This window comes from Podarcis pityusensis (assembly GCF_964106645.2).
Source record: "Podarcis pityusensis genome assembly, chromosome: 8".
Classification (NCBI taxonomy): Eukaryota; Metazoa; Chordata; class Lepidosauria; order Squamata; family Lacertidae; genus Podarcis; species Podarcis pityusensis.
Window position 1 is genome coordinate 2,094,048 of NC_138033.1, and position 118,322 is coordinate 2,212,369.

Consider the following 118,322-nt stretch of genomic DNA (forward strand, 5'->3'; position numbering starts at 1 on the left):
AGGTGTTGCGCTTGCGCAGGAAGGAGGCAGAGTTTTGCTCTCTTGCTAACTGGGTGGCTGCTCTGGGCAAAGCTGCTTTTGGCCACGTTCCTCAGCTACAGACAGTCCACACCCGCCCACCCCAATCTACAAATTCCTCTCCACTTCCAACACATCAGTTTCCCACCCAACTCCTATTGCCCAGCTTTTTCTCCTGAGTCCGGCAACTTGGTCAACTGAAGCTGGTGTTCCTAAGATGCTTAGCTGTCCAACAACCCGTTACTTGCACAGCAAATCGCGTATTATATATTTGGGCTGAGAGGGACAGTCCCAAGCACCAGTAGAAATCCCTGCCCCAGAGGGTTTTTACTGACATTTACAGGGAAGGGGGTGGTGGGAAACCACAAGTCACAGCCCTCCACACTCCACCCCACCCCACTCTAGCCCAGCATATCCCCAGCTGGCTCCCTTTCCTGTTTACATCCGGACCTGGACTCCGGACGAAGACTGGAGCTGACTTTCCTGCACTGAGATGTCAAGGTGGGGAGAAGGTGGGGCCAGGGAAGTCGCGCTGGAAAAGAGGCAGAGTCTCTTAGGAAGCAGGTTTCCATCTAAACGAGAGGATGAAGACTCGAGCGCACGCATTCACACATTCTGGCTGGGGAAACAGGGCCCGACAGCGCCTTCGCTAGAAAGATGGCCATTTATTTCAGAGTACACGCAACATTCATTTCTGTTTGCCCCAGAAGAGTAGCAGCAGGGCCTGGAGCCTGAAGGGAACATGATAGCAGGATGCGAGAGACCGGTCCGGAGGCGATCTAGGAGAACACTGCGCGCGCGCCCCCCATCCTCCCCCCTTTCCTGGCTGGGACGGCGAGGCTCACTCCCTTGGCTGCGCACAGGAGAGGCTGCTCAACAGGCCACCACAGATCCTGCTGCTCCAGAAGAGTTCCTCCCCTGGAAAAAGAGAGACCCCAGTCCATGCGCACAGCGGTCCAGGCCTCGGTGGGGATATTGCTGCTGGAAATTAAGGGAAGGGTGAGACGGAAGGGTGCCAGCTCTTGCAGCCCCTGGCTTTGGGGGGCAAAGTCTGCGCCGCACCCTCAGGTGTGGCTGTCGCCTCCAGAGCGGCCGAGGAGTCCGTTTCTGCGGGCAGCGTGGCTGTCCCTCGAAGGCGCCGGCGTCACTGCTGCTTGGAGCGAGGCCACAGCCGGCTTGCCAGGGAGCCCAGGAAGAGCTGCTGCTTCTTGTGCTGGGAGAGGTCAGAGAGGCGTTGCTGCTCTTCCTGAAGCAAAAGGACAGGCGACACAAAGGGGAGCCAGGTCACCACCAACGAATCCGGGAAGGCTGCCGCCCCGAGCCCTGCCGATCCCATTCCCGTGCATGTGGACGTGTCAAGGAGGCTAGCAGAGTAACTCAGCAGCCTGGCTCACCTGCCACGTTAGGCCAGAGACTTGTTTTTAAAGTGCCTTCGTGCAGATGATCAGCAACCCTTGGTTGCTTGCCCAGGGTGGGTTTGGAGAAAAGCAAACCGCAAGCCCAGGATCGAACGGCTTGGCAGGGCAGACTCAGGTGCTTGTTTTGTTTGCAGGAGCACAGCAGTGGAGGGGAAGAGCTGCATGAATTATTTTTTTTGCTGCATGCACCAGCATGCTGCTCACGTCACAGTAAACCATGGTTTGCTTTAAACTGTGGTTTAATGTGAGGTTGAACTAGGCCAATGCGTGGAGAAGGCATTCTGCAGATCCTCTGAGGCACTTGCCTTCCCTTGAGAAAAAGGAGAACCAACCAAGACATGGCGGTGAAACGCAAAAAATCTTCTGGGACCCCACTATCTGCAAAAGCCAAACTCGGCCTAAGATCTGTATTGAGTGTGGGCCTTTCTCCAGCAGCATTTTTGCCCACTGGGCTGGCCTCACCATACGAGATGGTAGTGAGCTTAGAACATTCTAAGTAAGCTAAAATATTTATACTTCATTAGCAGGGAAACCAGGATTTCCCAACGACGCGACTGGGATGGTGACTCTGCAACCCCAGCATCCTGACCATGTTTAAGGGCTTCACCAAAGCAGTAGCAGCCTCCCCCACCCAAGGACAAAGCCCCCAGCCCTGACTCTGCACTCCTCCTCACCTGTTCCAGCTGTGACTGCCTGCGCTTGAATGCCTCCAGTGGGTCCTCTTCCAAGGAGTAGTTTTCCAGCACGGTCCGGACGTCTTCTACGCCACTCAAGGCAATGGCTGCCAGGCAAGAAGGAGGCAACAAGCATTAAAGGAGAATCAGCCTGGATCATGTACCCATTTCATGTATTAGTGACACCGTAGAGGGCAGCTTCCTTATGTCCCTGAGTCAGACCATTGCTCCATCTAGCTCAGGACTGTTTACTCTCTCCAGGGCATGGGAAGGCAAACTAAGGCCCAGGCCCCGGATCTGGCCCAATTGCCTTCTAAATCCGGTCCGCAGACGGTCCGGGAATCAGCGTGTTTTTACATGAGTAGAATGTGCCCTTTTATTTAAAAATGCATCTCTGGGTTATTTGTGGGGCATAGGAATTCCTTCATTCCCTCCTTCCCCCCCCCCCAAATATAGTCTGGCCCCCCACAAGGTCTGAGGGACAGTGGAGCGGCCCCCTGCTGAAAACGTTTGCTGACCCTTGCTCCAGTGTTTCAGGCAGGGAGCCTTTCCCCAGCCCCAGCCTTGGAAATGAAGAAGGCAGAAGATGGGTCTCCTCCTGGGTTTGCTGTATTCCACCCAGCAGTGCCCACACGCCATGTAGCTCCTCTCTGCAGCGGCAGGAGTCAGAAATTTGCTGTGTTTCGAAACAGGAGATTGTCTGGCCTTGAAGTTCTGCACCTGACACTGCCATGGATATGAGGAGCAGGCACTCACTGAATACCCTTGGACAGGGATGAGGATCCTACAAACGCTTTGGGGTTGTCCCACGACCTAGAGCCCAGCTTTTCTCAACCTTGGGTTCCCAGGTGTTGCTGGAAAACCCCTCCCAACATCCCTGACTGCTGCCCCTGCTGGCTATGGATGATGGGAGCTGTAGTCCAACGACATCTGGAAACCCAAGGTTGAGAAAGGCTGGACTAGATAGTTCACGTGGAAGAGAGAACAAGCTTGTTTTCTGCTCTGAAGAGCAGGACTCAAACCAATGGAGTCAAGTTACAAGAAAGAAGATTCCAACTAAACTTCAGGAAAAATTTTCCAACAGCAAGAGCTGTTTGACGGTGGAACCATCTCCCCCAGGAGGTTGTGGGCTCTTCTTCCTTGGAGGTTTCTAAGCAGAGGTTGGACGGCCATCTATCATGGATGCTTCAGCCGAGATTCCTGCACTGCAGGGGGTTGGACTAGATGGACTCTACCATCCCGTAATTCCATGGTTCTATTTTGGGCGAATGTCTCCTTACTCTTCAGGAAGGCGGCAAGGTCGAAGAGTGTCCGGTCGTCCGAATTCCCGTCCCACTTCTTCAGAGCCATGCCGTTGAAGGGCTGCAGGCGGAACGCCTCCTTCTTGCAGTCCACCACCACCACTTTCGAGGGATCTCTGTTCAGGCAGGAAATATCCTGGCGAGAGGAAGACACAGAGGCAGGCTGGAGAGGTCACCAGCAGACAAGGCTGGCTTCCCCCCAAAAAACTCAACAGGCGTTTTAGGACGGGCCTGCACGCTGCAAGAGACGCAGAAACTTTCCAAGGTGCAATTGTCCTAGCCCACTTGACAATGAGAGAAATGGGTCAAAGGCCCCGAGAGGTTCAAGAGAGCTTGAAATGGAAACTGCCTTTGAATTTCCTGGTGAAGATTCCTCCCTGCCACCCCCTCCCCCGCCACCCATTGTTCTGCTTCAGAACCTTGGTTTTTTCTTGGCGTTTTGAGTTTAATACGTAATCTTAATCCGAGTATCAATTTCTGCGATACAGGCACAGGACCTGCCTTCTGTCACAATAACGTTAAGACTGCTGTGAATTTGCTTCCAAATAAGGAACTTCAGGGGCAAGGCGGGGAGAAACTGATTTGAATCTCCCTTGCAATGCAAAACTATTTTCTTTGAAAGAATGAAAGCCATTCCTCTTTCGACTGTCCCATTAAATACTCCACCCCCCCCGCCTCACTCACATGGGCGTTCCTGCTATATCAAAGGCTCCCTCGTTAGAATCGTTCTTTCCTCTTTCCCTGTCTTCAACGCTGCAGCTACAGTACAAGCCTTCTGCAGTTTTACCATCTCTGAGGAACATCAGAACCGCTCCTCACAGCAGGTGGGGGGGAGAGAACTCCTTGCCCCCTTCCTCTGCCTGCCTGCCTGCCTCCCCCCTCCTCCTCCCCCCACCCCTGCCCCGCTTTCACTTAGGAAAATAGAAAGAAAAGAGAATCCACAACAATCAGAAGCGCACATGCCATGGAGTGAAAAAGACACCCCACAGGCTCCGGGGCAGCAGATGGGAGGTGGAGGGAGGGAAGGAGGGAGGAGGACAGACAGAAGGCGGGCTGGCTTGCAGCAGCGAAGACGCAAAGCCATCCACACTCTATTGTGGAGCACAGACACAGGGGAACTCGCATTGCGGAACACGAGGAGGGCACCTGCTGCTCCTGCCTTGCGCTCGCCTAGGCTGGGTAGCGGGGCCACGGGTTCGAAACACAGCTGTGGAGGCAGGGCTGCAAGGGAGGCCCGGGTTGCTGCTGCATGACATCGCTCTGCAAGGAGATGCAGACAGGGAGGACCAGCGTCCCTTTGCCAGAGCCCACTGGGAGCGTCGGGACGTTCAAAAGGTCTCAGTCCCTTGCAGTGCATTCCTGTGGATTTTCGCTCGCATTAAGCCCCTCTGGAACTTAAACCTGTGGCAGTGTGAAGAGTCAAGATTTCAGCACGCCCGTTCTCAGTGATTTTAAGGCAATATCGGAGGAGGCCAAGATCAAGATGCTCAGCCAGCACTCGGCACGCAACTGGTAAAAGGGAAAAGAAATCCCGCAGGTGCTCTCCTCTGTGGGGCTCTGCGTCAAGCCCCCTCTCACCCCGAACTGGCCACAGCTCTCAAAGGAGGCACCAGGGATCCAGTCTGGGAATTGAAGCGGGTCCTCTCATCGATGCTCGCTAAAGAGCAAACCCTCCCGGAAGTATTAGGTGCACTTGCAGGGGGAGGGGAGGAAGAAAAAGCAAAATCCTGGTTGTGAAAGACGTAACTTTCCCCCAGAGGGATGACAAGCACAACCTGGTGCCATCCAGATGTCTCCACCCAGAGATAAGCGTGCGCATGAACACACAAGGCCACAAACACCGCTGGGCGTCTCCCCCCACCCCCCATTGGAAAGCCTGGCTGCAAATACCTTCACGTGGTGCCCATCCATGTAGCGCGTGGCATCGCGGAAAAGCCGGTAGGAGATGAACCCGTGAGGGTCCACGCTGTCGATGAGGGGGAAAGCGGTCTGGAATGGAGAAGGGTAAAGCGGAATCACCTCACATGCCCAAAACATTTCCAGGCTCTGTCTTTGTAACAGTGGGAAGAGCGAGTGAAGGTGCTTTCTGCATCGTGCCATTCAGCTGCTTACTATACTGGTTCAGGAGGCCGTACTGGCACATTTATTTCCCGAATAAACACACACCTTGATTACACACACAGTGATAAAGAATGTGCCGCGAGGGTCTGGCCTGTCTATTCTTGCTGTCACCAGCAAAAGGAACAAGTCTCACCGCCCCGAGGGATACTGTGCCAACGGTCTTGGCCAGCTGTGGGGCACTCTGCCACTAACGGACTTTGCTGTGGCTCCTCATAGGCCAGGGCTGTCGCTTAAAATTCATCTGCTCCAGCTGCAACAAAACAGGTCTCTCCCGGATCGGTCTCCACAGCTGCAGCAGGCGCTGTAACCTTCCGAGAGTTTGACTTCATGCCAAAAGGCACACTCTCCCATTGAGACAGACAGATGTTGACATCCGGTCCAAAACTGGACAAGCCTGCACCACTTCCCAAATACGCTCAGCCTAGGCTTTCCCTGGAAGGCATTTCATAAACGTGGACCAGCTACCAAAAAACACCCTCTTTAATGCGTCTGCTCTCTTAGGAAGGGGTCGTCAGGTGGTTGTTAAACTGCAAAGCACCACAGATTAACGCATGTTGTCACTGGAGCCACAGCTCTGAACGCAGATAGCCCTTTAGACCTGGGTTTAACAGAATCCCATGTGCTAAGAGCAAACAAGCCAGGCTGCTCCCTTGTCTTCTGCCCACAAGTCTCCTGGCCGCGCTGTTGTTCTCTCCCCACAAGGACAGGCCCACTCAATTAGCACAGTAATAGCCTGGATTCAATGGGCTGAATGGCTGTCCGGCTGGACCCATACATATTCAAATGAGCAGCGGCACGCTCCCCTGTGGGACTCCCCTCCCGCCACTCAAGCGTGAGAAAGGAGAAGTGGAAGGGAGGAGGCTGACCCAGGAGGTGCTGGGCAGACAGGCAGGCAGGCCGGCCCTCTCCTACACGACACAAATTCCTGAGTCCGCTGCAAGGCTTTGGGGACCCCAACCCCCAACTGCGGACCCCTGCCAGCCCTTGCACCACGCAGATGTGGGATGTGGCACTTGGCACAGAATTCAGGATGTCAAGAAGCCCAGTGTTTCTTTATTTTTTAACGAAACAGCAAACTTCTAGCGTTTATGGTTCCTGAGATAAGATGGGTAACAGTCTGGGGTGGAGCTTTCATGTCCTTTCCCCACATCCAACAAAAGCAAAACATGGCAAGTGTGCTCGAATTGCATGATTTATAATAAGAATAAAAATAAAATAATAACAAAATGTTATTTATATCCCGCCCTCCCCAGCCAAAGCCGGGCTCAGAGCGGCTAACAACAATAAAATAATACATCATTCTAAAATCAATTCATTCTAAAATCAGTTCAGAATCAAATTGATGGCAACCATTGCGCTAGAGTTCTGTGAAGAATTACCAAAGGAGGGGGTCAGACTGTGCCTTGGCCAAAGACCTGATGGAACAGCTCTGTCTTGGAGGCCCTGCGGAAAGATGTCAAGTCCCGCAGGGCCCTAGTCTCTTGTGACAGAGCGTTCCACCAGATCGGGGCCACGGCCGAAAAGGCCCTGGCTCTGGTTGAGGCCAGCCTAACCTCCCTGTGGCCTGGGACCTCCAAGATGTTTTTGTTTAAAGACCGTAAGGTCCTCCGTGGGACATACCAGGAGAGGCGGTCCTGTAGGTATGTGTAAGTATGTGTGTGTGTGTGTGTGTGTGTGTGTGTGTGTGTGTGTATGGGCTCCAGCCTTGATCTGCTTTCTCTGGGCTCTTACATTCCCACAACCCTTTTAAGTCCTTCATTCTTATGACCCCCTTCAAGGCTCTCCCCCTGTCCAGCCTGCCCTGAGTGGCTGCAGGTAGAGAAGCATCCCTGCAGCCCTCCTTAACACACACAAAAACACACACGCAAGCGGAGGAGAGAGGGTTTGTGAGGGAATACGCCGCTGGAGGAGGAAAGTGGTGCACACCTATATTTCCGCCTAGGCAGAGCCATCTTTGCTTCCTGGGATCAGGGTCCCAGGGTCAGAAGCTGACTCCGCCTTGCCGTAGCTCCAGGACTAAGGAAGCCAAGCCATGCCTTGGGGGGGGGGGCAGTGAGAGAGCACTCACCATGCCCGTTTCAGAGGTGAAGATGACGATTTCAAAGAGAGGCGCCAACTGCTGGAACAGGTTGTCAATGCCTGGTCTCTTCTTGAAGCGCCAGCCGGTCACTAACTGAGGGAGGGAGGGAGAACAGCGTCAGGGTGGTTGGGGTACAAGAGGCGAGAAAGTAGAGTCCTGGGAGAAAGATACAGAACCAGCCGCACAGAAAGAGCGCTTGCCAACCAGCACAGATCAATGCTGGCAGGAGACCAGGAAAAGTCCATGATCCGTCCCCAAATACTAAGGCAGCTCTTACTGCATATCCCAGCCACTGCACTGCAAACAGGAGTGCAGGCAACAGTCCTCTGTGCTGCCCGTCAAGGGATAGGCTACCATATCACTTAATCTGACCAAGTAATACTCAGGTGGGGTGGGGGGAAACGAGTATGTTTGCTACACCTCCCTAAATGCTGCCCCAGGATGGATACGCACCGACCATTCCGGATGAAGGAGAACATCTGTGAGTTCGATGACTAGAGTGTAAGGGGGCTGGTAATAGGGCTCCTTCAGGGGGTCTGGAAGCAGCTTAGGACTGGTTGGCTCTATGATCATCTGCAAGAGACACAAGCAAAGAGCAGCAGCAGCAGTTAAAAGAGTGGAGGACAGACCCTTCCTTTGGGGCATCCAACTTAGAGGTTACCACAGCGTAAGAGACAGAAGTTAGGCTGTCTCTGTCCACATAGGGCATGGGTAGGCAAACTAAGGCCCAAGGGCTGGATCAGGCCCAAGTGACTTCTAAATCTGGCCCACGGACAGTCCAGGAACACGTCCAGTACACGTTCTTTCCCTCTCCCTCACACTGCGGCGGCTCTTACCACCCTCCCTCCTCCTGGCTTCTCCCTGCCCTGCCTAGAGGAGGAAGGGGGCTGGGCTCTGTTGGTGCCAGGCCCTCTCCGGAGCTCTTTTGCGCACCACTCACTGTCCCTCTTTCATTCCCCCCCCCCGAACTATAGTCCAGCCCCCCACAAGGTCTGAGGGACAGTGGACTGGCCCCCTGCTGAAAAAGTTTGAGGACCCCTGACATAGGGGCACAGTAGGGCTACCAGCCAAAGCTAATGGAGTTTAATTACTTTCTAACTATAATCTTTCATTATCTGATGACACCTTCAGTTCTGGTCTGGTAAAAAGGAAGGAAATAATTAACAGCAGCAGCCGCTATTCTGGAGCCGCATACTGAGGATCGGATCGGATCCAGACTGCTTCAATTATGTCCAAACAGTTGTTCTGATCTGTACATTTTATTACTTCTTTCAATTAAGCGGAGAAACACAACACAAGAGTACACAGTGCAAGTTTTTCTTTTCTTTGGAAAGACCTTCAAACTTTGCAGTTCGTTTTAAAGCCAGTCTTCACGGTATCCAGACAGACCGAAAAGCCAAGGTGCGTTCTTGCAGCTGCTACAAGGATAAAGTCTTTGTAGAGCGGACTCCCCCCCCCCCCAGCTGTGCCTGGCGACGGTCCTTAAAAGGAACATGAGCGCCCAAGCAAAGCAAAGCTGTCGGGCTCAAAGCAGCTTGCACGCTGGCAATGGCAGAGTTCAGGCCAGCGATTTTATCACCCTGGCGGCAGATGGGATTCTCAGCGCACAGCAGCGGCAAGAGGCACAGAGGTGCTGATAGCAAAGCAATAACCCAGGAACAGAAGCCATGCAGATACTGTCGCAAAAAACTCAAGGCCCGTCAGGCTTGGTGACTGGTGGTTTGCTTCCTTTTTTAACCAGTCCATCCACCAGCACACACTTCAATCTCACAAGGGTCGTTTGGGAAGAGAAGACTGAGAGGTGATATGACAGTCATCTTCAGATATCTGAAGGGCAAGCTTGGTTTTTTTTTGGGGGGGGGGCGGTTGCTGCTCAAGAGGGCAGAAACTGAGCCAATGGATTCAAATCACAAGAAAGGAGATTCCAACTGAACATCAGAAAGAACTTTCTGTAGGGAAGAGCTGTTTGACAGTGGAACACACTTTACTGGAACCCGGGCTCTGCTTTTTAAGCAGAGGCTGGAAGGACATCTGTCAGGGGTTCTTTAGCTGCGATTCCTGCATTCCTGTGTGTAAGACTTGGCTTAAATAAAACTAGCTCATCAGTAAGATGCCCGGAGTCCATCTTCAAATGTCACTTATAAGTTCTGAGCTGTGTGCGTGTGTGTGTGTGTGGAAAAGCAACAACTGTTTTCAACATACAAACCCATAATAAGCCATGACATTGGCTTAAATGCTGAGCATAAAGCCGGCAGAAGAAAGAGTTCAGAGCCACTGGCACACGCGCACAAAGGCTCTGGGTGCCCCTGGGCTGAAATCAACAAAACTGCTCCGTAGAATTCAGAGTAGCAGCACCCATTTGCAAACAGGTGTTTCAACGGGAGAAAACAAAACCAGCTTTTCTTCTGGTCACGGCACTTAATACTGGCAAAGGAGTGTTAAGGTCTCCTTGTGTTTCTCCACAACCAGGAACTTGCTTTAAACTTAAAGGATCCGAGGGCCTGAACTCTTGGGACATAGAAGTGCCTGCACAGCAACTTACCTTTTTAAAAACCCAGTTAGGATAAAGCTCCTGCCGACACTTAGGGGAAGCCAATTTTTACGTTTGGGGAGAATCAGGAACAGATTCGGGGAGAATCAGGAACGGAAGGCTCACTCACCTGCCTGTAATCTTTAAAGTATTTGTATGATCTTCGGAGCTGCTGGATCACTACGGGATCTGAAAGCCAATTTAGAGAACAGGGTCAACCATGGGAAACACCTTGCAGGAACGTCAAGGCACCTGAGTTTATGCTCTGCACATGTCTGAACTTCGTTTCTTCCCTCCAAATACTTGGAGGGGATTTTTCGTCAAGGAGGGACGGTGCGTGTCTCTGCACTGGTAGACTTTACTCACGCAGATGTGCCTTTCTGCTTTAACTGTCAAGGCTTCAGGCAGAGAATCTAGGGGGACCTAGCAAAACAGTCTCAGCTCCCTCAGAAATCAAGAACTACACTTCCTGGGGAATCTTTGGGGGGCTGGATAAGCTATTCCAGTTATATCTGTTTCAAGCCAGTTTATGTTCAAGCTGGCTTGTTGTTTCATTTATCACTGGGAAGAAAAAACTCCCTCCCGGACTGAAAAGTGTTCCCAGAACCAAGAGAGGTAATATTTAGCTGTGATTCTTGCCTTTGCAGGGGGATTGAGCTAGATGACACTTTGGGTCCTGTCCAAGTCTGCAATTCTATGATTCTGTTGCTGCTGCAGCAGCTAGTAAGCGTAAGGCTGCCAAAAGTTAAATCTATCTGTGAATGGGTATTAACCAAGCAGGGCTCTGTGGCTGGCAGCTTAGCCGGGGCTCCCTGTTCTGTAACACCCCCCCCCCCCAGCCATCTGATGCAGTTTGAACATATGCGGAGTCCTGCAGTCCTTCCAAAAGAATACTAATGGATTCCTCAATTACCAGCTCACTTAAGCAGAGGTCAGGCTGAAGAAGAAAGAGCGTGTGAGCCGAGACCACAGTCCCACACCAGCGCTGTTAACTATCCCTCTGAGATTACAGCTTCAGCATCTTAGCGCCAGGGTTATTCAAACAGAAACTGTAAGTTAATCAATCAAAGGCAGGCGCATTGAATGGGGCGTAATTTGGGAGCCATTGTCATGATAATTCAAGCTGAGCAGCTGGGGAGGATGACTGGCTGCACCAACACACAGGCCAACGGGATTCAGGTGTCTGCCGGGGGCTTATATGGTGGAATTTGGCTGAGAGGCTGCTGCCGCTGGCCACCGCCAGACTGAAACGCCTCATTTTCAGACAGTTGGCTGCAACAGGAAGGAACGAAGTTAAACCGGTATTAATGCTCATCCAACTTGGATGCACCAGAATCTGTTCCAACTTTTAGATCAATCTCTTTACTCGGTCAACAGAGCCTGTGAGAAGAAACAAGGCTTTACTTGAGGAGGCTCCGTGCACCACAGAAAGATGCAACTGGCCACAATAATACAGTCTATGTTGTCGACTGATTTCAAAGCAAGCGGCCGCTTGTGCTTCAAACACTTGCTTCAGTGTCTGCACATTTCTAGCAACCTACGACGTTACGGTATAAAAAAATTAAGGCCATTAGTTTTGTTTTCTAGAAACCAGCTTAAAAATTCCGGCAGGCATTCGCTGGTCAAGAACAAAGGAGGACAAAGCTCAAATAATTGGTATTTATTTACATAAACTGTTACCTGCCCTAAAGCTTTTGATATCTGGTTTGCTGCACCAAAGGAAAGGCTCAGTCTTCCAGCTCTGTATATGTAAACAGGCTAGATAACCAGGGATGGGCAGCATGATTTAGATCATTTTGCACCATATATTAAATTATCTAATAGACTGGATTTCTCTGTCTCAAGGAATGCTCTCCTCCCACTCATCCACCTGCACTTGGGAGCTTCTGGAGAGGCTTTGCTTTGGCTTCCATATGATGTACATTAGCCCCAACAACAGATGTGGGAAATAAAATATTAGAAGAAGAAGAATTAGAAGAAGAAGAAGTATATGCTGCCCAGCCACTCTGTGTGGTTTCCAACAAATTAAAACATCAAACATTAAAAACTATACCTTTGGCCCTCCAGATGCCGCTGAACTACAACTCCCATCATCCCTGGCACTGATCCAGATGCCGCTGAACTACAACTCCCATCATCCTTGGCAACTGGTCATGTTTGACGGGGTTGATGGGAGCTGTAGTTCAGCAACACCTGGTGGGCTAAGGGATCCCCAGCCCTACTCTATAAGGAGCAGGTCTTTCAGTATGGCAGTCCTTAATTTCTCTGAGATCCAGCTCCTCCCTGCTGTCTTTTCAAAGGAAGCCGAAGACACTTTTTCCCAAACGTCCTTGATTTTAAAGATGTTTGGCTTTGTTTCTTGCGCTGCTTCTGCTGCTGTTTATTAAACCTGGGCTCTTGCTTTCACCTGCCCACTTTACTGGCTGCTGTTTCCATTCTTTGCTGTAAAATGCTAGCACAGCGTTTCCCAAACTTGGGTGTCTTCAGCTCTTTTTTTGGACTACGATTCCCATCATCCCGATCACTGGTCTTGCTAGCTAGGGATGATGGGAACTGTAGTAAAAAACCCCAAAACACCCAAGTTTGGGGAAGACTGTGTTACACACCTCCCAATGAATGGTGAGCCATTTTAAAATCTAAGCTTTTAAAGATTCCTTAGGGGGAAGTAAGCTGACAGTTAAATAAGACACAAGGAGAGCAAAGGAGGGTTGCAGAGAGCAATTTCGGTGCTCCCAGCGCAAGGACCGGGACAGAGCAGCTTACACAAAACGTGCCAACAGGAACTTGTACAACTTTCTGTCAATAGGTGGATGAGGTTGGGGAGTTAGCTGAAAATCTGGACGGCAGGGAAAGCGGTGGGAAGTGTAAACGGGGTGAGGAGGGGGTGGGGGTGGGGAAGAGAAATAATAAATCTATTGTGGGCAACAATGGGGCCACGACTGGAGAATGCCTTCTAATCTCCTGGGAGCATATGCCAGGCCGGCTGAAAGGAGCTGGTGAAAGAAGCTTCCTATCCCAGGCAAAAAAAACAACAAAAAACCACAACACCCTCTCCTCCCTACTGGCTTCCTACATATTTTATCGGAAAAGTTCCCCTAACTGGGCAATCTGCTTTCTGAACGCCCTGCGCTAAGTTCCATCTGGCCTTCTATTGTACAGACTCCCCCCCCCCCCCAAGAGCCTCTGTTCGCTTTTGAAACTCCTGGACTACGAAAGCCTGTTAAATAAATTAATAAATAAATGACCCCACTCATGTGCAAGTATTTCAGGACATAGCCCAACAGTGTCCTCACTAAACCAAGCTCAAAAGTGCGCATTTTTTGGCAAATGCACCAGGGAGGGGATGCTGGGAAGAAGACGGTTGCTCAGCGGAGCGGGACCGTTGGAGACACCCAAAGTTAACAGCCAAAAGTAAGCACTCCGAGTAGAGAATCACGTCTGGGGGGCCCCGTGGGCCAGAGGCTCACAAAGGGTGTCGTCCCAGCCAAACCGGCAGCTGCAAAGCAAAATCTCAGGCAACCAAGACATGCCAATGGCATAGCTGTCAACTTTCCCCTTTTCTTGCGAGGAATCCTACTCGGAATAAAGGAATTTCCCTTTAAAAAAGGGGAAAGTTGACAGCTCTGCAATGGTACGGAAAAGGAGAGGCCTCTGCAAACCCGATTCTCTCCAGGTATTTGTGAGGACAACCTTGGTCATCGCTCTGGGCCGCTGGTCATTCTGGCTGAGAGGGATGGGAGTTTGAAACACCTGATGGGCGCCAGGTTGGAGGAAGCTGCTTCAGAGTCTGACCCAAAGCTCTCACTCCCCACAGGATTCTCTCTTGAAATCTGCCTCTCCACCTGCCCCTCTCTCTTCAAAAGCGGAATAGCTAAAGAGGACATCTGGAATGCCTATGGCTTTGCCTTGCCCCGGGGGACAGGCGGGGGACAGGCGAGCACACACTCGCACCCCCCCTCCCCTACCCCAAAGGCTCCCCGTCTCTCCATTCATTCGCATGTAACCTCAGTGACTGCTCTTTGCCTCCAGCAGCCCCCAAGAACGGGCACGGGGGGGGGTGTTGGGTGTCTGTGGGGCGCAGCAGAAGCATTGTGAACTCTCCCCCCGCCCGGCACAAGTTCCGCCTGACCTTCTGTTCTCGACAAGGGGGCAGGCGTACTGTTTATGCACCGGTACATCTGCTCTCAAGGCAGCCGCAGAAAAAAGCCTCCTCCCCAAACCTTTCACCCGTCCAATTAGAAATGTAAAGCAATTCTGGTTATTCCTGGAAGTGTTAGGTGGGGTTTTAATTCCCCCCCCCCCTGTAAAGAGGAGGGTGGGTGAGCAGGTCACGCCTGTTGCTGTTCCCTTACTCTCCGGTTTTACACAGCAAGGAATTAACATATTTATAGCTTAACTTCTGGGGCATTTCATCTCTCCCGGCCTGCCCACCAGACTTCTCAGCTGCTTAAATACTGAAGTGTCGGAAGGCGCTTGGCTAGCTGGCAGCACAAATTTAAAACGCTAAAGACAGGCTCAGGCTTTTATCAGATGCGCCTTGAGCTGCGAAGAAGGGTGCCTGAGCAGGGAATGTCTATTGATGCACACAAGGTACGAAATGCTATCATGTCCCAAATTGCACATGGGTCAAACAGCAGCTTTAATGTAAAACCACTGAGAACTAAGAACGGTGGCCCTTTTCCCCATTCTAGTGTTTTTAACCTTTGTTCTGCGCAGCTTTAAGGTCAGGCTGCAACACAGGATACTTCAGACTTCTCCAACTTGGTGCTCTGGAGATGTTGCTGGGACTACAGTTCCCGTCACGCCCCAAACACGGACCTTGCTAGGTGGGGCTAAGGGGAGTTCAAAGTGCCTGGAGGTCTGCAGATGAAAATGATGGACTATATGGAACTTGCCGAACTGACTGGGAGACTCCATGACCAGAGAGAAGAGGCGGTGGAAGAAGATTGGAAGAAGTTTAAAGAATATTTGAAAAAAATATGCTAATATTTAAATCTTAGAATAGCTTTGGAAGTGGATATAGGCTGTAGGGTTAGAAGTAGAAGATAGTGTTTTTTAAAATAGTATTATTTGTAAGGGATAAAATGTGAAGATTCTTATGGTAAAAGTAAGCGTGATAAAAAATGGTTAAAATTATGATATATGTAAACTGAGAAACATAAGGTAAAATGAAAATCAGATAGGGGGGACTTGGGGAAGCTCACTTAACAATGTTTAGAAAAAATAAGGATAAGACAAGAATCTGTTTGTATTGTTTGTTTTTCTGTTTGTGTTATCCAGCGCCGAGGGCCTTCTGGCGGTTCCCTCCCTGCGAGAAGTGAGGTTACAGGGAACCAGACAGAGGGCCTTCTTGGTAGTGGCGCCCACCCTGTGGAACGCCCTCCCATCAGATGTGAAGGAAATAAGCAGCTATCCTATCTTTAAAAGACATCTGAAGGCAGCCCTGTTTAGGGAAGCTTTTAATATTTAACGCTGTACTGTTTTTAACACTTGATTGGGAGCCGCCCAGAGTGGCTGGGGAAACTCAGCCAGATGGGTGGGGTATAAATTAATTATTATTATTATTATTATTATTATTATTATTAAATTAATTAAAAAATTTGGGGGGAAAGAAACAACAAAGTGCCTGGAGGTCACCAGGCTGAGGAAGGCTGCACTCAATGACACTTCCGCTAGTCATCACGCTCTCCAAGTTTCCATCCAGAGCATGCGTAAAGTTCTCTTCTATTAGCGCTTGGAAAGCTGCCTAGCAGGCCTTAGAAGCCACCAGAGCACCTGTTTCGCTCTCAAATGCACTCAAATCTGGTCCACACAAACAGTGAGGGCTCATCACTGTGCTGAGAAAGTACCACAAGGACTAGTTGTCAGGTAAGCATGAATCTTACGGCTTTTCAGCTGCTCCAGTTCCACGTTTGACTGATTAGCCATTACAAAAACTTCAGGAGATAATTCAACTGAAACGTGGAGAACATTCACACACCTGCCACAAAACGGCATCTGTACTGCAAGATCTGAGGTGGGAATTGGCATATTTGTAGGGATGAAAGCACGGGACTCTTAAAACATAAAAAGCCCAAGTGCTGACTAAGGTATTCCGAGGCGCAGAAAGGCCCCTAGTACATCTCTTTCCCAAGTCTTCCAGTGCTACCAGCAAGGGTTCTCCTCTGTCTAGCTTGCTGTGACTCCAACATACCAAGGCGACTTTTAAAAAGCAGGAAGGATGGTCTGCCTACTCACCGTTATCAAACTCATCGGGGATCTGCAAAGAGAAAGAGAAGGTAGTATAATTCCTTTGACTCCACAGCATGTTTCAAGTCACAAGGCAAGAGCAGAGGGGAAACAGCCTGTGAGTGCGCCTATTTCACAGTTCATTTATTCTGACCAAGCATAAGTAAGGCTCAGCTACAGTTACTATTTTGCCTTTTATGTCTTAAAACCTCCCCAGCAGCTGTACCCACACCATTTTACAGTTTTTGGGCTTCATCTATTGTTTATTTATTACATTTATATTCTGCTCTTCCCCCGCAAAAGGAGCCCGGGGAGGCAAACACATCAGCCTTAAAACACAATTTAAAAAACCACAGCAACATACCTATCCTGAAAGCAAGCAAAGCTGAAGGATTTTCATGCAAGTGTTTTACTAATTTCAGCTTCTTCAGCCCTATGAAGCAAGAGTCCCGGCATTCCTATTTTATCAGCAATAAAAGAAAATGGGGCAGAGAAGCGCAACCAATTCAAGATTCTGGACCAGGAGGATCCAAATTCCCACCTGGGAACAGGCAGCTGCCTTTTACCTTTGATGGGCACCAGAAAACCTCGAAATGGGAAATGCATCTTTATAGGCTTGCTTGGTCTACATTCGTTTTATTCATTTAATTTATATACACCCTTCACCTGAGGATCACAGGATGGTTTACAGTATAAAACTACAAAAATGCATAGCACAATAACAAGCAAAACCATATCCCCCCCCCCAGTTTAAAAGGCCATAGATTGTTTAATTAGCCAAAGGCCTAGGAGAAGAGGAACGCTTTTACCTGGTGCTAAATGTACGTAATGAAGGCCCACGGCAAGCCTCCCTGGGGAAAGCATTCCACAAATGGGGAGCCACCACAGGGAAGGCCCATTCCAGCGTTGCCACCTTCTGGACCCCTCGTGGAGGGGGCACATGAAGAAGGGCCTCAAATGATGATTGCAGGGTCTGGGTAGGTTCGTATGGAGAGAGGTGGCCACCCTCCTTGACGCCTCCCCACTGTTAGCTTGATCTGGGGAGGCAATTCTTACATGATAGACGCAGGGGTCAGCAAACTTTTTCAGCAGGGGGCCAGTCCACTGTCCTTCAGACCTTGTGGGGGGCCGGACTATATTTTTTTGTAGGGGACACGAAAGAACGAATTCCTATGCCCCACAAATAACCCAGAAATGCATTCTAAATAAAAGGACATATTCTACTCACGTAAAAACACCAGGCAGGCTCCAAAAATAACCCAGAGATGCATTTTAAAATAAAAGGGCACATTTTACTCATGTAAAAACATGCTGATTCCCAGACGGTCCACGGGCCGGATTGAGAAGGCTATTGGGCCGGATACGGCCCCTGGGCCTTAGTTTGCCTACCCATGTGCTAGAGCTCTGTAGCAGAATGGATGCATGCATTGCTGAGGTGTCTCCAACAAGCCAGCCAAATCTCACCAGTGAAAATGCTCTTGGAACGAGGCTGCATAGCAGCGGCATGACTTGCTTCCTTCCTTCCTTAAATGTTTACAGAGCAGCAACTACCTCAGGGATGTGGCAGCTGCGGACAGTGGTTTCGTGCTGGCTGTTCCTCCAATGCAGACGGGTCAGTGGAAAACAGGCAGGGTCAAAATGGGCAACAGGAAGGAAGAGTGGCACACACAGAAAACAGGGGTTATTGTTGGTTTGTGTGTGTGTGTGGCGGGGGTGTATTTATTTCCCATAACCCACAGCACCCTTCCAGGAGCAGGGACCTATTTTTAAAAGGGAGAGGCAGGATACGGTAGAGACCCAGACACGGAGGAAGCTTAGCAAGACAACGCTTGGGTACAACAAGAGGAATTGACATGGCTGGGGGGGGGGGGGGGCTGTGTTTGCTCTGCAGAGCTGGTGGAAGCCACAACGTGGGTTCAGGAGTTGTCACTGCTGCACCTACGCAATGATGGCCTAGGGCAGCCTTTGCCACCTGCCAGCTGTCTGGACTTGCATCCTGGTGCTGATGCAAGTTGTAATCCAAAGGGCACCAGAGTTGGCAAAGGCTGCCCTAGGAAGACAAGAAACAGGATTTTGATGCAATGGAGGTTTTGTCACGGATTCCGGAGGTGGCATTGAGCAAGCGGCTCTGGAAGTCAGCTATCCATCGAACAGGACTATGTCCTTCTTCTATTGTATAAAGCTCTTACAAACTGTTTCGATCAATGGTGTGAGCTTCCCTGAGCTATTGTGTAAAGGCAGGGTATGAAAAGCCTCTCAGTTTATATGCCTCTTCCCAATGGAATCTCAATGGGGCCAATGGCATCAAATGAAATTAGTGTGAAAGGTACAGAAACAAATCAGACGCTCAATCTCTTTCCTCTTCGTACTTGCTATCTCCATTAGAAATATCCCTTAACTCTTTTCAGGCAGCAATTGGTGAGTATTTGGTGATCTCAAGTAACAGGATTGTTGCCACACTGCAGATTTAAGGCCACGTGTAGTGGTTAGAAGGTTGGGCTATGACCTGGGAGACCAGGGTTCAAATCCCCCCACTCAGCCACGAAGTTCTCGGGGTGGCCTTGGGCCAGTCACTCCCTCTCAACCTAACCTACCTCACAGGGTTGATGTGGGGATTAATTGAGGAGGGGGAGAGCCACGCACGCCACCTTAAGCTCTTTGGAGATAGGAGATAAATGCAAGAAATAAATAAATGGCAATTTTGCCCAGCTGTGACGCAAAATGATGCGTTAAATGCCGTAGGGGAAAGGAAACTGCTCTGACCCATTGTTCTTCCTCCAGGTTACCACAAATCGTCCCTTGTCCAGGTTTGGCACATCCTGATGGGCCCCACCAGCGACAGACACCCCAGCAAAAACAAAGGCATCTATAGTATAGCTATTAGTGAGAGTTCAGCCCAATGCCAAGAGACTACACTTACCATGTCGGAAGCAACAATGAGCATGTCCAGAGTGCTTATATGCATTAACCACAACCAGCCATGACTGGGGGACGTATCCCCAACACCTGACACCTCTGCTTTTAGGAGTCAGCTACCACTTTTGAGCTGGGGGTTATTCCATTTTGTGCTTGACAAAGTAACTTGAGCTTTGGGGCTGCAGCCAAATGGCTCTCACACCTTGAAGCTGCGGGGCTGCATCAAGGGACAGAGCTGCGCTGCGCAATCACTGAAGAGGCTTCAGCAACCTCCACACAGCATGTTTCTATAAACACTGCCCTAATCCCCCTGACCCTCATGTGCCCCATGGTTAGATACTATAGAGCCCCCGAGCCCCCATTTCAATCACAGTTTTCAAGCTCACAGTGCCAACAGATTTTTCAAAGGGTAACTATAGCAGGGAGTTGTTTTAGTAATCCTGATTCAACACGAGTCTTGAAAACTGCTTTTGCATTGCCCAGCTCCCTTCCAGGTGTCTGACGGACGATGGGGAGGCACCCACAACTGAGAAAGCCTCTGCCCTCAAGAAGTTCTACGGGCTCACTTCTCCTTCATGCCCTCTTGCTGAAGAATAAGGGAGCAGGGAGTGGGTATGTCTTTAAGCAAGACATATCCATATTTTGAACCTTTGTTACTGTTGAAGGCATTAATAGGATATGATTCTCTCCATCTCTTCTTTCCTAGAGCTAACCTCTCAGTAGAAAACAAGACCACTTCCTCTTTGGAAAGGAGCCATTCAGACTTGCAAACATCAGATTAAGATCCAAAGAAATGCAACTAGTTCTACATGCCTAAGGATATTTTTAGCAGCCCCATGACCATCACACGAGCAGAGCCTGTGAAACAGTTTGTGGTACACCTGGGGGACGTGTGTATGTGTCTGCTGTTATACATATTCTATCTATCTATCTATCTATCTATCTATCTATCTATCTATCTATATCTCCTATCATGTCTGTTCAAACTCGTTTGCCTCTGAAGTAGCTCTCTGGTTCTGGGCCTTGGATACTACTACAATACTGGTTTCTACTGTTTCTTAAAAATTCCAGGGATTTCCCCTCTGCATTTATGCCAAAACTACATCATTGCTTTATTTTCTCTATTAATCTGAACTTACTTCTGTACTCTAGCTTGATGAGCACTGCTTCAAAGTTATCTGCAAACATCCAAATTCTGAACAGGATGTAAGTCTTCAAAGCAGTGGGGGAAGGGGGGGAGAGAAAAGAAAGGGGGGGAATCAAGTGAGACTGTCTTCTTAAATGGGTCAAAGCTTTGCATGCATGGATTTGTCTGCCTGAAGGACTTTGCTTTCCAGGTTGCCAAAGTTCTGTGCTGGTTGAAATTAAGGCCCTGCAAATTTTGAATCTTTTTTGTACACTTGTAACAGATATTTTCATTGATGCACAGGGCAAAGACGACTCACTGGACAAGCCCAGCCCAGTTTGAAAGGCTCTATAGCGATGCACCAGCTGTTTTGAGTGCTGCAGAGTCCTTGAAAGCCACAACAGAATGGCTGCAAGCAAGATTTCATTGTTCGCAGACACAGGCGCAGAAGCCCAGCAGCTGCTGACCTGAAATGGGCAAGACCCTGCTACGAAAACAATGATCCATTCCTCTAGTCAATCAAGCTGCAGAAAGTCTTCCCACAAAGACAATCCCACAAAGTCTTCGGCACTGACCTGCTCTGGACAACGTCACGGCGGCTCTTGGCCTTGTGGATACGTTGCAAAGTAACTATACCGGGACTGTCCTTGTCAGAGCAGAGGTCCAGAGAAAGGTATCAGTAAGCGCTCTTGGGTGAAACTAATTCTGTCAGTCACTGAACACACACACAGTTTATGAATCACTTTGTTTTGCCTTTCCTCCGGTGTTTGGGATTATGTAAAATAACTGGGAAATGGCAAGGCGAAGGACTTTAAGACACAGCAAGTCTAATCCAGTGTCTAATCTCCCAACTCCCTTTTGTACAGGGCAGTGGAACATTGGCTTGGCAGGGCAGGAAACTGGCGCTGACAACTGGGCGCAAGCAGAGAACTGGCAGCTGTCAGAGGCCCTCCAAGCCCCATCTTTCTTGTACTTAACCAAATGCCACCATTGCTACCAAGTCAGCCCAACTGGGCATGTAAACACTGAAGAGCATCCTGGCACTTGCTGGCCCAAGTCAAGGAGCTCCCCAATTCCGATGGCATCCCCAGGGGCACCATTGTCTGGCTGGGTTTTAGAAGATAGATCTCTATACTGGTTTCAATCCAAGAAGACTCGAGGGATCATAAAGGCTGAGGGATTCACCGAAGTCTGTCAAAGTCAGTGCACTTCAAACCCCTGCACTTCCAGGGAGGAACATGCCCCCTGACACACCTGCTGTGGAACACCTGTGCCTCGCAGAATATTCTGGCAAATGTTCTAGGGTGCAAAAACAGAGGACTGGCCAGGGCTTTTGGCTGCGATGTTTCCCTGCATGAATTGTGAGTACACCCCACAAGGAAACCATCTAGAATGTCCTCCCCCAACCCAGTGCCCCTCTGATGTTTTGGACTACAACTCCCAGTGCTCTCTGGGGCTGGCGGGAGTTGTCATCAAAAACATCTTGAGGGCACCAAGTTGTGGGAAGGCCGTTTTTCTATAATATCACTCCCCGAGCGCCTGCTCACTGCAAGAGATAATGTGCAGGGGGCAGACAAGCTGCCTTTCAAAATAAGCTCACACACTAGACTACATTGAGGATCCCCATTTGCTTCTGAGAAACCTGCAGAGTGTTGGAGAACACAGTTTGAAAGGCACTGACCTAACAGATTATTATATGTTGAAGAGTGACGCTCAAGTTGTTTAGTGCTAGTCATTTAGACTGATGTTCCCCATGTCTTCTACTTTGCGGGACAGGGATTCCAGGTTCCCTCAAAAGAAAACAAAGACAGAATGTAAAAAGTGCCTCTGTGAGTATACAGGAGGCCAGATAAGCAAAGAAGAACGAGAGAGGGAGTGCAGGATGCTATCCCACTGCAGCCATCCAAGTTGATCCAGAGAAGCAGCAGATGGGATACCTGCATTACACAAACTGGGGTGCATCAGCCAGCAAAAAGCATTCAGATCGGCATTTTGTTCCCTGGGTTAACCAGTCTCAGCAATTAGGTGAATCTGAATTTCAGCTCTCTGTGGAGGTTTCTACAACCAAACACTTTCCATAGGAATCTCAAAACCAGTTCAGTTTGGAAGTTCAACAGTGCCACCTTGAGGGTTAGATCCGGAAAAGCACACACCACAGACACCAGGGTCAAATACACACCAGGACACGTACACATGGTTAACAAAAAGGGCCTCTTTTCTACCTGATGTTCATAAGACATCCTTGGAGAAGATATTAACTTCTTAAACATCAGCTCCAAAATGTTTAGCAGCTGTTAGGACCAAGTAGTTCAAAACACTGTGAACAAACTAATCCAAGCCCCTTGGTGCAAGTCTCCAACTTTTAAGCTGCCGAGAGCTAAGAAGTTCTTCTAGCCCTAAGAGATGTGCAAAAATTAAAACAAACAAACTGTCAGATGTACAATTCCAATATGCACAAATATATGGGTTGACCAGGTTCTGATTTTTTTCCAATTGTGCATCTTGGTGATAAGACATAAGAGGAAGCTGCTTTCAATTTCTCTACATCTTCTTCCTTGCTGGACCTAAATGTGCTATCTTCTAGCTCCCTCTTTTCTCTACTGTCACAAAGCTTCCCACCTTCCAAGGTTCATCTGGATCCATAAGCCTTTTTTCAATATATCCGTGCTGAAATATTTTTGGAACTCACCAGAATGAACCTAGTTCTGCATTTTGTTTAAAACCAGAAGCTGGAAGATCAATGCTGCGCACATGAAGGCTTGAAGAGTGACAAAGGAAATTTGTAATTTAAAAAAAAAAAAAAAAAGATCAATAAACTGCCTTCTGCAAATCCACACTTCCCAGAGAAGGAGGAAAAGGAACAGTGTGGGAAAGAGAGGCAGATCAAAGGCCAGCCCCATTTTACAGCCACTTAGGCAAAGATGTCCAGACAAATCAGGTCCCCCTGAAGACCCTCTTGCACCCAGGTGATGCCATGCGACTTGCAGGAAGCTGTGAAGTGTGCCAAGGCCTTTGGAGAAGACACATTTGCTCCAGCACAGGCAGCCTCATTGCGGCCGTTCACATGAATGCGACAGGCAGCCTAAAAAGGGCTATTAACAAAACCAAAGGAGTTTTATTATGGCTCAAGAACAGCAGGTAAGGGGAAAGACACAAATACCTTTGAGAAAGGCAGGCGCACAACCACTTCAAAGCATGGCAATCCCCCAATATCTCCACAGAAATTTCAGCTGTGAAAACCCTCAACTCTGCATCCCCTGTATCAGCTTGACAGATGCCACGCTCCCTGCGGACATTCCTATAAAGGGGATATATTTTGCTATAAACTTACAGCTGTGCACATTTCCAGCTTATTCTACTCCAGCAGCCATCGCCCACATTTTGCAGGAAGCCTGGGTGTAAAGCGTGAGTTCAAGGAGAATCGAGCTGCCCTCTGGGGACTCTGGTGCTCAGAGGCACATTTCACTGAATATGAAAGGTAAATTTAGGTATTATGGCTAAGAGCCACAATCTAACCCGCATGAAACGGCTTTCCCTTTTGAAAGCAACAATCAAGTCCTCTGACAACATCAAGCATCAACATCAAGAAAAAACAATGCTGTCCAGGGTAGTGAAGACTGCGGAGAGAATAATTGGGTGCACTCTTCCCACCTTGGATCAAATCTATGCTTCCAGGTGCCATAAGAAAGCTGCAGAGATAGCGCAGGATAGTGCACACCCCGGAAATGATCTCTTTCAGCTTCTGCCTTCTGGAAGAAGGTACAGGGTTATAAAGACTAGGACTAGCCGCCTGAGAAACAGTTTCTATCCAAATGCAATTTGGATGTAGTCTCTGTGGGAGTATATCGCATTTAAAAATGGGGTATCAGAGTTTTTAGGGGGCTAACCCGGTTGGGATAGCTGGGATAGCAGGCTTGTTGGGTTTTGAATGTTTTATGTAGATTTTTCAATTTCGTTGTTCTGTATGGGACAATGACAATAAAGATTATCGTATCGTAGAGGCAAATGCAGCAACTCCTTTCCTTCACTTAGAAAGGGAAGAGACAAGGCATAGGCAAAAGAACCTTGCATTCTGAGACTCCCCCCACCCCAGCACACACACTTATGACACGCACCTCTGCAAAAGAGGGCAATTATGCCCGGAAGGCCCTTGTTAGCACAAATGATCAAAAGCAGTAAGCTGGCATGCGCCAGCAATAAGCCGACCTGCTGCCTGCAAAGGTGAGAAGGAATTTGTGGAAGCATGAAAGGAGCGTGTTAGCACCAACTGAAGGAGGTAGGTGGAGGGAAGGGAAGAAAGCAAGAAGGGCCATTCACCTGGGACAACTCTTTGCAAAGGAATATTGCAGGCAACTTCCCCAAGGCAATTTAGCGGCTGTTTACAGCACAGTGAGAAGTGACAGCTTTGTCTTGAACATCAAAAGCTGCCCAGTTATAGAAAGGCAATAAGGAAGTCTTACCCACAGTTCAAAACAGTTAATTTGGGTATGTGACATGCAAGGCCACTAGCACTTCACACCTCCTTCCCTCAAGAGCACTCAAGGCTTGTGCTGCATATCAAAAGAGAGTAGACAGTCCTAATCAGCCTCCCTGAAATGGTTACAGAAGGGTACTAGTGTAGAAAGCAGAGATATCCCCCCCCCACCCCACATGAAAAGCTATGGAGGGTGAATCACAATTTTTACAAAGCACCAATAATTAAGAAGTTTTGGTTAAAAAAACCCAACAAACTCTAACCTAACTTCCAAGCTTTGTAATACATTAATTCAAAAAGCCCTGCCCACTTACATAGGAGTAAGCTCCATTCTGAGCAAACTTATGTAAGAATGAACAGTTAAAAAGCTGTAACCTCCACAAACACATTTGAACTCAAGGTATCCAAATTAATTGCACTTGCCAAAAGAATCCACTTACTGGCCGGTCATGTTAAAGGGGTGGGGGCTACAAAAAAAGAGGCCCATGGAACGGGGTCCTTCAGACAGATAATGCTGTAATCCTTAACCACCATCTGAAGCAGGTATAGCTGTTGTGCAATAACCTTGCTTTGCTCCAGGTGTACACCAACACTGTATTATTTCAGTAACAAGCAATTAAACCCAGAAGTATACAGAAAATTGCAGTGAACTTTATACACTAAGATTTTCCCATCCAGACTCCTACAAGAGATGAAGGAAGCAGACCAGGAAAGAAGTGTTTTGCCTACGTTCCCGCTCCTCTCACCAGCAGCGAAATCTCAGAGGAGACCTGTAATAAACCCACAAATGGGCTGTAGCAGGAGGTTTTTCATCAATTAGCCCAATTAAGGCAATCGTTTCCAAAGGGATGCGTTAGGGAGCAAAGGGAGCCAGTAAAAGCCACAGTTGAATATGCAGAGCTACCCAGCTCAAGCTCCCAGGACAACAGGTAGCACAAACTCCCACCAGCAAGGCCCATTCACACATCCATGGCAACATGTGCCTGCTACAATAAGGACCACAAAGCATTTATGGGAACCTGGCCTCAGACTTCTCCCCACAGCCTCTTGCTGGTCTCAGGGCTGAGTCATAGTGGAACAGGAAACAACCACCCACGTCTTTTTTTGGTGGCATAAAAGGGACTTGGGAAAGGTGGGGACTTGGCTCAGGCTAGCTTATATCCTGTGCTTAATGAAGAAACATATGTTCGCTTTGCTCAAAGTTAGGCTTGCCTGGTTTGCTCGTATCGTTTGTTCAGGATCAGAGCTGGCCCAAGTGAGAGAGCCTGGAGTGGCAAGAGACATTTCAGAATGAGTGGCGGGAAAGGTACGTTGCAGGGGGCAGGTGACAATACCAGGAAGGAGAGAAAAGTAACTGGGAGTGCAGAAGCACTGGTGCCAGAAACTGAAGTGGTCTTGGAGGCTTGGGAAAGTCTTTTATCAACCCGCTGTAACCCTTTGGCTTAATGAAATGCATTATATCTGCTGGATCACCTCTGAAAGCAGTCTAGAAACCTCAACTGGTCAAGAGTAGAGCAACAGGATTGTTAAGCGCAGCCGGTTGATATGATATGATCAAATCACATCCAGTCCAGTTCTTTACCATCTACCTTGGCTTCCAATCCATTTCCAGGCCCAGACCAACATAGGAAGTTGCCTAATAATGAGACAGATCAGCAGTGCGGTATTATCTACACGGACTGGGAGCAGGTGGGGGGATCTTTCCCAGCCCTACCTGGTGATCGAACCTGGAATCGTCTGAATTCAAGGAATGTGTTCTAACTTTAAGCTATGACCCTTTTCATTACGCTAGCGGTAAAAAGTAAAGGTAAAGGGACCTCTGACCATCAGGTCCAGTCACGGACTCTGGGGTTGCGGTGCTCATCTCGCTTTACTGGCTGAGGGAGCCGGCGTACAGCTTCCGGGTCATGTGGCCAGCATGACTAAGCCGCTTCTGATGAAACCAGAGCAGCGCACGGAAACGCCGTTTACCTTCCCGCCGGAGCGGTACCTATTTATCTACTTGCACTTTGACGTGCTTTCGAACTGCTAGGTGGGCAGGAGCAGGGACTGAGCAATGGGAGCTCACCCCGTCGTGGGGATTCGAACCGCAGACCTTCTGATCGGCAAGTCCTAGGCTCCGTGGTTTAACCCACAGCGCCACCCGTGTCCCTCATGCTAGTGGTATTAGCCTTTAAAACTCTAATCATCTTGGGGCTGGGTTACTTCCTGGATTGCCTCCTTCCATATATATAACTAGCTTAATATCTTCTGAGGGTTTTGTTTGGGTGCCTTCATCAAATGAGGTTTAGTGGGTGACTACTAGAGATCTGGCTATTTCAGCAAACGCCACAGAAGCGATGGAATGACCTCTCCATCTAGGTCGCGGCCTCATTTCCCCAGGCTTTTCAAGCTTGAGTTCGTGTGTGTGTGTGCTTTTAAGGTATTTTATCCATTCTGAAGGAAATCAGCCCTGAGTGCTCACTGGAAGGACAGATCCTGAAGCTGGGGCTCCAAGACTTTGACCACCTCATGAGAAGAGAAGACTCCCTGGAAAAGACCCTGATGTTGGGAAAGATGGAGGGCACAAGGAGAAGGGGACGACGGAGGACGAGATGGTGGGACAGTGTTCTCGAAGCTACCAGCATGAGTTTGACCAAACTGCGGGAGGCAGTGGAAGACAGGAGTGCCTGGCATGCTCTGGTCCAGGGGGTCACGAAGAGGCGGACACGACTAAACAACAACAACAATACGGTTGCTATTCCACTGCAAGTTTTGAACCTTGATTTACTCTGCTTCTGGTTTTACTCTGTTTTAGAATGATGCTTGTTGTACTTTGTATAGTAAAGCATCCTGGGAACTGCGCAGTATATAAATGCTGTAAATATTTAAAATTAAATACATCACTTCCCGGCAGACCTGCCCCCCAAGCAGTGTTATGTGTTACGTCTGAAGAGTTACGTGTTCCAGGCTGAGCCCTTCTTGTCAGCAATGAATTTACTGGAGAGCCATAAGGAGCTGGGGAGAACGAGGCGGAAGGCCTTCCAGGATGCCCTTAAGGGCTGCGAGTCCATGTCTTGCTCTATACCTCTCACTTGATTTCTGAGCTGAAAACTATGAGGGCCACCTGCCCCACCTGAGGGGGCCAGATTTGACCCTGGCGCCTCCAGTTGTTGATTTGTAGCCTGGAGGGTTCTTGCCATTTCACAGCACGCTACAATGGTTGAAACGCTTCTGGAAACAAAGAAAGACGTGTATATTTGGGCAAGCTTTTCTGGATGGATTAAAAGGTTTCTGCCTTGGACACTCATTCTGTATTGCTTTTAAAACTTGTATTTACAGTGGTACCTCTGGTTAAGTACTTAATTCATTCCAGTCTGTTCTTAACCTGAAGCACCACTTTAGCTAATGGGGCCTCCCGCTGCCGCCGCGCCACTGGAGCACGATTTCAGATGGTTGTCACCAATGGAAGCGAAGGCACAGAAAAAACTCAATATGGAGGCCAAATGGCCGAAATATTGGGAAATTCTGGAACAAGATGGAGACAGAATAAAATTGCAGAGCTTTGAAAAATTGAAAAATAAAGTGCGAGATTGGCTCCATTACCAAATAATGGAGACATACAATTTGGACAAAAAAGTTGGTTTCCAGGTGGAAAAATCAAAATTGGAAACAGAACTGCTAGATCCAAAAATCAAGAATTTGTCAAGAATGTATAACTTGCTGTTGAAATGGAACACTCAAGACGAAACGGTGAAATCAGCTATGATTAAATGGGCACAAGATGTTGGACATAATATACTGATGGCCGACTGGAAACAGTTATGGACCACAGGTATGAAATTCACGGCATGTAATGCCCTAAGAGAAAATTTAATGAAAATGATTTATAGGTGGTACATGACACCAGTCAAGCTTGCAAAAATTTACCATTTGCCCGACAATAAATGTTGGAAATGTAATGAGACTGAAGGCACATTCTTTCACCTTTGGTGGACATGCCCAAGGATTAAGACATTCTGGGAGATGATTTATAATGAAATGAAAAAGGTATTTAAATATACCTTCCTGAAGAAACCAGAGGCCTTTCTCCAGGGCATGGTCGGCCAATTGGTGCCAAAGGTGCCAAAGAAGGATAGAACTTTTTTTATGTATGCAACAACAGCAGCAAGAATACTCATCGCGAAGTATTGGAAGACACAAGATTTACCCGCCCAGGAAGAATGGCAGATGAAGTTGATGGATTATATGGAACTGGCGGAATGACTGGCAGAATCCGAGACCAGGGAGAAGAGTTGGTGGAAGAAGACTGGAAAAAGTTTAAAGACTATTTACAGAAATACTGTAAAATTAATGAATGTTAGAAAAATGTTGGAATGAAGTCATATGGCTTTAGTAGAAATGTTACAAGGAATTAAGTATAAATAGATTAATAGAGTATTAAAGGAAAAAATAAGGTTAGAATGTGTTAAGATAATTATAGGATAGAAAACAGAGGAAGATGGAAAGGAAATGCTGAAACAATTAACAGAAGTGGAATACAAAAAGGGAGGTGTGAGGAGGTCATTGAAATAAGTGAATGAAAGATAAGATATTGAAACTGTTTGATGTGTTTTAAACTGTTTTTGTTTTGTTTTGTTAGTTTAATGTGTTTAATGTGTTAGTGTTATGTAGTGTTTTTGTATTGTATTGTATTGTTTTTGTAGTGTTTAAATTGTTGGAAAAGTAATAAATATTATTTTCGATTTCTGTTCTCTTCCTGAAGCAAAGTTCTTAACCTGAAGCACTATTTCTGGGTTAGCGGAGTCTGTAACCTGAAGCGTATGTAACCTGAGGTACCACTGTAGTTGCTTTTCAGTACAGTTTTAAAACTACCTTTAGCTGTTTCTTTTGACAACGTGGTCCCTTTCAACTCTACAATTCTTTTGATTCTCTTTTTTTAAAATTGCCTTAAACTCATAAAAAGGGTGAGCCATAAACTTAAATAAATAAAGCTGGATATAGGCACGAAAGGCACGAAATGCATGGCATTGGAAAAGCAACTCTCAGCCTAATCTATTATTATTATTATTATTATTATTATTATTATTATTATTAACCACCCTTGATCCACAGATCTCAAAGAACGTGACAACCAGTAAATCCTTTGGATGCTGAGAAATGCTATAGAAATGGCAGCGCACTTTACTGCCACCACTCATGAAAACTGCACATGAACTACTCCCATCTTCTACACGAGGGGCAACCAGAATCATGCTCCTGGCCTCCAATATTCTATAGCTTGCTTATTTACTCAGTTCTTAGCAGGTAATAATTTCCGTTCTTAGCAGGCAATAAGTTTAACGGTTGCCAAGTTTCACCTTCACTCTGTTACAAGATTGAGACAGTGGAACCTTGGGTTGCGGACGTAATCCGTGATGGAGGCACGTCCGCAACCCGCAATGTTCGCATCCTGAAGTGCCGCGTCTGCCCAGGCACCGGCACTTCTGTGCATGTGCAAAGAGCGATTTAGCGCTTCTGCGTATGCGGCGAAACCTGGAAGTAATCCGTTCTGGTACTGCTGGGTTTCCCTCTGTCCGCAACCCGAAAATACGTAACCTGAAGCATCCGTAACATGAGGTATGACTGTATAGTATTCAGCAGTCAACTGCACAGCAAATTTCAAGCACACAGTGACCCCTAGCGGAAGACACCTAACAAGTCAAACACTCAGGAAAGAAACAGCTTACCTTGACACCATGCTCATCCACTGAATTGCTACCTGCCACCAAAAAAACAAAACAAGAAAAACAGGTCACTTTGCATCATTTCACAGAATGGTGTGTTACAATGTCCAAGAAGTAAATATAATACCAATTCAGTAAGAATAAGAGGGTGTTTGATATTTCAGTCTCAAAAGAACAGCTGATTTTACTTTTTAAAAATATTGTAACCTTACTGGCAAGCAGAAGAAGAGAGGAATAAGGTCCTTCATTTACCAGTCAGAGGAGAGAGATAACCATCTGAAAACACAGATCATATTTCAGGAAGTATCAGAGTGATTCCGTGGGGAATTCTCTACTGTTACCGAACTCTTATGTCAATTGTGATCCAATAAGGGGCCCCATGCTTTCTGCAAGAAATATCGATTTGCATACAGCAGCTGGAGCTCCTCTGTTGCCGACACTATTAGAGATCAACTCAAGATAAACAAGAGACTATCACAATTACTCCAATTACATGTCAAACTATATCCACGCTGGCCTGTTTTAAGAACGTTAAGCGTTTCTCAGAAATTGTTTGTTAGGCAAGTGGGCACATAAGGAGCCAACCATTTCTGTTGTTTTCTATAGGGAAAATCCCAGTGTGTTCCTGATAGGCATCTTCCTACCATGTATCTACACTGACAGGATCCCCTCCCTGAACAACATGGCAGAGCCTCCTTCTCTGGTGCAGCTGCTGCTCTTCCCTCCTCTGGTGCCAGGGACGTGGTCAAGGCCGAGAGAGAAGCCCCCTCTGAGCCCTGAGCTGTCACTGCCGCTGCCCCTGAGTGGAAAGCACCTGAGAGAGCATGTTGGAGCCCAGCCTGCAGAGAACCAGCCAGGCTGAAGAAGAGGGCAATCACTGCTGCTGGGGCTGAGTAAATGGATCTTGTCAGTGAAGTAGGTGCTGGAGGAGGAGGTGGTGTTGCTGCTCTCAGTCCTAGCTTCAGCCCCCCCCCCCCAGTGAATCTGCAGAGTGTATAGCAAGGTTTGTGTGCACTGTATTTTTCGCTCTATAAGACGCACCAGACCATAAGACGCACCTAGTTTTGGAGGAGGAAAACAAGAAAGCAGTGATCCCTCTTGCTGTTCTGGCTTCTGGGACAGCTGTGCAGCCTGCATTTGTTCCATAAGACGCACACACATTTCCCCTTACTTTTTAGGAGGGAAAATGTGAGTCTTATAGAGCAAAAAATATGGTAATTCTTTATGTGCTGATATTTTCAGATAGTGGGACCTGCATGTACAGTGGTACCTCGGGTTAAGTACTTAATTCGTTCCGGAGGTCCGTTCTTAACCTGAAACTGTTCTTAACCTGAAGCACCACTTTAGCTAATGGGGCCTCCTGCTGCCGCCGGAGCACGATTTCTGTTCTCATCGTGAAGCAAAGTTCTATTTCTGGGTTAGCGGAGTCTGTAACCTGAAGCGTATGTAACCTGAAGTGTATGTAACCCGAGGTACCACTGTATTGCATTGACCAGCACAGGCTTTTTGACCGTTAAATCTGCCCCCACCCCACCCTTGGAGCCATGGAATTACTGCTGGATCTTCCAACAGTAACTAGAATCAGATTTGGGGGCATTTGCAGCAGAAATTGTAAACTGTATTTTGTCAGCAAACCCTCCCAGTGAGAAGTCTTCATGACCAGACAACCAGCCACTTATACAGGCAGGGAAGACAGAGCCAGGCCACAAGCTCTTCACAGCAGAGAGCAATGCTCTCCTGGCAAGGCTATACAACCCCCCCCCCCCAACTTGAAATCCACAGAACCTGCAACCCACGCTGCATCACTGAAAGAACAGAAACATGAACCAGGAATTTCCACAATTGAAATCAGCTGGAAGACACCTGTCAAAGTGAGTAAGAGGTGGAACCCCCCCCCCCAATAGTACTGATAATGGGACTGGGGATGCAGTCTCAACGCAACATATATTTTTATATATATATATATATATATATATATATATATATATATATGTAACATATATTCATTTATATAAGCAAGCACATTTAAAAGGTCGTAGATTGTATTTTTTTTTTATTTCTAGAGTATACCATAAAGCACAAACCATTCCTTTCAGTGGATGAACGCAAACTCACCAAAGATGTAAATAATTGCTACGCCACTGCCAGCTCCCATAAGCCCTGCTATCCTGAGGACCATCTTCTTTGCATAGGCAGTATTTTCCTTCTGCTTCTTCTCTTGCTGCTCATCAGAACTTTTTCCATCTTCACCTTCTGCTGACTAGGGAGAGAAACAGAAACATATGGAAATGAATGGCTTCCCAAAACTGCAGGATCCTCTTTTTCCTGTTTAAGTAGCCAAGGCCAGGGCATAAATGTATATAATTTAACAAACAAACTTTGATAATGTTTCTTGCATGTCTGGATGGGGAGGTGAACACGTGTCTGTAGAACCCTCTGAGTTTTGCATATCTGAAGCAGCCTATGTACAAAGGTAAATGTCATATCCCTTTCTCTACCACTTCTGCATCTGTTTCCGCCCACCACTTGAATGTGGTCCCCAGAAGCAAATTTGCTCCTTTAGCTGAAAAAGGTTTCCCACTCCTGATTTAAGAAGACTGCTTCTGCCCTTCAGAATCATTGCTTATCCAAAGAAAGATGAATCAGCTAAAACCCATTAAGTCAACTAAGATTTCATTAAGGAGATGACAGGTCACAATTACCGTTACTGAAAAATTCCACAGGATTGCCATGTTAAAGTCTGCTACAGCAAACACAACTGAGTCTCAGAACATCTACCCTGCTGTCAAAATGAACTCTGGACCATGAAACCTCATTCCATAAACAAACCAGTCGGCCTTAAGGTGCTTTACAGCAGGCTTCCTCAACCTTGGACCTCCAGATGTTTTTTGAGACTACAATTCCCATCATCCCTGACCACTGCTCCTGCTAGCTAAGGATCATGGGAGTTGTAGGCCAAAAACATCAGGAGGCCCAAGGTTGAGGAAGCCTGCTTTATAGGACTCTCTTGACATACTAATGAAGGGAGATATGTAAATTTAACAAATAATAACAGGACCTGGGGGAGGGGAAGACTAGGGGGGGGTGTGACGGTGCATTTCATGTTTTTGTATTGTGATTTCATCTTGTGAAACGCCCTGAGACCTGTGGACTGTGAGGGTAGAGACTTTGTCAAGCAAGGCCTTCTTCCACCTGCCTTGGCCCACCCTCCACTTCTCAATTTGTGCTGTATTATTTTATGCACTGTGGCTTGCTGTTGTTTTACTGACTGTAGTTTATAAATTATTTATTGCAATTGTTAAGGGTGGGTTTCTGTTTAATTTTCATATGCTGATATTTAATATAATTCCATAACTATTCTCATGATGGTTGAATGTTACCTTATTTGATGTTACCTTTACCGGCCGAGGGAGCCGGCGTACAGCATGACTAAGCCGCTTCTGGCGAACCAGAGCAGCGCACGGAAACGCTGTTTACCTTCCCGGTGGAGTGGTACCTATTTATCTACTTGAACAAGTGTGCTTTCGAACTGCTAGGTTGGCAGGAGCTCACCCCGTCGCGGGGATTTGAACCACTGACCTTCTGATCGGCAAGTCCTAGGCTCTGTGGTTTGCAGATGACACCAAATTGGGAGGGGTGGCTAACACCCCAGAGGACAGGATCACACTTCAAAACGACCTTGACAGATTAGAGAACTGGGCCAAAACAAACAAGATGAATTTTAACAGGGAGAAATGTAAAGTATTGCACTTGGGCAAAAAAAATGAGAGGCACAAATACAAGATGGGTGACACCTGGCTTGAGAGCAGTACATGTGAAAAGGATCTAGGAGTCTTGGTTGACCACAAACTTGACATGAGCCAACAGTGTGACACGGCAGCTAAAAAAGCCAATGCAATTCTGGGCTGCATCAATAGGAGTATAGCATCTAGATCAAGGGAAGTAATAGTGCCACTGTATTCTGCTCTGGTCAGACCTCACCTGGAGTACTGTGTCCAGTTCTGGGCACCACAGTTCAAGAAGGACACTGACAAACTGGAACGTGTCCAGAGGAGGGCAACCAAAATGGTCAAAGGCCTGGAAACGATGCCTTATGAGGAACGGCTAAGGGAGCTGGGCATGTTTAGCCTGGAGAAGAGGAGGTTAAGGGGTGATATGATAGCCATGTTCAAATATAGAAAAGGATGTCACATAGAGGAGGGAGAAAGGTTGTTTTCTGCTGCTCCAGAGAAGCGGACACGGAGCAATGGATCCAAATTACAAGAAAGAAGATTCCACCTAAACATTAGGAAGAACTTCCTGACAGTAAGAGCTGTTCGACAGTGGAATTTGCTGCCAAGGAGTGTGGTGGAGTCTCCTTCTTTGGAGGTCTTTAAGCAGAGGCTTGACAACCATATGTCAGGAGTGCTCTGATGGTGTTTCCTGCTTGGCAGGGGGTTGGACTCGATGGCCCTTGTGGTCTCTTCCAACTCTAGGATTCTAGGATTCTAGGATTCTAGGTTTGTCGCTGGCTTGTGTCTATGTTATGTGGATGCAACTGACGTATAGTTCAGTCAGTAAGTAGCATTGTACTTAGGTCAGCCACACAACCTGGCTATTGAGCATTCATCCATGTCCCTGATGATGATGAGAGGGCGGTATATAAATTTAATTAATAACAAGGATAATGATGATCATGATAATGAGGAAGCAGCAGGCTGCTCTCCCCCAGGGTCTCCCGGGGGGGCGGGAGCAGCCGACGTCACGAGCCCCCCTCATCCGGGGACCCTCCTCGCCCCGCCCACTGGCCTCACCTGCTGCTGCTGCTGCTGCCGCTGCTTGACCGCGTCCCTCAGGACGGCCTCCGTCAGCCCCACCCCCACCGCCTGAGGGGGCGCCTGAGGAGGGACCCCCGCGCTCAGCGCTCTTCCGGGCACCGCCCAGGCGCCTCGCCGCTTCCACCGCCGGCAGCACCGCCCGCCTGAGGCGCCGCCCTCCTGCAGCAGCAGCGCCCGCCGCCCGCCCGCCAGAGCCGCCGCCGACAAGGCGCGAGCGGCCGCCGCCGCCACAACCGCCGCCATCTTGCCTCGCGCTGCACTGGGCGGCGCATGCGCCGGGCTCGGCCAATCAGGCTGAAGGAATGGGAGTAAGGCCTAGGAAGCGCTCCAGCCAATCAGAGGGGTGAGAAAGGCCAGAAGCGGCGCACGCCCCCTCGTTTGACGTTTCTGCCTTGGCCAATCAGCTGACGTTTCCCACCCACCCGTCGGCTCTCGGCCAATCACGCGTCCCACTAAATTGCCGGGGTTTTAATTCTCTCCAGGGCGGGAACTCCGAGCGGACAGCGTGCCGCATTGCCCAATGGGAGGGGGAAACTGGGCGGGGCGAATATCAGAGCACCTTCTTATTGGTTAGGAGGCGGAGGCGGGATTTTCCTGCCGGTACAGTGATTGGCGCTCCGCAGGGGCGGGGCCAGCTGGGGGCAGGAAAAGGTGGCCGCCAAGGTTAAAGGGGCAGCGCACGTGCGCGACCCGGCCTTCATCGAAGCCCCCAATGGCCCTACCCGCCTCGTCACTCATTGCTTTTTGGACTACTGCCTCCTGCAGTGCTGGCCGCCCACTTGGGATGGATTTTTTTTTTAAAAAAACATAATTTTTATTAAGAGGCCAATCCAATCACATTATTTCCAAATCACATTACTTCCAAATTATACAGCCAGATTTTTACATTTTTGGGGGGTACCCTTACATCAAGCTCCGAACGAGGATCAAAACATCACTTCTGTTACTGCTTTTATCAAACGATTCTATCCAGCTCTGTCCAGATAGTCTCTTTATTACTTCTTCATCTTCTTCTTGTTATCATGTATTCCTTTCTTTGCAATCTCTGATGATCTTCGCAAGCAGGTTAGGAACAAACAACATCTGCGTGGATTTTGCACACTCCAAAAGTCATATCTCATAAAGACAGCCGCCATTACTCCCCTTCTTCAAAAATTTATCCTCGGTCCGTCCTATTGATTTTCCCAAGCTTGCCACGTATATCACAAAGGGTTATCACATTCAATCCATCATCTACATTCCAATGACCCTGGTCCTCCTCCCCTCGTCTTTCTTTGACAAGCCTGTCTTAGCAAGACGCCATTAACAACTGCGTCATAGAATTTTCCTTCCGCACTCCATATTTACCAGTCCTCTCTCCACTCAATAATTCACTCCACACAGCTCTTAAATTCTTGCTTGCGATTAGTAAAAGGCGACGATTCGTCTCTCTTGGGGTGGAGGTTTATAAATACTCACATGAGGCGGAGAAAATAAGTTTTTTCCTCCACCCCCACTTGGGATGGATTTAAAAGAGGGTTAGACAAATTCATGGAGAGGCTCTGCTCTGCCTCCACAATTGGGAGGAAGCAGTGCTTCCTAATGCCAGTCGCTGGAGCTCACAGGATGGCGAGGACCCTTGTGCTGGTCTAGTCCTGGCTTGCAGGTAAAATAAAAAAAATTAAGGTCATATATGTGTGTGTATATGTATGTGTGTGTGTATGTGTGTGTGTGTGTGTATATATATATATATATATATATATATATATATTCATAAACGCACCAACCAAGCACATACATCAATATATAAACCACATGTCTGAAACCCCACAGAAAGTCCTGAACCCATTTTGTCCCTCCCAAATTGACCTCAAACATTTCTCTGCAAGTTCGAAGGAAAATGGAAAAGCCCCCCCATTGTCTCCTCCTTCACAAATCCTGTCTTAAGGGTATGTCTGTGTATGAAAAGGGGAGCCTGTGACCTGGCTCAGGAACTAAGTCATTACAAAAGACTGGCTAGGCCCCCTGGGGTATCCAATCAAGTAACTATTAACAGTTAACCTGCCAGGCAGGAGATAAACAACGCACTCAAATTTCTGTTGTAGACCACCCTTTCTGTAATGTAGGTGTGATGTATCTGGGGTGGTGGTCTTGAGCTACACCCCTTTCTGTGAAGTATGTATGATGTTTCTGGGGGTGGTCTTGGACTCCAGGGCGGGCAATTTAAAATGTCTATATAAGGGCGGGCACACCTTTGTTCTGGGTCCTACTCCTCCTGTGTGTTGAGGGGGCACCCTGTTGTAACAGTTCAATAAAGATCAGGCTTAGAAGCTGCTTTCCTTCTCAATATTCTCTGGTTGCCCTTTTTCTTTTCTCCGACCGATGGAGAACTTACAAAGGACTCCATAAGGGCTCTTGTGTTCCCCATAAGGGAATAAGGGCAGATTTTTTGTTTATTGCACAGGTTTCCCACAGGCATCTGGTTGGCAGCTGGGAACAGCATGCTGAGCTATATGGGCCAATGACAGGCTCTTATCCACACAACCAATACCCAAGGATATGTCTGCCTAATGAGGTTTTATTGCAAATATCCGCTTAGCTTTTTGTACTGGCACCAGCTCCTTTTCTCTCTTTGCAAGGTTGCAAATGGCAACTGACCCATTGCCACCTAACAAGCTTCAATCCGAAATAGGTATATGGATGCAATCGTCCTATGTTCACACATTCTAATCACTACACTAAACTGGAATCTACTCTAAAAGGTGTTGGCATGCCCAGGACACAAATCACAGTAGAATCGTAGAGTTGGAAGGGACCCAAAGGGTCATCCAGTCCAACCCCCTGTAATGCAGGAATCTCAGCTGAAGCATCCATAACTGATGGCCATCCAACCTCTGTTTAAAAAGCTCCAAGGAAGGAGAGTCCACAACTTCCAGAGTGAGGCCGTTCCACTGTTGAACATCTCTTACCCAGGGGTGTATCGGGGGGAGGGGGCCCTACGGGGGGGGAAACGGCAGTGAACTCTTGCCCTTCCAGCTCAGGCTGGATATGGGAATACAGTGGTACCTCGGGTTAAGTACTTAATTCGTTCCGGAGGTCAGTTCTTAACCTGAAGCACCACTTTAGCTAATGGGGCCTCCTGCTGCTGCCGTGCCACTGGAGCACGATTTCTGTTCTCATCCTGAAGCAAAGTTCTTAACCTGAGGTACTATTTCTGGGTTAGCGGAGTCTGTAACCTGAAGCGTATGTAACCTGAGGTACCACTGTACAGTAGAATCTGTGCAAGAGATATACCAAGACTTGTTCTGTTCATTCCTGTGAAATGTACCATAGACAGTCTTTTACACCTTGACTGCACCATCGAAGGTGGGAGCCAGAGAGTTGCTGTGGTGGGTAGCTCAGCCCATGATCAATAAATGCAGAAGACAAGAAAGGCATATGGCCAGCAGACACCATTTTGATAGCACTCAACTAAGAAAACCCCCAGCAGGTTATTACACTGAGAAAACTTAGGCGGAAAACAGTCTTCTCAGCCAAACTGCAACATGAAACGTCACCTGTTCTGAACTCAGAAGGGTCTCTCCCCTCGTATGAAACGTAGAGAAGAAGAGTTTGGATCTGATATCCCGCTTTATCACTACCCAAAGGAGTCTCAAAGCGGCTAACATTCTCCTTTACCTTCCTCCCCCACAACAAACACTCTGTGAGGTGAGTGGGGCTGAGGGACTTCAGAGAAGTGTGACTGGCCCAAGGTCACCCAGCAGCTGCATGTGGAGGAGCAGGGAATCCAACCCGGTTCACCAGATTACGAGTCTACTGCTCTTAACCACTACACCACGCTGGCTCTATATTAAACGTAAACAGCATTTAACACTCCAAGAAGAAGACAACTGCAATCTGTTCGCTAGGAAACCTGGCTCCAGAAATAAGGCAGAAATAGCTTTAAAAGAAGATGATACAAAACTCATGGCTCTTATGTCAAGTCTTGAATGCGATGGTTTCTCTACTAAGGTGAACACAGCACAGGCGTATGTGGTGGATGAGACTATTTTATTATAACAAGCTACACACTGGATGGCAGCAGAGGGCCTAAGGTGCTACGAGAAAGAGAGAGAGAGAAGGGAATACGGCTGTGCTCCACCCACAGGCTTCTGCTGAAGTCATTTTATGCATATATGCAAGACTGTCCCCCAAACCCCCCAGAAAAAAGGAAATCACCTGCTGAGCTGGGGAAAGAAGCAGCAACAGAAAACAAAACAAAACACGGAAAATAAAACTTTCTTTGGAGCAAAACTGTACAAGGACATGCTGTACCAGTCTTCAGGTGATATGCTTAAAAAAAGAACGAAATAAAGCAGCCACCCACACAAAAATGGTTCTTCCCCTCTCTCTCTAGGCCTCCAGCAGCTTGCCAAGGAAGCGCAGGTTGAGGATTTTGAGCTGTTCTTCCAAGTCCATGCGGACGATGCCATCCTCCCCGTCAATGCTCAACAGGACGCCGGTGGCCTCTCGGTCCTCTCCCAGGATGACCTTGACCTGCAGGATCGGGAGAAGCTCAGGGTCACTGATCCAAAAGCAGGAGCCACCCCACCCCACCCCACACCTCACCCCCCCAAAAAAAACCCACACTGGCCCAAGTGTGCACAGATAGGACCAATAGTAGGGACAATTAACAGATACAACAACTGTGTGGTACGTTGGCTTGACAGCCACGGACAGAGAGACTTTACAGAGGGTGGTGAACAGAGCACACGATATCATGGGCTGTCCTCTGAGCCCATTAGATGACATTGCAAGGGAATGATGCCTTAGGAGAGCGAGAAAAATTCTCAGGGACGATTCACACCCCAGCCAGCACCAATTTAATCTTCTAGCCTCGGGCAGGAGATATAGAAGTAGAATCAGCCGTACCAACAGGCTAAAAACAGTTTCTATCCGTGGGCTGTTAGGCTGCTGAACAGAATATAGTGCAACTGACTTTCAGGGTTGGTGTGTTGTGCGACAAGCACACAGAGTGCAATGAGATTGAGTGTTTGTGTGTGGGGAGGGAGGCTCGGTTAATAAAGGTATTATTATTAACCGAAAACAACTGTGATTAAAACGGAATGAGCAGCAGTTGTTTACGGTCTCCACCAAACTGGGTTCAAAAGCCTCATACAAAAGGGCTCCCCTGGCCACCGTCACTGCTGCCAGTTTCTTAACCCTCTCCTAGTATTGACTTTCCTTCTGTGATCTGGAACCGACCCCTGCCAATCAGGAGGGGAGACCATCAACCACCACCGAGAATGAAAGTTGGGGTTGAGCAAGAGCGTTCCTGTGTCAACCCTCTTCAGGACAGGAGAGCACAGTAACTTAGTGCAATGTGGCAACCTGCTTCCCCCTGCCCTCCACTGTTTCGGACTATAAACTCTAATGGGAGTGGTACCCCAAAACATCTTGGTTGGGGGAAGGCTGCCATACAATATTTTTGCACTTTTTTTTTAAAAAAAAGAGATCATCACAGCAGAAGGACTTGAGACAGGAGAAACATCTTACACGTACCTTATTGTTCTTGGTTGGTATCACAGGCTCCAGGTGCTCGCTCGAAATGCTGACTACCTTCTCGCTGTCCTTAAGGTAGACTGAGCACATCCCACCCTGTCAGGGCAGAGGAGGAAGGAGGGACAGAGACAAGAGGGGAGGGAATCAAGGTGGCCGGTTGCAGATGTCAGGGCAAGCAAGTAATTAATCCAGAATGCGGCAGCTAAACTGGTGACTGGGAGCGGCCGCTGAGAGTCCTGAAAGATCTGCATTGGCTCCCAGTACGCTTCCGAGCACAATTCAAAGTGTTGGTGCTGACCTTTAAAACCCTAAATGGCCTCAAAGACTGCAGACATTAACGGTTTTTGTTTTTAATGGGTAGGGCTCCAGTGGGATCCTTCATTCCTTATAATGCCCTTTATTTGAGAGTAAGGGGCGCTCAGAACTGGGGCAGGGGAAGGAGTAGGGGCGAGAGAAATACACAGAGATTCCTCTGGAGTATGATGAGCACCTAAACAAATCCCTGGCTGTTTCTCACGCCTCACCCAAAACAGCTGTCAAGGCGTTTCATTAGACACATGGGCCACTGGTGAACAAGCCCAGACCAGGGCAGAATGGCTCCTTTTTCTTGAGTCCAGGCCTTAGCCAGACACTTTGCAGGACAAAAATGCCCTGCTCTGCTCCTATTGGGTTTGACCAATGGGAAGCTATGCTACTGAACCCTGCCCAACTCTTTTAATCTCCCCCCCCCACCCCTGTTCCCCTCCGTCTCCTGACCAACCCATGCAAACAGCTATATCCATCCATCCACTTACGGTCACGCTGCGGATGACTCCGGTCTGCCCCACGACCTGGCTGTCCAAGTAGGTGTCACGTACTTTGACCTGGATGTCGGTGGTGACCCAGTCGCTGGAGCTCTGCTCGATCCCGGAACCTGGTGTGTGGGGGTTGTAAGCTCCTGGAGAGGGAACCCCTGGGGTCATAGGGCTGTAGCCCACTGGGCTAGGGCTGGGACTAGCCTGGAGACATACAGAAAGTCAACGAGTTATCAGGGTTCGGTTGACGTCAAAGCGAAACGCATCTCTGTGGATTTAACAGAATGCACTGCTAATTATGTGGGACGCGGGTGGCACTGTGGTCTAAACCACAGAGCCTAGGTCTTGCAGATCAGAAGGTCGGCAGTTCGAATCCCCACGACGGGGTGAGCTCCCGTTGCTCGGTCCCTGCTCCTGCCAACCTAGCAGTTCGAAAGCATGTCAAAGTGCAAGTAGATCAATAGGTTACCGCTCCAGCGGGAAGGTGAACGGCGTTTCTGTGCGCTGCTCTGGTTCGCGAGAAGCGGCTTAGTCATACTGGCCACACGACCCGGAAGCTGTCTGTGGACAAACGCCGGCTCCCTAGGCCTATAGAGTAAGATGAGCGCCACAACCCCAGAGTCGTCAGCGACTGGACTTAATGGTCAGGGGTACCCTTACCCTTTCTGCTAATTAGACATCTATAGGATTATGCTGCTGTAACATGTTCCTTGGCTCCCAATAATATATGGGAATTGGGGTAGTTACACCCCCTTCTTTAAGGTAAAGGTAAAGGGATCCCTGACCATTAGGTCCACTTGCGACCAACTCTGGGGTTGCGGGGCTCATCTCGCTTTACTGGCCGTGAAAGCCGGCTTTTGTCCACAGACAGTTTTTTTCCGGGTCATGTGGCCAGCATGACTAAGCCGCTTCTGGTGAAACCAGAGAAGCGCACGTAAACGCCGTTCATTTTCCTGCCAGAGCGGTACCTATTTATCTACTTGCACTTTGACGTGCTTTCGAACTGCTAGGTTGGCAGGAGCAGGGACTGAGCAATGGGAGCTCACCCCGTCACGGGGATTCGAACCGCCGACCTTCTGATCGGCAAGCCCTAGGCTCTGTGGTTTAACCCACAGTGCCACCCGTGTCCCTCACCTTCTTTAGGGCTACTTAAAAAAGACCTGCATACTCTAAGTGATATAGGGCAGTATACAAATGTAAAATGTAATAAACAGTAATACTGACTGTCTGCTTCTGTGTTTAGACACAGAGGCACAGGTTGATTTATATGTTGCATGAGCTATAGTGCATGTAACTGTGCACATGGCAAGATCTTAAGCTCTTTGCATTTCTGCAGTTGATTTAAAAGTTTGCAGGCCCAAATCTTCTATGATACAAGCGTACACGTTCTTTGTGGGAGAGGGAGAATCAGTCCGCAAGCCTTTAGCTGCATTCCAGGGCAGCAGCCTCAAAGCCATGCTTTTGGTTGTGTGTATTAAGGAGACCCAAACCCTACCCAATCTCAACAGTACCTGGTAAGCCATGGGAGATGGTGTTGGGTGGTAGCTGGCCGGAGAGTGGGTGTTTTGGTAGCCGACTGGGCTAGGTGCCACTTGATGGAAACTCTGTGGGCTTGGACTCGGCTGGTAGGAGCCCTGCGGGGATGGAACGGCGTAGGGAGAAAACTGGTCTGTGTTATACCTGCCAAGAGAGAGAGGGCTTTGGTCAGGAACAGGGAGGAAGGGAGGGAGGGAAACACAGTCAAGTCTTCACTGCCCTGGGGTATTACACTCAGAGAAATGGCATCCTGGTCTTGACCTTTAAAGCCCTTTGTGGCTTAGGGCCCTCGTTATCTATGGGACCGCCTCTCCTGGTCTGCCCCACAGAGGACCTTAAGGTCCATGAACAACCAACGTTTAGAGGTCCCAGGCCCTAAGGAAGTCAGATTATCCTCCACCATCTGACCTGGTGGAATGCTCTGTCCCATGAGACCAGGGCCCTGCAGGATTTAACCTCCTTCCGTCGGGCCTGTAAGACAGAGCTATTCCACCTGGCCTTTAATTTGAATTCAGCCTGATCTTTTATTTCCCTTTTCTTCCCTCCCCTTTTATGAAGATCACCCGCTCTGAGACCACACTGCTAATTCTCCCCTGGCCTCCTTGCTGGCCCAAGTAGGACCAATTCAGCCAGCTAGCCCTGGGGATTATCTAATGCTTATTTTCCCTAAATTGATTTTTGAATATTGTTATTCATGTTTTTATACTGTATTTTATGCAGCTTTTATAATTGTTTTAAATTTGTTGTTAGCTGCCCTTATACCCGGTGGGGTATAAATAAAATATTATTATTATTATTATTATTATTATTATTATTATTATTATCATCATTATCACCATCATCATCCTGAATTGTTTGGGAGAACATCAGTTTACTACACAGAAGAGGACTGCAAAACACTAAGAAATTCACCCACATCTTAGGCAAATAAAATCCTTTTTGTTTTGCTTTCTCCATTCGCAGAGATCAAGAGAGCTCTATGAAGTCCAGGGGGAGAAGGGAGGAGGAAATACAAATCCTGGAAGAAGCAACAAACCCTCCCTTCCAACTCCAGCGCACTTACATAGCTGGGGTCCCAGGCGTCTGAGGGTTATACGGTGGGTTAACCTGCGGGGAAGAAGGGTCGGGATAGCCAGGAGTCTGTGGGTTGGGGGTTCCGCCGTAGCCTTGTGGAGAAGGGGTGGGCTCGTCGTCAAAACCATAGTCAAACTCTTCATCCGCCCTACAGAAAAGGAAAGGGGGGGGGAGGACGCAAAAGCGGTCAGCTGGGCCCAAACGGATTCTCGCCTCTCCACCCACCCCCTTGCCCTGAAACTGCCCTCCTCCTCCGATGAGGAACACCAACCTGGAGGGAGTGTTGGGGTTGTTGGGGTCCCAAGCTCCACTCTGCGCGGGGGTCCGGCTGCCGTCGTGCAAGGGGGTTTGAGAGCCGTAGTGAGGAGTCCGGTTTCCTGAAAGATGGACGCATGTCATGATATTAACACCCAAGACCAGAGGGTGAAAAAGGCAGCATCTTTTACATGTATACCAGTGCTATCCTGGAAATCTCCTTTCTCTTGCTTAATTTATTCCGCTCCTTAAAATTAGCAAGGATTTGATAGTGATTTATCACTACCCGAAGGAGTCTCAAAGCTGCTCACAATCTCCTTTCCCTTCCTCCTCCACAACAAACACTTTGTGAGGTGAGTGGGGCAGAGAGACTTCAGAGAAGTGTGACTAGCCCAAGGTCACCCAGCAGCTGCATGTGGAGGAGCGGGGAAGCGAACCCGGTTCACCAGATTACGAGTCCGCCGCTCTTAACCACTACACCACACTGGCTCTCAGTAACTTTATTGAGCTGTGGTTCACTAACTAACAGGAAACCACACCCAACAGGTAAGACCTGACTGTTCTCCCCACCTCTGCCCCCAAGTGGGCCCCCCCATCCTCTACTCACCATCATGCGACGGAGTCTGTGACCCATACATTGGCGTGCGGGACCCTGACCCGTACATGGGGGTCTGAGAACCGTACATGGGTGTCCGTGCATAAGTGGAGGTCATGCCACCTGGTTTCTTTGAACCGCTGCCAGAGGGGAAAGGGAAATGCTCGTTAGATAATAACAGAATCTGGACACACACATCCTTCACTTTCTAGAAAAGAACAGACCCCGCATTCCCCAGGCATAAGGAGGAGCTATCCATTCATTCTCCATGTGGGCTGGGGCCAATGGGAGCCCATCATCTAGACACCACCCCACCCCTGCAGCCAATGAACGGCCAGGGATGCTGGGAGTTGTAGTCAAGCAATGCATGGAAGGTCGCAGGCTCCCAAACCTAGTCCAAATTCCCTGGTGCTTTAGATGATTTGCACAAAAGCTGGGCCAGTCTTAGTCTGAAGGCAGCCCTGTTTAGGGAAGCTTTTAACGTTTGATGCATTACTGTATTTTAATATTTTGTTGGAAGCCACCAGAGTGGCTGGGGTATAAATAATATATTATTATTATTATTATTATTATTATTATTATTATTAGCAGCAGCTCTGATGGGAAGGTCCGTGAGAGGTTCAAGGAAGTCAACCAGTTTGGTGGAATCATCTTTCCATTGGGGTAACATAAAACCCCTGCTCTCTTTTTCAGCATATCCACAGTCCCTGAATGCAGGGAGCACAATGTGTTGGCTCTTCTGTGCCTCTGGGAATCCCAGGTAGTAGGGGACCCCAATCTAGTGCATATTACCAGTGCGTGTACAACAGGGGGAGGGAACCTGTGGGCACCCTGCTGCCACTGGACTACAACTTCCCCCATCCCTGACCACTGGCCTTTGAGCCCAGCAACTTCTGGCAGACCCCATAGGTCCCTCCCCCTCTGCCCCACCAGGGCTTGCAGGAGTTAGGTGTCTAAAGTGTCTTCCCACGCTGCCCCTCTATTCAATTCTGAACCCAAACACCCTGCCCTGCCGGCTCTTACAAGGTCGTGAGACGCTGTCGGTCCACAGAGATGGTCTGGCAGGTGGAATGTAGCTCCACGCGGGCGGTGGATTCCGTGGCATCCTTGACCATGCCAATGTAGCCTGTGAGAGATCGGAACCAAGCTTGTTAACCTGGGACACGTAGGGTATTGGGATATTCCGTTCCACCTTAAGGAACAGGCATGACCGTTGTGTGTCACAGGCCTGTTTACAGTCCAGCACAGCTTGCTGGGAACTTCCGTTTGCGTATAGCTCTTGCTTTTGACACGAAGGAGACAATACATGTTTCCTTTTGTCCTGATGTACGCTGAATAAACTGCTGGTAAATATGCTCACACAGCCTCTCCTGCCACTTCTGTTTGCGCAGTGTTTACTCTGCTGAGTAGCCTGCCCGGGCTTCTGAAGCTCGGGTCGCAGATTCATGCTGCACCAAGGACTGGAGTTCGCCTGGCACACCGGCCGGTGGGCTGGAGCCAGCTGGGGGCCTGCCAATTGCCCCCGTTTCCTTGGCTGCATGCCAACATAGGGGGCACTGCCAAACTAAGCCAGCTTCCTCCACCACATGCCTGGGAAACTGAATCCCTCGTCTGTGGAGGTCTACCACTGCAAACCCATTTTCATTTAACTGCGGATCACTTACAATCCCAGGGCTTCAGGGGGTGATAATCCTGGCGGGGCGAGTTAAGAACATAAGAAGAGCGCTGCTGGATCAGACCAAAGGCCCATCTACCCCAGCATCCTGTTCTCAGCAGCCAACCAGACGCCCATTACAGTAAACCTGCAAGCGCAACCTGAACCTATGCTCTATGAATCTGTCTAATAGCTGAATACCGAGGGGGGGCCTTTAACCTCATGCAGCTACCGCCTCCAGGGAAGGTAATGACGCTCAACTCAGCTGAAAATGGCTTTTTTTAAAAAAAATATTTTTTATTAACCGGCCAATCAAATAAAATTAAATCACATCACATAAATTCCGAATTACAAAGCCGAATTTTAAATTTTGTTGGGGGACCCATATTTCAAGATCCGAAGGGGGATTCTGATCATCTTCCTGCTACTGCGTTAATGTCCAAATCAGTCCAAACAGAGTTCATAATTCTATCCAGTCTTATCTTGCTGTTTCCACATCACATCTTGTTCATATATTTTCTCTTTTTTCTTTATGATCTCTTCTGATAGTCTCCTTAAGCCGATAAACACCAATAATAATCCTGTGTGAATTTTTCCGTTCTTCCAATCCTCAAATCGAGATGGTTTCCATATATCATCGCCTTCATAGATAACATCGCTCTTTCCATCATTAATCTCGCAAAACTGTCGCTCTTAAGTCCCTCTGAGGAGTTTCACCCACAATATATAAACAGCTCTATTTCTCTCTTTCTCCTCCCAGACTCAAGACCTCCGACAGAACTTCCCAATATGGCGACGGCATTTTTAACTGAGTCATTCCAAAGCTCTTATACATTCTACGCTCTTCTTAAAACATGTTTTGGTTCGAAAGTTTATCTCCACACAGCCTTAAATCCACAGCTTAAGTCCTTAAAACGACATTTCTGACTCGTGAGGGGAGGGGATTCTTGTTTAATCACATAAGGAAAGAAAGGAAAGTTTTTTCCCTCTCCCCCATCAGTCATTTGCCATACCGTGTCATGGCGTATCTTCTCATGTTTTATTCTTGTCTTGTTTTATCAGAGATCTCTTCTGTTAGCAGTCTTTACTCCCCCTCCTTCCTTGAAATATGTGCATTCGCTTCATCCAAATTGTTTCTTTTGAAGTTCCTGCAGCTAGTGGCGCGGATCAGGGACGGCGTCCAGGAGCGCCGGAATCCCACAGGAGGGCTTTGTGCCTAGTGCCCCCATCCCCACAAATTCGGGGGTGGTATAGGGCACAGCAGGCAAGGGCAGTCCCCCCCACCATCCTGGGGAGGGGTAGGGAGGCTAATTACTCCCATCATAGCCTCCAAATTACCTCGTGTGGGTCGGAGAGATGTTATTGTCAGCCATCTTCCGATGCGCCCCCTAGTGGCCCCCCTCTGAAAATGGCTTTTCAGGAGTACTGGGAGTTCTTTCCAAACCAGTTTTCCAAGTCCTGTCCTAATTAATGTGCTGCAGAACTAACAGGAGACAACCTGGAAACACTGCTGTTTTAATCACTTTAATATTGTATTTTTAACCTGCTCCCGATAGTGAAAGGTGGGCAAGAAATCTTATAGTAATACCACCAACAGCCCACAGCCTGCTATCCTTTAAGCCTCTATCAGTTGCTCTCCTGAAACAAGAGCAAGAACTTGGACTGTGTTCCTGCCACCGAGCGAGGGGACAGCTTACCTTTGTAGGGGCCTTGGGAAATCCGCACGGTCTGCCCAATGAGGTCGTTATCTCTGCGCCCGCGGCCTCGGCTCATCCCGCCTCCTCCAAAGCCGCCACGCTGCCCTGCAGAGTGGGAGGAAGAACACGGAGGTGTAGCACAGAAACACAAAGAGACCCCAACTTGTCGGAAACGTCAGTGGTTGCAAGCCTGGGAAGATGCAAAATGTGCATCTTCCTCCCCTGCTGTAGTCGTGCACAACCTCCCCCACCAATCTCATCAGCACCGTCAATTAAGGTAGGTAGCCGTGTTGGTCTGACGCGGTCAAAATATATAAAAAAATAAAAAATAAAAAAATTGTCCAATGGCACCTTAGAGGCCAACTAAGTTTGTTCTTGGTATAAGCTTTCGTGTATAAGCTTCAGATATCTGAAGAAGTGTGCATGCAGACGAACGTTTATACCAAGAACAAACTTAGTTGGTCTCTAAGGTGCTACTGGACAATTTATTATAATATATATATATATATATATATATATATATATATATATACTGTATATATATATCAATTAAATTTGCATACCACCCTACACCCACAGACCTCAGGGCACAACGTAAAAATTACAATACTGTACAGTGGTACCTTGGTTTAAGAACAGCTCAGTTTACGAATAACTTGGGTTAAGAACACTGCAAACCCGGAAGTAGGTGTTTTGGTTTGTGAACTTTGCCTTGGAAGCAAATGTTCCACTTCCTGTTGAGTGTAAACTGAGTCCCCCACTGCTATGGGAAAGCACACCTTGGTTTAAGAAAGGACTTCCGGAACGGATTAAGTTCGTAAACCAAGGTACCACTGTATAAAAAAACAGAAAATACCTAACAAAAGGGAAGACAACCCAATAATTCCCCTTGCACAACACATTTTTTAAAGGGCAACAGATGTCAATCAACCTTTCGCACTGGCAGTGAAGAAGCAGGTGCGTGTCAGTGTCCACAGTTTTGGAGGAATTTGGTATTTGTTTTAGTGCCTAGAATAACAGACTCGCAGCTTATTCAGTGGCTCCCTTGTTCCTTCCAATCTCCTGCTGCCGTTCATTTGCAGCAGTGCACCTCCTTGCTGGGGGGGGGGGCAGAAGGGGGAAAGAGGTGCAACTCAGTTCCCAGGGCACACCAGCATACGTACCTCCGGCGCTGGGATGCATGGGACTGTTGATGCGAGGACTCATGGGCTGGAAGCCGCCAATGGTGAAGTTTGTGACATCCCGGGGCTGGGGGGGAATAAGAGAAATGAGAAGTTCAGAAAACATCAGTAAGCCCCCACCGCACACCCCGCAATCTGGCACAATGCCTCGGAAAAGGAGTCAGTGAGGAGCAGGAGGGGGAGAGTGTTAGAATATTCCGTTCCACCTTAAGGGACAGGCATGAGACTGGGAACTTCCGTTTGTGTATAGCTTTCGCTTTTAGCTGTCTTGCTTTGGACACAAAGGGGATCGGACATGTTTTCCTTTTGTCCTGATGTACGCTGAATAAACGGCTTGTAGATATGCTTACACAACCTCTCCTGCCACTTCTGTTTGCGCGTTATCTCTGCTGAGTTGCGTGCCCCAGCTTTTGAAGCTGTGGGTCGCAGATGCTGCAACAAGGACTGGAGATCGCCTGGCACACTGGCCAGTGGGCTGGAGCCAGCTGGGGGCCTGCCAATTGCCCCCGTTTCCTTGGTTGTATGCCAACAGAGAGGGTGCTCTTGCTTTTGGTTGGGGGGGGGGGAGGGAGGTCCCAGAGCCATCCTTTGCTCCTGCTAACACCAGAATTCGTGGACATCTAACAATGCTGATGTTTGAAGATTCAGGATGGGGAAAAACAAAGCACTTGTTAAAACAGAGCATAGTGGAAATGGCTGCCACAGGAGGCAGTGATGGCTACTAGACACCATTGCTCTACTTTGAATCCCAGTTTCAGGAGGCTGCAGGAGGGGGGAGGGCTGCTTTTGTGTTCAGGTCCTGCTTGCAAGCTCCCCATTGAGGCAGCTGGTTAGCCACTGTGAGAACAGGACTGTCTGGCCAGAGTGGTGCATGCTCTGGATATCTCCGGCTTGGACCACTGCAATGCGCTCTACGTGGGGCTACCTTTGAAGGTGACCCGGAAATTACAACTAATCCAGAATGCGGCTCCCAGTACGTTTCCAGGCAGAATTCAAAGTGTTGGTGCTGACCTCCAAAGCCCTAAACGGCCTCAAAGGCCCAGTATCCCTGAAGGAGCATCTCCACCCCCATCGTTCTGCTGGACACCAAGGTCAAGAGCCAAGGGCCTTCTGGCGGTTCCCTCACTGCGAGAAGTGAGGTTACAGGGAACCAAGCAGAGGGCCTTCTTGGTAGTGGCGCCTGCCCTGTAGAACACCCTCCCATCAGATGTCAAGGAAATAAGCAGCTATCCTATTTTTAAAAGACATCTGAAGGCAGCCCTGTTTAGGGAAGTTTTTAATGTTTGATGCTATATTGTTTTTAATATTCGGCTGGAAGCCGCCCAGAGGGGCTGGAGAAACTCAGCCAGATGGGTGGGGTATAAATAAAAACAACAACAACAACAACAACAACAACAATAATAATAATAATAGGATGCTGAACAATAATAATAATAGGATGCTGAACAAGATGGGCCAATGGCCTGACGCAGCAGGATCTTATTATTTATTATTTGTTAAATTTTTAGACCACACTATAACCTTAGATCTCAGGACGGTTCAAACCTAAAATCACAATTTCTGTTTGGCCACTATGGGAGGCAGGTTGCTGGACTAAAAAGGCTCTGCTTAGGACCTTGTGAAACCTGAAGGACTACTCAATCCGACAGCCGTGACAGACCATTGTGGATGACGAGGAGAGAAAACAATTTGCTTCGTGCAAACTTTACTGGGCCTTAGGGTTACCCCTCCAACCAACTTCTTTACATCGCAAGGTTATCAAATGTACCGCATTTTTCGCCCTATAGGACGCACTTTTTCCCCTCCAAAAATGAAGGGGAAATGTGTGTGCGTCCTATGGGGTGAATGCAGGCTTTCGCTGAAGCCTGGAGAGCGAGAGGGGTCGGTGTGCGCCGGGCTCGGGAGGGTTGCACAGAGCTGCCTGCACTCCCGGGCTCCGCGCAGCTCTCCGCAAGCCTGGGGAGACCGGCGCGGCTCCCTAGGCTTGTGGATAGCAGGTTGTTCTGGGGTTGGGGGAAGCTCGGGCTTCCCCTGCGCAAGCCCCATGCCTGTGGGGGGGAAATAATTTTTTTTCCTTATTCCCCCCCCCCCAAAAAAACTAGGTGCGTCCTATAGGGCGATGCATCCTATGGGGCGAAAAATACGGTATTAGTCAGAGGGCAGCTAGTAGCAATGTTGAACCACTGATGTCCTTTCTAAAAATGAGGACGCTGAGATGTGTTCACATGGCAGTGTGCATATTATCAACAACAACAGTAAGGTTCCAAAGAAATAAAAAACAAAGCGCTAAGTGGGTTTGTGCATGGAGAACAAGGTCTGCTCACACAATAGAACCTCCCACCCAACAGTTCCATGCAAGCAACAATATACTTGAATCCTACCCCCTGCCCCTAATCTATTGCCAGCAACTGCTGGTTGGTCAGAGGGGTTGCAACCAAAATTAACATGCCCCTCCTGAAAGGTGAACTACTTTCCCTTCTTACCTTTGAGCCCCCGGCCAGAACCAAATGGCGCGTCTTGCACACAAACATGCCCCCGTTTTCCACCAGCTTCTTGCAATGCAGGAAAGCGAAGCTTCTGAAGAGGTGGCGGATCTCGCCCTCGCGACCCTGGAAGGAGAGGGAGGCAGCAAGGGGCGCGTTAGTTCAATGGCAGCAAGCGCAGCCTGGGTTGTGTTGGTGGCCACGGCCTCCGCACAACAGGCAGGCAGAGCTGTCAGATGCAATGGGCAGGATGCCCTGCGCACGCCAGCTGTGCAGCTCAGCACCCGCGGGGCCCAGCCTGCCCTGCTCCTCACCGAGTGGGGCCCGTCGATGACTTTCACGATATCTTTGACGTGGATGTTGTTCTGCTCAGAGTCCAGCGCCACGGCAAAGCGGTTGTCCTTCTTCCGGTTCACAGCCTGGTGCCTGACTGTCACCACTTTGCCATACATGTTGAGGACCTGGGGGCGGGGGCAGAGAAAAGGATCAGAGTTGCAGGGTTGGGAGATGTGGAAGGTGGGAAAACACACCCTCTGCTCCCTGGGATTCTTTGATGAATGCTGTATGATGAGCGAGGCATATGTTATGTCCTCGCACACGTGTGCATACACAAGATCAGCTGAAGGTAAAAGGTAAAGGACCCCTGGGATGGTTAAGTCCAGTCAAAGGCGACTATGGGGTGTGGCGCTCATCTCACTTTCAGGGCGAGGGAGCTGGCGATTGTCCACAGACAGCTTTGCCGGTCATGTGGCCAGCAGGACTAAACCGCTTCTGGCACATTGGGACACTGTGACAGAAACCAGAGCGCACAGAAACGCCGTTTACCTTCCCGCCGCAGCGGTACCTATTTATCTACTTGCACTGGTATGCTTTCCAACTGGTAGATTGGAAGATGGGACAGAGCAACAGGAGCTCACCCCGTCGTGTGGATTCGAACTGCCGACCTTCTGATCGGCAAGCCGAAGGGGCTCAGTGGTTTAGACCACAGCGCCACCAGCTGAAAATGACTTATTGTGCCTTAACCGTTAAGAGATCCCAAGTGAACATTCTTGCTTTATAATTTTAAATTTTTTAAAAAACATTCGTCAGTTCTGGATTTGATCCATTAAAGAAAACAAAGTAAAATAAAACCACGCGAGGTGCAATCTCTGATGTAAGGAATGGAAGGCAGCAACTCCCATAACCCAACCAACCCGCAAAGGCAGCACCCACCTACCTGGAAGGTCTCCCGCTCCAGGCGGACAATGACCCCCACTGTCTGGGGGTCCAGCTGCACCAGCTCCCCCCACTCGTGCTGGCCGCCAACATCCACGCCAGAGGCTGTCTCCGAGCAGAGCTGGAGGTCTCGGGGGAGGACTTTGAGCTGCAGGAGGGAAGGGAGTAATCTCAAAAAGGCACTTTTGACATTTTGACTTACATAACAAAGCACAGGTGCAGAAAGGAGAGATAATTACGAGCTTGGTTCAAAGGCAGGAGGCTGGGGATGTGTGAGTGGTAAGATACACATCGCCAAAAACCAGCGAGCCTCTCAAGACACCCCACCACCACCAAGGCCGAGACAGAGGCTGTTTTTCTCTGCCTGCCACCCCCACTCACCTCGTGCATTGTGAGGTCGGAGAAAAGGATGACGAAGTTCTCCTCCACACGGACTATCAGTCCCGTGTCGCCCTCAAAGCGGCCGGCAATCACCTTCACGTGGTCCCCCATTTTGAAGTATTTGCGCAACTCCTGGGCCGGGAATTCTAGCATGTCCTAGTGGGGGAGGAGGAGGGAGAGAACAAATAATTGCAGGAAGGGCGAGGGCTCTTGTGCTTGAATCCTGCTTGTGGTTTTTCCAGGATGCTGGACTAGGTGGGCCACTGGGCAGATCTAGCAGGCTCTTCTTATATTCCGTCACAATAAACAAAGCCAGCCAGTAAAAAAAACAGTGTGTGTCTCCTGGTCTGCCCCGCAGAGGACCTTAAGGTCCATGAGTTTAGAGGTCCGGGGCCCTAAGGAAGTCAGACTATCCTCCACCAGGGCCAGGGCCTTCTCAGTGATGGCTCAGTCCCATGAGACTAGAGCCCTTCAGGATTTAACCTCCTTCCGTCAGGCCTGTAAAACAGAGCTATTCCGCCTGGCTTTTATTTTGAATTCAGCCTATCTTTTATTCCCCTTCCTTCCCTCCCCCTCCCCTTTTATGAAGATTACCCGCTCTGAGACCCCACAGCTCATTCTCCCCTGGCCTCCTCGCTGGCCCAAGTAGGACCAATTCAGCCAGCTAGCCCTGGGGATTATCGAATTGATTTTTGAATTGTATTGTCATTCATGTTTTCACACTGTATTTTATGCTGCTTTTATAATTAAGTGTTTTAAAGTGTTTTAAATTTGTTGTTAGCCACCCTGAGCCCGGTTTTTGAACCGGGAAGGGGCGGTATAAATAAAAATTCATTATTATTATTATTATTATTCACGCAGGCATCTCATCTAGGATGCTGGACTAAATGGGTCTTAGGCCTGATCCAGCAGGCCTCAAGGTGTCTGTGCTCATCCTTGGCGCAAGCAGGCACTCCCCCACCCCCACAGCAAAGGGGGCTTGCTCCCATGTGACATTTCAGCTTGCGGTTATAGATATCGCTTGGCAAACAGCCTACATTGGCTGTTCCCTGACTTTGGGGGCCATTGGACCCACGTACCTATGGGACCACCTCTCCTGGTATGCCCTGCAGAGGACCTTAAGGTCCACAAATGACAACATTTCGGAGGTCCCAGGTTGCAATGTGGTTAGATTGGTCGCAACTAGGGTCAAGGCCTTTTCAGTGCTGGCCCCGACTTGGTGGAACGCTCTGCCACAAGAGACCTGGGCCCTGCGGGACTTGACATCTTTCCACAGAGCCTGCAAGACGGAGCTGTTCTACCTGGTCTTTGGTTTGGACTCAGTCTGACCCTTATGTTTTCCCTCCCCTTATGGTTTTCATCTATGGGCTACTTTTAAAATGAGGCTGCATTTTAAATTGTCCCCCCCCCCCCATTATGATTTTACTGTAATTTTACTGGTGTTGGCCACCCTGAGCCCGGCTCTGGCTGGGGAGGGTGAGGTATAAATAAAATTGATGATGATGATGATGATTATCCCCATGGCTCCATAAATTAATCCCCAGTCCCTCCTGCCCTACAGAAAGCATTATTCAGAACAGAGGTTGGCACAACCCACATAAGGAAAATAATAACACAATACAATTCAGAACAGTGACCATTGATTGCACATCCATTTGAAATCCAATTAAAACTAATTGAATTAATTCAATGAAACAGATGAACTCGATCCAGTGATCTAAGCTTTCCAAAGCCATTTACACTCCCCGGGGCCCCCTAGGTAATCCCACTGCCCACTTGGGAACTACTGGCTGACATCATAACACACTCGGGATGCCATGACGCCAGAGAGAGGAAGGGAGAAGACAGGGAGCCACTGTACCTTGAGGTCTTCGTGCTTTGGCATGATGGTGATCTTGTTCCCATCCACGCTCAGGATCTTGCCTTGCAGGTTGATCAACTCCCCCTCACACACCTCCACGTTGTCGCCGGGCTGGAAGTTGTGTTCCCGCTCCTTCCCTGAAAGACGGAAGGAGGCAAGTGAGGCGGCGCAACCTGGGCAACTTGCCACAGCCCCCTTCCTGAGAGAGGACAGCGTGCGGCGAGTTCCAATGGCCTTGGCCTACCTGGAAGGCACAATGGACCCGGGACAATTGGAGGCTGTGGGTCCTCTTGGCGAGGATCCGCGTGAGCTAGGAGCGAGTGCCTGGGGAGTCACGGAGGAGGCGGGAACCAGAGGCGGCCAAGGCCAGCAGCCTCACTCTATGGGGGGCTGCCCTTGAGACTGACCCAGAAACTCCAGCGGGTGCAGAATGCCACAGTGAGACTCCTTACAGGGTCCTTGCCGCGGGATCACATTCACCCAGTGCTATACCAGTTGCACTGGCTCCCGGTGGAGTACAGGGTCAGGTTCAAGGTGCTGGTTTTAACCTTTAAAGCCCTATACAGCCTAGGACCCTCGTACCTACGGGACCGCCTCTCCTGGAATGCCGCACGGAGGACCTTACGGTCTTCAAACAAAAACATCTTGGAGGTCCTGGGCCACAGAGAGGTTAGGCTGGCCTCAACCAGAGCCAGGGCTTTTTCGGCCGTGGCCCCGATCTGGTGGAACGCTCTGTCACAAGAGACCAGGGCCCTGCGGGACCTGACATCTTTCCGCAGGGCCTGCAAGACAGAGCTGTTCCACCTGACCTTTGGCCAAGGCACAGCCTGACCCCCTCCTTTGGTAATCCTCACAGAACTCTAGCCCAATGGTTGCCATCAATTTGATTTTGAATTAATTTTAAAAGGAATTGATTTTAGAATGTTGTGTTACTTTTATCGTTGTTAGCCGCTCTGAGCCCGGCTTCGGCTGGGGAGGGCGGGATATAAATAAAATTTTATTATTATTATTATTACCTGTGCTTTCCGTCACCACCTCCAAGTCAATGCCTTCCGGTTGGTCTTCAAATTTCTCCAGCTCGGACAGAGTGGGCTTCACTCCTTCTGTGATCTGACGATGCCCAGGAAACAGCACGGGTGGTTTGGAGGGGGAGAGAAAGCGAAAGGACACAGAGCAGGCTGAGAGGGTGGGAAGGACAGAGGCAGCACCATCTACACCAATACTGAACTTTTTCAAAGCCCTCTCCACTCCCTGCTTCTGCCAGGGCTGATTTGCAGATCTCATGCCCCAGGGACATTGATTGCATCGGGAGGGACTACCCAGGACACATCAGCACCGGCAGATGCAAAGCAGGCCCCGGCGGGTGCCCATTAGAGAACACAGTCCTGGTCTGGCTGGACCAATGCCTTCTCACCAGGTTCAAGTCAGCCTCCAGGGCAGGACGTCAGCCACCTGCCATTTACTCTTATACAACAAGGGTCTATACCGCAGGAGTCCTCTTCCACCCACTCTATTGCTCAGGGCCCCCCCAGTACTTACCACGGCAGACATAGCAAAGCTCTTGAAGAGGAAGCCCTTCCTGCTGTAGCGGTTCCCCTCAAAGATAAGGAAATCCCCATCGGAGGCCACGTCGCCGCCCAAAGACCTGGAAAGGAAGGGATGGAGAGGCTTAGCAGTTAGCGTGACCAGCAGCAAGAGAGCAGCTGGAGATGGACAAACTGGGCCTGCGTTGGTTCCCCAGGAAGACAGAATCTGCAGCTGTCGTCACTCAGCCAACAGTCTTTCTGCCCTGGGTTCCCCCTCTCAGGCCCTTCAGCACCCGCCTCCTCTCCAAATATGGACACACACACCCCCCCGCCGTTCTGGACTCTCACCGGATCTTTTCGGCATCAAAGAGGCGCTGCGGCGGGCGCTTGAACTTCTTCCGTTTGGCAAACCAGTCTTTCTGAAATGGGAGAGGCAGAGGCAGGGTTTGTGACGGGAGAAGCAAGCCAGGAAGTGCGGTGGTTTCAGAGAGAATTTAAAGGTGCAAGTGGCTAATCCCCAGCTAGGGGCCTCACCTGCCTCTGGCCCCTGGGCAAGATCCCAAAATTATGGAGGCAGAGGCATAAATAAAAATAAATAAATAAAGGAGACGACCCTAAAGGAGAGAACTGGCCACACCCACCTCTGGCCACGCCCACTAATGACCAGAACATCCCAACTCATCCAACTGGCCAAGGGAGAAGGCAGCTTACAGGGGAGAAAAGGTCATTTTGCTCTTGTTTTAGGGAAACGCATCTCTGAATTACACTGGAGCCAACGGAACTCCGGTCTCTGCAGACCCTGCTCCCAAGGGCGGCTGCTTCTGTTTTGACGCACCAAAGGGTTAAAATGAAGCACCTCTTCCCTTTCTCAGCCCACCAAACCTGGAGTAACCAGAGGCAAAAAACCAGAGGCCCAGCGGAAGCACCCAAAAGGTGCACTGGTGAAGGGAGGCTCCTGCAATGAGCCGAACCAACATACCAGGCTCATGCGGGCTTTGATGCGGTCGAAATCGATGCGGGGAATCATCTTCAGGGAAATCTGATTCTGGCTGGGCTCCACGTAATCCACCTAAGGGGAAAGGGAGGGAAGAGACATTGGTCGGTGTTGAGATTGCAAGCAACACAGATCAAGCACAAACTCCTTGCTCAAAGGCAGGGGTCTCTAGCCTCCAACTTGTGCAATCCAGACCATAGGATTCTCCATGTAGCATGCACTGGTGTCCAAACGTTTTTTCAAAGAGGGCCAGATTTGATGAAGTGAAGGGCCGTGGGGGCCAGCCAAAGTTGTTGAGCTTTTTATAGGATTGAAGTTGTTGAGCTTTTTGGGGGCTTGGAATTGTTGAGTTTTTTAAAAGGATTTTACCCTAGGGAAATAAACTGCCACAGGGGCTGAACTAAACAGACCGGTGGACCGGATTAGGCCCCCGAAACGGACTTTGGACATGCCTGCGACTGAACAGTTGCTAACATAGAGAGCAAAATGGCTGGCAAACGCCAGCCTACGACCTCTCAGGCTGTTGCCACCTTTCAAGCTGAGATGAACAGCGATGAGGAGATTCCAACTAAACATCAGTAAGAACTTCCTGATGTTAAGAGCTGTTCAACAGTAGAACAGACTCCCTTAGAAGCCGGTGGGCTCTCCTTCATTGGATGTTTTTAAAGAGAGGTGGGATGGCCATCTGTCAGGGATACTTCAGTTGTGATTCCGGCATTATAGGGGTCTAGACCAGATATTATCCCTGGGTCCCTTCCAACTCTACAATTCTGTGATCCTACACAAGGCATCTGAGAAGTGGAAATGTCAGCTGCTGCTTTTTTGGAAGCAGGTCAAAAGCTTTCAAGTTTTGTTAGGGATTGTAGGACAAGACCTGCCAAGAAAAGGAAAGAACTTATTTATGTACGCTACAACAGCAGCAAAAGTCTTGTTAGCACAAGGATGGAAGAATGAGGAAATCCCAACAAAAGAACTGTGGCAAGAAAAATTGATGAGCTTATGTGGAACTGGCCAAGTTGACATATAAACTGTGTGAAAAGGACAACTGTGACTTCAAGGAAGAATGGGAACTTTTTACAAGCTATCTAAAAAGACAACAAAATGAATTGGGACTTTGGCAGGTTTTGAATAAACATTCACAAATTTATTAGCTGAACACATGATGGACAAAGTAAGGATATGTACAATTTCATAACATGCAGAAAACAATATATGTAAAGAAATCAGGGAGGGGAGCTGAGAGAAGTCCTTAGTGCGGGGGGAGAGGGAGGGTTGAGGGGGTGAAGGGGGGAAATAATGTAATTGATTAAGAGGATTGATAAATTGTTATGTGAAAATTGGTTAATAAAAATATTTTTTTAAAAAGAAAGTTAATAAAGCAAAAGACAACTTTATGGGCTTAAATTAAAAAAAAGCTTTCAGGGCAGGCTGTGATTCTGCGTTGCAGGAGGTGGACTAGATGACTCTTGAGGGTCCTATTCCAACCCAACCACTCTGTGATGTTATGACTGGTCTATTCTTTTGCCTGTGTAACTTGGCAAAGCATCACACACACATCAACTAGAAAAATAAGCTAAGCCCTGCTGAGTTCATACACACTCTCCCAAAACACCATAACCCATAAGCCTTCACTCCATTCGGCACATTAAAATACAGTCGCACCCTGGATCCCAAACACCTTGCAAATTAAGCGTATTGGCTCTTGAATGCCGCAAACCTGGAAGTGAGTGTTCCAGTTTGCAAACGTTCTTGGGAACCCGAACGTCTGACACAACTTCCGCAGCTTCCGATTGGCTGCAGAAGCTTCCTGCAGCCTATCGGAAGCAGCGCCTTGGTTTCTGAATGTTTTAAAAGTCGAACGGACTTCCGGAATGGATTCTGTCCGACTTCCGAGGTACCACTGTACAAAGAAAATACCCATCATGCCTGTTGTTAATTCCTCAATCCGGACCCTCAGCCAAGGTCTCGTCTCACCTGAGCAATGTCGTCCTTGTAGATGCCCCTCTTGAGGCGCACCCACGACTTGGGCTTCAGGTTGGTCACCTCCTTCACCACCTTAAGCACGTCCGTCATCTCCTTGATGGGCACCATCTGCTGGTTCCAGTAGCCCATCCGGAGGTTGCCCACCCCTTCGATGGCCTGCTTGACGTGCGTCTGTTTGTAGGCCTCCACGTAGATGTACCCTTTCACGTGCTCGGGGGCGACCACCGATTTGATCTGCAAGGGCTGCGGAGGAAGAATGGGGGTGGGTTACGCATAAGAGAGGCTGGGACATCGCTTGTGCAGAGTCTCCAAGCTCTCAATGTCGCTCTCTCGCATCTCTTGTTTATATTGCTCCAGGCCAGCCACACTTTGCAGGAAAAGGACACGCCAGGCCGGAACTTTGCTGTACCAGGCAACTATAAAGACAGTCACCGGCACACTGGGGCAAATTGGACTTGGCCCTGGGCAATCAGGCTGGCCAGCAATATACAGGTCCTCCCTCCCTTCCCTGCTTGGAGGAAGTTAAGGGGGTATTTCAAGCGACGAGGAAGGACTTCTGCAGCTTTTTTCTTTATCCAGATCCTTGGCGCAAATGAGGAAACGTAAGAAGAGCCTTACAGGATGAGGCCAAGGGCCCATCTAGTCCAGCTTCCTGTTTTCACAGCGGCCAACCAGATGCTCCAATGAGAAGTCCACGGGCAGGATCCGAGCCCAAGACCACTCCTGTGCTTCCCAGCAACTGGTAATCAGATGCGTTGCTGCCTCCAAACGCCTTATCCTCCACAAGGCGAGATGTAGCCAATTAAGTAATTCTCAAGAGCAATTCTCAAGGTCTCACCAACCTTGGATCTTGCCCACTGCCTCCTCCAATCCATTGTGTTAAAGGTTCATGAGGAGAGGCAGGGAAGAAATCCTTATTTTCTCATACTTCACTGTAAAGTTGGCTCCCGGTGGAACATAGGGTCAGATTTAAGGTGCTGGTTTTGACCTTTAAAGCCCTTCATGGCCTAGGACCCTCGTACCTATGGGACCGCCTCTCCCGGTATGCCCCACGGAGGACCTTAAGATCCATAAATAGCAACACCCTAGAGGTCCTGGGCCCTAAGGAAGTCAGATTAGCCTCAACCAGAGCCAGGGCCTTCTCAGTGATGGCCCCAACCTGGTGGAACACTCTGTCTCATGAGACCAGGGCCCTGCGGGATCTGATTTCTTTCCGCAGGGCTTGTAAGACAGAGTTGTTCCACCTGGCCTTTGGCTTAGAATCAATTTGATTCCCTCCCCCTCTTTCTTTTTTCCTTTCTCCTCCTGTGAAGAGGCTGCATTTTAATGTTGTATTTGAATCTTGTTTTTTAAGTTGTATTTTAATCAACTTGTTTTTATTATTGATTGTTAGCTGCCCTGAGCCCGGTCTTGGCTGGGGAGGGCAGGGTATAAATAAAATTTACTACTACTACTACTACTACTACTATTATTATTATTATTATTAAAGGCAAGACCCCCAACTCACTCCCCGGCCCTTTGCATCTGGCAGAGGATTCTGGGAAGGGTAAGGCCTGGTGGCAGCCATCTATGGCGGCTATTTGGCACATCAAGCCAACGTTTGCGGCAAGGAGCAACAAGAGGGACAACCCCATGGCAAGAGCAGCGCTGTAGAAAAAGTGAAGTGTCAAGGTCTTCTTCTGTTCCCCCCTTCCCAGCCCACTTACTGTGTCTGTGAACTGGTAGGCAATGAACTTCCTCATGAGCGCAATGGCTGTGGCCCGCTCCTCTCCAATCTGGAAGTGGGAGAGAGAAGGGTTGGAATGAAAAAGGATGTCAGGTAGCAGACGCAATGCAAAAGCAACCTCTCTGCGCCTGCTGGGCTTACCTTGCATTTCACAGTCCAGAGGTTGGGATCCCTGGATGGGGAGGGGAGAACAAACACCGCAAGGTCAGCTCCCCATGGCCAAAGTAAGCATCGCCCGCTACTTAACACCAGGGCTGCGGCCTCTCAACTGGGCCGTCTCAGTCCTGCTCTCACGTCCAGAGTCATTCCCCCCCAGCCTCTATCCCGCTAAGTCTCACAAGACCGAAATCTTCTGCTCCTGCGAGAACAGAATGCTCACAACAGAAAGTCCTTACTTGACTCCAGGAAGTAGCTGTTGCTGCGTGATGTCGTCAGAAAGCTCATCAGAGCCGCCGTACACCCTGGAGAAACCGAGAGAGAGGAGGTCTGAGAGGTCCAAGGGTGGAGGGACAAGGCCAAGAAACTGGCCAGCAGGAGTGTTTCGAAACGGGGAACCGCCGGCAGGATAAAAGCGGCATACTCACGTCTCGCGCACCGAAGACTGGGCATACTTCTTCATGTAATACTCGCCCAGCTCCTCCTCTCTTTGGTCCCTGTTGGGGGGGGGGGAGAGAAACAAGAAGCGTGAAGTGAGAGGGGACGTATTAGCCAGGCCAAAGCACTTTGCACATGTTCTGGTGCAGCAGACGGGCAAAGGCAGGAAGCCCAAAGCTCAACCGCCACCCCAGTCACCTGCAACAGCCAAATCACTTGACCCCTGAGGTGTATATTTTAGGAGCCGCCTTATTGCTGTGGTTGTAAGTGGTTTTAATACTGTAATTTAATTCTTGTGATGTGCCCTGGGACCATAGGGTGAAGGGTGGTTCTTGCAGGGCTTTACCAGAAAAAGAAATCAATGAGTGACCAGCTTTGAACACCTGAAAACAGGGTTTAGGGGGAATCTGTGGCCCTCCAGCCTACCAACTCCCCTCACCCCTGGTCAATAGCTGTGTTGCCTGGGGTCAAGGGGAGCTCAAATCCAACACATAAACTCCCTTGCTCCTGCTCCAAAAGATCCCCAAACTTGCAGGAAGCTCCTGCAGCCAATCGGAAGCTGCGGAAGCCCTGTCGGACGTTCAGCTTCCAAAAATAGTTTGCAAACTGGAGCAGGAACTTCCAGGTTTGAGACGTTTGGGAGCCAAAATGTACGAGAGCTAAGCTGTTCGACAACCAAGGTACGAATGTACAATACAATCGCATCTTACGTGAATTTAACTTGCATGTTTTTAACCATATATGACTGAAGGCAGGCTGGTTGAAATTGCACATGTTAAAGGCAAGCAAGGCAGAGAGCTTTTAAGCCACCATCCATTAGCTGCAGGACAGTTCCGAAAGTTTGAATATACAGTGGTACCTCGGGTTAGGTACTTAATTCGTTCCAGAGGTCCGTTCTTAACCTGAAACTGTTCTTAACCTGAAGCGCCACTTTAGCTAATGGGGCCTCCTGCTGCCGCCGCGCTGCCAGAGCACGATTTCTGTTCTCATCCTGAAGCAAAGTGCTTAACCAGAGGTACTACTTCTGGGTTAGCGGAGTCTGTAACCTGAAGCATCTGTAACCCGGGATACCACTGTATACGATTTTTGTGTGTACGTGGAACCCTTGTAACTGAACCCCCATATAAGATACAACTGTACACTTATTTCAGTAGAGCCAAACCAGGCAATTCTGCTTTCAAAATAAACACACAAAGTCCTGCCAGAATCCTGTGCTGCTCCTGTTCTGTGCTTTGCTCTGCATGCAATGCCATTTACCTCCACAAGTTTTGCAGCCTCCGTGCTCCAGAGCGATCCTCGTCCAGAACCACATTGTCAATATTGGACGCTAGAAGAAGAAACAGACGTTTGCAATGCTGAACAGCAGAGGCAGAGAAGAGTTTTTTTGTTGGGCAAAGTGTATGGGCGAGAGCTACAGACTTTTCAGAACTGCAAACAGCTTCAGGGCCTGGTCTGTTTGCAAGCTGAGATACCCTGCAACGCTCTCTGACAACTCCCACTGTGCTTGCCAAGAAAGACCAGATAAAAGGAGGAAAGGAGAAAGGAGGAAAAAGAGAGAGAGACTTGCAAACGCTGCTAAGGGAGCCAAGGACCTGCCGTTAAGGCTGAGATATCGCAGGACGGCCCCTGCTATGCATGGGCAGCTACTGGCAGCCATGGCCTGTTCCACCCTGTTTCTGGGTGAGGAGTCCTATGCCAAAAATGAGGAACCTGTGGTCCTCTAGTATGGTCAGCGGGCCAGGGATGAAGGCAACTGCAGTCCACTGCAGGGTCAAAGTTTTCCCCTTCCTGTTCTATGCAGCAGTCTTCTGAAAAGGAAGACACATTCTTTTGGATACAGACGGGAAATGTGTGCTATATGCTTCTGATGGGCACTTGGAAGAATGGCTCATAGAATCGTAGACTTGTAAGGGCCTCCAAGGGTCAACCCATGAATCACAGCCAAATAAGCCCTGGCAGATGCCCACTCTTCTCCCAGGCCTCTGAGTGGACCTTTAAACTTGGGGGGCGGTGGCAGTAGCAAGTTATTGTTTCTATTTGCTATTATGGTATGTACTTTTGTGTTCTATATTGCAAACCACCCTGTGCTCCTCAGATGAAGATCCTCATCATCCTCGTACCTACGGGACCGCCTCTCCCGGGGTGCCCCACGGAGGACCTTAAGGTCCATAAATAGCAACACCCTCGAGGTCCCGGGCCCTAAGGAAGTCAGATTAGCCTCAACCAGAGCCAGGGTCTTTTCAACACTGGCTCCGGCCTGGTGGAAAGCTCTGTCTCATGAGACCAGTGCCCTGCGGGATCTGATTTCTTTCTGCAGGGCCTGTAAGACAGAGTTGTTCCGCCTGGCCTTTGGCTTGGAGTCAATTTGATTCCCTCCCCCTCTTTCTTTTTTCCTTTCTCCTCCTGTGATGAGGCTGCATTTTAATGTTTTAATGTTGTATTTAACCTTGTTTTTAAGTTGTATTTCAATCAACTTTCGTATAATTGGTTGTTAGCCACCTTGAGCCCGGGCTTGGCTGGGGAGGGCAGGGTATAAAGAAATATTATTATTATTATGAGTGGTATAGAAATTTAATAGACAATAATAAATAATTGTTCTTTTCCTGATTTTTAGATTTTGTACACTTTATCGACAGATGTATGCCCATCTTTCAGGGAGGCTTGAGTTGAGATTCCTGCATCGCAGGGGGTTGGACTGGATGACCCTCGGGGTCCCTTCCAACTCTCCACCATTCTATGATTCTATGTCTCAAGTGACTAATAAACTGCAACAGAAATCTACGGACACCTGCAGGCTGTTCTCCTGGGCAGGTCCCGGAAGGAAAGGGACAGTGCTTGAATTACCGTATTTTTTGCTCTATAGGACGCACCAGCCGATAAGACACACCTAGTTTTTGGAGGAGGAAAACAAGAAAAAAAATATTCTGAATCCCAGAAGCCAGAACAGCAAGAGGGATCTGGCTTCTGGGATAGCCTCTTACTGTTCTGGCTTCTGGGGTAGCCCGCGAAGCCTCCGCAGGGCAGCGGGATGAAGGCTCCCTGCTGCCCCTGCGGAGGCTTCGCATGGCGAAGCCAGAACAGGGAGATGGAGCGCTGCGCAGCTCTCCCTCTCCCTGTTCTGGCTTCTGGGATAGCCGCGCAGCCTGCATTCGCTCCATAAGACGCACACACATTTCCCCTTACTTTTTAGGAGGGGAAAAGTGTGTCTTACAGAGCGAAAAATACGGTACTTGGGACCACTGGAACAGCATTCCTGCTCAGAAGACCACTGCGCTACCAGAGAACTTAGCTACAAGGGATCAAGTGGCAGGGGCTGCACAAGCCCGTTCCCTGCGTGGCCACATCAACTAGGCATGTGCTGAGCATGCTCTCCCGCCCCCTCTCACGCACAGAACCCCACCTGGCTGAAAGGAAGCAGAGAAGCAAAGGCAGCTGGTGAAGAGGAAAGGAGCTGGAATGAAGAGGATAAAAACAAAAACCGTTCTTACCTTCAAATTCCTCTGCTCAAGAAGAGGTGGTGGTGGTGGTGGTGGTGGGAGGGCGGACAGTATGAGCCAAATAATACCATCAAAACCAACCACAGGGTGAGGGTGAATGGGGAACAGAAAAGCGGAAGGAACAAAATTAAGATGCGGCACACAAACCAAGCAGAAGCGAATGAAATGCACGAGAACTCAAAAAGAGAGAAGCCACCAGGCCGGGGGGGCGGGGAGGCAGAGGGAGCACTACCCACAGGCAGGGGCAGCCTCGGGGGGGGGGGAGGGACAACGGCCGGGAGGCAGGGGCTGCCGCCGATCCTAAGAAGCAGCTCTCCCTCCGCTGGCCGCTCTCGTTTCGCACCTTCACAACCGACAGCACTTTCGCAAATGTGACAACCCGCGGTCATCCGCAACTCTTGGAGAAAAGTCTGATCGGTTTAAGTGCTTTCCAGAAATGGCGAGAAACTCGTATTAGAATAAATGAACATGGGAATTTTAAACGAAAAAGAGTTTCCAGCTCTGGCAGGAAATAAAACAGAAAAGGAAATCCTTTTTTTTAAAAAAGAAAAGAAATTCAGTTGCATTTCCAGTTTTAGGGATTTGACTTATAACCAGGAAAGGGGAAAACATTCCAGAAAATTAATTACGCTCAATAAAGCAGATTATGTTTTCTCAGGCTTCTTTAGGTTGCTTTGGGGTTACACACAAGCATTCGAGAACTCAGCACCAGTGAGGAATTTCCTGCTTCCTCCGCAGCAGGAATTCTGCTGAAAGGTTCTGTGGGACGTCAAAGCTTGCATGCTCCTACTTGGTTACCACTCGGGCATCCAGTTACTCCAGATCCAAGATTATCTGCACGAAAAGGGTTCTCCTTACCTTTCTCCAGGATGTCTTCTGCACCATCCTCCCACTGGTCTTCGTCTTCATACTCATCATCCACATCTGGAAGGAAGAGAAAGGGAAGGGACGAGGTCCACACGATAAGCCAGGAGTCAAAGATTACATGTCTCTTATGGTTGGGGCAGGGGGCAGAGGAGAAGAGTCCGTTTTTGTTTTTTTACCAGCTTCATCTAAAATAAATCCGCCATGTCTGGGTTTCTTCGCAGGCCGGTCATCATCGTCCTCTTCCTCCTCTTCGTCATACTCTTCCTCCTCCTCTTCTTCCTCTTCCTCCACTTCTTCCTTCTCGCTGCCTACGACACTGACACGCTCCTCTTCAGCCTGCATGTTATTGAACGAGAACCTTTAACCTGTGACTCGCAGGTGGTTCACGCTGAAGCCCACAGAAAGCAGCTTTACTTAGGGGTAGGGGAAACAGCACCAAACAGCTTGGTTACATGGAAATGGAAACCACAGGCCCCGATTCCTAACCCCAACCTGCTTTTAGACTTAGGAGGAGATATCCGGGTCTCTAGAGAACTTCTGCCCAAGCTCAGTCCTTGGATATGGCTTGAGAGCCAGAGGCTAGGCAAACACAAGCCCCCCTGTGCTCCTTGTGGGATTGTGCACCCTCCAATGTGCTGGCGAACTAGGCTCAGTTTAAAGCATGCTTTGATTGGTACATAGGGATGGTTTCTCTCGTTAAAGAAGCCCAAAGCTCCCTTGGGTGCACACAGCTGGTTGGGGGAGTCTCTGAATGAGGACGACGATTAATTACATTTTTAAGAACCTCAAGGCGGCTTACTTCATTCTCCTCCCTATTCTATCCTCATAGCAACCCTCTGAGTGACTGATCCAAGGTCACACAGAAAGCTTCGTGGTCAAGTGGGGATGTGGACCCTAGTTTCCCTAGTCTGCCGCTACACCACACTGGCCCTCTTGTTGTTCCTTACACCTGCCTCCTCACGGTAAAGACAGAAGCTTTTCTCTAAGAGGTATGTGGAATGAAAAGAAAGGCTAGAATAGATATTGCTGCGTTCCAGGGGGTTGGACAAGATGACCCTTAGGGTCCCCTCCAAATTTACAATCCTATGATTTACTCAATTGAAATTAACAGATTTAACTTAGTCATTTCAGTGGGTCTGAGCAAGGCTAGTGCCGGATACAACCCAGTTTGCCCTGCTGACTCTGCGGCCTAGGACCCACGCACCTACAGGACCGCCTCTCCTGCTATGCCCCGTGGAGGACCTCAAGATCCACAAATAACAACACTTTGGAGGTCCTGAGCCTCAAGGTGGTTAGATTGATCTCAACTAGGGCCAGGGCCTTTTCAGTAGTGGCCCCGACTTGGTGGAACGCTCTGTCACAAGAGACTAGGGCCCTGCGGGACTTGACATCTTTCTGCAGGGCCTGCAAGACAGAGCTTTTCCACCTGGCCTTTGGTTTGGACTCGGTCTGACCCTAGTTTCCCTCCCCTTATGATCTTGATTTGTCAGCTACTTTAAAATGAGGCTGCATTTTAAATTGCATTTTAACCTGTATTTTAAATTGGGTTTTTTTTTCCCCTCCCCCGCTTCCCCTCCTATTATGTTTTTATTGTGATTGTATTGGTGTTAGCCGCCCTGAGCCCGGCTCTGGCCGGGGAAGGTGGGGTAGAAATAAAATTTATTATTATTATTATTATGAAGATGAAATTGCTTACAGAAAATGTGCTCTGCCCCAGCCCCAAGTTCAAGAGAAGCCAAAACCCGAAAAGACATGTCAGGTGAAGCGTATAAGAGCTTCTTCCTCTGTTCCAGGGTGGAAGATCCACACGGATCTCCTTACCTGCTGAGACTGTGAACAGCTTTACATGTCTGCAAGATGCCTTGGTGACGTAAATGGTGGATAGGAAGGCTGCAAATCTGCCAAATAAATAAAGAGCCTGCCTCTCCTCTCCACAACTCAGGCCAAAGACACACTTCCTTGAAGCAGGTGCAAAACACCTGCTGGCCTGCATGTTCTCCTCCACCTCACCTCGTTCTCCTCCACCTCTTCTGCCTCACTGCTGCGCTCGCTCTCATCTTCAGAGAAGTTGCTGTCCTCGCTGTCAGACATTGCGGCAACACTTTTCTACCCTGAAGAAAAAGCATAAGCCTCTTAGCCACCATAAGGGGCTTGCAAAATCCATTTTTGTTGCCCACCAGTTAATCCCCACGCTACAGGAATAAAGTTTAGCAGAACACGAACATCTGCAAATAATAAGGATTCATCAACGATGCGAGGAACAACTTCGGACCAAAAATAATGTATCTCTGGACAAGACCACATCATATGCCTCAAAGAGCATTTGCATGATGAGAATGGAAAGACAAAAATCAGCATTATGCAGATGCCACATAACTCGAATTCTCCTTTACATCTGCAGCTGCGTCAGAAACTCAGATATAAGCTAGGTGCCATATGGCTCCTTAAACCAAGGTCAGTCACCGAAATGGAATGCCGAGTTCCCATATTTGGGCACGACGGCTCTAAAGTCTTATTTTTCAAAGGACAGACTGTGATCGATTATCGGTTAAATATCTGGCTAGTTGAGATGACATCACCTTGCCAACAAAGGTCCGTATAGTTATGGTTTTAGCTATGATTTTCCCCGTAGTGATGTATGGAAGTGAGAGCTGGACCATAAAGAAGGCTGATCGCCGAAGAATGGATGCTTTTGAATTCTGGTGCTGGAGGAGACTCTTGAGAGGCCCATGGACTGCAAGGAGATCAAACATCTCCATTCTGAAGGAAATCAGCCCTGAGTGCTCACTGGAAGGACAGATTGTGAAGCTGAGGCTCCAATACTTTGGCCGCCTCATGAGAAGAGAAGACTCCCTGGAAAAGACCCTGACTTTGGGAAAGATAGAAGGCACAAGGAGAAGGGGATGACAGAGGACGAGCTGGTGGGACAGTGTTCTCAAAGCTACCAGCATGAGTTTGACCAAACTGTGGGAGGCAGTGGAAGACAGGAGTGCCTGGCGTGCTCTGGTCCAGGGAGTCACGAAGAGTCGGACACGACTAAACAACAACAAGTTGAGATGACAACCTTGAGCTAGCTTAAGAACTCTGAGAACTTAAAGAAGAAAAGTCTGGGACAGTCCACATATACACTGGCTTATTCCTACCTCTTTTTCTTAATGGTGACACGGACCATTCATAACATAGGGATATTCTTCACAACGGTGAGCAGGACATGGGGGTGGGGTAAGTGAAGACAAGCTACAACAATTAACTCTAATGTTGCTCGCTGCTCCTACTCAGGCTGCATAATTCATTCTGACTGCACAGATAACTGATAGAATTCTACAGGATGTGGTATTAAGTGGGTTAAAAGAGTAAAGATCCAATGATCCCCAAGCATGTACCACCAGATGGTGGAGATGTCAGGCACCATCCAGAAGCCCAGACATCTTCACCTGGTCACAAGTGGCCGATAACCAGGTGCAAAATGCACCTGGCCAGTTTTGAACACTGCTTAAGAATAAGCATGTACAGGGTCAGACAGCTAGCCAGTATTCTTCAGCTTCTTCAAAACTGGGGTGTCTTTATGGTGAATGTGTGCTTTAGGGAATGGTGGGGGGGGGGGTTGCCTGAGAACTGTATATTGTATTTATTTATTATGTTGATATCCCACGTTTGGGACCTGGGTGGCGCTGTGGGTTAAACCACAGAGCCTAGGACTTGCCGATCAGAAGGTCGGCGGTTCGAATCCCCGCGACGGGGTGAGCTCCCGTTGCTTGGTCCCAGCTCCTGCCAACCTAGCAGTTCGAAAGCACGTCAAAGTGCAAGTAGATAAATAGGTACCACTCTGGCAGGAAGGTAAATGGTGTTTCCGTGCGCTACTCTGGTTCGCCAGAAGCGGCTTAGTCATGCTGGCCACATGACCCGGAAGCTGTACGCTGACTCCCTCGGCCAATAAAGCGAGATGAGCGCCGCAACTCCAGAGTCGTCCGCAACTGGACCTAATGGTCAGGGGTCCCTTTCCCTTTACTATCTCACCTTTTATTCTCCAAGGAGATCAAGGCAGTGAACAATTTTCTCCCTCCCTCTCATTTAATCTTCAATCTTCACAACAACCACTCTGAGCTGGAGAGGTAGCAACTGCCCTCCCCAGGTCACACCCGCTGAACGTCCCTGTGGCTGAGCGGGGTGGATTTAAATCCTGGTCTCTCCTAAGTCCTGGTCCTCATTTAATCCCCACAACTATGTAGGGTAGGCTGGGCTGAGAGACACACACCTAGTGATACGTGGGTGGCGGCAGCAGGACTTGAACCAGGGTCACTCCCAGGTCCTAATTCTAGACCAAGGGTCAGCAGGGGGCCGGTCCTCTGTCCCTCAGACCTTGTGGGGGGCCAGACTATATTTTTTTTGGGGGGGGGGGAATGAATGAATTCCTGTGCCCCACAAATAACCCAGAGATGCATGTTAAATAAAAGGACACATTCTACTCATGTCAAAACACGCTGATTCCCGGACCGTCCGTGGGCCGGATTGAGAAGGCAACTGGGCCGGATCCAGCTCCTGGGCCTTAGTTTGCCTACCCATGTTCTAGACACCACACCATGCACCACTTTGAGCCCCTTAAGCACGAAAATATGGGATATAAATCGAAATCAATGCTTAATTCTTTTAATGATTCTCCCCTTATGCTTTGGCAGTTCTGTTTTTCTCCTTTTTTTTTAACCTGCACACCTTCTTGAGTCCTTGTCAGGGGAAAAGGCATAAATAAATATATGACACTGACACTGCTCAATCAGTACAGCATGAGACTGTTCATCTCATGGTGGTGGGTTTGAGCCCTGTGTTGGGCTAATGATTCCTCCATTGCATTGGGTTTGGACTTGATGATCCCTGTGGTCCCTTCCGACTCTATAATTCTATGACATACAGTTCAGTGTTGGAAACTCCCATTGTTCCAGGCGCATTTTGCAACAGATAATTTCATTAATGCAGTTTCTGAGCTCTGGGCACAGTACTGAACCTAAAGATTTCCGATTAAAACTGCAGAGTGGAATGAAAGAACTTTTTTTTCTGCCTGCCCACTTCCAGCTACAAGACTGGAGAAGAGACCCTCTTCTTAAGGATATTGGGTGCGGGTGAAGGACTACACCATGTGGAAAATGAAAATATTTTAGCTGCAGTTCATCCATTTTCTGCTTTGAATTCTTGTTATAAAAAAAAGTGCGCCTAGACATTCTGTTGTTACACCCATTTAGGTGCCATTCAGCTCCTAGCTTTCCTATCTCAGTTTCTAACACTGATATAACAACAACAACGGCGGAATAAAGGCAACAAAACAAAACAAGAAAGCCACCGAGAGCCACAAGAAAGGGACCCTTCCCCTTCCAGGAATGAACCCATTATTATTATTATTATTATTATTATTACTGCTACTACAACACACTACTACTATGGTTTTCCCAGTAGTGATGTATGGAAGTGAGAGCTGGACCATCAAGAAGGCTGATCGCCGAAGAATGGATGCTTTTGAATTCTGGTGCTGGAGGAGACTCTGGAGAGTCCCATGGACTGCAAGATGATCAAACCTCTCCATTCTGAAGGAAATCAGCCTTGAGTGCTCACTGGAAGGACAGATCCTGAAGCTGAGGCTCCAAGACTTTGGCCACCTCAGGAGAAGAGAAGACTCCCTGGAAAAGACCCTGGTGTTGGGAAAGATGGAGGGCACAAGGAGAAGGGGACGACGGAGGAAGAGATGGTGGGACAGTGTTCTCGAAGCTACCAGCATGAGTTTGACCAAACTGCGGGAGGCAGTGGAAGACAGGAGGGCCTGGCGTGCTCTGGTCCAGGGGGTCACGAAGAGTCGGACACGACTAAACGACTAAACAACAACAACAGCAGGATTCATTCATTTTCAGCTTTGAATTCTTGTTATCAAAAAAAGAGCGCCTAGACATGCCGCTGTTGCACCCATAACCTCGGATTAAGGTGCCATTTAGCTCCTAGCTCTCCTATATCAGTTTCTAACCCTGATATAACAACAACAACGGTGGAATAAACAAAACAAGAAAGCCACCGAGAGCTACAAGAAAGGGACCCTTCCTCTTCCAGGTATGACCCCATTACTATTATTATTATTACTGCTACTACAGTGGTACCTCGGGTTAAGTACTTAATTCGTTCCGGAGGTCCGTTCTTAACCTGAAACTGTTCTTAACCTGAAGCACCACTTTAGCTAATGCGGCCTCCTGCTGCCGCCGGAGCACGATATCTGTTCTCATCCTGAAGCAAAGTTCTTAACCTGAAGCGCCATTTCTGGGTTAGCGGAGTCTGTAACCTGAAGCGTATGTAACCCGAGGTACCACTGTATAACAAAAACGGCGGAATAAACAAAACAAGAAAGCCACCGAGAGCCACAAGAAAGGGATCCTTTCTCTTCCAGGTACGACCCCATTATAATTATTATTATTATTACTGCTACTAGTAAAATTTGTACGCCCCCCTCCGCCCGACAATCTCAGGGTGGTTCACAACCTTTTTAAAAAAAAACCTAACCCAAAAGCAAAACCACAACATTGCGCGGCACGGGGTTGGGCTAGATGACCTCTGGGGGTGCCCCCTCCCACCCACCCCCCTCCGACCATTCTGCGATTCCGCATGAGGGAAGCCACCACGGAGCAGGCCGAGCCACCCCCTCCCTCCCCCTGCAAAGGCGCTTGGGGGCCCCGACCCGCGACGGGCCCGGGAAGCCAGGCCTCCTCCTCCGCCCCGCTCAGCCCCGGGCCTTGCCCAGCCCTGAGGGAGGCGGCAGGCGGGCCTCGTCCCCTCCCTGCTCCTCCTCCCTCACCGCGCTGCTCCGGAGGCCTCCCGCTTCCCGACGCTCCTGCCGCCGCCGCCTCAGGGCCTCTCCGGGGGCCAGGAAAACCGGCGCGGGCGGCCGACGAGAACCGGAAAAACAAAAACAAAACCGCGTCGCGCGCGTACAAGGTGTGTGGGGGGGGGGTGTGGAGAGAGGAAATCTCGCGAGAAGACGCGCCACGGAGGAAATTGGGATTGGGCCGCCCGGGTCACGTGCCGGCGGAGGAAGGGAAACAGTGACGTGTTAAGCGGCTGGCGGCGACGCGGAGGAGAGGGGGGGGAAAATGGCGCCCCGTCACGTGATCGCGCTCGGCCAATTACGGCTCGTCGCTTCTTCCCCGGTCTGGGGCGCAACCGGAGGGGATTGGCCGGCGGGGTGTGTGACGTCGGAGTTGGGGAAGGCCAATGGCGGCGCTGGGATGTGGGTCAAAGGTGGTTGGGAGAGCGCAGGGGATCCCCAAAGGGGCAGCCCGGGCCGTTCTACTCGGAAGTAAGCCCTATGGCGTTGCATGGGGCTTACTCCCCAGTAGCTGCGCGCGGGATTGCGGGCCTGCCAAGGCTCCTCAGCCCATTCATTGCCCCAGGGGGCGCCCCGCTGAATTCAGGTGGGCTTACTCGTGAGTAAATGACGTGCCTGGTGGGATCAGGCCGCAGGAACCATCCGTTTCATTCATCTATTTTCCATTTATTTATTTTTCTTTTGTAATACCGAGTTTATTCTGTTTGTTATTTTTTTAAAGGTTTTGTTTAAATTATTATTATTATTATTTTTACCAACAAGCAAAACACAGTGAAAACAAACAGTGAAAACCCCCAGGCGGCTGATACATTGGGTATACATAATCAATAATAACATATTCAAATCAACCACATGTACAATTCTATATACCTTAACACTCCTCCCTCCATATGGTTTATTTAACTTTTTAACATTTTACTTACCCTAAATTGTTCAAACCTGCCCAAATAATTCAATATTTTCTCAAACCAATCCTCCTTCTCTTGAAGTTGGTTCAAAAATGGTATTATACTCCTGTAAGGTTATATGGGAAAGCACACCTTGGTTTAAGAACAGACTTCTGGAACGGATTCAGTTCGTAAACCATGGTACCACTGTATTTATTATCAAGCATAACAATTACAGTCTCTTCTACAGCTCTGGTTACCTAGGCAGCTATTCCCAGGTCTGCACTGTATGAAGCAGTTGGAGCAACAGGGGGCCCCTCCCCCCCGCTTTATGTACCTTCCCTTGAAGAGCTGCATGCACACAGCTGGAGACTGCGCCTGTGTGCAAACTTCCTCTGCTCCTCCCTTTTCAGTCCTCTCCTGGTTCAGGGAGAATGGTGCAGGAGAGGGTGGGGAAGTGCCCAGCCCTTCACTTCCCTGACCTGCCTCTTCTTCCTTTTCTTCTGACCCATACTGTGCTCCACCCTCCAGCTCTGAAGCTTTCCCAGCCTCTGAATCTTGCCTCCTGGCTGGTACAAGTGCCCACAAACCACTACCCCCCTCTCCCAAGTCAGACTCCAGCCCCTGCTTCTCCGCATGCACACTTCTCGACCAGTCCCTGAGAGCCACACGTTTCCCCACCCCTGAAATAAATGACTATCTTTACTTCTCAGGTGATTGTGTTGTAAACAAAAATCTGCCCTTTTCCCCCTTATGGGGTATCCAAGAGCCCATATAGAGTCCTTACGTAGGTTCCCTATTGGTAGGAGAAAATAGCAGAGGCCAACCAGAGAATATTGAGAAGCAAAGCAGCTAGTAAGCTTGATCTGTTTTATTGATCTGTTGCAACAGGGTTCCTCGCTCACCATACACAGGAGGGAGGAGGAACCCAGAACAATGGCACACAAGGCCTTATATAGACATTTTGAATTCCCTCCCTGGAGTCCAAGACCACCCCCCAGACACATCATACCTACATCACAGAAAGGGTGGTCTACAGCAGAAATCTGAGTGTGCTGTTTATCTCCTGTCATCGTTTTATCTCTTGTCTGGTAGGTTACCTGTTAATGCTTACTTGACTGGATACCCTGGGGAGCCTGGCCAGTCTTTTGTAATGATAAACACTTAGTTCCTGAGCCAGGTCACAGGCTCACCCTATTCAAACACAGACAGACATACCCTTAAGACAGGATTTGTGAAGGAAAAGACAATGGGGAGGCTTTTCCATTTTCCTTTGACCTTGAAGAGAAAACATTTGGTCAGTTTGGGAATCAAAAATGGTTTCAGGTCGGTTTTCCTGTGCTGATCTATGTACGTGCTTGGTTGGTACATTTATGAACATTTATTATACATCTAAGACCTTAAAATTCTTACCACAATTGTTATAAGAATTTTAAAGTCATATATATATTAGATGTTCATAAACATACCAAGCAAACACATACAATATGTAAACCACATGTCTGAAAGCCACAAAAAAGTCCTGAAACCATTTTCTCTCTCCCAAAATGACCTCAAATGTTTCGGTGGAAGGAAATGGGAAATCTCCCCATTGTCTCTTTTACAAATCCTGTCTTAAGGGCACATTTAAGATATGAACAAGGTGTGAGCCTGGGACCTGGCACCTGGATTCAGGAATGGAGTAGTTAGCATAACAAAAGAGTGGCCAGGATGCCCAGGTAATCCAATCAGGTAACCTGGCAGACAGGAAGAATCAAGACATCCAGATTTCCGCCCCTTCTCTGATGCATTAAGAGGGTGGTCTTGGGCCTCACCCCTTCTGTGATGTATGTATGATGTTTCTGGGGGTGGTCTTGGACTCCAGGGCGGGCAATTTAAAACTCCTGTGAGAAGTTGTTGTGCAACAATAAAGATCGTGGTCTACTGACCGCTGTTTTGCTCCAAATTACTTGACTGGAACTTCCTTCTTTTACTGTCCTCATGGACCCACGAGGGACTTGCACCCCGATGAGCTGGGCTGTTGAGTAGCCTCTCACTCCAGAATTTATCCTTATCAATTTTGTATTGAAAGCCACTTAATTAGATTTTAATTTGATCCTGACTTGTTTTTAGGAGGTAATTTAATTATTGTTTGATTTTATATTAATGTTATATATTTGATGTTAGCTGCCCTGAGCCTGGTTTCGGCTGGGGAGGGCAGGATACAAATAAAAGTTGTTAATATTATTATTATTATTGGAACATGACAAAGGAAAAAAAGACATTTATCAATTTGAAAACGATCATGATCCATGCAGGTAAGATGAGATGAGGACACAACAGCTTTGATGCTGCCTTTTTTGCCAAAGGAGCTCAAATCCTATCCTCATAACGACCCTGTAAGGTAGTTCAGGTTGAGAAGAAGAGAGTTGCTTAAGGTGCAGGGATATCGTTCCAGGTATCCCTGGTCTTCTTCCCACACACTAACCGCTACTCCACTCTGCCTTTCTCGGTGGTGTTTTGCACCAGCTCTTTCCTCCCTGCATACTTTCTGGTCTTTCGTTATCGTCTCCCCTGCTGTCAAAATTTAGACTGCGAGCTCTTGGGGCAAGGACCGACTGTCCTTGTTTTATCTGTGTTGTTCTGTTGATACATCACTTACACTACATAAATCTCCCAGTATCTGCTGAGGGGATGGATAGCTGGAACCCAAGAAATGGCTGTCTCAGTGATGACAACCTTTTCCCAGCCCAGGGGGTCATATTTCATCTGGAGAAACAAACAAAGAAAACCGTACAGAGGCAGGAATAGAAATTGCCCTTAGGAATAGAGATTTCTCCAGGGGATACAGTTCTGAACAGCAGGAATGCCCTGGCTGTCTTGTTTCGCTGATGAGGGAGAGACAGGGAAGAGGAGATGCAGATGGCAACGTCTTGTTTTGTGAACCTTAAAAATCGGACTCTCAGGGGGACGTCCCCATTCCGGCTGTAGATTTTCTCAGGGGAAGGAGCTGCCAGATGGGATTTGTCCACTCTGGAGAATTCAGCTCTGGAGGGAATCTACATGAAGGGGAACTCCTGAAAAGAGAAGCAGAGCAAGATGCAGCTGTTTTTAACGAGGAACATCTGGCAGTTCTGTTTACTCGGCAACGGAGAAAAAGTGCAATGCCCCATCTCGGTCAATTCTGTGGAATTTTGAGGTCATAAACAGGGTAAGGTCATCCAAGATCATGAAGTACAGTGGCACCTCGGGTTACAGACGCTTCAGGTTACAGACTCCGCTAACCCAGAAATAGTACCTCGGGTTAAGAACTTTGCTTCAGGATGCGAACAGAAATCACGCGGTGGCAGCAGGAGGCCCCATTAGCTAAAGTGGTACCTCAGGTTAACAACAACAACAGTTTCAGGTTAAGAACAGACCTCCAGAACGAATTAAGTTCTTAACTCGAGGTACCACTGTACATGCTTGGTATTCCACCAACTGCTTAGTTGCATAGCGTTTTAGGTCCCTGCTTAGTTTCCTGTTTTTACCAGCTCTGTGCAAGCATCTCAAGGCAGTTCAGAACTGGTCAGAATGGCAAATGTGGTGCAGAATTCAGATTCTGTAAAACCCAGTGCTTTCCCAGATGACCTGTTTATTCATCCTTATTTGCTTGCACAAAACTTATGCGGGCATCAGACTATGTCTGGTATTATGCTGTGGGTTAAACCACAGAGCCTAGGACTTGCCGATCAGGTCAGCGGTTTGAATCCCCGTGACAGGGTGAGCTCCCATTCCTGCCAACCTAGCAGTTCGAAAGCACGTCAAAGTGCGAGTAGATAAATAGGTACCACTCCAGCGGGAAGGTAAACGGCGTTTCCATGCGCTGCTCTGATTTCGCCAGAAGCAGCTTAGTCCTGCTGGCCACATGACCCAGAAGCTGTACGCCGGCTCCCTTGGCCAGTAAAGTGAGATGAGCGCCGCAACCCCAGAGTTGTCTGCGACTGGACCTAATGGTCAGGGGTCCCTTTACCTTTACCTTTACCTTTGCAGAGTGGTAACACAATGAAGATCATTCGTCCTGATTTGCCTGTGGCCTCTTCCTCCACACCTAGTTCCTTCACCCGGGAGGCAGTCGCCATCTCTTTGAGCCTCTGTTCCCCGGTCTTAGCCCCCATAGCTCCATGTCATCCTCCTCTTCCCCCTTCCTGTCCTTCTTATGTAAACCATTGTGCACTTGAAGATTTTAATGCTGTTTAATGTTTTGTTGGTTAATTTTATTGCGTGCATCTGCTTTAAGTGACTAACATGCGCTGGGCTTGCTTGGCTGTGGGGGGTAGAAATTCCGTAATTTTTTAATTCTTTGGGGGCAGAGTTTGCACAGCCCCAAGTTCAAGACATCTTCTGCATGGAAACAAAAGTCCAGAAACTCCTAGTAGCTGAATCTGGCCATTACCCGCCAATCTACCGGGACATTCGCAGGGAAACCAAAATGCTTGTTTACAAAGCTATTGTACCACCAACCTTACTATATGCTTGTGAAACATGGACCACTTATAAACATCATCTCCAATTCCTAGAAAGATTCCATCAATGGTGTCTCTGAAAAAATTTACACATCACTTGGGAAGACAGGCGAACTAATACCGGAAGCAAAGATCACCAGTGTCGAAGCAATGATTCTTCAGCATCAACTTCATTGGACTGGTCATGTTGTGCGGATGCCTGATGATCGTCTTCCAAAGCAACTACTCTATTCCGAACTTAAAAAGGGAAAGCGTAATGCTGGCGGTCAACAAAAGAGGTTTAAAGACTGTCTCAAGGCAAATCTTTAAAAATGTAGTATAAACACCAGCAATTGGGAAACACTGGCCTGCGAGCGCTCCAGTTGGGGAACAGCCTTGACCAAAGGTGTCCTGGGCTTTGAAGACACTCAAACTCAGGACGCAAGGGAGAAACGTTCTAAGAGGAAGGCACGCTTGGCAAATCCTGATCAACTCCTGCCCATGAACCAATGTCCCCACTGTGGAAGGATGTGTGGATCCAGAATTGGCCTCCATAGTCACTTACGGACTCACTGTTAAGACCATTTTCATGGAAGACAATCTTATTGCAAGAAGCCAAGTTACAGGGAACCAGGCTGAGGGCCTTCTCGGTAGTGGCGCCTTCCCTGTGGAACACCCTCCCACCAGATGTCAAAGAGAACAACAACTACCAGGCTTTTAGAAGACATCTGAAGGCAGCCCTGTTTCGTGAAGCTTTTAATGTTTGATGTATTATAGTAGTTTAATATTCTTTTGGAAGCCGCCCAGAGTGGCCGGGGAAGCCCAGCCGGATGGGCGGGGTATAAATATTATTATTATTATTATTATTATTATTATTATTATTATTATTATTCAACTACGAATGATCGCCAATGTAGAATCTTGGGGGCTAGCCTTAAAACCAGCCTGTCCCAGTTTTGGTGTTACAAATCTGAACGACCCTTCTCTGAGCCCCACATCTCTGTATAACTACCTTGGGTTTGCGACTCACTGTCTTTAACTGTCTTCACGATCTTAATTGCAGCAAATGTTTTTTTGGACGTTCCGCAGATCCACATTTGCTCTGACTGAGCTTTAAAGAGTAGGTTCCCACAGTGGAGCCACTGGGACTTTTTAGTTTAGAGAAAAGGCAAGTAAGAGGCAACATGATAGAGGTTTATACAACTATGCTAGGCGTGGAGAAAGTGTGTCAGGGGGCTGCCATCGGAACAGGGGAGGGAGGCATAGGAATACAGAGAGGCGCCCACGCTTCTGAGGAGCAGCTCCTCGTTCAACGATGGGGAAAGCCACACCTCCAGTGGAGCAGAGGGGGAATGGGAAAGCCGAGTGAGGGGAGGGCTCAAAGATGCTACTGAGAGTCCAAGTGCCTCACCTAGCCCAGCTGGCCAGGAAACAGGCACGCCGTTTCCTTCACCCTGTTTACGCAGAGGGGTGAAACACAAGGAGGGAAGGCGGAGATTTGGGGTGTCTAAGTTCTTATGTGATGCTTTTGAATTATGGTGCTGGAGGAGACTCTTGAGAGTCCCATGGACTGCAAGATGATCAAACCTCTCCATTCTGAAGGAAATCAGCCCTGAGTGCTCCCTGGAAGGACAGATCCTGAAGCTGAGGCTCCAAGACTTTGGCCACCTCAGGAGAAGAGAAGACTCCCTGGAAAAGACCCTGATGCTGGGAAAGATGGAGGGCACAAGGAGAAGGGGACAACATAGGACGAGATGGTGGGACAGTGTTCTCGGAGCTACCAGCACGAGTTTGACCAAACTGTGGGAGGCAGTGGAAGATGGGAGGGCCTGGTATGCTCTGGTCCAGGGGGTCACGAAGAGGCGGACACCACTAAACGTCTAAACAATGCTGAGGGGGGGGGGACCAGAAGGGGCCACCCCCGGAAACTGCAAGTGATTGAGATGGACATGAACTTTCTGGTCTTGCACTGTAAATAGTTTGCACAAATAAAAACCTGCTAAAGACAGGTCGGAGTCCTGCCTGGTTACTCGTGAGCAACCACCACACCGCCTGGCAAAGTGGATCAAGAAAAGTTCTCCTTCCTAACACTAGAACTGAAGCTGAATATGTTGGAAGATTCAGGGCAGGTAAAATAAAGTTCCTCTTCACACAGGACAGAGTTAAACTGTGGAACTCACTCCCATCTTGGATTGGCCACCAACCAAGAAGGCTTTAAAAGAGGATTAGACAAATTCATGGAGGGGCAAAGGGCTACTGATGACTACTAGCCATGAAAGCTATGGTCTGCCTGATTGTCAGAGGCAACTACAGTGGTGCCTCGCAAGACGAAATTAATTTGTTCTGCGAGTTTTTTCGTCTTGCGAAGCACGGTTTCCCATAGGAATGCATTGAAAATCAAAAAAGGCTACCACACCTCAAAAACCTCAAAAAAGGCTACCACACCACGTGCTATGAGTTGCTCCTCGAAGTCAAGTCGCAACTGCACCTCTTCAAGCAATGCACCCTGGGTATTAACGGTTTTAAGAAAAAGGAAACAAACTTGCAAGACGTTTTTGTCTTGCGAAGCAAGCCCATAGGGAAATTCGTCTTGCGAAGCAACTCAAAAAACGAAAAACTCTTTCGTCTTGCAAGTTTTTCGTCTTGCGAGGCATTCGTCTTGCGAGGTACCACCCTATTCTTCTGAATATCAGTTGCTGGAAACCACACGACTGGAGAGTGCCCAGTCAGTTTCCTCTGCGTATTGACCTTGCTATGGACTTCGGTTGGTTGCCTTGGTTGCCCAAGGGACCTGGTAGGATTTTTATACCCCATTTGGCAAATTGGCACCAGCCTCTTGGTTTTTTCGCCTGCCTTGTAGCAATTTGTCACAACTTTCTGGAGTTGGCAGTTAGGCATTGGAATAGGTGTGCTGTGTTGGAGGATTGGGTATGGGCCATCATCTACCCCTTGTGATGGCCTGGGATTTGGACTCGGAGGCTGAACCTGAGGGATCCCAGCCTGCACAGGGGTCCCCGCCTCCAGAACCAGCTGAGCCGGGGCTGGGGCCTGAGCCTGAAGGGTCCTCACCTGTGCTGGATCCTCAGGTGCAGCCACCAGCTGAGTCTGCTCTGGCTCCTGAGGCGATGGAGGACCCATTGCCCTCAGGTCCTCCACTCTCAGCCCCGTCAGGGGAAGAGGAGGTTGCCTCTGGGTCCGGTAACCCTCCAGCCTCTCCTGAGCTGCAGAGGCTCAGGGCAGAGAGGTGGAGGGAACTAAGTTCCCGCAGGAGGAGTGCTCGCCTCCAGGCCAGGAGAGGCAAGTCACCTGAGGATTGGGGCCGCCCTGTGCCTTGGGGCAGATAAAAGCCAGCCAGCCCCAGTCCCAGGTTGCGGAAGCAACATTGTTGGTTGCTAGTTCCTGCCTGCACCGTGTCCTGCTCTTCTGCCAGAGTTCCTGACCTCACCCGACTCCCCGCCTTGGACCCCGCTTCAGCTTTGACGGACAGCCTCCATACCGCACCCTCGACCGCGGACTGGACTCGGACCTCGCCGCACGGATAACCCTCGGGCCCACCACACCCCTCCTCTTTTGGGTATTCGGTTAAAGGAATCCGGCGCATAGTTGTCAACTTTTCCCTTTTCTTGCAAGGAATCCTATTCGGAATAGGAATTTCCCTTTAAAAAAGGGAAACATTGATAGCTATGATCCGGCAGTCGTGGATCCTGTCCGATGCCCCGCTGGTGGCTAGGGCCATGGCAAGACCCCCGGTGACGTCATGGGGGAGCGTCCAGTTGTATTTGCATCAACAAGCTCCTCCCATTGGTTGTTAACCCTGGTATGACTCCCTGCTGTGCGGAGTGGAGTGGAGTCTTGTACAGTCATAAAGGTAAAGTTAAAGGGGCCCCTGACCACTAGGTCCAGTCGTGGCCGACTCTGGGGTTGCGGCGCTCATCTCGCTTTATTGGCTGAGGGAGCCGGCGTACAGCTTGTGGCCAGCATGACGAAGCCGCTTCTGGCGAACCAGAGCAGCGCACGGAAACACCGTTTACCTTCCCGCTGGAGCGGTACCTATTTATCTACTTGCACTCTGACGTGCTTTCGAACTGCTAGGTGGGCAGGAGCAGGGACCGAGCAACGGGAGCTCACCCCGTCGCGGGGATTCGAACCGCCGACCTTCTGATCGGCAAGTCCTAGGCTCTGTGGTTTAACCCACAGCGCCACCTGCATTCCTTGTACAGTCATACCTCGGGATAAATAAGCTTCAGGATAAGTATTTTTGGGTTGCGCTCTGCGGCGACCTGGAAGTAATGGAGCGTGTTACTTTCGTGTTTCACCGCTCGTGCACACGCAGATGGTCAAAATGACGTCACGCGCATGCACAGAAGCGGCGAAACGCGACCCGGGCACGCGCTGTCGCATCTTACGTTCTGTTCAGGATGCGAACGGGGCTCTGGAACAGATCCCGTTTGCATCCTGAGGTACCACTGTATTGCTGTTTCATTCGATGCCTAAGCCAATACTACTCACATGCTGTAACCAATAAATGTTGTGGCCTAATTTTGCCCATTAACCTAAAATAATGTGTCTTATTATACTCCTATGCGGGTGGCGCTGTGGGCTAAACCACTGAGCCTAGGACTTGCTGATCGGAAGGTCGGCGGTTCTAATCCCCGCAACGGGGTGAGCTCCCGTTGCTCGGTCCCTGCTCCTGCCAACCTAGCAGTTCAAAAGCACCTCAAGTGCAAGTAGATAAATAGGTACCGCTCCAGTGGGAAGGTAAACGGCATTTCCGTGTGCTGTGCTGGTTCGCCAGAAGTGGCTTAGTCATGCTGGCCACATGACCCGGAAGCTGTCTGCGGACAAGCACCAGCTCCTGGCCTCTTGAGCGAGATGAGCGCCACAACCCCAGAGTCGGTCACGACTGGACCTGATGGTCAGGGGTACCTTTACCTTTTTATGTGGGTGGCGGGTCCTCGACTCACAACAGGAGGCTGGACTAGGTGGCCCGTGGCCTGATCCAGCAGCCTCTTACGTTATTGGAAACCTGCCCTTTGCATTTGTGTTTTCCCCCAAGCAGCAAGTCCTCAAGTGATGTCAGGAGCTGGGTGGCCAACTCCTTCATTTGCATCACTGACAGAAGGCTGCTTAACTGATGTAAATAAAGCCACCCCACCCTCAGGTCTTGGAGCTTAGTGTGAATCTGTTCTTCATTACTGTAAGTAATAAAAATATTTCTGCCTCCACTCATTTTCATGCAAACAACTTCGGGGAAAACATCCCCTACCATTTTTAAAATTTATTGGATGGCACCGGATGCCTACAGCATGAGTTATTCTTCCTTCCTCTCTCTCCAGAGTGTTTGTTGATGGGAATTAATATTCCTGCCTTTTCAAGTCTGGGAAGCTGGATCGGCCACTGCAAAAGAGCTTGTTTTAAAAAGCCAATTGGTCAGTAGCAAAGGATCAGCTAGAAGGATGTGAGAGGCCAAACTGTGGCTTGAGCCAAGAAGGACCGAAAAGCCACAAGATTGGAAAGAAACAGAGGACATCCCGGTTGATTGCAGGCAAATGGCGGATGACAGGGACTCATCCTGACTGGCCCAAAGCTTTGAGGCCTCATAGAGCATCCTTCTACACTGCTGGACCCTTCGGAATCCGAACTTTTCCTTTTGGGCTTTTTGGAGAAGGTGCTTTGTCCATGCTCCCTTCCTGCCACCTCACAGCTATTGGGCCGCTCAGGACAAGCGGTCTCCATTGTCCTGGCAGTCCTCTGCCTTTTTTCTTGTTTGGCATACAGTGGTGCTGTGGGTTAAACCACAGAGCCTAGGCCTTGCCGATCAGAAGGTTGGCAGTTCGAATCCCCACGACGGGGTGAGCTCCCGTTGCTCGGTCCCTGCTCCTGCCAAACTAGCAGTTCGAAAGCACGTCAAAGTGCAAGTAGATAAATAGGCACCGCTCCGGTGGGAAGGTAAACGGCATTTCCGTGCGCTGCTCTGGTTTTCCAGAAGCGCCTTAGTCATGCTGGCCACATGACCCGGAAGCTGTACGCCGGTCCCTCGGCCAATAAAGCGAGATGAGCGCCGCAACCCCAAAGTCGGCCATGACTGGACCTAACGGCCAGGGGTCCCTTTACCCTTTACTGTACTTTAAGGTTGGTAGTGACACCCTGCACTTCAATCGGGAGAAAGCTGCACTCGCAGAGCTCAGGCAATGCTGGATTTCGGCATCAGCGTTGGCCCTTGTGGAAAGATAGGAGAAGTGATTGACACTTTCCAACGTTACACCACTGAGTTGGATTTGTGGTGCTGCAGAGGGGTTATTTTGTGCTCGTTGGTGCAGCATTTTGATTTTTTGGATGTTAAGCTTTTGCAAGATGTACACATGTACACACACACACACACACACCATGTTTGTGAAAAACAACATGCAAAAATACATTATATTAGGGGGAACTGCTTGCAAAAATGTGCACTTTAGTCAAAAACAGTATACAAAAATGTGTTTATGGGGGAAAGTCACCCTAAAATGCTGAATAACTGAAGATGACTTTAATTCATTTTTTTTAAATCATCAATTGCTGTGAAAATGCGAAGAACTGAGTTTTAGATAGAAGCAATGAGAATTTGAGGGAGTTTAAACAGACACACCTTTCCTCCCCCTCTCAAGGGCTATGCCTAAGTCAGTGGGCATTTGAAAACTCACCAATTCTTGTGGTTTGAAGGCCAAGCCCTCCTGCCTTCTCAGCTACAACAAATGAAACCCCTTCAAGCTGACATCGTCAGAGCTCCTCCAAGATTCTCCGGGGAAAGGAACACCTAATTTTCATGAAGACACCACAATAACAATGAGATGGGTAATTCACAAGGAACCCTGGCTTGGGTTATGGGACTGGTCTGTAACAGGATATGCTTGCTCGAGTAGTCCTAAGTGGGCAGCAAGGACATTGATCTCACCATACCTGGATGTTGAGGTGATGCTCCGCTTTGCGAAGGCAAACCCCTCACCAGACGTGCAACCATAGCTGTCAACCATCCCTTATTTGGCGGGAAACTCCCTTATCCCAGCGCCGTGTCCCGCTGCTGTCCCTTATTGATGATGTCCCTTAAATTTCCTGGGTTTCAAAGGAAGCAGCTCCTCTCCCTCCCTCCCTCCCTGCCGGCCAGAAAGGAGGGAGGCTCCAACTGTGTTGCTTGGCTGCGTTGCTCACCCAATAAGGAGTCTAAGAACGACTGGGGGTGGAGCTTGCATGCCTTGTGCCGATCAAATCGGCCGCGTTGCCTGGGGACTCGCCTTTGCTCAGCGCTTCCCAGCGGAGAGGTGACGGTGGTTTTCCTTGCTGTATCCCCTTTGCCGGGTTGCTGCGCTGTGGGAACTACCACTTGAGGCTTCGTTTGGCTGCTGGCTGGGCTTTCTGCCTTTGGCTCGGAGGGGCTCAGAAGTTGAACATACCTGTGCCCAGAAAATCCCTTATTTTGGCTGCTGATCCCTTATTTTTGAGGCTGCTGGTCCCTTATTTTCAAATCTGTAAATTGACAGCTATGCATGCGACAGTATGTCAAGGAGCATTACACCTGCTTTCCCTGACCTTTTGCCGCCTTGGCTAGAAAACAGGCTTCCCCCCCTGACCTTTTGTCCTCTCACAATTTGTTTGTTAGACATATTGCTTGGCTGGAGCATGACGGGGGACGCAGACGTCATCAAGTATCGGGGGGAACATCTGAGGGAAACACCTGCTGACACGTGTATTTGCTAACACTGGAAATGTGCTTAGATGGAAACACGTTAAGTTCAGGGTGGTTTCGCTACTGTTTCCAATTATTGATTTCTGCTAATAAAAGGAGCCTCTGCAGAGCTAGCCGGCAGCTTGCTTGGTGCATGCTTGCCAGCTTGCTTCTGCACAGCTCACCTGCATTACCAACACCTGTCTCATGTCCTTCACTTCACCTGGATACAAACACTGGTCCCCACCCTGTTTTTGCTTCTCTAAGTGTTTTTTTTTAATCTTTCCTGAAACTTCCAACATTCAGCTTCGTTGGATTTCCACGAGTTCATGGAAAGTGTTCGCATTTAATCACCAGAACAACTCTTTGAGATCGGTGAGACTGAGAAGCAGCAACTGGTCCCCACCCGCTGAGCTTCATGGCTGGGTGGGGATTTGAACCCGGGTCTCCCAGGTCCTAGTCCAGCTCTCTAACCACTTTGCCACACTGGCTCTTTCAAGTAGCCTGGTATCAACTAGACCTGGTATAAGGGAGCTTCCCATGTTCCTATATTAACAGCAGATAAAGTGAGGGATGGGATACTTACTAGCTGTTGCCAGGAAGATCGGGGTCTGCTGGGGCAAGGAAGAGATGCATGTCCTTCTGCTTACATTTGTGTAGGTGGAAGGCTAACCATTCTCTCTTCCAGCCCTGCTTTGGGTCTTGCAACTTGGAGAGACAACGGAGATCAGCTGCCAAAACACCAGGAGCATTTTCATCCGAAATTTGCAACTTGTACCATTACTGGTGTGTCCGGTCCAGAATGTTCACTCAACATCCACTCACCAGGACAGCGACAGCTGCCACCTCACGGGTACTGCTGTATCGGTCATCCACAGGACCTTCTCCATAACGCAATGGAAGTTGTGTCTCATGCCCCAATGCAACAGGGTAGCCCAGGGTCTCTGAGGGCACCGATCATGCAAGAGATCCCTCCAACAGAGGAACCCATGAATCGCCAACACAGACTGGACGTGCTATCCCAGAACCATGGCCAAAGTCAAGGGGGAGTAGAATAAAATCGTTGTGTTGGAAGGGACTCAAGGACCATCAAGTGCAACCCCCCGCAAAACTGGAATTTCAGCTGAAGCATCCCTGACAGATGGTCACCCAACCGCTGCTTATGTGCTGGGCTCAGGGGTAACCCGAGTAACGCGGTCCAGGTCCGGTCCCGAATCCAAGGGTTCCGTGAGGAGTCAGTCCAACAGGGCCAAGGCAGGAAACCAGGCAAGGACAGGTACAGGGTCTCAGGCAGGTTCTAGCAAACAGCAATGTTGCTCCCGCAACCTGGGGCGGGGTCCGACAGCCTTTTATCTCTGTCGGAGTAACGGCCGGTCCTGATCCCCCGACGACTCACCTCCCTGTTTCGCCCGAAGGCGAGCACTCCTCCTGCGAATACTCAGGTCTCCCTTCTTTCAGACCTCAGTCTCTGCAGCTTGGGAGACGTCGGTGGGTTACTAGACCCAGGGACCGTCTCAGCCTCCCTGACCCAGCCGGTAGCGGAGCAGCTGTAAGTGATGGCCCAGCTGGAGGCAACGAGGTCATCCCCGCATCTGGAGCCAGGGCAGGCTCAGGCCCCTGACTCGGCCCAGCTGGTATTTGCTGCAGGGGCACCTGTGCAGACTGGGACTCTTCAGGATCAGGCCCCAGATTTGGTTCAGATGATGCCTGAGGCAAAGGATCCGGTGCAGACTGAGACTCCTCTGGCTCCGAGTCCAAGTCCCAGGCCATCACAGCTCAGAAAACTCTAAGGGATGAGACTCCATTACCTCCCGAAGGAGCCCATTCCACTGTTGAACAGTTCATACAGCCTGGAAGTTCTTCCCTGTGTTTCATTACAATCTCATTTCTCATGATTCGAATCTGTTGACTCTGGTCCTACCCTGTGAAGCAGCAAGAACCAAGCTTGCTCCTCCATCGATGGGGCAGCCCTTCAGGTATTCGAAGAGGGATATCACCTCACCTCTCTGTCCTCTCTTCTCCAGGCTAAACATACTCCGCACCTTCAACCATTCCTCATCAGGCTTGGTCTCCAGTCCCTCCATCATCTTGGTCTCCCTCCTCTGCACGCCTTCCAGCTTGACCATCTCCTCCTTCAACTGGCAAGGCTCCTCTTCACGGAGCGGGGGATGGGCAGTACTTTCCCCCTAGGCTGACCCCGTTCCTGCAGTTCCACTGGTACAGCTCCAGCAGCCTGTTCAGGAAAACCAGCACAGGCCGTTCGGGGTGGTAGCGGCAGAGCCGGCAGGTGGGGCAGCGGCTCTGACTCTGGCTCCTTCGGCGTAGCTTCACCTGCACCTGGTTCAGGCGGGTGGCGAGCCGGGTGAGGAGGCGCTGGGTCTGCCCTTCCTGCGCCCGCTGAACCACCTGAAGCTCCTGGTAAAAGCAGCTCAGGTTGTCGGCATAGCAGACCTACTGGGACAAAAGAAAGAAGCAGAAAATGCCAGGCAGCATGGTTTTTTAAAATTGGCTTTGCTTGCATTAGATTACAGGCACCAGATAATTCCTGTTCCGCGTTTGCAAGAACTTACTCTTTTAGTGTTGTGGCACCTACACTTCGGAAGTCCCTGCCTTTTGACACCAGGCGGACACCTTTGCTGTATTCTTTTCGGCGTTTGCTAAAAGGTTTCATGGAATTGTAAAGTTGGAAGAGACCACGAGGGGCATCCAGTCCAACCCCCTGCAATGCAGGAATCTTTTGCCCCATGTGGGGCTCAAACCCATGGCGCTGAGATTAATGCTCTTCCAATGGAGCTGTATTTCTCTTTAGACAAGCCTACCCAGATACGTAGAATGCTGTCGTGTGGTTTGGGGGCTGATGGCTGGTGTTATGTACTGAGTTGAATAGGACCCAGAATGCAGCAGTCTGGTTGGTCCTAAAACAATAGGACCCAGAATGCAGCAGTCTGGTTGGTCCACAGGAGCCACCCAATCCAGCTCCAGGTGGAAGGGAATCCGCAACCTGATTGGCCTACAGGAGAATCCCGGAATTAGCCAATCACGGGGGGCCCATTGTGTTAATAATGTATATAAAGCAGACCTTCTGGGGGAACTTCCATTCCTCCTCATCACTATGAGTTGAATAAAGAGCATGAAATCCACTCTCGACTCCGAGTATATTTCAGCTGGTTTTCACGTTTTGAATGTTTTAAATACAATGGTACCTTGGTTCTCAAACTCAATCCGTTCTGGAAGCCTGTTTGACTTCCGAAATGTTCAGAGACCAAGGCATGGCTCCTGATTGGCTGATTGGCCCCGGGGGAAATGCTGATGGCCAAAACGGAGCATGTTCGGCTTCAAAAAAAAAAAACATTCACAAACCGGAACACTTACTTCCAGGTTTGTAGTGTTTGGGAGTCAATTTGTTTGCCAACTAAGCTGTTCGGGAACCAAGGTACCACTGTAGTTATTTTAATTGCTTTAACTAATACTTCCAGGGATGCGGGTGGCGCTGTGGGTAAAACCACAGAGCCTAGGACTTGCAGATCAGAAGGTCGGCGGTTCGAATCCCCGCGACGGGGTGAGCTCCCGTTGCTCGGTCCCTGCTCCTGCCAACCTAGCAGTTTGAAAGCACACCCCAAAGTGCAAGTAGATAAATAGGTACCGCTCCGGCGGGAAGGTAAACGGCGTTTCCGTGCGCTGCTCTGGTTCGCCAGAAGCGGCTTAGTCCTTAGTCTGCTGGCCACATGACCCGGAAGTTGTACGCCGGCTCCTTCGGCCAATAAAGCGAGATGAGCGCCGCAACCCCAGAGTCGGCCACGACTGGACCTACTGGTCAGGGTCCCTTTACTTTTACACTTTAAGTATGCATGAAAGGAATCCAGATCTCACAGCGTGGTAATTTCAAGAGGCCCTTGTCCCCCACAGCAGTGCAGCCAGCCTTCATCCAGTGTGCCCAAGATGGATCCCAATTTTTCGTCTTCCTTCTTCCTTCTTCCTTTACCTTTACTGATACTTCCACTCAACTGCTTTGAGAGTTGCTGGTTCTCCTCTCTCTCTCTCTCTCTCTCTCTCTCAACAAGGTATACCATGGAATTATAGAGTTGGAAAGTACCCCAACCCCTTACAATGCAGAAATCATGTCAATTTAATGCAATAAGCTAAGATGAAATTATCCCATTTTTATTTCTTTCAACCCAACATAGAGATGGCTGGGCCAACCAGCTTTGCCTAGTTTGCCCTCAGCATCTCGGTGGCCACTCTTAGGAGGACACAGGGCCCAGAGACAGGTGGGCCATCAGTGTTACCCAACATGGGCACCGTCCTTAAAAGAGGAGTTTGGGGCACGATCGCTTTCACGCTAACTTTGGACGGCTGGGTCTTTTTCTAATGCCTGCTGGGTGGTTTTGTTTTACCTGCTGAGTTTAAATTCTGCCCTTCTCAAAACACAGCTGCCTTTTTAATTGCTTTTAATTGTTTATAAGCCATTGGTTTGGGGGAAATGCTTAAACGAAGAAGAGCGTGAATAGCTGGAGGGGCACATTTCACCCGAGCACAGATAAGCACCACGGGCTGTTTGCGAGCAAGAAGATTTTGCTGGCTCCCACCCCACCCTGCTCTCGCCATACACACTGTCTGCAGGAGATACGCACGGTGATATTGTCTGGGGTGAAGAGGGTCCCGTTGCTGGAGTTGCCCTGGAGGAAGACATCAACAGGCAGTTAGAGGAAATGAGGCTCCAACCTTCCTGGGAGGTTTTTGGACATAATAATCATATTATTATTATTTATTATTTACATGCAGCCACTCTGGGTGGCTTCCAGCAAAATACTGAAATACAATATTGCTCAAAAAATGACACGCTAATATGCCTACATTAAAATGTGAAGTACTGGATGGAAGAAAATTAGTAATGAAAGATAATAAGAATATATGGATGATTTGAGAAGGTTGTAGAATGCAAAGTTTATTGTGAATTGTATAATGTGGAGGAAGTGGGGGTGGAGGGAATTGGGCGAAGGAGAAAAGAATAATATGATGGACTGAGGAAATAGAAATGTAAATGTATGGGGGGGATGGGGAGGAAATGGTGTTGGCTTTGGTACATCTGTATTGTAATGTAATATGTGAAAACCAATAAAAAAGAAAGAAATACAATAATTCATCAAATATTATAAGCTTCCTAAACAGGCCTGCCTTCAGATGTCTTCTAAAAGTCAGATAGTACTGTACTTTATTTCCTTGACATCAGATGGGAGGGCGTTCCACAGGGAGGGCACCACCACTGAGAAGGCCCTCTGCCTGGTTCCCTGTAACTTGGTGTCTCGCAGGAAGGGAACCACCAGAAGGCCCTCGGTGCTGGACCTCAGTGTCCAGGCAGAACGATGGGGGTGGAGACGCTCCTTCAGGTCTACTGAACTGAGGCCGTTTAGGGCTTTCAAGGTCAGCACCAACACTTTGAATTGTGCTTGGAAACGTACTGGGAGCCAATGCAAATCTCTCAGGACCGGTGTTATGTGGTCTCAGCGGCCACTCCCAGTCACCAGTCTAGCTGCCGCATTCTGGATTAGTTGTAGTTTCCGGGTCACCTTCAAAGGTAGCCCCACATGGAGCACATTGCAGTAGTCCAAGCAGGAGATAACTAGAGCATGCACCACTCTGGCCAGACAGTCCGCAGGCAGGTAGGGTCTCATCCTGCGTACCAGATGGCGCTGGTAAACAGCTGCCCTGGACACAGAATTGACCTGTGCCTCCATGGACAGCTGTGAGTCCAAAATGACTCCCAGGCTGCACACCTGGTCCTTCAGGGGCAGTTACCCCATTCAGGACCAGGGAGTCCCCCACACCAGCCCATTCCCTGTCTCCCTCTGGACAGAGATTGGACGGCCATCTGTCACAGACCTTAGGGTAAAGGGCAGGTTGTTGTTGTTAATTTCTATGTACACCTTTCCTTAATATACACATTTTTGTAAATACTGTTTGGCTGGAGGACTGCGAGGGAAAATTCGGGCGGATTTTGAAGGCAGGCTGCGTTTCCGTGGCCGTATTAGTTCAAAAAGTGCAGGTTAGGTAGTTTCTCGTTAAAATGAAAAATGAATCTGATTTCCTTCCCCATCCCATGTCAGATGCAATTTGTTGATATAAGGCAGGCTGAGACTCCTAAGCTCCCCTAGGAAATGAGCAAAGAAAGTTGGGAGGCTATCAGCGTCAAACAAAACAATGAATCCAGGGTTGGCTGCGCCACGACTCCCATGTTTGCTTATCACATCATATCTATCAGCGCAATGCTAATCATGATCTCAGTTCTCTGACTACCGGTCCTTATATAGCCAAAACAGCTCCACCCGCGCAGAAGAGGGTGGTGTTAGCAAACTCTGGAGGAACTCTGGAGTTTTACAGAAATCCTTAGAAAAACAGACCAGTGAAGATTGAGGAGAGAGATAAGGGCAGCTGTGGTGAGTCATGACTTCCCCACACCAAAGACCCCGGGAACTGTAGTTTGATAAGGAGGCAGCCCCCCACAGCACTATAACTCCCAGCACCCTTTAAGAAAAAAACACAGTTCCCAGGATGATCTGGGAGAAAGCCATGGCAAAGTAGAAAACGAGTAAATGGACAGTGATGGAGAACCTTTTAGAGACCGAATACCCATACTGCAACCCAAAATCCACTTATTGATCGCAAAGCGCCAACACAGCAATTTAATATGGGATAATAATGATTGTCTGCATGCCCACATACAAATAAACGTAAATAAGTTAATAAACCCAGCGAGATGGGTGGGGTATAAATATTGTTGTTGTTGTTGTTGTTAAAAAGGTAAAGGGACCCCTGACCATTAGGTCCAGTCGTGGCTGACTCTGGGGTTGCGGCGCTCATCTCGCTTTATTGGCCGAGGGAGCCGGCGTACAGCTTCCGGGTCATGTGGCCAGCATGACTAAGCCGCTTCTGGCGAACCAGAGCAGCACATGGAAACACCGTTCATTTTCCTGCCGGAGCGGTACCTATTTATCTACTTGCACTTTGACGTGCTTTCGAACTGCTAGTTTGGCAGGAGCAGGGACCGAGCAATGGGAGCTCACCCCGTTGCGGGGATTCGAACCACCAACCTTCTGATCGGCAATTCCTAGGCTCTGTGGTTTAACCCACAGCGCCACCCGCGTCCCACCACCACCACCATTATTATTATTTATTATATTTTGCTGTTTGATGAGAGTTTGCCTAAGAACTCCATGAATGCTAACCTCGAGTTCCATGATGAAGGAAAGGCAGGCCATTGGTGTACGCAGGGGCAGCCCTTATCATAATAATAATCAGGATAGAGCAATAGAAATATTAAAACATATTTGGTGGGTATGTAGCTTTTACAGAGTGCTGTGGATAATTTACTGTATTTCCATCCTCGTAACATTAAAAAGTCCTTCTTGGCTATTTTATCCATCCTACTTAACTGGCTGACTCAAACCAGAAGGGAAACAGCTGTTCGCTTCCTCCTTTCTGCTGCAAAGACCTGAGAAGGGATTTTGTCAAGGCTCTATATATTGTCTCCCTGCTTATTCAACTTATATGCAGAATTCATCATGTGAAAGGTTGGGCTGGATGAATCCCAAGCCGGAATTAAGATCGCCGGAAGAAATATCAACAACCTCAGATATGCAGATGACACAACCTTGATGGCAGAAAGTGAGGAGGAAGTAAAGAACCTTTTAATGAGGGTGAAAGAGGAGAGCGCAAAATATGGTCTGAAGCTCAACATCAAAAAAACGAAGATCATGGCCACTGGTCCCATCACCTCCTGGCAAATAGAAGGGGAAGAAATGGAGGCAGTGAGAGATTTGACTTTCTTGGGCTCCATGATCACTGCAGATGGTGACAGCAGCCACGAAATTAAAAGACGCCTGCTTCTTGGGAGAAAAGCGATGACAAACCTAGACAGCATCTTAAAAAGCAGAGACATCACCTTGCCAACAAAGGCCTGTATAGTCAAAGCTATGGTTTTCCCAGTAGTGATGTATGGAAGTGAGAGCTGAACCATAAAGAAGGCTGATCGCTGAAGAACTGATGCTTTTGAATTCTGGTGCTGGAGGAGACTCTTGAGAGTCCCATGGACTGCAAGAAGATCAAACCTCTCCATTCTGAAGGAAATCAGCCCTGAGTGCTCACTGGAAGGACAGATCCTGAAGCTGAGGCTCCAAGACTTTGGCCACCTCATGAGAAGAGAAGACTCCCTGGAAAAGACCCTGATGTTGGGAAAGATGGAGGGCACAAGGAGAAGGGGACGACAGAGGACGAGATGGTGGGACAGTGTTCTCCATGCTACCAGCATGAGTTTGACCAAACTGCGGGAGGCAGTGAAAGACAGGAGTGCCTGGCGTGCTCTGGTCCATGGGGTCACGAAGAGGCGGACACGACAAAACGACTAAACAAAAAATTGCATATTGGTTTGCTACTGTTCTGAGTTTATATAATCACCATAGATTTTAACTCTGTGTCTGCTCTGTACGATATGATTTGGGTGTTTCAATTAGTTTTTAACAGAGCTGTGACTCTCATGTACACTTTGCTCTAGCGCTTGGTTGCAGGTTAAAACTTGCCTCTCCTCCGATGATCAGTTACACCTGAGGAAATGAGAGGTGGGGGGAAAGGGTAAGATAATAAGAAGGAGAGAGAAGATGAGTGGAGGGGGAAAGCAGATAATAGGAACTATTGTTCAAATGGTGATACAAACATTGACCTCCGCAAACTCGGGTTGCGGTTATTCTTTCTCCAGCTAAACAGTGAAACCCGAACCCAGCGGGTTACCAAACTTTTGGGGGGCCGCTCCCTTCCCTTGGTTCCACAAATTCATCCCCAGTGTCCCCTACCCTCTACAAAGCAGGGTAGTGCTTTGAACAACCCACTAAGGAAGACGATAGCCCAATTAAAAATTTAAAAGTAGCAACCGATTACACATCCCCCCCCCCAATCCAGTTCATAGAATCATAGAATTGTAGAGTTGGAAGTATCCTTGAGGATCATCTGGGTGCAATTCCGGCCATGCAGGAATATGCAACTGTACAAAACTATGAACTATGTAGCTTTTTAGCTCCTTATACCTAAAGGAGCGTCTCCTCCCCCATCGTTCTACTGAGGTCCAGCGCCAAGGGCCTTCTGGCGGTTCCCTCACTGCGAGAAGCCAAGTTACAGGGAACCAGGCAGAGGGCCTTCTCGGTGGTGGCGCCCGCCCTGTGGAACGCCCTCCCACCAGATGTCAAAGAGAAAAACAACTACCAGATTTTTAGAAGACATCTTGACCGGAGTGCCTGGTGTGCTCTGGTCCATGGGATCACGAAGAGTCGGACACGACTAAACGACTAAATAACAACAACAAGAGGTGGGCGTGACCTTACCTGCCCAGGTAACACAAGGGCAAGTCACAAAACACACACTCTCTCTTTGACTTCCTCCATTGTTGGAGCAGCTTTTTGGCTATACAGTCATACTTCATGTCACGTCCACTTCATGTTACGTTCTTTCAGGTTACGTCCCTCAGCGACTGGAAGTACTGGAAAGCGTTACTTCCGGGTTTCGCCACTTGCGCATGCACAGACGCGCAAAATGACATCACGCACATGCGCAGAAGAGGCAAATCGCAACCTGCGCGTGTGCAGATGCGCCACTGCAGGTTGCGCTCTTTTCATGTTGTGAACAGGCCTCTGGAACGGATCCCGTTCGCAACCAGAGGTATCACTGTATTTTGTAACTAAGTCTGCCTTCAGGGATCCAACTGTGAACTGATGGTGTGAGTAAACTTCTTTTATTGACTTTGAATAAGATTGTGGTGTGTTCATTCTTTTAGGAGAGATATAAGGGGACTTACCAGGAATCTGATATTGAGAGGCTTACACAAGCCTGCAACCAGCTACCCACTTTGCGTTTAAAAGGGGAATGTGAAACTCTGCAAAGTAAAGGAACTTGCTAGCGCAAGTTAGGAAGGATATTAATAAACTATATACCCTCTCCTTTGGGATGGCAGTTTCATATCCCAAATGACAAAATTAATATTTTCTTGTACGCGACAACAGCAGCGAGAATGTTAATAGCCAATAATTGGAAAGGAAATTACGCTCCAACCAAAGAAGAATAGCTGAATAAATTATGTGAATACTTGGAATTAGCAAAGCTGACTGATTTGATAAGACAAAAACCAAAAAATATAATCCAGAAACAATGGAAATGTTTAAATGATTATTTATGTAGACAAAGATTAAATGTAAGGTATTGGTTGTGTTTAGAATAGATTTATGAAAGATTTAGAAAACTTATTGATTAGAATATTTGTGTGAGGTTGTATGGGAAAAATACGGAATAACAGATACAATCTTGCTTAAAATGTATATAGAAAGTGCAGTGTAAGTGATGGAAGTCAATCAATAAAATTTTATTATTGAGATATTTGGAAGAAATTCTTCCAACTTTTCTTCTTCTTTTTCTCCTTATTTTTTCTTTTTCTTTTCTTCTTTTCTGTTCTTATATATATATATATATGTGCTTATCTGAAATATGTATGTATGTATGTATGTGCAATATTTTGTAATAATTATGTTAAATAAAATTAATAATAAAAAAACTATATACCCTCTCCTGCCTCCCTGAACATTCCCACATGGGAATCGCATCCCTAAACATCTGGAGGGCACTGGGGCAGGAAACCCCTACGCCCGCCCCCTCCATCCAAAACACCTGGCAATTTCAGCAAGCCTAATTTGCACACCGACTCTTCCCATCCGTCTCTTGGTCCCTCTTCACTCACCATGCGCTGGATGATGCTTTGTAGAAGCCCAATGGACTCAGTCTGACACGAGAGCTGCCTGGCGGCAGGGAGACCCAGGAGGAGCATAGCCAGGAGGAAGATGCAGAGGTTGTGCAAGGCTGAAGGATGTGGGGTTGCTCCGATCTCGGGCATCACGCCACCCTGGGAGAACATGGACAGCCTCATTGTTAGATGCTTTTGGAGTATCCTGAAATAAGCAGAAATTGCAAGCAAACACCACCCCTGCCCGACCACAGTCCTTATCACCAAACAACTGGAGTGGGTGGTCTATTCCCAAGGCCATTCCTGTTGGATCAGGCCAATGGCCTATCGAGTCCAGCATCCTGTTCTCACAGTGGCCAACCGGATGTCAGGTGTGCGTGCAGGAGCCAGGCCCTGGGACCAGTAGGGTTTCGCAGGACTGGGGCCTTCCTAAGTTTGTTCTGAAGAGGCAAGGCGCGGCCGCACAGGTGAGGCTGCTTGGTAACTTGCTGCACCTGGTGGCAAGAGCTGGGAAGGGATATAAGGTCAGAAGAAGGAGGAGAAGAAGAAGAGTTTGGGTTTGATATCCTGCCTTCTCACTCCCCTTCAGGAGTCTCAAAGCTGCTAACAATCTCCTTTCCCTTCCTCCCCCACAACAAACACTCTGTGAGGTGAGTGGGGCTCAGAGACTTCAGAGAATGTGATTAGGCCAAGGTCACCCAGCAGCTGCATGTGGAGGAGCAGAGATGCGAACCCGGTTCCCCAGATTACGAGACTACTGCTCTTAACCACTACACCACACTGGCATTTCCCTTTGGCTCTTTGCCACAGCAACACGCTTCCTGATCATTGAACCTCAATTTCTTGACTCCCTGCTTCCTGACCCTCGGACCTTCAGACCCTCGACTTCGTGACTCCTTGCTTCTCATCCCTTGGACCCTTGACTTTGTGACTCCTTGCTTCCTAACCCTCGGACCCTCAACTTCGTGACTCCTTGCTTCCTGACCCTCAGACCCTTGGCTTCTTGACTCCCAGCTCTCTGATCCTCAGACTCTTGGCTCCTGATTCCTGGCTTCTGGACCCCCGTTCCTGCTCCCACCCTGCCATCTTGCCCCCGGTCCCGACGTCCCCTGCCAGGACTTTGATCGCCCTTGAACCGGACCATGACACCAGATGCCCCAATGGCAAACCTGCAAGCAGGACAGAAGGATGCCAGGACCTTTGAGAGCTCCATGAGAAGAACCTTTTCCTAATATTTCATTGTTAAATAAGTACTTAAGTTAAGCAACAAGTTTATCAAAATGAAAGGAATATGGAAAGGCCGGGAAGTCAAATGTTGATGAAGAAAATTCATTGTTAGAGACGTTTGTATATTTCTTTTGCAATTTGTGATTATTTTGATTTTGCGGATAACAATGAATGTAAGTTTATGTCGTATAGATGCAATTATGAACAATAAAGCATGAAAAAGCAAGAAGAAGAAGAAGAATTTGGATTTGATATCCCACTTTATCACTACCCGAAGGAGTCTCAAAGCGACTAACATTCTCCTTTCCCTTCCTCCCCCACAACAAACACTCTGTGAGGTGAGTGGGGCTGAGAGACTTCAGAGAAGTGTGACTGGCCCAAGGTCACCCAGCAGCTGCATGTGGAGGAGCAGGGAAGCGAACCCGGTTCACCAGATTACGAGTCCACCGCTCTTAACCACTACACCACACTGGTGCAGGAAAAAAAAAAGGGGGAAGACACCTTTTGGTATTGATAAGCTGCCCAGCTGGTTGGGCTGCCACTCCCCACAGGTCCCTCTGGTCAGCAAAAGAAGGAGTCTCCAGCCAAGTTAAAGAAGCAAACAGTGGCTTATGCAAACCAGCCTGGCTGGCCTAGCAAAGAGCAAATCTGTTAATATGACAAAGGGGCCTTATGGGCCATCAAAAAGGAATCCTTTGGCCTGGGGAGACAGATGTTGCCAAGGTGGTAGGGTATGTGTTTGAGGTGACAGGAAAAGAGTTTTTGAGCTGGGAAGGGTGCTGGGAAGATGAAGGAAGAAGAAGAATTGGGATCCATCTTGGGCAGGCTGGCTGAAGGCTGGCTGCAGTGCTGAGGGGGACAAGCGCCTCTTGAAATGACCACGCTGTGAGATCTGGATTCCTTTCATGCATACTTAAAGTGTAAAGGTATAGTGGTACCTTGCAAGACGAAAAACACGCAAGACGAAAGAGTTTTCCGTTTTTTGAGTCGTTCTGCAAGACGAATTTCCCTATGGGCTTGCTTCGCAAGACGAAACGTCTTGCGAGTTCTTGCGAGTTTGTTTCCTTTTTCTTAAAGCTGCTAAGCCGTTAATAGCCGCTAAGCCGCTAAGCCGCTAAGCCATTAATAGCCGCTAAGCCGCTAATAGCCGCTAAGCCACTAAGCCGCTAATAGCCGTGCTTCGCAAGACGAAAAAACCACAAGACGAAGAGACTTGCGGAACGGATTAATTTCGTCTTGCGAGGCACCACTGTAAAGGTAAAGGGACCCCTGACCATTAGGGTCCAGTCGTGGCTGACTCTGGGGTTGCAGCTCTCATCTTGCTTTACTGGCCGAGGGAGCTGGCGTTTGTCCGCAGACAGCTTCCGGGTCATGTGGCCAGCATGACTAAGCCGCTCATCTTGCTTTACTGGCCGAGGGAGCTGGCGTTTGTCCGCAGACAGCTTCTGGGTCATGTGGCCAGCATGACTAAGCCGCTTCTGGCGAACCAGAGCAGTGCACGGAAACGCCGTTTACCTTCCCGCCGGAGTGGTACCTGTTTATCTACTTGCACTTTGACGTGCTTTCAAACTGCTAGGTTGGCAGGAGCAGGGACTGAGCAACGGGAGCTCACCCCGTCGCGGGGATTTGAACCGCCGACCTTCTGATCTGCAAGTCCTAGGCTCTGTGGTTTAACCCACAGCGCCACCTGTGTCTCAACTTAAAGTGTAAACTAAACCATATTTCTTGAAGCTATGACAGTCTACGATGGGTCTCAATTCTCCGAAGGAACACAGACCCTGGGTGAACCCCATGGAATCTGCAGAGAGTTACGACTTTGGTAACAGTAAGATCCCCCAAAGGAACAATGAATTGCACATTTATTCAAAACCCAGTTTAAACTATTTGGTTTAGTAAAATCAACAAAGCTGATGAACTTGGCCAGTGAGGAAGATGGCTGAGATTTGACAGTTGAAAGGGAAAGTATTTCTGAAGGAGGTTTGACCTCAGTACGTGTTGTTGAATGTCTCCCTGTTCTCAACTAGGCTGTCAGTAAGATTCCCCTCGAATTATATACTGCTCTTGTTCAGCTTGTTATCAGTAAAGTGCTATCAATTTCTTTTCTCTCTGGACTCGATTTGTTCCAGTCTCTCTGCTAACAGCTGGAGTGCAGAACATCTGGAGCGAGCCAGCTTGGCAGAGGCTGATGTAGAACACAATCCTCATGAGGTTTGCTCTTCAAGCCGCTTCTTCACAACTTTTCTCCGGAATCATTTCCCAGCTTTATGATTCACTTAGACAGCATCTACTCAAACATCTGGCAACAGACTTCAAGCACATCTAAGTGGTTACTTGACAGATCTCCTGATTCATTGCTTCCAATCTCTGCTTCTAACAGAAGCAGATGCTTGGCTGCATGTCTAGAGTGTTTTTCGCACATTGAAAGCACCTTTCGACCCATTGTAGGGTTGGAAAGCTGAAGAATGTCTAACTAACTGAGCCACATGTTGGCATTCTAGCCTAGGGCAGGAGACTGCATGGACTTCAGAGACCCATCTAGCTGCCAATACTTCCCCAAATCCCAACGTACAGCTGCTGCCACTGTTACACTTTCTGGCTTATTTGCTCAACAGATTGCTTGTGAATTGCCCATCTGACGGGACATTGCAGGAAGGAGATCCTCTCCTCTTGGCTTGGGATCTCTCTGTTTTTGATTTCAAAGGAACAAGTGTGCCTGCGTAGGAGTGGCTCTGGAGAGTGCCAGCCGTGCCGTGCTCTTCGACCTACATTGGCTCCCAGTACGATTCCGAGCACAATTCAAAGTGTTGGTGCTGACCTTGAAAACCCTCAATGGCCTCGGTCCTGTATACCTGAAGGAGCGTCTCCACCCCCATCATCCAGCCCGGACACTGAGGTCCAGCACCGAGGGCCTTCTGGCGGTTTCCTTTGCTGCGAGAAGCCAAGGTACAGGGAACCAGGCAGAGGGCCTTCTCGGTAGTGGCGCCCTCCCTGTGGAACGCCCTCCCATCAGATGTCAAAGAGAACAACTACTACCAGACTTTTAGGAGACATCTAAAGTCAGCCCTGTTTAGGGACGTTTTTAATGTGTGACATTTTAATGTATTTTTAATTTTTGTTGGAAGCCGCCCAGAGTGGCTGGGGAAACCCAGCCAGATGGGCAGGGTACAAATAATAAATTATTATTATTATTATTATTATTATTATTATTATTATTAGACCCAGTGCCCCTGCCGCTCGCACCTTGATGTAAGCCGACAGATTACGGGTGATCTGCGGGTCTGTGAGATTGTCCTCCCCCACCCTGGGAAGTCTGCCAGGGCTTGTAACCCCATGGACCAGAGCCAGGGCTAATAACCCCCATAAAGGTAAAGGGACCCCTGACCATTAGGTCCAGTCGTGACCGACTCTGGGGTTGTGGCGCTCATCTCGCTTTACTGGCCGAGGGAGCCGGCATACAGCTTCCAGGTCATGTGGCCAGCATGGCTAAGCCGCTTCTGGTGAACCAGAGCAGCGCACGGAAACGGCATTTACCTTCCCGCCGGAGTGGTACCTATTTATCTACTTGCACTTTGATGTGCTTTCGAACTGCTAGGTTGGCAGGAGCTGGGACCGAGCAACGGGAGCTCACCTTGTCGCGGGGATTCGAACCACCGACCTTCTGATCGGCAAGACCTAGTGTCAGAGCTGCTTCCAGATCCTAGCTCACAGAGGATCACGCTAGCCAGCGATCATTAAATAAAAGTCTTTATTGAGTTACAGTTTCCATTCTCAAGCTGCTGCGTGCAACTCTACGTCTCATGGTTAGATCGGCGAAGCTCCATCTGAGTCTCCGCCCCTTGTACACCAACTTAATATCCTAGCCTTGCTCCACCTTTTCCGCCTGACTGTTCTTCTCTGGGTCCCTCTGCCCCCCGGGGTCTCTTCCTTCCGGGATTCCTCTGACGCTGACCCCCCTGACTCTTCTCCCTCCTTTCGGCGGGCTTTAGGACCTGGCTCCCTTTCCGGGCTGCCTACTGCGCCACCTTCCTGTGCATTTGAACTTGGCACGCGCGCCCAACCTTCCACCTTCCGTCTGACCGTTTCTTCGCTCCCCGATGGAGGTGTGGCCACTCCTGACTCGTGCCCTCCCCCCTGTTGTGAGCTGCCAGCGCTTGATCCCTGGCGCCCTTCCTCTTCCCTGCTCTCTGGCGGTGACGCTGGTCCTGATTTCCAACTGCTCCCCTCTGAGTCCCCTCTGGCTCTATCTTCCTGGGGTGTCCCCCTAGGCTCCCCCCTTGCCCTGGCCACTGGTGCTCCTTTCTGTGAATCTTCTGATTCACTGGAAAGACTCGGAGATCTCGGGTCGTCGTCATCACTCATCTTTTCTTCTGCCTCCTCTCCCTCGCTCTCTGTTTCCTCCCTTGCCCTTGCCTCTGCTCCTGAACCCCTGACATCCATCCCCCCCTCGAAGCCCCCTCTTCCCCCCTCCCCTCCTTCCGGTGCGGGATCTGGGTGCTGCCGTGTCAGGGGGACGAATGTCGGATACAGTTCGCTTCCCGTGGCGGGCCGCCATCCGAAGTCTTCCGGTTCTTCCTCCCTGCTCTCGTTGACGACGGTCACCTCCGCTTCCATCTCTGTGCCGCCGTGCTCGAAACCCGGGTCGTCCCCGAAAACGTCCATGTCCGTCTCTCCCTCGTTGCCTTCTGGAGACGTTGCTCGTCCTGGACCCTCCAGCCACCTTCTGCGGAACTGCTCCTCTGGTCGATCATCCCACCAATACGAGGGTTCTGAAGCAGATCCCGAGGGTGACCCCTCTGGGGAACGGGCGTCTCGTGTCGGTTCCTCGTCCGAGTCGAACCCCCGGAACGTGCTGGCTGAAAGCGTGGGCGTGAAAAGCCAGTCGTCGAAAAAGTCTGCTGGCATTGGCCTATGTGGGAAGAGGGCATGAAACTCTTCTTTGAGCAGAGGTTCGTCTAAAGCGTAGCCCGGCACCCAGCTGTTGGCACTGGCCGGGGTGCCCTCCTTGGCGAGAAGGTATTCTACCCCCTCTTCCCCCCATCTGGAGTCCAAAATCTCCGTGACTTCGTTGATGCGCTCCTCCTGTGCCACTCCCCCTTGCCCGGTTCTCTCTCGGAGCGGACCCGGTGCCGTTCCTGGTTCCTGAAACCTGTGAGGTGCCTTGTAGGGAGTGAGCACCGATCTGTGGAACACCGGATGCATTCTGGAACCCTCCGGAAGAGCCAGCCTGAAAGCCACCGGGTTGACCTGTTCGTCGACTTGGTAGGGCCCCAGTTGTTTATGCCCTAGTTTCTTCTTCGCCAACGACCTGGCCGGCACTGCGTGGGCTGCTAACCAGACCCAGTCTCCCACATGGATCTCTTCGCCAACCCTTCTGTGTTTGTCCGCTTGTACCTTGTATGCGTGTTTAGCCAGCTCCAGGTGCCGCCGCAGCTGATCGTGGACCTCCTGCAACTCCGACGCGAACGCATCTGCTGTCTGCGGCTCCCCCTCCCCCATTCTTTCCAGTCCCGGGAAGGTTCTAGGGTGCCTCCCGTTGTTGGCGAAGAACGGCGTGACCCCCGTGGACACGTGCTTCGTGTTGTTGTAGGCGAACTCGGCGAGAGGCAGGTAATCCACCCACGTCGCAGGCTGTTGATTCGCATAACATCTCAGGTACTGCTGCATGATGGCATTGACCCGCTCTGCTTGCCCGTTGGTCTGCGGGTGTCTAGCCGACGCCAGGTTGATCTTGACGTTCAGGAAGCCCATCAGCCTCTGCCAGAAGTTCGAGATGAACTGTCGCCCTCGGTCGGACAGAATAGACCGCGGCAGACCGTGAACCTTGAACACGTGGTCTATGAACAGTTTGGCGGTTTGTTCCGCCGTGGCCACCTTCGCGCACGGAATGAAATGTGCCATCTTGGAGAACAAATCCACCACCACCAGTACAGCCGTCTTGCCCCTCGAGCTGGGCAGATCCGTGACAAAGTCCAGGGCCACTCTCTCCCATGGCTCGAACGGAGTTTGCAGCGGTTCCAGCAGTCCGGCCGGCGGTCTGTGCACTGGTTTGGACCTCTGGCAGGTGTCACACCTCGCCACGTAGTCCGCGACTTCCCCTCTCATTCCGGGCCACCAGAAGTCTCTGGCTACTAATTCCACCGTCTTCTCCTTGCCAAAGTGCCCGGCAGTGGGCGCGTCGTGCAGCTGCTGCAGTACCTTGGCGCGAAGTTCGTCTCCCGGCACGTAGATGGCCCCTTTACGGATGAGCAAACCATCTCGCAGCTGGAACTCGTCGGTCGCTGCCGTGCCCCTGTGCACCTCTGCCATCTTTGCTTGCGCGAAGGAGTCATCCTGCAACGCTCGTCGCACCGCATCCAGGTCAACTGTCGCCGCCGCGCACGCCCACACTGTCGGTGCGAAGATGTGCATGGCGGCCGCTGGCGTTGCCTCCTCCAGATACTGTGGCTTACGGGAGAGAGCATCCGCCATGATGTTGGTGTCCCCCGGGACATACTCTATTCGGAAGTCGAAATTCGCAAAGAACTCAGCCCAACGTATCTGCCTCTGGTTCAGGAACTGTGCCGTGCGCCAGTGCTCTAGATTCTTGTGGTCCGTGCAGACCTGCACCGTGTGCTTGGCGCCGATCAGGAAGTGCCTCCACGCTTTGAACGCTGCATGAATGGCCAGCAACTCCCTGTCCCAGATGGTGTAGTTCTGTTCGGACTTGCTGAGCTTCCTTGAGTAAAACGCTCCCGGCCTCCAAACCCCCTGCGGGTCTTTCTGCAGCAGGACTGCTCCCACGGCTCTGTCCGAAGCGTCTGTCTCCACCCTCATCGGCCTGCTGGGGTTGACATGAAGCAGCTGCTCTTCCGACGCGAAGAGACGCTTGAGTGCCTGAAAGGACTGCTCCGCCTGCTCTGTCCAGATGAACTTCTTTTTCTTGGAGCTGAGCGTGTCCGTGATGGCCGCTGTCTGCATCGCAAAGCCTTTGATAAACTTGCGATAGAAGTTCGCGAAGCCGACAAACCGTTGGACCTCCTTCCGGTTGCGTGGGCTTTTCCAATCCAACACTGCTCGGACCTTGGCGCTGTCCATGGCGAGCCCTTTATCAGACAACTTGTAGCCCAGGAAATCCACCTCGGTCACGTCGAATTGGCACTTCTCCAGCTTGGCGTAAAGCCTATGTTGCTGTAGCCTGCTCAGCACTTCCTTGACGTGTCTGTCATGCTCCTGCTGCGATTCCGAAAAGATCAGGATGTCATCCAAGAAACAGACGCACGTCTTGTAGAGGAGCCCCGCCAACACGTGATGCATGAAAGCTTGAAAAACGTGGGAGCCATTTTGCAATCCAAAAGGCATAACTCTATATTCGTAGGTGCCCAGGGGCGTGAACATGGCTGTCTTCCACTCATCTCCCTCCCGCATGCGAATGAGGTTGTATGCCCCTCGCAGGTCCAACTTGGTGAACACTCTGCCCTTCCGTACCTTTGCGAGGAGGTCGTCGATTCGGGGCATGGGGAAGTCCGATGGCTTGGTCACACTGTTCAAGATGCGAAAGTCCACTACAAGTCTTTTTTGGGGCGTGTCCCGCTTCTTAACAAAGAATACCGGACTGCCCCCCGCTGCCTTGGACTCTCGGATGAAACCGCGCTCCAAATTATGATCTATGAACTCTTTGAGTTCCTGCAGTTCGTCCTCAGACATGGAATACAGCTTCCCTTTGGGCAGCGCCGCCCCCGGCAGCAGGTCAATTTTGCAGTCATATGGTCTGTGGGGGGGTAGCCTGTCTGCCTCTTTCTCGCAGAAAACCTCCAAAAATTCTGCGTACTTGTGGGGAACCGCTTGCAGCGTGCCTAGCTGCAGCTGTGACTCCTCTTCCCCTCCTTCCTGCCTGGGCACGATGCAGTGTTCAGCGCAAAAGGAAGAGCCGAAGGTCAGCTGCCTCTGGTACCAAGCCAGCGTCGGGCTGTGCTTGTCCAGCCAACTCATGCCCAATACAATGGGCGTGTCCGATAGTTGAGTGACATTGAAGCTGATGATTTCCCTGTGATTCCCAAGTCGCATCACCATTGGTGGCGTCTGCTTCACCACTTGCCCCCCTAGCAGCTCCCTGCCATCCACCGTGACAACCTGCAGGGGCAGCGTGGCAGGCAGCAACTGTATAGCATGCCGGTCGACAAAGTCCTGCCCTATAAAGTCCGCATTGCTTCCGGAGTCAATGGTGATCGGCGCGTCCATGGTGATTCCATTGGGCAGCTGGAGCGACGCGGTGAGCTTCACTACCGGTTTGGGCGGGAGGGGGTCCATGGGCTGTAAAATCTCTGGGGACTGCTTCACTGACACGTCTGGCTGGGCCCCAGTGCCTCTTCTTCCAACCAGACTCCTTCGTTTCCCTGCTGTGGTTGTCCTTGCTGCGTTGCTGCAGTTACCATTGCTGAGGCTGCAGTGTGCTTGTGGAGCCTCTGGGGACACTCTTTCGCCATATGCTGTGGATCATCGCAGATGTAACACTTCCTGTTCCCTCTAGGAGGCTTCGCTTTCACTGCTGCCGGTGCTAGGTCTCTGGCTGCTGACTGAGCCCTTGCACCTCCAACCTCCATAGGTTCCGCTCCTCCTCCTGGCGGAGGCGTGGATTGCGCACGCGCTGCTTCTCTGGGAAGGAAGGAGGAGCCCCTGGCTGGTTCGCGCCCTCCACGCCCTTCGTCCCTGCTCCACGGACGTCCTTCCAGCCGCACCCCCACCGCCAGCGCCCTCTGAACGATCTCCTGCGTGGTCCGGGGTCTCTCCCCCCTCGCAATTTCATCTTTAACCGAGCCGTGCAATCCCTCCCAAAACAGGTCTCTTACAGGAGCCGAATCTCTGTCCCATTCCAGGGCACTGACCAAAGCGAAAAAGCGGGCATGGTACTGCCTTACGCTGGCCCTCCCTTGCTTCAGTCCATGTATCTCCTGCCGAGCAAGATCCACGTCAATGCTTGATAAAAAGCACCCATCCATCGCTTTAATAAAGGCATCCGCATTTTGGAGCGCCGGATCCTTATCTCTCCACAAATTGCGCAGCCATGCTTTAGCATCTCCATGCAAATGGGACATGATGAATCCCACCTTCTCTTGCTCATCTCTAAAGTCTTTGTTCAGCAGTTGCAGTGCACACATTACATCTGCTCTAAAGTTGGGGTACTGTTGCAAATTCCCATCGAAGTGAGAGACCAGACCGCCTGTTCGTCTCCCCAACCCAATCCCCTCCGGTTTGGGTGTCAGTTGCCCTTGCTTCATAAGCACTTCCAACCTGACCTGGAGATCCCTGTAGGCGGCAGCTGCGTCCTCCTCTCTCTTCCTGGATGCAAGAGCCTCGGCATTCAGTCGTGTCACTGCTTCTCTGAGTTCCACTATCTGCTGTTCGGCCGTCATGTTGTCTGCCGTTCGTGAGCTCGCTAGTAGGCACCCGCTTTCTCTCCTCTCCGCGAGGACGTAGATGCCCACAATCAAGAGATGGAGCTTACTATCAGAGCTGCTTCCAGATCCTAGCTCACAGAGGATCACGCTAGCCAGCGATCATTAAATAAAAGTCTTTATTGAGTTACAGTTTCCATTCTCAAGCTGCTGCGTGCAACTCTACGTCTCATGGTTAGATCGGCGAAGCTCCATCTGAGTCTCCGCCCCTTGTACACCAACTTAATATCCTAGCCTTGCTCCACCTTTTCCGCCTGACTGTTCTTCTCTGGGTCCCTCTGCCCCCCGGGGTCTCTTCCTTCCGGGATTCCTCTGACGCTGACGCTGACCCCCCTGACTCTTCTCCCTCCTTTCGGCGGGCTTTAGGACCTGGCTCCCTTTCCGGGCTGCCTACTGCGCCACCTTCCTGTGCATTTGAACTTGGCACGCGCGCCCAACCTTCCACCTTCCGTCTGACCGTTTCTTCGCTCCCCGATGGAGGTGTGGCCACTCCTGACTCGTGCCCTCCCCCCTGTTGTGAGCTGCCAGCGCTTGATCCCTGGCGCCCTTCCTCTTCCCTGCTCTCTGGCGGTGACGCTGGTCCTGATTTCCAACTGCTCCCCTCTGAGTCCCCTCTGGCTCTATCTTCCTGGGGTGTCCCCCTAGGCTCCCCCCTTGCCCTGGCCACTGGTGCTCCTTTCTGTGAATCTTCTGATTCACTGGAAAGACTCGGAGATCTCGGGTCATCGTCATCACTCATCTTTTCTTCTGCCTCCTCTCCCTCGCTCTCTGTTTCCTCCCTTGCCCTTGCCTCTGCTCCTGAACCCCTGACACCTAGGCTCTGTGGTTTAACCCACAGCGCCACTCGCGTCCCTGCTCCCAATAACATTAGTATCATCTAAAGAGCAGGTAGGGCCTGAAGCAATGGATTCAAATGACAAAGGAGAGTCCAACAAAACATCAGAAAGAACTTTCTGACAGCAAGAACTGTTTGACAGTGGAGCGGTCTCTTTGGGAAGATGGTGGGCTCTCTTTCCTTGGAGGTTTTTAAGCAGAGGTCGGATGGCCCTCTGTCATGGATGCTTTAACTGAAATTATTATTTTGCATGGGGTTGGGCTAGATGACCCTCAGGAACCCTTCCAGCTCTCCGATTCTATGAAGCTAGGAGTCCTGCCGCATTCGTGGGAACCGTTGTGCTGGTTCCCATTAGTGCAACTCATCCAAAACCCGCCCAGAGGTTTTCAACCGAAACATATTAATGGCAAGCTTTTAAGCGTTTGCGTTTGCCTCTAAAGCCTTCCCTAAACTAAGGAGCTTGCTCACAAGCACGGCACTCCCTTTCCCTGGGGGGTTTTCCTCCGTAAGCCTCCCTTCCTAAGCCAAACCCTCACAACAGTTGAGTGAATGTGCATCTCGTGGATATCTGACGGTTTGCCAGTGGGCAGCGGTGACCGGCTGATCTTTCTGAACTCACAGAAGATGCTTGCTCAACAGCGTTCCCCAGCCTGAACGATGCCTGTTGGACAAGACACACACAGAGCTCGGGTTTTCCGGAGCTACGGGAAGCATGGGAGAGGCAGGATTTGCAGCTGGCTGCAAGGGGACTCCCGTGGACTCCAAGTGGGTGCTGTTTGCTATGGCCATGGATTTGCACATGTTCTGCTTTCTGTGCTGAAATGAGAAGGCATCTCATGCTGGAAGCCTACAGCTCTATCCCATCCAATCGACGGCTCAAATCCTGCAGGGTTTTGTGCTTCTGGAATAGCTCAGACTCCCATTGCTGCTGCCTGCAAGGTAAACCTCTTGGTTCTGGTGAGAAGCTTCTGTTCCACTTACCTGTTTCCACCTCAAATGTTCTTAGTTTGCAGGACACATCCAGAGCTGTAGTTCTTGGGGTTGTGGAGGAGCTGGGTGGGTGAAAGAGCCCTGCAAACAAGAAAAGCCAGGCACTTCTCTCCCCCATCCTGACTCACCAGGCCAAAGATGTTCGTCCACTGCTGTTTTCGTCTGCCCTCTGGCTCCTCGCTGCGCCGTAGACCCTTCTGGCTGGACCGAGGCAGCACCAGCGATTCCGGACACTCGCAGGATGCAATCTTTGCCACACCTCTCTCGCTTCAGGATGGCTGTTTGGCGTTGAAACAAGGAGACGACTGCAAAGCATTCGCTGGCTGGCCAGCCTAAAGACAGCTGCCAGTACAATCACAACCCTTCCCTTCCAGCCAACAAAGTCGTTTAAAAAAAATAATGGTTTTTTTTAAACAACAATCCAAAGAAGTCCCAGAGAGGACCGAGTCACTGCAAAGATGAAAGAGGGGAGATGGTCCAGCACTGCAGCAGGCATTGGGGGGGGGCTCTGTGTAAAGATAATAGAATACTAGGATTCAAGAGTTGGAATGGGTTCCCCAAAGGTCATCTAGTCCAACCCCCTGCAATGCAGGAATCTTATGTTGTGTTATGACGTGTTTGTTATGTCATGCACATGTTGTAAGGGGCGTGTCTGAACCCACATGCATGTCCAGCACCCATGCTTCTTCCTACACAAGCTACTAAGGGGTTTGGCTAGAGTTATAATGTGCGTTTGTTATGAATCATAGAATCCTAGAGTTGGAAGAGACCACAAGGGCCATGGAGTCCAACCCCCTGCCAAGCAGGAAACACCATCAGAGCACTCCTGACATATGGTTGTCAAGCCTCTGCTTAAAGACCTCCAAAGAAGGAGACTCCACCACACTCCTTGGCAGCAAATTCCACTGTCGAACAGCTCTCACTGTCAGGAAGTTCTTCCTAATGTTTAGGTGGAATCTTCTTTCTTGTAGTTTGGATCCATTGCTCCATGTCCGCTTCTCTGGAGCAGCAGAAAACAACCTTTCTCCCTCCTCTATATGACATCCTTTTCTATATTTGAACATGGCTATCATATCACCCCTTAACCTCCTCTTCTCCAGGCTAAACATGCCCAGCTCCCTTAGCCGTTCCTCATAAGGCATCGTTTCCAGGCCTTTGACCATTTTGGTTGCCCTCCTCTGGACACGTTCCAGTTTGTCAGTGTCCTTCTTGAACTGTGGTGCCCAGAACTGGACACAGTACTCCAGGTGAGGTCTGACCAGAGCAGAATACAGTGGCACTATTACTTCCCTTGATCTAGATGCTATACTCCTATTGATGCAGCCCAGAATTGCATTGGCTTTTTTAGCTGCCGCGTCACACTGTTGGCTCATGTCAAGTTTGTGGTCAACCAAGACTCCTAGATCCTTTTCACATGTACTGCTCTCAAGCCAGGTGTCCCCCATCTTGTATTTGTGCCTCTCATTTTTTTTGCCCAAGTGCAATACTTTACATTTCTCCCTGTTAAAGTTCATCTTGTTTGTTTTGGCCCAGTTCTCTAATCTGTCAAGGTTGTTTTGAAGTGTGATCCTGTCCTCTGGGGTGTTAGCCACCCCTCCCAGTTTGGTGTCATCTGCAAATTTGATCAGGATGCCCTTGAGTCCATCATCCAAGTCGTTGATAAAGATGTTGAATAAGACCGGGCCCAAGACAGAACCCTGTGGCACCCCACTAGTCACTCTTCTCCAGGATGAAGAGGAACCATGAAGAGGAACCCCTTTGGGTTCGGTCAGTCAGCCAGTTACAAATCCACTGAGTGGTAGCATAGTCAAGACTGCATTTTACCAGCTTCTTTACAAAAATATCATGGGGCACCTTGTCAAATGCCTTGCTGAAATCAAGGTAGGCTACATCCACTGCGTTCCCTTCATCTACCAGGCTTGTAATTCTGTCAAAAAACGAGATCAGGTTAGTCTGACATGACTTATTTTTCAGAAATCCATGCTGACTATTGGTGATCACAGCATTCCTTTCTAGGTGCCCACAGACTGTTTGCTTAATGATCTGCTCCAGAATCTTTCCTGGTATTGATGTCAGACTGACTGGGCGGTAATTATTTGGGTCCTCTCTTTTCCCCTTTTTGAAAATAGGGACAACATGAATATGTGTTTGTAAGCCCACAAGACGTTCTCGCACAAGAGGAATAAAGCAAAGTTGGCCTGTTACATGGAATGAAAGGGACGGGTGATCTGGATGCTGTTCAGACAGCAAGATTATAATATAAGCAAGCAGCAAATCTTACAGCGCAAGCACGCCTTTATCTCAAGAGTAACATCATCATCATCATCATCATTTATTATTTATACCCCACCCATCTGACTGGGTTTCCCCAGCCACTCTCGGCGGCTCCCAAACAGAATATTAAAAACCCAGTAAAACTTCGAACATTAAAAACTTCCCTAAACAGGGCTGCCTTCAGATGTCTTCTGAAAGTCTGGTAGTTGTTTTTCTCTTTGACATCTGGTGGGAGGGTGTTCCACAGGGCGGGCGCCACCACCGAGAAGGCCCTCTGCCTGGTTCCCTGTAACCTCACCTCTTGCAGGGAGGGAACCGCCAGAAGGCCCTTGGTGCTGGACCTCAGTGTCTGGACTGAACGATGGGGGTGGAGACGCTCCTTCAGGTCTACTGGACCGAGGCCATTTAGGGCTTTCAAGGTCAGCACCAACACTTTGAATTGTGCTCAGAAACGTCTTGGGAGCCAGTGTAGGTCGTTCAAGACCAGTGTTATGGGGTCTCAGTGGCGACTCTGGACACAGAATTGACCTGCGCTTCCATGGACAGCTGTGAGTCCAAAATGACTCCCAGGCTGCTCACCTGGTCCTTCAGGGGCACAGTTACCCCATTCAGGACCAGGGAGTCCCCAACACCTGTCCACCCTCTGTCCCTCAAGTACAGTCCTTCTGTCTTGTCAGAATCCAACCTCAATCCATCCTCCATCCGCCTCCAGACACTCACACAGGACCTTCACCGCCTTCACTGGTTCTGATTTGAAAGAGAGGTAGAGCTGGGTATCATCTGCATATTGATGGACACCCAGCCCAAACCCAAAGATAGCAAGGCCATTAAAGGCTTCAGATTGTGTAATAGATGGTGGATGTTTATCTTCCCAGGCTCCAAGTATGAGTCTGTCTGCACTTGCAAAGGCTCATAAAGCACAGTTTTGTTGTTCAGTGTTATTGTTTGGATGCATTTACATAAAAAAGTCAACGCCGATAAACCAGGGCTCCACAACCCCACTTGTGTGATTTCTTTTCCTGACCTCAGGCAAAGACATTAATTGCGAGAAGCTCCCATACTCATTTTGGATAAAACGCTCAGCTGACCCAACTGTACAAATAAACCTTTCGCCATTCTCCCCTTGCCTCCTTTCAGGGCAGGCAGAAATCCAACTGGACCATTTCCAGGCAAACCTCAAAGGGGCTTGCTGCTGATCTGTATAGAACCCTGTGCAACTTAAGGGCCAGGTTATCAGAAAGGGAGCATTCCTCCATAGAAGAGACCTTGGTTTTTTAAAAAAAGATATCTCTGATGAAATATACTTAGAGTCGCAAAGTGATTTCATGCTCTTTATTCAGCTCATAGTGGTGAGGAGGAATGAATGAAAGTCCCCTCACAGTATCTGCTTTATATACATTCTTTACACAATGGGCTGCACATGATTGGCTAATTCCGGAATTCTACTGTAAGCCAATCAGGTTGTGGATTCACTTCTATCTGGAGCATGATTGGGTGGTTCCTGCCAACCAATCATACTGCTGCATTGTTCTAGGACCAATCAGACTGCTGCATTCTGAATCCTATTGTTCTAGGACCAATCAGACTGCTGCAGTTTGGATCCTATTGTTCTAGGACCAATCAGACTGCTGCAGTTTGGATCCTATTCAACTCAGTACATAACATCTGAGATGTCGGAACCTTTCACCAATGCCAGAGGCACATTTGGTGGAAATTCAAGGGAGGGCCTTCTCAGGCTATAGCAGGGCTTTGATGCGACCCTAAGCTACTGAAAGTAATGGGGCCCTTTCTATGTCCAGCTGTCCTTTGTCAAGAACAAATGGTCGCTGTTTTTTGTGTTAAATATATGCTACATGGTAATTGATGGACCTCATAGGTATCTCAAGCCATTTGCACATGTTTCCATGCAACCAGTTCATGCAGAATGTAGGCACCCTGTATATATTATTTTTTTTTGGACCCCTGACCATTAGGTCCAGTCGTGGCCGACTCTGGGGTTGCGGCGCTCATCTCGCTTTACTGGCCAAGGGAGCTGGCGTACATGTGGCCAGCAGGTCATGTGGCCAGCAGGACTAAGCCGCTTGTGGCGAACCAGAGCAGCGCACAGAAACGCCGTTCCCTGTAACCTCACTTCTTGCAGGGAGGGAACCGCCAGAAGGCCCTCGGAGCTGGACCTCAGTGTCTGGGCAGAATGATGGGGGTGGAGACGCTCCTTCAGATATACTGGACCGAGGCCGTTTAAGGCTTTCAAGGTCAGCACCAACACTTTGAATTGTGCTCGGAAACGTCCTGGGAGCCAATGTAGGTCTTTCAGGACCGGAGTTATGTGGTCTTGGCGGCTGCTCCCAGTCACCAGTCTGGCTGCCGCGTTCTGGATTAGTTGCAGGGACCTCTCCAGACTATGGAACAACTCTTCTGTTCTCACCTCTGCCACTGAGATTTCCTGGTTGACGTGGAAGCCATTAAGCAGTTGAATATGCATGCATAGTCCGTCCGGCCCAGCCCCCTCAAATATTTTATTGGGGGGGGTTGAACGGACCTCGGCCCCTAGGAGTTGGCTCAGATGGCTGGCGGTTTTTAATTGTTTTAGAGCAGGGGTCAGTAAACCTTTCCAGCAGGGGGCCGGTCCACTGTTCCCTGGACTATATTTTGGAGGGGGGGGGAATGAACAAATTCCTATGCCCCACAAATAACCCAGAGATGCATTTTAAATAAAAGGACACATTCTACTCATGTAAAAATACGCCGATTCCCAGACTGTCCAAGGGCAGGATTGAGAAGGCGATTGGGCCGCATCCGGCCCCTGGGCCTTAGTTTGTCTACCCATGTTTTAGAATATCACACACAGATGCAGAGCTTCCCTTATCCAACTGCACATTTCGCCCCGTCCGTTCCTGCTATCTGCAAAGACACGGAAGGCAATAAGAAGGAAGAGGCCGGAAAGAGGAACTGCTGTGCTTTTTTTTTTTTCATTTTCTAAACTTTTATTAGGAATCTGATAGTACAGAAGCGTCAGCAGCAGGCTGGAATAGCCCCAAAGGCACATCTTTCTGAAAGTACAAGGGATCCCAAAAGTCACCACGATTGTTGGGGTCCAAAAGTCACCAAGATTGCGGCTCAGTGGGGCGACCGTCAGCATGGAGGGGGGGAGATTGGGGAAACAGTTAAAGGCGAGTGGGTGGGAGGCAGGCAGATCTGAGCCACCATGGGACCGATCCACCAGGACGTTCTCCTGCCCGACTCAATGATTTCAATCTGCAATGCAAAAGATTTCCCAAGTCTGCTTTGATGCCCCGTGGATGACAGCATAAAAGACTTATCATCTATACATGCATTTGTCCTGGAAGACAACACTTCGCGCTTGGTAGTTTTAATTTTTTGCCAGGAAAGTTTGTAATTTAAAAAAATTAAGAATAATGTAAATGAGGTCCGGGCAGGAGAGCTTTCCGGTGGGCTCAATCTCCGCAGGCCTCTTTTGAGATATAGCTTGCGCTCTATTTTCTTTTGCAAATCGATCAGACTGCTTTCAAAGCAATTAACGCCAGTGAGTAACCAACTACACATCGCAGCCCTAAATTATAGAGAGGTGTGTGTGTGTGGGGGGGGATTACAGAGAAGGAAAAACTGCTCTGGGAATATCCTGTGGGCAAACCATTTGATGGAAAGCGGGAGCACATTTCAAGGCAGCCTAATTGCCGAAATCACAAGCAAATCATTTTGCAAAGCAGCGGGGCTTGAGGAGCGCGAGGCAGTAAAAGGCAGGAGGAACAGGAGCTGACGTTTCAAGGGCTCACGGTTTGCTCACAGGTGATGCAAAGCAAGCTCCCAAATGCTCCATCCCCGTGGGATGGGACAAAAACATCTGGAGCGCAGGTGTGGCCAGTTTGACGGTATCTGCAACCCAAAGCAATATCTTCAAGGGCAGCAGTGAGGCTACGAAACAAAGTAAAACCAGGTCGGGCTATTTTTTTGTCTAGGGATGGTGGGCAAATCTGTCCGTATGGGTCCATTTCTTCCTTTCTTTAATTTCTGATTTTTATTGGCATTATAAACAACCCCAAAGTGATGTAGCCAGGTATTGCTTATGGAAAGCAAATAAGCAATAAAAAGCAGAGACATCACCTTGCCAACAAAGGTCCGTATAGTTAAAGCCATGGTTTTCCCAGTACAGTGGTGCCTCGCAAGACGAAAAGAATTCGTTCCGCGAGTCTTTTCGTCTTGCGATGTTTTTCGTCTTGCGAAGCACGGTCCGTCGCAACTGCGCCTCTTAAAGCAGCTTTAAAAAAAAAGCGCAAGACGTTTTCGTCTTGCGAAGCAAGCCCATAGGGAAATTCGTGTAGCGAAGCAACACAAAACCGAAAAACCCTTTCGTCTAGCGAGTTTTTCGTCTTGCGAGGCATTCGTCTTGTGGGGCACCACTGTAGTGATGTATGGAAGTGAGAGCTGGACCATAAAGAAGGCTGATCACCAAAGAATGGATGCTTTTGAATTCTGGTGCTGGAGGAGACTCTTGAGAGTCCCATGGACTGCAAGAAGATCAAACCTATCCATTCTGAAGGAAATCAGTCCTGAGTGCTCACTGGAAGGACAGATCCTGAAGCTGAGGCCCCAAGACTTTGGCCACCTCAGGAGAAGAGAAGACTCCCTGGAAAAGACCCTGATGTTGGGAAAGATGGAGGGCACAAGGAGAAGGGGACGACAGAGGACGAGATGGTGGGACAGTGTTCTCGAAGTGACCAGCATGAGTTTGACCAAACTGCGGGAGGCAGTGGAAGACCGGAGTGCCTGGCGTGCTCTGGTCCAGGGGGTCACGAAGAGGCGGACACGACTAAATGGCTAAACAACAAGAACAATAGAAATGGTGATGTACTGATATCAACAGAGCCATCTCTATTTCCCAAGGAGGCATGGATGGTGGATGTTGAGCATCTGATGCTGTGGCAATGGCTTTACATGCTGTCCTGATTCATTTGGAGAAGCAAGGGAACTATGCGAGATTGTTATTTGTAGACTTTAGTTCTGCATTTAATACTATTCTTCCGCATAGATTGGTGCCCAAACTATTAGACCTGGGACTTCCACCGTGTTTGTGCAGGTGGATATTAGATTTTCTATCAAACTGTTCCCTATGGATCAGGATGGGTTCCCACGTCTCTGCAGATCTCATCATGAATACGGGGTGCGTGTTGAGCCCGCTTTTATATATGCTCTATACAGCTGGCTGTGCCCCCCCAAAACCCCAATAGTAAGATCATTAAGTTTGCAGACGATACAATGGTGCTTGGTTTAATCATGGCTGGAGAGGGAGAGGCAGCCTATAGGAAGGAAGTTGAGCAGTTGGGGGAGTGGTGCAGGAAAAACAACTTACTCCTTAAAGAAAACAAAAGAGATTATTGTGGACTTTAGGAAATGTAAATTGAATATTCAGCCACTCATTATGGAGGGGGAGTGTGTGGTCTCGGTGTTTCGATTTCTGGGAATGGAGTTGAGAGATGACCTAACCTGGGGAGAAAACAGCAAAGACCTGATGAAGAGAGCACAGCAGAGGTTAAATTTTCTGAGATTCCTTCAGAAAAATAATCTCTCAAAGGAATTGTTGATGGCATTTTACCATTTTACGGAGAGTGTATTAACTTATGGTCTCTGTGTGTGGTTTGGGATTTGCACAGTCAGGGGAAAAACAATGCTGTCCAGAGGTGTAAAGACTGCGGAGAGAATAACTGGGTGCACTCTTCCCACCCTGGATCAAATCTCTGCTTCCAGGTGCCACAAGAAAGCTGCAGAGATAGTGCAGGATAGTGCGCACCCCGGAAATGATCTCTTTCAGCTTCTGCCTTCTGGAAAAAGGTCCAGGGTTGTAAAGACTAGGACTAGCCACCTGAGAAACAGTTTTCATCCAAATGCGATTTTGGTTTTAAACGCAGTGTAAAGAGTCTCTATGGGAGTATATTGTATTTAATTATGGGGTATCAGAGTTTTTAGGGGGCTAACCAGGCTGGGATAGCTGGGATAGCAGGCTTCTTGGTTTCTGAATGTCTGATGTAG

At 49.2% G+C, this 118,322-nt stretch overlaps 3 protein-coding genes across 5 annotated transcripts; all 3 read right to left on the bottom strand.

The window, feature by feature from the left end:
• Positions 1-663: 663 nt before the first annotated feature.
• On the bottom strand, positions 664-35,666 carry TIMM50 (translocase of inner mitochondrial membrane 50). Of its 2 annotated transcripts, none has more exons than XM_081019074.1 (11): positions 35,388-35,666; positions 32,707-32,851; positions 30,595-30,626; positions 16,380-16,401; positions 10,273-10,331; positions 8,066-8,185; positions 7,601-7,705; positions 5,302-5,400; positions 3,391-3,547; positions 2,111-2,217; positions 664-1,264 (listed from the first exon to the last, which is right to left on the bottom strand). In XM_081019074.1, exons 1-11 carry the CDS (start codon positions 35,649-35,651, stop codon positions 1,163-1,165), a joined length of 1,212 nt encoding a protein of 403 aa, XP_080875200.1. In that variant the 5' UTR covers positions 35,652-35,666; the 3' UTR covers positions 664-1,162. The 2 variants fall into 2 exon arrangements, with proteins under 2 accessions (XP_080875200.1, XP_080875199.1); XM_081019073.1 differs by having other exon boundaries at positions 35,385-35,666.
• A 3,754-nt stretch (positions 35,667-39,420) lies between these two features.
• Positions 39,421-73,811, bottom strand: SUPT5H (SPT5 homolog, DSIF elongation factor subunit). Of its 2 annotated transcripts, XM_081018608.1 has the most exons (30): positions 73,665-73,811; positions 68,852-68,952; positions 67,018-67,177; positions 66,833-66,898; positions 65,966-65,977; positions 63,735-63,804; positions 62,468-62,536; positions 62,279-62,344; positions 62,025-62,055; positions 61,864-61,932; positions 60,149-60,400; positions 58,160-58,249; positions 57,529-57,599; positions 57,194-57,299; positions 56,671-56,764; positions 55,655-55,791; positions 53,794-53,949; positions 53,414-53,560; positions 52,512-52,658; positions 52,198-52,323; positions 49,697-49,781; positions 48,534-48,638; positions 46,206-46,308; positions 45,195-45,322; positions 44,604-44,709; positions 44,322-44,480; positions 43,234-43,402; positions 41,723-41,926; positions 40,929-41,024; positions 39,421-39,923 (listed from the first exon to the last, which is right to left on the bottom strand). In XM_081018608.1, exons 2-30 carry the CDS (start codon positions 68,930-68,932, stop codon positions 39,780-39,782), a joined length of 3,249 nt encoding a protein of 1,082 aa, XP_080874734.1. In that variant the 5' UTR covers positions 68,933-68,952; positions 73,665-73,811; the 3' UTR covers positions 39,421-39,779. The 2 variants fall into 2 exon arrangements, with proteins under 2 accessions (XP_080874734.1, XP_080874735.1); XM_081018609.1 differs by lacking the exon at positions 65,966-65,977.
• A 3,707-nt stretch (positions 73,812-77,518) lies between these two features.
• LOC308484480 (uncharacterized protein) lies at positions 77,519-110,344 on the bottom strand. The gene is made up of 6 exons (XM_081019471.1): positions 110,132-110,344; positions 97,518-97,679; positions 91,378-91,422; positions 87,333-89,197; positions 85,728-85,840; positions 77,519-77,637 (listed from the first exon to the last, which is right to left on the bottom strand). The coding sequence occupies exons 2-4, from the start codon at positions 97,668-97,670 to the stop codon at positions 88,901-88,903; spliced, it is 495 nt and encodes a 164-aa protein (XP_080875597.1). The 5' UTR covers positions 97,671-97,679; positions 110,132-110,344; the 3' UTR covers positions 77,519-77,637; positions 85,728-85,840; positions 87,333-88,900.
• Between the last annotated feature and the right edge of the window lie 7,978 nt (positions 110,345-118,322).

Coding starts and splice junctions, on each gene's coding strand:
- TIMM50 (XM_081019073.1), bottom strand. CDS start 35,651: ATGGCGGCGGTTGTGGCGGCGGCGGCCGCTCGCGCCTTGTCGGCGGCG. Junction 16,402..30,594: donor TGGATGAGCATGGTGTCAAG/GTAAGCTGTTTC, acceptor TTCTCTTTGCAG/ATCCCCGATGAGTTTGATAA. Junction 7,706..8,065: donor TCCTTCATCCGGAATGGTCG/GTGCGTATCCAT, acceptor TCCCTCCCTCAG/TTAGTGACCGGCTGGCGCTT.
- SUPT5H (XM_081018608.1), bottom strand. CDS start 68,932: ATGTCTGACAGCGAGGACAGCAACTTCTCTGAAGATGAGAGCGAGCGC. Junction 58,250..60,148: donor ACAAGGACGACATTGCTCAG/GTGAGACGAGAC, acceptor CTTTCCCCTTAG/GTGGATTACGTGGAGCCCAG. Junction 44,481..44,603: donor AACCCCAACACTCCCTCCAG/GTTGGTGTTCCT, acceptor CCTTTTCTGTAG/GGCGGATGAAGAGTTTGACT.
- LOC308484480 (XM_081019471.1), bottom strand. CDS start 97,670: ATGCCCGAGATCGGAGCAACCCCACATCCTTCAGCCTTGCACAACCTC. Junction 91,423..97,517: donor AAAGCATCATCCAGCGCATG/GTGAGTGAAGAG, acceptor GTCTTCCTCCAG/GGCAACTCCAGCAACGGGAC. Junction 89,198..91,377: donor TCACCCCAGACAATATCACC/GTGCGTATCTCC, acceptor TTGTCCCAGTAG/GTCTGCTATGCCGACAACCT.